The 130,486-nt window shown below is 38.6% G+C and overlaps 10 protein-coding genes, 1 non-coding gene and 1 pseudogene across 14 annotated transcripts; 8 read left to right on the top strand and 4 right to left on the bottom strand.

Moving 5' to 3' along the window:
• The first annotated feature begins 16,268 nt into the window (after positions 1-16,268).
• Positions 16,269-19,864, top strand: LOC126798962 (glycerol kinase). Of its 2 annotated transcripts, none has more exons than XM_050526063.1 (5): positions 16,269-16,421; positions 16,602-16,839; positions 16,933-17,154; positions 17,456-18,422; positions 19,383-19,864. In XM_050526063.1, exons 2-5 carry the CDS (start codon positions 16,700-16,702, stop codon positions 19,626-19,628), a joined length of 1,575 nt encoding a protein of 524 aa, XP_050382020.1. In that variant the 5' UTR covers positions 16,269-16,421; positions 16,602-16,699; the 3' UTR covers positions 19,629-19,864. The 2 variants fall into 2 exon arrangements, with proteins under 2 accessions (XP_050382020.1, XP_050382021.1); XM_050526064.1 differs by having other exon boundaries at positions 16,271-16,421; positions 16,671-16,839.
• Positions 19,865-26,766: 6,902 nt separating this feature from the next.
• Positions 26,767-31,526, top strand: LOC126797579 (pyrophosphate-energized vacuolar membrane proton pump). The gene is made up of 8 exons (XM_050524231.1): positions 26,767-27,127; positions 28,326-28,900; positions 28,988-29,367; positions 29,464-29,550; positions 29,636-29,966; positions 30,427-30,837; positions 30,935-30,994; positions 31,092-31,526. The coding sequence occupies exons 1-8, from the start codon at positions 26,872-26,874 to the stop codon at positions 31,296-31,298; spliced, it is 2,307 nt and encodes a 768-aa protein (XP_050380188.1). The 5' UTR covers positions 26,767-26,871; the 3' UTR covers positions 31,299-31,526.
• A 12,869-nt stretch (positions 31,527-44,395) lies between these two features.
• LOC126798437 (NADH dehydrogenase [ubiquinone] flavoprotein 2, mitochondrial) lies at positions 44,396-48,609 on the top strand. The gene is made up of 10 exons (XM_050525403.1): positions 44,396-44,551; positions 44,643-44,681; positions 44,768-44,833; positions 45,378-45,494; positions 47,018-47,095; positions 47,185-47,290; positions 47,398-47,444; positions 47,861-47,938; positions 48,029-48,094; positions 48,275-48,609. Exons 1-10 carry the CDS (start codon positions 44,495-44,497, stop codon positions 48,380-48,382), a joined length of 762 nt encoding a protein of 253 aa, XP_050381360.1. The 5' UTR covers positions 44,396-44,494; the 3' UTR covers positions 48,383-48,609.
• A 620-nt stretch (positions 48,610-49,229) lies between these two features.
• On the top strand, positions 49,230-52,684 carry LOC126799640 (uncharacterized). 2 transcript variants are annotated; one of them, XM_050526879.1, is made up of 7 exons: positions 49,230-49,364; positions 49,681-49,759; positions 49,875-49,999; positions 50,131-50,227; positions 50,374-50,483; positions 51,295-51,369; positions 52,584-52,684. In XM_050526879.1, exons 2-7 carry the CDS (start codon positions 49,690-49,692, stop codon positions 52,632-52,634), a joined length of 528 nt encoding a protein of 175 aa, XP_050382836.1. In that variant the 5' UTR covers positions 49,230-49,364; positions 49,681-49,689; the 3' UTR covers positions 52,635-52,684. The 2 variants fall into 2 exon arrangements, with proteins under 2 accessions (XP_050382836.1, XP_050382837.1); XM_050526880.1 differs by lacking the exon at positions 49,230-49,364 and adding an exon at positions 49,440-49,477.
• A 2,255-nt stretch (positions 52,685-54,939) lies between these two features.
• LOC126798229 (DEAD-box ATP-dependent RNA helicase 35) lies at positions 54,940-57,564 on the bottom strand. The gene is made up of 3 exons (XM_050525125.1): positions 57,556-57,564; positions 56,376-57,279; positions 54,940-55,950 (listed from the first exon to the last, which is right to left on the bottom strand). The coding sequence occupies exons 2-3, from the start codon at positions 57,266-57,268 to the stop codon at positions 55,086-55,088; spliced, it is 1,758 nt and encodes a 585-aa protein (XP_050381082.1). The 5' UTR covers positions 57,269-57,279; positions 57,556-57,564; the 3' UTR covers positions 54,940-55,085.
• A 5,006-nt stretch (positions 57,565-62,570) lies between these two features.
• LOC126798532 (putative disease resistance protein RGA3) lies at positions 62,571-68,706 on the bottom strand. Its single transcript, XM_050525534.1, is given in 4 exon segments — positions 62,571-63,004; positions 64,630-64,979; positions 65,144-65,279; positions 65,603-68,706. A coding segment is annotated over 1 exon segment (2,940 nt). The 5' UTR covers positions 68,593-68,706; the 3' UTR covers positions 62,571-63,004; positions 64,630-64,979; positions 65,144-65,279; positions 65,603-65,652.
• A 20,149-nt stretch (positions 68,707-88,855) lies between these two features.
• Positions 88,856-89,460, top strand: LOC126800071 (triphosphate tunnel metalloenzyme 3-like; annotated as a pseudogene).
• Positions 89,461-90,061: 601 nt separating this feature from the next.
• Positions 90,062-92,362, bottom strand: LOC126799483 (phosphopantothenoylcysteine decarboxylase subunit VHS3-like). Its single transcript, XM_050526691.1, has 3 exons — positions 92,016-92,362; positions 90,661-90,719; positions 90,062-90,547 (listed from the first exon to the last, which is right to left on the bottom strand). The coding sequence occupies exons 1-3, from the start codon at positions 92,139-92,141 to the stop codon at positions 90,229-90,231; spliced, it is 504 nt and encodes a 167-aa protein (XP_050382648.1). The 5' UTR covers positions 92,142-92,362; the 3' UTR covers positions 90,062-90,228.
• Positions 92,363-93,486: 1,124 nt separating this feature from the next.
• On the top strand, positions 93,487-95,296 carry LOC126800110 (uncharacterized). Its single transcript, XM_050527401.1, has 2 exons — positions 93,487-93,875; positions 94,979-95,296. The coding sequence occupies exons 1-2, from the start codon at positions 93,529-93,531 to the stop codon at positions 95,109-95,111; spliced, it is 480 nt and encodes a 159-aa protein (XP_050383358.1). The 5' UTR covers positions 93,487-93,528; the 3' UTR covers positions 95,112-95,296.
• Positions 95,297-96,584: 1,288 nt separating this feature from the next.
• LOC126798216 (uncharacterized) lies at positions 96,585-100,856 on the bottom strand. Its single transcript, XM_050525107.1, has 10 exons — positions 100,436-100,856; positions 100,282-100,347; positions 100,015-100,195; positions 99,682-99,878; positions 99,223-99,273; positions 99,033-99,124; positions 98,188-98,318; positions 97,306-97,400; positions 96,990-97,094; positions 96,585-96,864 (listed from the first exon to the last, which is right to left on the bottom strand). Exons 1-10 carry the CDS (start codon positions 100,751-100,753, stop codon positions 96,727-96,729), a joined length of 1,374 nt encoding a protein of 457 aa, XP_050381064.1. The 5' UTR covers positions 100,754-100,856; the 3' UTR covers positions 96,585-96,726.
• An 8,435-nt stretch (positions 100,857-109,291) lies between these two features.
• On the top strand, positions 109,292-118,434 carry LOC126800403 (uncharacterized). 2 transcript variants are annotated; one of them, XM_050527772.1, is made up of 16 exons: positions 109,292-109,374; positions 109,631-109,951; positions 110,040-110,168; positions 110,289-110,496; positions 110,965-111,111; positions 111,703-111,777; positions 112,241-112,312; positions 113,879-113,950; positions 114,473-114,544; positions 114,676-114,747; positions 114,984-115,055; positions 116,238-116,309; positions 116,546-116,689; positions 116,777-116,848; positions 117,369-117,515; positions 117,813-118,434. In XM_050527772.1, exons 2-16 carry the CDS (start codon positions 109,754-109,756, stop codon positions 117,995-117,997), a joined length of 1,737 nt encoding a protein of 578 aa, XP_050383729.1. In that variant the 5' UTR covers positions 109,292-109,374; positions 109,631-109,753; the 3' UTR covers positions 117,998-118,434. The 2 variants fall into 2 exon arrangements, with proteins under 2 accessions (XP_050383729.1, XP_050383730.1); XM_050527773.1 differs by having other exon boundaries at positions 109,359-109,374; positions 109,639-109,951.
• A 4,188-nt stretch (positions 118,435-122,622) lies between these two features.
• TRNAG-GCC (transfer RNA glycine (anticodon GCC)) lies at positions 122,623-122,693 on the top strand. The gene has a single exon. It is a non-coding gene; the product is annotated as a tRNA-Gly (tRNA).
• Positions 122,694-130,486: the final 7,793 nt, after the last annotated feature.

Raw genomic sequence — 130,486 nt, 5'->3', positions numbered from 1 at the left:
ATGCCGAAAACGGAGACCGAATAGTCCTCAAGCATTCTGACCTTGAGATTGCAAAATGTAAGCAGAGGATGGGTGTGGAGATCCGGTTCAGATTGAATCTAGTCGTCGGCGCGGAGGAATCGAAGGAGGGTGAAGATTGAGTGATGGAGCTTCCGGCCGGAGAGAGCTACTAGGATTGGACTTGGACTAGGAGGTTGGTGTCACTGTCTCGAGATTAAGGTGATAAACAGAGGAGCTGGGTGCCCAAAGCAATTTTTGGGTGCCCATCAGAATCCAAATTCCAACCTTTCACCACCTTGACATCCATTACCACCACTGCCCCTCGCCTCCGCCGAAGCTTTTCCTCATACCTCTTTGTTGTCAAGAATCACATCACCTGTCACACTACCGGTCACACTACTTGTCATAGAACAATGTTTTTGTGACTAGTGGTGTGACTGGTAGTGTGACAGTGTAACTATCATATTACCCGTCACAACTCAAAGTTAGTGTGACTGGTAGTGTGGCTGGTAGTATGACTATCAGTTTACTTGTCTGTTGGATCATAATTCTCATATATTCTAATGCCCTAAAACATGTAATTTACTTATTCTATGTGATTAATTTAATTTAGACTAATTTATTTCCATGTTTTATAGAATATCTTAACAATAAGAGAAAAACGACAAGTCCCGGCAATATTCCGAGCATCACCACTTTTAGTGGTGCCATGCATTTTCCGGCCTATTTTATGGATGAGCAACACAATGTTCTATCACAACTAGATCTTATCTTTTTAGTTGAGATTTAACTACACCACTTTTCTCTCTTTCTCATAAAAATCATGGCTCCTCATTGTCCAAAAAATCCACACATATATTATATGCAAATAAATCTGATTTAATTTTGAGTATAATCATCACCTCTAGGTCCATCATTACCTAGCCATCCACCCACTTCTTCCATGATCATCAACTTCTTACATGATCAACCACTTCCTTCCATGATCACACACTTCTTCCATGTTCCTTCATTTATCACCCACTTTCTCCATGATCACCCACTTCCTTCCATGATCACCCACTTCTTTATCATCCACTTCCTTCCTTTATCACTCACTTTCTCCATGACCACCCCACTCACTATACCATTATCTCTCACTTTTCTCTACTTTTTCCACCATCATTCTCCTCTATAAAAACCTCCATCATCACCATCTCCAAATACACCATTTCCACCACCAAAACCAAGAGAAAGAGAGGAAGAGAACATTTCCATCTACCCAAATATCAAGTTTTCATCATTTCATCATCCACTATTTTTCATACACCATCATCAAGCAAAGAGGAAGAAAAGGAGTCTAGCATCATTTGAGGATCTCCATCACCACCATGTCAAGATCTCCATGAGTTCATCCACATGTCCTCAACTTGATATTCATTATTCATCTCTCTACTCTCTCTTTACTTTGATTTTCATAAACATGTTGAAGCTTGTGTATTTGGTTATGATTGAGTAGTTAATTTGTTGGGGCTAGGGTGAAAGCCCTAGTCAATCTTGTATGACATTGATATAAATATTTTGTTTGATGCACCTTTTATTAGCACTCTAATATACTAGTTCAAAAGTTGAACATTCATGCTTAAACTTAATCAATTTGTATATGATTATTTGCCATGACATGATGAATGATTAAGGCTTGATTAACCTTAGTTGTTTAAAGCATGATAACATATCATATGTGCCTGTTAGAGTTGTGAACTACAATCACGTAGAGATAAGCATGGTTGGTTTGCATGATTTCTTCATCTCCAAACTTTATGCACTTACGGTAATGTATTTGATAAATAACCGAATTCATATGCATGACATTGAGTAGTTAAGTACTACACCCGAGAGAGGTTGCTTGATACCAACAAAGCAGATTGTTCCTTGTCATACCCGAGAGGGATACAAGGAGAGAAATTGGTTAGCTAGAGTGGCATCCTTCAATTTAGTAGCATCATTGTTCACAAGAGAAGCTAGAAGTGGAAATCTTAAGTCCTAACTTCCATCAATTTCATCACATCTAGTTTAGTATAGCCTAATTTACATTTTAAGTGGTCATTTAGTTTTTAAAAGTAACTCCACATCCGAAACAAATTTAAATCACTACACCATCTTGCATATATCCACCATGAATTTGGGTTCATTTGTGAGCCTTGATTTGTGATTTGTACATTTACATATTATTCTAGCATCCCTTAGGTTTTCCTAGCTAGAGAGGGTTTTTCCAATCCCTTGGGTACGACATCCCTTACTCACAATCCCCTACACTATAACTTAACCCTTATACTTGAGGGTGACCTCTGAGTCAACAAGTTTTTGGCGCCGTTGTCGAAACCTCGGAGTAAAATCCAATTCCTAAATCGGTTTGCCTTTAGGGAAGCTAGAATTTTACTTATGTTTGTAAATTTTTCTATTTTTCAGGTTTTTCCCTAAAACGATCGATCGATCGTTTGCCATGTTTCAGTTTTATTTTCAAATTTTGTGTGTCAACTTGTGTTCTTATCTTTACTTTGAATGGTTATATGTGTTTATGAATCTCATTGGTAAATCAAGTGAAGAACATTTATCTCCTCCAAGCACTCCAAGTGATGCTCAAGATCTTATTGTTTCGGATAGTGAAAAGGAAGAAGCTATTCCCGATAAGACCATCACTCTTATTTATAGAATGAGACCAATGGTTAACGTTCCCTTGGAAAATATGGTTGATGCACCAAGACCATTGAAGGACTATACAGTTCCCACTTTCACAAATCATCCAAGTTTCATTGTCTTAGCAGCATGTGCTCATGCCTTCCATATCATGCCAAACACTTTGCAACTTATACCGGCTTTTAATGGTGGTTTTGCTGGTAATCCATTCAAACACATCAAGCTATTTAATGAAGTTTGCTCGACGGTCCAACTCAACGGTATTGATGAAGACAATCTTAGGCTAAGACTTTTTCCTTTCTCATTGAAGGATAAAGCAAAAGGTTGGTTGTACAAGATTCTGGCGGCAAGTATCACCTCATGAGATGTGATGAATGCCACATTTCTCAAGAAGTACTTTTCACCATCCAAGAGTAATGCATTAAGGAACTCCCTCATGATTTACCAAGAGTTCCCATCGGAATTGTTTCATAAGTCTTGGGAGAGATTCAAGGACATGGAGCAAAATTGTCCTAATCATGGTGTGAAGAAGTGGCTTTTGTTGAGCACCTTCTATAATGGTTCAAGCCAAGAGACTAAAAGAAGAATTGACAATGCTTGTCAAGGGAGCTTTTATCATTGTGAATTCATCAACGTAGACAACTACTATGACAAAAATCATTTCATAGGTTCAATTGCTCTCTTGATGCATAAAAAAATGTGACTTGAATCATAATGACATAAGGCATTTAAACTTGAGAATGTAAACCGCTCATGATTCTATATGATGATCTAGTCATCATAGTCACAAAGGATTAAAAACTAAATCCATACCGCTAAGGGGACGAGACAAGAGATTGACCAATTTTTGATGTCATTAGGGGTAAAACTGGGCGGTGGACGGAACATCTTATCGATACCGCCAAGGCCGTAGCTCTTAAACCTGTTATAGTTTGCCACTCCCCTAATCTTGGACGAGCGTTAGTTCAATTCGAACTTTGTGAAAACATCCATATTTTAGAACGGTATAATATATAGTGCATTACATGACGTGTAACACTACAAATTATCACAAAAAAAGTGAAAATATGTCATAACAAGACATCAATCTTATGCCACAATTAAAACCGTGGACTTATGTAGGTAGTGTCATGTAATATGTAATGCGTTACAGTGCATTAACATATTGCTTTTGGTAATGAAATCATAAATGCATCGAGACATTCTCGTATGTTCGTTTACTTGAACTATATGAGAATTTTATAGCCAACAATTAGATTAAGGTCTTGACTATGAACCAATTTAATAATGCATCGATTAAGTAACATTAGTCACAGTAACTTGGGAATAAACGGATATGTAGTCATTCAGACTATTAACCGAAGTTTTATACTTCATTCTTTTCATTTTATAACCGCAATCTATAATTGCTTATAATCCGTAATAGTGAGAAGATATTCTCATGTTCTTCCATATAATGAGTGTCTTGTTTCAAGAACTTCTCATATCTCGCTCTTGTATATTTTGACCATTATGTTTCTGTCTTTCAATGAAACGATGTTGCACCAAAAGAAATTAATTTGGACTAGGTGCATAAACACATCCAACATGAAAATGTCAAATTTCAGGCGCATGCTGCGGTCAACAAGAGGGAAGATTCATTATGTATCAAAATCTGATACAACTTCCAAGTACTGAATTGGAGGTCAAGTCTCATAGTATGGTAACTCAATTCAATAAATTGTGACAAATTCCGTCATAATGGTATAAGTGACAATTTCAGTCACAAACCGGTGGTATAAACAACAACTTACGTCGCAAACCAATGTTTGTCTTCTTTTTTTTAACTTGTAGCTACACACAATGGCTAAGGATGGTAACATCGGCACTCCTGGCCACTCCGAAAACTCGATACCAGGGAAATCATATCCATGTATACCACTCGAGAAGCGAAAGAATCGGGTTGAAAAAAAAAGAGGTTAAAAATCCCCAATGAAAGACAAAATTCAGAGGAATTGAAATTGTATGAAAGCATCAACGTTAATTAAAACATACTTATTTGTTTCCCAAATAAACAACATATATATTGCTCCTGCTTAATTTCCACGGTCATGCATGAATCCATGTAGTGGAGGAGCCAAAACATTTAGTTTACTGGTGCACAAATTTTTCAACCATATAATAATGAGGATGGTTATGAAAAAACTTGAAGTAATTTCTTTACAAAATGTGTTTTTTTTTTCTGATGAAACAATTTAAAAAAGTTACAAACTTGATTATGTAAGATCTTCAATAAAAAAAAAACTTTGCTGCCATAAGGATTCGAACCAGTGCACCAATAGCCTAGAAGAATAGATAAAAGAACCCAGCCATTACATCAAACCATCATTTATATTGATTGTAGAAGAACTAATTAGATAATCTACTGGTGCACGGGAGGTAGTAAGCTCTAACATGCCTCCGCCTCTGAATCCATGAATATACGTCGCAAAGTGACTCTTGTCATTCGATTTTGTATTGTCATGTGATAAATTTCACCAAAATAAAAACATATGGTTAGTTTAAATTCATCACATAAATAAAAACAGTAAAATTAAAATAAAATTATTGTATATGTGACTATAATTTTTTTTACCTGGGTAAAATTACCATGCCCCCATTATTACCGTTTACCAGAAGTAAGAACCTCTTTTCTGTCGTGGTCGGAGAGACCTAGCAGATTAGCGTCGAGCAAGGCAGGGGGTCGCCGTGCATGCAACGCTGGTCATTTGTCGGAGGTGCTCGGTCTGACGTCTAAGGGTCTGTCGCTTGTCTAGGTACGAAGAAGCTAGCGACAGAGCTCGTTCTTTGCAGATCGGAGAAGTGCGGCGGCAACGTCTAGGTAGTTGTAGAAGCTTCCAACGACTGATGCCGGTCTGGGCACTTGGGTAGCGACACTGTGGACGGCGCTAGATCATCGATCAGCCTACCGCCGATATGGGTTCATGCTAGCCTGCGGCGACGCGTGGGACAACTCTAGGTCACGGCTTTAGGGCGGAGGCTCGACAAGCTACGAGGTCGAGCGCACAGAAGCGGCGATGTCTAGGAGAAGACGGCCCTGCTAACGCCGGAGGAGGAAGCTAGCTCGCCGGCGCGTCGACTGGTCGGAGAAGATGAGGGTGCCCAAAGGGAATTTCTGGGTGCCCGGGGATAAAAACCAAAATTTGTTTTTTTCGTCTTTTTTGCGATTTTTTTTCAGTAGAATAATTTCTTAGAATTTTTCTTGTCTAATCTTCCATGACAGAAATATTTTTTTTCAGAATTTAAGGTTCTAAACCTATGAACTCAGGATTAGAACTACGTACTGATAACGTGTTACAGAAGAATGCAATACAAATCAAATAGGGAGAATCATCATCTTTATTGATTGATAAGAAAGGGCTTTATATAAGTATTACATTGAGTATCTTGTTGATTCAAGAATTATATATCATTCATTTTCTAGACTAATTTATACTAATTATGACAAGATACACTGAAAGATTACGGAGAGTAATTCTCTAACAACAAAAAAGTAACTAATTTCTAATTTTAATCAAAGCTTGTAGACTATTTCCTAATTTCTAATTAATTGAGATGACTTTTCTTATAATTAAGAAATAAGTGGTAACCTTTTTATAATTAATGATGGAAAATTATAGTTTTTTATAATTTGCCAAAAAAAAAAGTCTCAACTTTAACAACTCCTCTATTTTATTATATAAAAGGAAAATGCTTTATATCCCAAAAAGTTATACAAAAAAACTCATCCCAAATGGCATGGTATTGACCACATCAGCCCTAGTTAACCTCCTACAGTTTGAGTTGTCATTTTTATTTAGAGTATGTAATTAATTTATGTTTTATTACTCTCTTATTAGGAGAACAAAAATTATGTGAATTGAACAAAGGGGTCTTCAAGCCTTGAATCTTGATAGAAACCTACAAATCCAGAATTCATCCTCTCTAGCTATATTGCAGGATTCGCAGCCACCTATCCAACCCCAGTAAATTCTTTACTCTATTGTTTAAATGAAAACAAAGAAAACAATTGTACGGGATGACTAAACTCTAATTAGCACTAACGAAAATAAGATTATCACATTGCAGAGATGATCTAAATACTTACAATTTTTCATCAAAATCCCCTTTTTTGTAGATCTACAAATCCAATTTATGTTTTGTGGTTGCTAACTATATCCATAAACCATAATCATATGTATTTCCTAGATGAATATTCTCTTCACTTTTCTTATTTTCGTGCAGCATGGAGAGGAGGAGGATGACTATAGTGGCATATGTGAGTGTTTGAACTTTGAAGATCGATCAATTTGGCATTGAAAGGAAAACAACATTTTGCTTTCTTAAGAAAAAGTAAGATTAATTCATTATAGACATACATAAAATGATAATTTATTGACATAATTACATGTTGGAAATTATGATGGATGAGGTGGCGATGCCACATTATTTGGGATTAAAATTTGGTATAAAATTATGGAGAAATTTTTCAATCTTCGTGAATGGCCATATAGGCAGTGTTGAGTGGTCCTCCAAACCAATTAAAATTCACCATGTGGATTATTATGACGTGTCAAACAAATAAGACTTATGTCGTTAAGTCCCTCTGTTACCCATTAGAAACAAATTTGCTGACCATTCTCTATTTGCCCACCATTTTAAACTCATCTCATGTGTGTAATTGCTCAATTATTATCTGAATATAGTTGAGAAAAGACACATGACATAAGTTTAAAAGAATGAGTACAAAGTGGACAAATAAAGGGTGGTTGACAAATTTAATTTTGTTACCCGTCCATCTATTCATCTGCATTCAACTTCATCCATATGGTTCATCTTCATATTCGACTCGTTTGACCATTCCCGTTGCTGGGACATAAATCGTTGTTCTTAGAAAAATCAAAAACCACCAAAGCATCGACGCACCGTCTTCTTTTCACCGTCTGTCTTCTTTCTAGAAAAACATTGTGCCTCAAACCCAGTTTCTCCGTACCCACTTTCACAAACCAATGTAAAACATCATAAAATTGAATATCGAAATTAAATTTAATCTCAGACTTTGCGGATGTTTAAGGGTTGATGGGTACCCAGTTCTGCATTTCCTTCTTCCTTTATGCTATTCTTTTTCTCATCTTCATGACTTGGTCTTCTGATATTCTTTTTAATCTTTGAAATGAATCGAAGTATGTATATAATTGGTTATCACGAACTGATCGATGTACATGTACCCAGGAGATTGAATAACAACCCTATCAATTGGTGTACATATTTTTATTAAATTGACTAAGAACCTCATCAACTAAGTTGAAGACCATACGGGCATACCCATCTTCATCTCTATAGTCATCAAAATCAAACATTGGGTTCTGAACTGAATACCCAGAAATGATGATGGATTAAAAATGGGATGCTGGTGTATATGAAATCTGGAGTTTCTTCATGCTGTGTTCAAGAAAAAAAAAACTTGTTTTGATTTAACCATGGCAACAAACTCCAACAAACTCGTCCTCCTTGCAACAAACTCATCCTCCGAAAAATATCAACCTGATTGACCAAAAAAAAAATCAACCTGCAGATCTGCAATTTTATGAATTTTTACATTGGTTTTGTGGAAGTGATGCGAAAAAGATCGGTTTGGGGCAACTTGCCTTCTCAAAACAACACGACGAAGGAAAAACTCAAAAAAGACGGGGCTTGGATGGCTGTTATTCTACGTGTCAAATTTTCCACATGACAATTTCCTATTGGAGCGGAGGACCATGTGATTATCGTCCGGGAGAGGATTGAAAAATTTCTCAATATTTTAGTGTCTCTAACAAATGTTATAAAATCTGTATAGATACAAATGTATAATTAAATGAAATTAAATTAAATTTTATAATGCCATAATCTATACTAAAGCCAGATAATTGTTAAAGGAAAAACATTATTTCCTTATTAGTGTGCCTTCGTCAAAGTAACTGACGGAGGCAATTGAGCAATCAGTATTTAATATATAGTTAATTACGGATAAAAATTATGTAACGGACAATTCTTATTCATTGCCATTAAACTGATTGATATCTTTCCATGTAATATTTTCCCTATATAAAGGGGTTCGTAATATGACGAGTAGACCAATTCCATTTTCACTTCTACACGTTATCAGCACGTTAGCTTTCCTCTGAGTATTCTGGCCAAAACACACACAAAAAATTTGAAAACCCTAGTTTTTTTTTCCGTCACCGCTCCCAAGCAGCACATGCGCCTCCGATCGGCGTGACCAACCGCTCGCCTCCGATCGGCGAGACCAGCAGCCCAGATCGGTACTTAATAATTAATAATTAATATATGCATGTTTCATAGGTTCTTAATATCAATATTATTATTTTAGCACGACTTATATATTATTTTCATGATAATGAAAATCATGCGTTTTACAAAGTTTTATAACGTAACTATGTGATAAAGCATTTTCACAAAAAGCATCGAAAGAAAATATGTGACCACCATGAAATTTGGTCTCGAAATCCAAAGTACACTCTTGGAAATTAATAAACATTTACTCTTGTTTTTGTAGATGGCTGACCAAACTCGACCCGAATTAGCCATTTTGGACTCAGAAGGAATTGAGTACCATCGTTGGGTTTCTGATGTTGAAACCACGTTTGTGGGAAATGACTACACAACCACCATTTATCCTCCCACCGACAAAAAAGATGAACCGTCGGCAAAAACCAAAGCCAATGCCCTAATGTTCTTGAGGCGGCATATTGATCAAAGCTTGGTATGGGAGTACCTTCAGTTGAAAACACCCAAAGAACTGTGGGATGCCCTAAAAGGACGTTTTGGGAATATTCATGACACTTTTCTCCCAGAATTAACTGTCCAGTTGAATGAAATCCGCTTACTTGACTACAGAATGGGTTAATGACTTCAACAGTGATATGTTGCGCCTGAAAGCACGTCTCAATTTCTGTGCCAAGGAACTCACAGAAGATGATATGATCCAGAAAACTCTATCCACTTTCCCTACTTCGGCCCTTATACTAGCAAACCAGTATAGGTTGGAGTATGACAACAAAAGAATCATTACCTTCCATAAACTGATCTCTATGTTGCAAGTATCTGAGCGTCATGATCAAGTTCTTTTGAACAATAATGTCAGACCTATTGGGACAAAGAAAATTCCCGAGGCTAACTATGGCAAGGTGAATGATGGAAAGAACCCTAAAGTAAAGGGGATTGGACGTGCTGAGCCTTACACACGTGGGGGCAATACCCCACGTGGAAAAGGATATGGAGGCCGTAGTATGGGCCGTGGAATGGGCCGTGGACGTCCTCCCAATGTATGGCGCAAAGAAGGTGGTGCATGTTCTAGTGGCCATGGTGGCACTCGACCTAGTGGTCACAAAGTGAAAAAGGCACCGAAAAACCCCCAAGCAAAAAGGGAAAGAGTTGGCAATGAACATTGCTATAGGTGTGGAAACACTGCTCATTGGTATAAGAACTGCCAGGCAAGTAACAGAGTCGCAGCCAATTACAAGAGGTATAGAGAGTCTAGAGAACAATAGGCTCACAATATAGAGGAAGAAGGTCCTGAACCTAATGTCAACCTCACAATCTTGGACTTTAATGGCAAGATGGACCATGCCAAGTCAAGCGATACTCCAGATTTTGATTAATTTTTTTTTTCATTTATTTCTAAGTTGAGTGTGAAGGCGTAATGACTTATTTTAATTAGACTATTGGTTTGGTCTTAAAGTTTATTTTTTCAATAATAATTTGTTGAAATTGGATTTCTATGTATGAGACTTATTTTGATTACCGTTGGATTATTAATAAATTTTCAGATTTTATTCTGAAGTATTTGAGGTTGCTCAAGTTTTTAAAATTAGTATACATGGTTCGGAAATAGCACTATTAATGATGTAAAGCAATACATCCATATAAAAAAATTTGGAATGAAAAGTATATCATTCGACCTACAATAGAAGACTCTACTGCATATGAGATATATATTTAATGATCATATCAAAATTTAATTGTAGGAATGAATCGAGGAGAAATAGAATGCTTAGCATATTGTGCGACTACCCACACTATATTAAGGAATCGACAATTATTTGTTGAATTAATTCCTTATAATTCATGTTTGTCTACTATGACTGTATCAGACCAAATAGTAAAAGGGCGAGGAACTGCCCAATTTTTCTTGCCAAATGGCACATTGTTAAAAATCACCAATGCTCTATATGCACCTAGAGCCCCTCGAACCTTGTTAAGCTTCAAAGATATTCGCACCAACGGTTATCATCTGAACACTTATTGTGAAAATGGAAGTGAATATTTGTGTCTTACTTCTCTTGAATGTGGACGGACACGCGTTTTAGAGAAGATGAAGAGTCAAGACAATGGACTATATCTTACTACCATTCGGATTATTGAATCATATGCTGTCACCAATGATGAAATTTAGGACACTAACTTATACAGGCTTTGGCATGACCGATTAGGACATCCTGGTCGGGACATGATGGTCCGTATTTTAAAAAATTCACACGGACATCCTTTCTTTCGAGGGAAAAATAAAAGGGGACAGCAACCAAATACGATGCACAGTGCTCGTTACACTGCTCCAATGCAGTCATTACCTTCTAAAGTAATAGAAGTGTTCCCTCCCTCTGCCTCAATGACTATTTCCAAGGCACATCAGTCATTTTGCAAAGCCTGTTCTTTGGCAAAAAACAGGATCGAGACCTTCCTATGCTAAAGATACTAAACAAAATATTCCATTCTTACAAAGGATACAAGGTGATATTTGTGGACCTATCCATCCAGAATGCGGGTCATTTAAGTATTTTATGGTTCTGGTGGATGCTTCAACTCGCTGGTCACATGTTGCATTATTGTCCACACGAAACGCTGTATTTGCAAAACTTCTAGCACATATTATTCGTTTAAGGGCTCACCACCCTGATCACCCTATTAAGTCTATAAGGCTTGATAACGCTGGACAGTTTACATCAAAAGCATTTGATGATTATTGCATGTCTATTGGGATCGATGTAGAGCATCATGTTCCCCATGTGCATACACAAAATGGTCTCGCTGAAGCCACCATCAAAAGATTACAGATGGTGGCTAGGGCACTTGTTATGCGCACCAATTTACCTATAAGTGCATGGGGTTATGCAATAATGCACGCAACCTTGCTTATTCGTTTCAGACCTACTGCTAGCCAACCATTTTCTGCGTACCAGTTGATTACTGGATATGAGCCTGACATTTCACACTTACGCATATTTGGTTGTGCTGTATATGTGCCTATTGCGCCCCCACAGCGCACAAAAATGGGTCCCCAGAGACGACTAGGTATTTATGTTGGATATGAATCCCCAACAATTATTTGCTATTTGGAACCTTTGACAGGGGATCGTTTTACCGCTAGATTTGCGGATTGTCACTTTGATGAGATAGTCTTCCCGTCATTAGGGGGAGATAAGAAATAGGATTTTCAAAGGGAACGACAAGAATTGTCATGGTTTGTCCCCACTCAATCTCATTTTGATCCCTGCACTCCACAATGTGAAAGTGAAGTGAAAAGAATAATTGATCTTCAGAACGTAGCAGATTCGATGCCTGATGCGTTTTCTGATATCGCTAAAGTGACAAGATCACATATACCAGCTGCAAATGTGCCTGCAAGGTTAGAAGTCCCCAAAAAGGGGCATGGTGCCATAGTAGGAGGCACTGCAACCACACTTAGTGGAGGTGTGGTTGAGGCCGTGGCTCCTCAAAGTAAGAAGGGAAGGCCACTTGGTTCGATTGATACTCGCCCAAGGAAGAAAAGGGCGACTAAGGCACAACCAGATCCATTAATCATCGATGTGGAGAATCCCTCTCATGAGATTATCTCTGATTATAGTTATGTCCATGAATCATTACTGGAGGACGCTCCGATGTTTGGTATGATTCCAGATAACAAAGAAATCTCAATGAATTATGAGAGTGTACATGAGTTGATGGAAAGATCTTCCATACACATTGATGATGCATTTGCATATAACGTTGCTCATGAAATAATATAGCATGATGATATCGAACCACGCTCTGTTGTAGAATGTCAACAAAGAGCAGATTGGCCTAAATGGAAAGACGCAATCCAGGTAGAATTAGATTCACTGGCAAAAAGACAGGTATTTGGTCCGGTAGTGCTAACCCCACCAAGTGTAAAGCATGTAGGACATAAATGGGTTTTTGTCAGAAAACGTAATGAGAAGAACGAAGTCCTAAGGTACAAGGCTCGCCTTGTGGTGCAAGGTTTCTCACAACGCCCTGGAATTGACTACGAGGAAACATACTCTCCCGTAATGGACGTCATAACGTTTCGCTGCCTTGTTAGTTTGGTAGTTTCCGAAGGACTGGACATGTAGCTTATGGATGTGGTTACAACATATCTCTATGGGGATCTAGATTCAGAGATATATATGAAAGTGCCTGATGGCCTTCAATTGCCCAAATCAAGTGACTCTAAACCACGGAGTGCGTTTGCAATCAGGTTGAAACGCTCACTTTACGGACTAAAGCAATCTGGGCGGATGTGGTATACCCGTCTAAGTGACTACTTGATTGGGAAAAGATATAAGAATAATGAATTGTGCCCCTGCGTATTTATAAAGAAAACAAGTTCCGGATTTGCTATTGTAGCTATATAGGTTGATGACATGAACATAATAGGCACTCTTGATGAAATAAGAGAAACCACGAGCTATTTGAAATCTGAATTTGATATGAAAGATCTTAGGAAAACTCGGTTTTGTATAGGCCTTGAACTAGAGCACTGAGCTTGTGGAATTCTAATCCACCAGTCTGAATATGTCCAAAAGATGCTCAGGCGATTTAACATGGACAAAGTGCACCCTGTTAGCACTCCCATGATCGGTCGAAGTTTGGATGTAAAGAAAGATCTATTTCGCCCACTAGAAGAGGACGAAGAGGTATTAGGAGCTGAAACTCTCTACCTAAGTGCAATAGGTGCATTATTGTACTTGGCCCAATGTACTCGACCAGATATTGCATTCTCAGTGAACTTGTTAGCTAGATTTAGCTCAGCGCCTACGCAGCGTCATTGGAGTGGTGTCAAGAACATATTTCGATACCTAAAAGGAACCATTGACTTGGGTTTATTCTTTCCTTATAGTAAGACAGGAGGATCCGCGAATGGAATTGCAGTTCCTAAAGAAAAGGTCGATGACAAAATTACTATCCCCTACTCGGAAACCCCAAATAATGTTTTGGTTGGTTTCGCTGATGCTGGGTATCTTTTTGACCCACATAAAGGCCATTCCCAAACTGGTTATGTATTCACCATTGGAAAAACGACAATATCTTAGAGATCAACCAAGCAAACCCTTGTGGCTACCTCTTCGAACCACTCAGAGATTATTGCTCTACATGAGGCGGTTCGTGAGTGCGTATGGCTAAGGTCCATCATTACTCATATTCGAGGAACTAGTGGTTAAAGTTCTACAACTGAAGAGCCTACGTGCATTTATGAAGATAATGCAGCTTGCATCGAACAGATGAAGCTAGGTTATATCAAGGGTGACAATACGAAACATATATCTCCAAGGTTTTTCTACAATCAGCAACAACAAGCTCTCCTTAAGATTCAAGTAAACAAAGTTAAATGTGAGGAGAATGTGACAGATCTATTCACCAAGTCATTGCTTAAAGTTACGTTTGAGAAACATGTAAAAGATATAGGAATGCGAAAGCTTTCCGAACTCTCTTGATTAAAGTAAGAGTCATAGGGAGGGGTAGACTTTAGGGGGAGTCTAGACCCACACATGTCATTAGTGTGTTGTACTACTTTTTTCTTAGACCAAGATTCATTTTGTCCCATTGGGTTTTTATCATCTGGCAATGTTTTTAATGCGGCAACAGTTCACGCACTACTGTGTATTTGACTTGGCACAAGGGGGAGTGTTAAAGGAAAAACATTATTTCCTTATTAGTGTGCCTTCATTAAAGTAACTGATGGAGGCAATTGAGCAATCAGTATTTAATATATAGTTAATTACGGAGATGAATTATGTAACAGACAATTCTTATTCATTGCCATTAAACTGATTGATATCTTTCTATGTAATATTTCCTCTATATAAAAGGGTTCGTAATAATACGAGTAGACCAATTCCATTTTCACTTTTACAATAATGACATTCATTCCTTTTTTTAGATAGAAAATGAATTTTTTTTGTAAGAAATAAAGTTTAAAAATTATTTTTTAAAAAAATTACAAATTTAAAAAGTTTGTTTATGTCTCCTCACACTTTCTCTAAAGGTGCAGTTAGAGATGCTCTCACGGTCTCACGGTCCTTGTTTTTGTCCCTAGTTGATTGCCTCCAATTCCATTTTACCAACGCAAACAAACATAAACGGATCATTTTCTGGAACAAGATAATTATCAAAATTAGTATCACTAATTGGATTAGGCATAAATGCCGATTTACACCCAAAATTTGGCTGAAATTGTCAATTTGCACCCTGAACTTGTATTTGAGTCAATTTACCTCCTAAACTTGGTAAAAATTGCCAATTTACACCCCGAACTTGTATTTGAGTCAATTTACCTCCTAAACTTGGTAAAAATTACCGATTTGCACCTCATCCGTTAAATTTAACTGTTTCCATCTAATTTTGCGTCACATGTCATGCATTTAAGGGGTAGTATTATCATTATATATTTATATTTTTTCTTAAAAAAAATATTATTTAAAATGAGGATTATTTTGTTAATCAAATTATTTATTTACATCTTTTTTTCTACCTACTTAACCATATTTTGAATTATATATTCAATATACCCACCGATTCAAATATAGTGTGTTGTGTATAAATATATTTTTATATGTACACATTGTTGGAGGATGAACAAAACGAGAATAATAACGACGTAATAGAACAAAACGTAACCGTTTATTGATTGATAATGAGGCCAATATATAGGCATTACATAACCACAATCTCGTAGGATTCGAAGTCCTAATCTATTACAGAGATGCGAATCTATCTCTAACAGGATACCTAATGAGGCTAAGACACACACAATGGTAGAATAGTAATTCTCTCGGAACACACATTTATTTTTAATTTTCAATGTATTTATTTATTTATATTTTTTCTAATATGTTTTAACATACCATATCACATCAAATAATAAATATATAAATCAATAACATGTTTCGAAAAAAGAAACATTGTAGCAAGTGTTCCTCTTAAGTAATTTTATTAATTTATTTCATTATTTAATATGAATAAATATATAATGACAATACTACCCTTTAAATGCATGACATGTGACGTAAAATTGGATAGAAACAATTAAATTTAACGGATGTGGTGCAAATCGGCAACTTTTACCAAGTTTAGGATGTAAATTGACTCAAATACAAGTTCGAGGTGTAAATCGGCAATTTTTACTAAGTTTATGAGGTAAATTGACTCAAATGCAAGTTCGGAGTGCAAATTGACAATTTCAGCCAAATTTAGGGTGCAAATCGGCATTTATGCCAATTGGATTATGACCTTTCTAATGTCATCAGTGTGGATTTTTGGTTGGAGACGCCACATCTCCGGCGTCCGTGAAAGCACGAGGAGGAGCACTAAGTCAACACTGTGAGAGAGATGCCACGTGAAACTACATGGGGGTGTTCAAGGTTGTTCAGCTAACCTCGACTAAGGTGACCCTCATAATAACTCCATTGCCTTGTTGAATCTTCCGCCCATAAAAATAGTTGATTTCTTTTCTTGTCTATCTTTATCCAATCCGATATATCCTTGTAAATAATTTGTGGAAACGAAGTTATTATAGTGTTGTGTCTCTTATCCGATTGATTAGAATTTGCTGAAATTCTGGATAGTGTTACATTCCCAAGAAACTTCATCATAGTCCTGTCACTCTTTTGTGTCTTTCTTCTTTGGAAAACCAGACCAAAGTATTGAGCTTTGATCAGTGAACATGTCCGAGGACAAGCAACCTGTGTATGTTGGGTCTATTGACCAAGGAACTACGAGTACCAGATTCATAATCTATGATCGTCAATCCCGCACAGTTGGGTCTCACCAGGTCGAGTTCAACCAGGTCTACCCAGAAGCAGGGTAAATTACTAATCTTTGTTCCTTATTTTTTGTTGTTGGAAATCTGTTTCATTGTGATTGATGGGTTTGGTTTGGTTTGTAATGATGAGATAGATGGGTGGAGCATGATCCAATGGAGATATTGGAGAGCGTGAGAGTTTGCATGGCGAAGGCTCTGGACAAAGCCACTGCCGATGGCCACAACATTGACAGTGGCTTGAAGGGAATTGGGTTGACCAATCAGAGGGAGACCACTCTCGTTTGGAGCAAATCCACTGGCTCTCCTCTTTACAATGCTATTGTTTGGATGGATGCTCGTACCAGTGGTGTTTGCAGGTAAAGATCTGAACACCATGTATGATATTTTTACTGAATTGAATCATTGATTTCAATGGATAGTGATAGAATTCGATACCATGTTGTTTGTTTGATTAGTTGAAGAATTGAAAGCACCAATGGGTATAATATTGGTTTCAACTTTGATCCATATTTGTTTGTTCATGGGAATTGGATTAGTTTTCTCCTTCTTTTAGTGCACAATACTGAAAATGTTTGGATTGAGTAATTGCAATTTCGTGTTAATATTTTGTGATAATATGGACTTACGATGATAAGTTTGTGGTTGTTTTGCTGCCAGAAAATTGGAGAAAGAGTTATCTGGGGGAAGAACTCATTTTTCAGAGGTATGTGGTTTGCCCATAAGCACTTATTTCAGTGCAACAAAGCTGCTATGGTTGATGGAGAATGTCGCTGCTGTTAAGGAGGCTATTAAATCAGGGGATGCCCTGTTTGGAACTATAGACACTTGGTTAATCTGGAATCTAACCGGCGGTCTCAATGGAGGGGTACATGTCACAGATGTATCCAACGCGTCACGGACTATGCTCATGAATCTTAAGACTCTTGAGTGGGATCAACCCACGTTGGACACCTTGGGAATTTGCCCTAAAATTCTACCCAAAATTGTCAGCAACTCTGAGATCATTGGAAATATTGCTACAGGATGGCCAATTACTGGGATTCCAATTTCCGGATGTTTAGGGGATCAACATGCGGCAATGTTAGGTCAGGCTTGCCGGAAAGGTGAGGCCAAAAGCACTTATGGAACTGGTGCTTTTATTCTTCTCAACACTGGTGAAGAGATTACTATGTCGACACATGGGCTTCTAAGCACTTTGGCATTCAAACTTGGACCTAAAGCTCCGACAAATTATGCTCTTGAAGGATCCATTGCTATTGCTGGAGCCGCTGTTCAATGGCTTAGAGATGGTCTTGGGATTATTAAGAGTGCAAGTGAAATTGAGTCATTGGCATCAGAGGTCGAATCTACTGGTGGGATTTATTTTGTGCCTGCCTTTAATGGATTATTTGCTCCCTGGTGGCGTGATGATGCTCGTGGAGTTTGTATTGGTATGACAAGGTTTACAAATAAGGCTCACATTGCTCGAGCAGTGCTTGAGAGTATGTGTTTCCAGGTGAAAGATGTGCTAGATTCAATGCACAAAGATGCTGGAGAGAAGGGAGAGGTTAAGAATGAGAAAGGAGAGTTCTTGCTCAGAGTGGATGGTGGTGCTACTGTTAATAACCTCCTCATGCAGATCCAGGTTGGACTTTGTTCGTGTTATCGAAATTTTCAATCTGACGTTGCATTTATTTATGTTTGTCTTGTCTCTGTTCTTACTATGTGCCTTAATGAAGTTCTTTGTAGCTATTGGCTCAATCTCTATATCTTGATAGTATTACATGATTTTAGCTATTTGTACTTGTCTTTGAGTTTTGCACTTGTGTAATTATAATGTGTTAAAACTTAAAACGGGTAAAGTATCTAACAGATGACCATGAAACTATTGTATATCTGACGTTCTATCTGTATGTGAGGTCTCAGCTAATGTATTTTTTTGCTTTGATGGTGCAGCACAACTAAAACTATAGAATGGAATATTTTGATCACATAAAGTGTCTGTCATGTCCTTATTTTATAATAGTTTATACCAGGTGCAGAATCAATTCTTTGAGAATGCTTCCTCTCTCTCTCTCTCTCTTAATGTATTATCTTTTGAACTCTTTGTTTAGCAACAAGCCAACCTGTTTTTCGTCATACATTTTAGAACTGATTACTACGTTTTGTGCTGCAACAAGCTATTTGAGCAGGTTTTGGAGAGAACAATTCACTTTCTTCCTGTTAGAAATAGTATGAGAAATCAGTCACCTGCTGTTTCTTATACTTTGTGCAAGTCCCTTATATAGAAATTCTGTTAGTTCTTAGCGCAAATCAAATTCAATTATCACCTAACCATAAGGATCTGAACAGAAGCTCGGTAGACTTTATATTTTATAAAGTAAATCATGTTTAATATATTGTTTGGGTTTCTGTATACCTATTCCATTATCAAGAGTTCTGGAAAAAGGTATTAAATTTATCTGACTCATGCAATAAGATGTCCTGTGTGGTAAAACCCTCTTTCCATAATCTATTAGTCTGTCATGCTTATACTAAAGTTCCTCTGCATAATAATAATATTTTGATCTTATTCTTCATATTGTTGTTGATATTTACTATTTAGGCGGACGTGATGGGCAGCCCAGTTGTAAGGCCAGCTGATACCGAGACAACAGCTCTTGGAGCAGCCTATGCTGCTGGATTAGCTGTTGGTGTTTGGACTGAAGAAGAAATCTTTGCTTCTGAAGAGAAAACAAAGACTGCCACCACTTTCCATCCAAAGATAGGCGACGAGTTGAGAAAGAAGAAGTTGGAATCATGGTGCAAAGCTGTTTCAAGAACTTTTGATCTGGCCGATCTTTCGCTTTGATATAGTTTTCTCCTCGGCTCCACAGTTATCCTAAATTTTATAGCTTATTCAATAAAATGTTTTGTGAATAACAACAATATACTTGCTACTGTTGAACTATTGATAGCATGATTCCAACTCTTTCCGTGTATTTTGGGCAGTATAGATTGAACTGATCATCTTTGTACATGTCACAAGCAGTTAATTTATTTTCTCTGGCGTATTTAGTAATTTAGCCTCTGATGCTTTATACTATCTGGTGGTGACCGGTGATTAACTGCTATCTGAGTACGTATGTAGAACTACTTTTTTTTTATCAGCATTCCTAACCTTATTTGTACCAAAAACATATCACATATACCTTTCCTTTGCTGACATCTATTCTTTTGCAATGGTACCACCAGGTTTGTGTAAGATACAAAAGGGTTTACAAAAGCAAAATAGGTTTTGAGCATACTTGAGAGCTTATTGTCACGGATCTAGTCATTCGGCCGCCACATTTGGTCCATGCGGCGTTCCATCTCCATGGAGCCAGCCTTATTCAACGGGGCAATGCATTGGTTTCGCCCTGCCTGGGGCTCATTAGGGGATCGGCTCCAGACCCCGACCAGTGTGTAGGGTTGCTTACTCCTTTTTTCAACGTTAAGTCCCCGACTAGCGACAAACTCCCTAAACTTAACCGGATCGGTCTGTCTGAACCCCGAGGAAGGGGGCAGCCATATATCTCTCATACTTCTGATCATAGAGCAATCCCACATATGCATGAGCGACGTCCACGATAGACACTCCTAAAAACGGGACGTGACATCCTCCCCCACCAAACAAAGTGTACGTCCTCGTACACGGCATACCCACTGTTGCACGCGTAACCCTTGTACGCCCACGATGCCTGAGAGACGAAAGGAGTTCCCAAAGATCGCCCAACAAAACTTCGCGCCGGATCTCTCATCCTGGACTTTGTCATGGACCCTCGTCCGGTTATCCCCCTGGATGCACCCTGCCTACTCGACTCCCCCACGGAGCCCCCTGTATCTTGGGGACACGGCGACACAACGACAGTGATGCCGGGACAGCTCTAATACCACTTGTCACGGACCTAGCCATTCGGCTGCCACACTTAGTCCATGTGGCGCTCCATCCCCATGGAGCTAGTCTTATCCAACGAGGTAATGCACTGGTTTCCCCTTGTCTTGGGCTCATCAGGGGATCGGCTCTATACCCCGACCAGTGTGTAGGGCGGCCTACTCCCTTCTTCAACGTTAAATCCCCGACTAGCGACAAGCTCCCCAAACTTAACCGGGTCGGCCTACTTGAATCCCAAGAAAAGGGGCAGCCATATATATCCCACACTTCTGATCATGGAGCAATCCCACATATGCATGAAGCTCATATAACCAGTGACGCTCATGATAGACACTCCCGAAAACAGGACGTGACATTATGCATGGAAGACGTTCAAGGCATTCAGACCTTCTTTGTATTGATAACAAACCTTAGCGCATTGTTGAAATAACCATAGTGAGCGCATTGTCAAAATAACTACTTGTAGCGATCCCAACTTTCATGAAATAGCTGGCCTTCAGTGAGCAGCAGAGCAGGCACTTATCTTTCTAGCACTGAAGAATTTTGCTATGAATTTTGATGAAAGATTTTCCCATGAGTCGATGAATGCTTTAGGAAGAGAATCAAACCATTCTTGTGCATCATCCTTCAAAGAGAACGGAAACATTGGTCTTGAAAACTCGAGCTCATGAACAGGGTTGGACTTTAGATTTCAAGATCTGAGGCAAGATCGTAAAATGGTGTTCTCTCTTATTATAGTAAAAACCAATAAATAATCTAGTTCTAAATTACACATTCATTCATCTAAATTTAAAAGCCTTAATAATTGTTTTCATGTATCAATCTTCTTGAAATTATGAGCGATTTAGTGTGGAAATAGAGCGAGTGAGAGAGTTATAAGGGCACATTTGTTACATGGGATTATGCTACTCCACCTTATTTCCTTCTTCTATCCTTCATTCCTCAAGCCTACCTTATCCTTACGGAATGCTTAACCCATGTTTGGAGCCAACACTGATAACATACTATCTTCCCTTAGTCATGAGACTAAGTTTTCTTCTTTGATTCCATCACTATCACTAACCTGCATAACTAGTAGTATAATGACTATGATTCACTAAGTTTTGCATGCACCAATTCTTAAACTAATCAACACATGAAACATAAACACAATCTAAATCAAAGTCATCAAACCCAGAAAAGCAAAGGTATTTTGAATTGAGGAAATCAAAACCCTTTAAAGTAAAAACATAATCAAGCATCAATTTTTTGAATTGAGGAGATAAAACCCATAAAAGCATAAGCATAATCAAGCATCGATTGTTGAATTGAAAAGATGAAAACCTAAAAAAGCAAAAACATTTTAAGAGAAAAACCCAAAAAACCTAACCATTGACTCCTCCCACTCTAATTCCATTCCGACACCGCCGCTCCAGCCAGAGTTATGTACCCTTGCGGCCTTGCCTTCCCCACTAACGACGCCAAGAAGACAAGGAAAAATTGAGGGAGAGAGAGAAAGAGAGAGGTTTGGCATTTGGGTCTTTCCCAAAATTGAGAGAAATTGAACTAAGATAACATATTGAACAAGAATTGTAACAAATGATGGAAGGAGATACTCAGAATTGGGAAGAAGAGAACACGGAGGTGAAAAAAAAAAGGAATGAAATATTGTCTTAGATAGTCTGATGGTTTTTGGTGTCATTATCTAAGAAGAGTTTTTTGGGTTTTTGCGACTCCTCAAGCCAACTTAACAGAGCCCCATGTGGCACCAAACATGGGTTTATTTTCTTTGGATTGACCAAGGTTGTCTTATGAAGCACAATCTCATGTAACAAACAACCCCTCATAGAATTAGCCATAGAAGATAAAGTTTTGATCGAGTAACCAAACCATTCAGAAAGTATTGAAGAATTCTCTCTCTATATATCAGTATATAAGGGCAAGAAAATGGTGCCTAAGGCGGTCGCAGCTGCGGCCTCACCTCAAATCCGAGCATGCTCATGAAACATATAGCAGATTCGCGTGTAAACTGAACAATCTATACTCAAACCACCATATATCTATCTAGGAAAATTTGAATCATAAATCATAAAATTCTCCATAAAGTTGATATTTAGAGCTTTTTTTTAATCTAGAAGGCACATTCTCTAATTTTTTTAAAAAATTTTGTGGATTGTATTCTAGAGGCGATAACGCCATACGACCAACTTATGCTAGGTCAAGCATAAGCCAAAACTTCACTACAAAAAACTAGAAAGTTCAAAATCAAATAATACAATGAAAAAAGTATCAAAGCTATACTAAAAAATCTTTAAAAATCTCCACCTATATGACGATAGACCAAAACATTTGTCCTGTCGAATTTGACTCCTAAAGACCACGTACGTTTCCATGTAACAAGACAATGGATAACTTCAACCACGCACCAAAATTGGTTAGAGATGCTACGCCTCTAGAAAAGTCGAAACATGTCGATCCAAAAGACAAGAAGAATGGAGAAAAGGAGAGCCCAAAAGCCCAGTTTTATTGCAGCCTAATGAAGCCTAAGGCCCAGAGGCCCATTCCTCTCCCCCCCACCCCTTCGGCAGTGCCTGGTAGAGACGATCCTAGATGACCCCGATGGCTGCTATACTAGTCAGGCAGCCTTCCAGAATCAAGACCCATGAGGCCTTACATTGCGACCCTCAAACCCTCATCTCCAATCGAATGTAGGATAACTCCCCACGAGGCAACCCAACACCACCGCTGCTATGAGACCTGATCTGCCGTGCCGTTGCAACTAAAGGCCGACTCCTGTTGAAAATTTCCGAACTACCACAAAATCTCTACATAAAAGCTCCAATCCCCCCCCCCCTTCTCAGCTGTGTGGCAAGAAGAGACGCTTTCTAAAGGACCATGCATTCAACGGCCACAACTGCCCTCTTCGCATCTCTAGTATTGACGAAGCGACTAGTCTTATGGTTAAGGCACGTTCTCTGGTTCTTTTTGGATCAGTACAATTTATTCTTTAAAGCACGTTGGTAGTTATGCATATTATTAATTTTTTCTCGATGCATTTCATATCGTTTTGCTTCTTTTTCTCATATTTGCTATGACCTCACACCTATTAGACATCAATTAAACTAAGTAAATGAACCAAAAAAAAAAAGAGAACTAGATATGGATATCACGATTAAGAAGCATAAAAGTATAGCACATTATAAACACATCAGATGTTCAGAATATAAGATCGACTACAATAATCGCCCAAAGTAAAACACTAAATAGTGAGGTCGCTTTCCGCATGGAATCAGATTTGCTCCAAACGTTTGGTCCCCAAAAACCCCAGGAGGATGGAAGCAACGAGTAACGTGTATGGTGGCACACCACAGTTAACTTATTAGCTGGGTTTCCTTCCCGTTACAGCTAGCCAACCGGAAACTCATTATATACAAAAACTCTGCAAGTGTGGGATTTGGACGGATGTTAATCAAGCGGGTGGAACCGATGGGATTTTGATGCAGAAACAACCTTGTCCTTGAATAATGAATACTCACACTGGACGGGCCACACTCTCTTAATGATGAGGAGGCAAAACAATTTCTCACCCCCACTGTTTGTTTGTCCGTTTATGAACATGCTCACAAAACAGTCACCTGCCTTGCCATACCTTTCGTGCCCCCAACAACTTTTTTTGCTCATTGCACTCTCTGCTTTGGCCTCCAATTATTATGCTTCTCATTAGGATTTTACTTGTTTTTGGACTGAGTACAACTATATTCACCCCACATTATGATCATCATGTATATAGTCACATATAATTTTTTATTATAAAATCTCCCCAGTTAGTGATCATTTGGTCTAACAAGTTTTTGCTCTAGTACCGACATTATATGTGTGTCGATATGGCAGATTCACGATTCCACATTATTTGATTAAGCTTTTAGATAGAGTGGTATAAATATCACACCGATAAGTAAAATAAGCTCTAAAAAAGAAAAGTAATTCACTCATAACAATTATTTAATTAATAACTACAACAATTGAGGACAAAAATAAAAAGATATGGCAGATCCACGATTCCACATTATTTGATTAAGCGTTTAGATAGAGTGGTATATATATCACACTGATAAGTAAAATAAGCTCTAAAAAAGAAAAGTGATTCACTCATAACAATTATTTAATTAATAACTGCAACAATTGAGGACAAAAATAAAAACAGTGATTTTTAAACCATTGTCATAAACAAATGTATTTCTTTGTATCCTTCAAAGAAAATGTATGTTTTTGTACCACACAATATAACAAAGATGACCGCAATAAAACCAAACAAAACTTGAAAATGATTGGAGCGATTCGACTAATGATAGGACCCAAAACTTAGTATGTGGTTTCCTTTGCATAATTATGTTAGTGTCATTTTCTGATATCAAAATAGGGATTTGGGAGTGTAATGAGATATTTGGGTCGGGTGGATATATAGAGAAGGGCAAAGAAATGTGGGAGAGGAAATTAGAAAAACTGAAAAAGATAATTAAGTAGAATTATCAGAAGGGATGCTCCGCACGCCATTCAACACACAAGCGGGGACGTCAGGAGTCTCTGCAACCGCTAGAAAAACAACTCCAACAATATCTGATTATCTTCAACTTGGAAATATGAAACTGGGAAAATGATCCGCTGCTTCGACCCACAATATTACTCAAGAGTCCCAATCATATCAATTCACATGCACATCACGTAATTTTGCTTCCTAATACAGTAACGTACCCAATTTCGACCCAAAATGCATATCGGATTTTAGAGAAATGGTTGTAATCAAATTATACCTAACCATTAGAAGTGATCATTCCACAAGAATTAACTGTGTTTTTGTGAGTTGTGATGATCATAGGTAAAGAAATCCGAAAAACAAAAAGGAACATATATCGGATGAATTTTCGAGAGAAAATAAAAGATTACATATTAACTGAAATTAATCATTAACAAAGAGGAACCTGTTTAGCAACATCATCAACTAATAAAAGTATATTCCATGTAAATATATGTTGTTAATAGCTTATATTTCCGACCAATTATTTTTTTTGTAATTTTTTTTCTCTGTTCTTTGTTGAGAATGAGTGTTACTGTTGAGTCACTTGAGTGGAACTAAATTGGTCATCATCCAATACTCCGTCACCGTCTGCGAACAATTGCATATGATTAGATGAACATTCAACCTTTAGTTGTACCCGAGATGATTAAGATTTCCCAAAATGCTTCAAGATAAATTCTTTGTATGCCTCTCTTAAGCCAAGATTGATGATCCATTGAGTTGCATTGGTACCACAATTGCCACATGTTCGTCACGTCACTAAAGGAGTAAACCGGTCTGTTGACACTCTCACTCAAACCTTGAGGAACGACCATGGTCTTGCCAAAGTCTTCTCACTCTCAATGGTTTGGTCTTTTAGTTATCTTCAACTCATATTCCTAAAGCTAAAAAAACTACCTAAACCTCTTCCAATCTTAGGATTGGTTACTCGATCTTATTTTATTTTGTTATGAGGTTCATAACAATTAGCTCTCATTATATCATATTTGTCTATGTCAACTCCGTTGTTAATGAGATTTGAACATGTTATTTTTATAGCATTTGTTTTTGTAGATAATAAAGTCACATCTAGGTAAATCTGCAGTACACACGTCACACTGTAGCATATAGGAGCATAAATCTGAATAAGATGAGACATCATAAGGTTAGTAGCATGTTATGCAGCTAAATTAGATGTGATATCACGACTCCATTAATAATTAGTTGCACTTTGGTACAACACGAGTTTGGTGTCGCGAAGCACCCAATCATTACTCAAAGACGCGAAAACAACAGCTCAACACCGATCAGAATTTCAGAGTTGAAAGGCGATTCCGATTTCCGACATCTATGCGTCGAAAATATGCGCCAAAGCTTTATTTTTAAAGCACTCTCCCCCAACTTTGTTATCCACCCACGTCACCTCCTTCCAATCCCCACCAACCACACCATACACCCGCACCGCAGACGATCCCGACCTAATATCCTCCTCGAATATGTGATTCGTTTTCAGAATATAAACCCAACCAGCGAGGTTCTCTCATCTTATCTCTCTTTTTCTCTCACTAGTTCACTCTCTTCTTCTTCTTCGAGTTTTCATTTCTTTTGAATTCTCCGGCGTACGGACAGCTTAGGGTTCCGGTAAGGATGGCGGTGCTGCTCTCGTACCTTGCCACGGAGATTGTGGTCCCCGTGTGCGCCGTCATCGGGATCTTGTTCTCGCTCGTGCAGTGGTACTTGGTGTCGCGCGTGAGAGTCACGCCCGACCGCAACGCGGCCCCCGGGGGAACCAACAACGCCAAGAAGAACGGCTTCAATGACTACCTCATTGAGGAGGAGGAAGGCCTCTCCGACCAGAACGTCGTCGCTAAGTGCGCCGAGATTCAGAATGCTATCTCCGAAGGTACTGTTCACTTCTTATATCCTGTTCTCGTTTTCTTAGATCTGGTGTTTGTTTTTGAGTTATGATGATTTTTTTTTGAGGTTGAAACTGTTCGAGAGTTTGAGTTTGGAGTTTAACTGTGGTTGTTCGCTTAGAAATGCTCGAGTTTGTTACCTTTGAAAAAGGAGAAAATCTAGAAAGGTGACGCTGGTTCAGTTAGATTCAGTTCATGTGTTATGCCAAAACGGTGTCGTTTGTCGGCGAATGACTTTACTATTAAAAATATGATGGACTTTTTCATTAATCTCTATGGTCCCTAATTATTGTGGCTCATGAACTAGGTCTTGTTCGAGATCTGGTTTTGGTGTTAGAGTTTGGTGTTGGATTCAATTTGTTGCATTATTCAGATCTAAATCTTGAGAAGATAGATCTGTGGTCGTTTGTTGTGATTGTGATAATTCCATATTAATCATTTTTGTCGTGTGTAAATTAGAGTGATTTGGCTGTGTGGGTATTATTGTGTATTATAATTAACTAATGTGCACGCACGTGTCACGTGATATTCGTGTGGCATCTGGTGGAGCATCTTTGAGTATAACCTAAGGTTATGTTGATATTTTTATTTTGTGGGCATAGTTTTCTGTCTGATTTGTCTGTATCTAAATCAAAGGTTTCTTTGTTTTTTATTTTTTATTTTTTAAAAGGGAGTATCTTTTATAAGGTTTTGGAATGATTCTGTTTGTTTCCTTAAAAAGAAGAGACATGAAATGTGAGCCTTTGAGCATAGGTTTATATTTGCTATTAACAGAGGTAGTCAAAGATTCACAGTACTGCTGGCAGTTATTACCAGCTGCTGGTATTACTTTGACAGCAGTCACAGTCAGTAATGACATATATATATATATATATATATATATATATATATATATATATATATATATACACACACACACACACACAGAGATATGATGTTGCCTTTAGCTGTTGAAGGATTTATAAGAGTTGCTGCTAAGCTTTGTTCAATTAATGAGATAGACATGAATCATTTAAATTTGTTCCCTGTCTTTGTTATCCTTAGCCGTTACACTTTATTCTATGCCACTTTGAAATCTGCTTTCATCATGGTGCCCTCAACTGTGAGGAGTTTAGCCTCCTTTAGTTAATTTTGTCCTTCACCACCTTTTTTTTTTCAATTTAAAATGTATTTATTGTTGTACAGGTGCAACGTCCTTCCTTTTCACCGAATACCAGTATGTTGGTGTCTTCATGGTTGTTTTTGCCGTCTTGATCTTTCTCTTCCTCGGGTCTGTGAAGAGCTTCAGCACAGAGAGTCAGCCGTGCACTTATGATGTGACAACCACCTGCAAGCCAGCACTTGCTACTGCACTCTTTAGCACTGTTGCATTCTTGCTTGGTGGCATCACCTCACTGCTGTCTGGTTTTCTTGGGATGAAAATTGCCACTTATGCCAATGCCAGGACGACATTGGAAGCAAGAAAAGGTGTGGGGAAGGCCTTTATTGTGGCCTTCAGGTCTGGCGCAGTCATGGGTTTTCTCCTTGCAGCCAATGGTCTTTTGGTACTTTACATTACCATCAATCTCTTTCAGCTGTACTATGGTGATGACTGGGAAGGTCTTTTTGAGGCAATTACTGGATATGGTCTTGGTGGATCAGCAATGGCTCTATTTGGGAGAGTAGGTGGCGGTATCTATACCAAGGCTGCTGATGTGGGTGCTGACCTTGTTGGAAAAATTGAAAGAAACATTCCTGAAGATGACCCAAGAAACCCAGCTGTAAGTGTTGTTAACTTGTCTTGAAACTGCCTTGAGACCAAATTATGGGGCTACGGTGATAATTTTTTTGTTTGGTTTAACCTTCAGGTGATTGCTGACAATGTTGGTGATAATGTTGGGGATATTGCTGGTATGGGATCTGATCTATTTGGCTCATATGCTGAATCATCTTGTGCTGCCCTAGTTGTTGCTTCCATTTCCTCATTTGGAATCAACCATGAGTTCACCGCTATGCTGTATCCCCTTCTCATCAGTTCTATGGGAATTCTTGTTTGTTTGATCACAACCTTGTTTGCCACTGATTTCTTTGAGATCAAGGCTGTTAAGGACATTGAACCAGCTTTGAAAAAGCAGCTTATCATCTCCACTGTTTTGATGACTATTGGAATTGCAATTGTTAGCTGGGTTGCTCTTCCAACTTCCTTCACAATTTACAATTTTGGGGTTCAAAAAGTTGTAAAGAACTGGTAAGATCTCTATAAGTTTTGTTATCAAATAAGAACCTGACTTGAGAATCAACCCATTGGTTCTGGCCGCAATTAACTAGATGTACTGTTTTGTAGGCAATTGTTCTTGTGTGTATCTGTTGGTCTTTGGGCTGGACTTATCATTGGGTTCGTCACTGAGTATTATACTAGCAATGCATACAGGTACTACAATATACTTGATGATACCTCTCTTCTTTTATTACTCCAAGTCCTCTATCCACTTAACAATTTCCTCTTTTGTTTACAGCCCTGTGCAAGATGTTGCTGATTCCTGTAGGACTGGTGCTGCCACCAATGTTATCTTTGGGCTTGCTTTGGGTTACAAATCAGTCATCATTCCAATTTTCGCCATCGCAGTCAGCATTTTTGTTAGTTTTAGCTTCGCTGCTATGTATGGCATTGCAGTGGCTGCTCTTGGTATGCTGAGCACCATCGCTACAGGGTTGGCAATTGATGCCTACGGGCCCATCAGTGACAATGCTGGAGGCATTGCTGAAATGGCTGGCATGAGCCATCGAATCCGTGAGAGAACTGATGCTCTTGATGCTGCTGGGAATACCACTGCTGCAATTGGAAAGGTAATTATTCTTTTGTATTGTCTCTATACTTGGGTTTGGAAGTAGCATTATGTCTCTTAGGGTTGTGCAAGCAGTGCTTCAGCAAAGAATATCCACTTTACTTGCCGTGTTCTGTTTGATCTCTCTTTAAATTTCAGAATAAGATAATAACTATTTGATTATATAAGTACACTTGTGTGGTTCCTAAAGTGGTTGCAAAGCTGTACACCCCTATTTTGCCGCTATTATCAGTGGCTGTAGAGAGTTGGAAGGGAAGTTAATGTATTTGTGTTTCTATTAAACGGTCTATTGTCTATTTTCCTCTAAAAGGGCAATCCTCAACTGCTTTTTGTCACAGCATTATAGCAACAGTGCCCCATGATAAAAATTTGTTCTTTTAGCTGCCTGTTATGTTTTATCTTCATCTCATGTGTAAGGTATTTTCAGCTTACCAATGAATTATTTGCTTTTCTGATTTCAGGGATTTGCTATTGGATCTGCTGCTCTAGTGTCTTTGGCCCTATTTGGTGCCTTTGTCAGTCGGGCTGCAATTTCGACAGTCGATGTCCTAACCCCAAAGGTCTTTATCGGATTGATTGTGGGTGCCATGCTTCCTTACTGGTTCTCTGCCATGACCATGAAGAGTGTGGGAAGTGCAGCTCTGAAAATGGTTGAGGAAGTTCGCAGGCAGTTCAATACCATTCCAGGACTCATGGAGGGTCTTGCCAAGCCGGACTATGCTACCTGTGTTAAGATCTCCACTGATGCATCCATCAAGGAGATGATTCCACCTGGTGCCCTTGTCATCCTTACACCCCTCATTGTTGGAACATTGTTTGGTGTGGAGACCCTCTCTGGTGTCCTTGCTGGTTCCCTTGTTTCTGGTGTCCAGGTAATTTTGAACATGCATATTCCAGGTTTCGTTTGATTGTATGATAATTTTTATTTGCCAACGAGATGTTAATCTGCAATTTATCCACACTTATCAGGTAGCAATATCTGCCTCTAACACTGGTGGTGCATGGGATAATGCCAAGAAGTACATTGAGGTAATCATTTTGTCTTTTAGGTTCTCTGGTTATTATCCCTTCAAAATTCAAACGTCATGCATCACTTGCTAATGGTTTTGTTTTGGGGTGATTTTAGGCTGGTGCTTCAGAGCATGCAAGGACTCTTGGCCCAAAGGGGTCCGACCCACACAAGGCTGCAGTGATTGGTGACACCATTGGAGACCCACTGAAGGACACTTCAGGACCATCACTCAACATCCTCATTAAGCTCATGGCTGTCGAGTCCCTTGTGTTTGCTCCCTTCTTTGCCACTCATGGCGGCCTGCTCTTCAAGCTCTTCTAAAGGAAAGGAGGCTAATGGGGACTTTCACGACTATTGGGCGAAGTGCTCTATATTTTGTTCTATTTTTGTTCTGCAAGGCAGAGTTATCATCAACATTTCCTTGTTGTACTAGTATCTCTATTCTCCCCCTCGTAGTTAGAATTTCAATTTGATATGAACTTTGAGAATTTAATGACGAAAATTAGCTTTCTCAAAATGAAATATCTGCATATGAAATGTTTTGGTTAAGCGAAATCAGATCTTTTGTGTCCTGCTTGTTTCCATAACACGGGCACGCTACATGCTCGGCTGATTTGCATCAAGAAAAGGTGCAAAGTAAGGGTAAATTACAGCTATCTGATTGCTTCAATGAGTGCGTTGTTGATCTGTTCGCTTAAGCTTGACAGGGCATGGTGAACCGTCACTGCCTGGCTTTGTGAAGTTTAAGGTTGGTTATGTTCTAAAGTCTAAAGTATGTGCTGGTATGCGAGGATCACAGAGTGGCCGTTTAAGACTTTGAGGATCACATATTTTACACAACTCTGTACATATTTTGTGAGCTTAATAGGTTTAAAACTTTTAAGGGTTCAAAACGATATGTTATTTGAATGTATCAACACAACATCCAATAATGTGGAAAAGAGAATGATACGGCATCACATATTTACAGTACAAGATTCTTAGTAATTAAGCATAAGGAAAGGACGATAAGAACAAATGCAGAGCAAACAGAGAAAAAGAGAGCAGAAACTAGGGGTGCTGATGGATTAATTATGGAATAAGGTTCGTAGCACTATCATCACAAAACATGATTCATTATGCAATTAAATCATGCGGTTTTTAGAAAATTTAAGAATCAAGTGACATCTGAACTACACAATGTGTGACGGAAGTTGGAGGGACACAGCAACCAATATATCAACTTCATGGCTATTCAAACACTGCTCCGACTACTCCAAATTAACTGGCCCAAAACGTTAACGTTTCTTCACGAACCCCCATGATCTCCGCGAGCAACACTCTGAAGTGGTTTTCTTATGCACTTTTATTACGTCCACCGATGAGGTAATCAAAACGTTCCCATTCCAGAGACTTCGTCGAAATACTATATTTGTTCATGTTCTTGCAGTCAAGAAATTGCAAGAGACCTGTTCCTGAATCACTTGCTTGATGAGTTTGACATCATCTGCACCCACCCAATATTCCAATGTTCGGTCCACAGTGTAAAAGACTCGTGGATTGGTCTTTCGTTTGTTTATGATAAAGTTAGAGTTGGTGATTCTCAGTTTAGGCCAATAGATGTGAGATGTTTTTAGAGATTTTCACAATGGAAGGGTGTCGGATGGTGGAAATGTCCTGCGAAGAGCACGATAAATACCTGAAAGGTTCACAATCTGTAGTTCAAAAAAGTCTCGTACCCATTTATATCAACAGGAGAAGACTCCAACGTAAACTGTGAAGAAGTTCATCCCGGAGTCTACGCCGGATTGATACTAAAGGATTTGAGACTTTGGTCAACTACATATTTGAAGGTACACATATTGGCCTCCAAAAGGTGATGAAGATAGGAAAGGTATGAAGAACAAACAAAGGGGGAGCATTGGAGACGTTTCCTAGTTGGACTAGGAAATAAGCACGACAATGCTCATTAAGGTTTGTCTTTGCCGATCTGATTATAGTGGGAGGTTAGTATATATTTGGGAATATGTTCTCAAATATATTTAGTGATTAAAAATTGTTATAGAAAAGTGATTTATAATAAAAGGTGTATTCCATATTCATATGGATTTTTTCCTTTTCTATATAAAGTTGTATTAGGAAGGGATTTGGGTTGATTGCCTAGTGGTTCTAGGGTTAAGAGGTGGGTTGCCTTATGGGATATAGGGTATATATAGGCAGTAGGTTTTTCTGTAGAAGATACACGTGGACATAAAAAAAGTGAAAACAAAATAGAAGAAATTCACATCAAAGAAAAGTTTTATGCTAGGAGATCTTAGTGACTTCATTTAAGACCTTAGTGACATCATCGACAAGCTTAGTGAAGTCGAAGTACGCATGATTATAACGATCATAGTGAGGTTGTATCGACAATTGAAATTAGGGGTGGGCATAAAAAACGGAAATCCTGATCCCATCCGAAGTATTTTACTTTTGAGAATAATATTATTATTGATTAAGGTGTAATAATTGTAATATCATTTATTCAATAAAAAAGTAAAATTCTTCTACATATTTCGCTGCTATTAATCGTTGTTGTTCTCAGCCGCGAATCTAGTGCATGGTTGAGGGGGGCTCAAGCCCACCCAAGAATTTCAAGAAATATTGCTAAGGATGGATGATATCACCACATATTGTAGTCTTGTAGCTTTGGTTTGTTGTTTTATTGAGCACCAAGCTCACCCAAATTTAATTCTCCCTCAAATGTAAATCTATGATCTAGTTTCTATTTACTTCATATCTATCTCTATTACATGTAGATGTTTTTATTTTACTCCATTGGTGTTTTTAGTCCTTACAAGAATAAATTTCTTATTTTGGTGTTCATTTTGATTAAGTTCTATGCTCAATTGAAAAAAAATTATGTTCATAATCGATGATTGAATATACATGTTAGATGTATTTTTATTTTCAAACCGATAAAGTATATATTTAGTATACTATAGTTAAATTTTTAACAAGCACTACATTTTTTGTATCACTATCAGTCATGAAAAAAATTCAAGTCCCCCCAGAGTATGATTTCTCGATCCACCACTGGTTGTTCTATCTTTTATTTTCAAAATTGTGACCCTGCCAGATGCCTATCATGCTCATCACACGACAATTCCACCATCTGACGCCCTTACCTTGCGAAGATGTCTATAAACTTCTCAGATCTATTGAACACAAAGCCACAATCACCAGTTCTAACGTTGTCATACACAAAAGGAAGACCAACGCACGAGTACTTCACCTATTTTTGGACATAATGGAACTGCATAACAGAAGCACTTCACGGTGTTGCTCACAGTCATTAGGGTCAGTGTAGAAGGAAATGCCGACGGTTTGGGCGAGTTTGGAGTAGTCGTACATGACAACCATGGCGGAAGTTTTGGCTCCTTGATGTTGACGATCCAGCATGCAATGTGGGGGACACAAGATAAACTGATGATGAGAGTCCTTTTGGATTGTGAAGATTTAAATTTTTTAAGGGTTACAGGTTCTGGAAGGGGTTCAGGTTTTCGAAATGTACGTAGTGGTGGGACGTACTGGTTGAGAGTTCAAGAGTGTGGCCGAGATGGAGTAGTTTGCGACATCTAGGTAGCCAAAGGTAGCTAGGTAATGTGCAAAGAAGAGATATTGGTTTCGAGTTGCCGGACATTTTGCAGCTCGAATGTTAAGGTGTTGGAGTTTAGGCAAAACCAGAAGGGATAGCAGTAATAGCACCCAAGTTTTGTGGGAAAGGTCGAGGATTTGTGGTGCAGAAAACCAGAAAGCAGAACAGAGTTGGTGACCCTGTTGCCGGAGAGTTCCAGAAAACTATGCCACTTTCTGGAATGGAGCTTGATTTCTGTGGTGGGTTTGGGACTTTGAGCAGTTAGGGATCGACTTGTTGCCTGTCTGACTTGTACAATCAGGATCAGAAGAAGCAAAGAAACTTAAAGAAGAAGAACGTGAATCTCATATTCTGTGAAATTAACTGGGTTTTCAAGCTTGGTTGTACAAGTCAGAAGAAGCAAAGAAACCTAAAGAACAAGAACGTGATATCTCTATTGTTGACCTATAGAGTGAAAAGGCTAGGGAGTTCCACTACCATATCAATGCAAGATGACCTTAAACAACTAAAACAAGCCTTCCTTTTTATTTCAACTTCTGTCATGGGGCATGTATTAATCGGAGAAATAATCGGTCGGGAATATAAAGCGTAAGACATTAATAAGTCATAATTACAGCGCCAAAAGAGATAATGGAAAACAAGAGATAGAACATATATATATATATATATATATATATATATATAATTTCTCAGCTGCGGACGTCTACACTGTCCATACGGTGCGGATTCGGCGATTTTGCCCACCGGCGACGCGCAATGACGGCACCGACCAACACAACTGCACTCCTCTTCTCCCAGCGCTCATGTCTGTGTCGGCCGAAGTTGCAACACCGGCCAGAATCTTGAAATCTTCGCATGGTGCCCAAAATTTTGAAATCGACATTCCGGCCGGTCCACGCCAAGGCTGCAGCTCCAGCCGATACAGACATGAGCGCTGGGAGGAGGGAAATGCGACTGTACTAGTTGACGCCGTCGTTGCGCGTCGTCGGTAGCCGAAATCGTCGAATCTGCACCGTGCGGACGGTGCAGACGTCCGCAGCCGAGAAGCTCTCTATATTATATATATATATATATATGGCCCTTCCACTAAGGGGTCTTTTTTTGGTATTTTAAAGAGATAGCTCACTTAACCAACTTCTTGATTACATTTCAACATCTCTACCGTTCAACATTTAGATTCTAATGTGTAGATCATCTATGTAAAATTTCAGCCAAATTGGAGGTGTTTAAGACATTCAAAATTGTGATTTAAACTTATAAACATGAACGGTTCAAGTTTAACAGATTTGGTACATCCATTGCTTTCACCAAGTTTGATACCTTAATGATCACCATTTTGGCTGAAATTTTATAGAGGTGATCTACATATTAGACCCTAAAAGTTGAACTGTGGAGATGTAAAAATGTAATCAAAAAGTTGATGAATGAGTTATCCCTTTTAAAGACAAAAAAAATAAAAAATCCATTAGTGGAATGACTCGATATATATAAAATGTAAATTTTCAGCCAAAATAGTGATCGTTAAGGTATCAAACTTGGTGAAAGCAATGGACGCACCAAATCTGTCAAACTTGAACCGTTCATACTTATAAGTTTAAATCTCAATTTTGAATGCCTTAAACACCTCCATTTTGGCTGGAATTTTACAGAGGTGATCTACACATTAGAATCTAAATGTTGAACGGTAGAGATGTGAAAATGTGATCAAGAAGTTGGCCAAATGAGCTATCTCTTTAAAATACCCAAAAAAGATCCATTAGTTGAAGGCTTTGATATATATATATATATACACACACATTACCAGTTTCTATCCAGAGTGGAGTTTCACTATGAAATTACAGAGTGAAGTTCTAATTTTGGCACACTTTTTCGGTCAAATTTTTTCGCCATAAGCGATTCAATATTTAGGTATGCTATTAAAGATCATCTCTACAAAATTTCATCGAATTCGGATATCGTTAAGGTATTAAAATTAGATTAAATCAATGAATTAATTAAAACTATTCAACGTGAACCGTTCGTGTAAATCTCAATTTTGAAATCTCAAACCATTGTCAAATTGGATGAAACTTTGTAGAGATGATCTTGAATAGCATACCTAAATATTGAATCACTTATGGTGAAAAAAATTGACCGAAAAGTGTGCCAAAATTGGAACTTCACTCTGTAATTTCAGAGTGAAGTTTCACTTTGGATAGAGACTATATATATATATATATATGTTTATGATGAGTAGCTTTTTCTTGCTACACGTCATACAACTAATGAATTTGATCATGTATCATTGGTATCAATATAACGTTTTACTCCTCTTATAAAAGAGGTCAATGATTGTTATTAATCAAGTGATTTTTACTATTTAACAATAACTAAAATTACATAGATTAGTAGTAACGATTGCGAGAGTGATGACATAAATGTAGAAGGTGCTCTAATGGAAAGAGCTAGCTTATCTTAGAACCCATTAACGTACGTGACAACGTACAATGCTTAAGTGTCACTCAGTGACTCACCTAAGACTCTTTGCATGTGTCGTGTTGTTAACACCTCCCCTTGAACGGGGGAATTGGCTAAATCTCCTCTGATTCCGGTCGCCGAACCAGTGATCGGTAATCTGGTAACGTCGGGAGTCATAACAGCTAGCAAGGTAGCAACACCATTGATGACGCCCAAGGTGGCATGCCTGAACAATAGATGTCTCTTATGTTGGTTCACATTCCTACACTGAAGGAAGAACCCATCACTTCTCCCAATGCGTCTATAAAATGTCCATGTATACCACCATAAAAATATAACGTATTCCTAAATTCTTAACTCTCGAACTTAAATTCCATTACAGATTCTAACTTAAAGTTTTAGATGGTCAAAGGTCGGCGCACCGTTGGTCCTTTAACTTTGACACGTGTTGTGTGCAGGTCTCACTGAGCTGACACACACTGAATAAAATGCTACGAGAAGATAGGTCTCCCAAATGTAGCACTCGTAACACGTGTATGTCACTTACCTAACTGTGTTAAATCTTAAAATCTCATCCTTGAGAACTAAAATCCAATTTGGCCCCTAGATTTTCATAGATTATGAGTTTAAATTATGAAATAAGATGATTTGGGTGTTTGGTGAAAAGAAAATTGTAAGTGATTATAAGTGAATCTCACACACCCCAATACAAATTCTAAAAGCTAGGTTTTGGTGTTTCTGATTATAGAAGTAAAGATTATTCTTACCTTATTACCCTCATCTTATTTCCCTTAAATCACACATGCACGAGTGCACGACCTCGACTCACACTGAAAAGCGATCACGTTAAAGCTCTAGACCTTTGGATCTCTAAGGTCTCAATCCATCACATGCTTTTTTGGTAAGGCTATATTGTTATTTGTGTCATAGTGTTGTTCAAATGAATTATGTTTGTTCATTATCTATTTGCAATGTTTAAGTAAGATGTACAAGTTCGTATTAGCTATCTTCTTTTTAATTAACGTAAAAGCCTTTCACATCTCAAAGATACTAATAGATGTATATATGTAGAACACATGCACATACTTGTAAGATATATGAAGAGTAAACTTCTAAGGTAATCAATGTTATTGTTTCAAATATATATACACAAGTAATACTATTTAATTTTATGTCACTTTTAGTCTTTATCTAAAATTACCACACTTCTATACTAATATTCACTAAACACTTCAATTGATTATTTTCTCAACACAGCTGCAATTGATTATTTTACAACTCACCTGAAGCTGATTGTGAAAAACTTACATCGATAAACTCGCCCATAAGCAGTTAATTAAGTGTTGCATGAAAGAAAATGAATGCTTTGAGTCCCACATGATAAGGTACCCAAAACATTTTCAACCCAGGTTCACTTTCTAATTGTGATTGATCCACGTAATCATAGGATAAGGTGAGGATACAAAACACGGCTGATATATAAGAACTCAATTGAAAGATTCCCAAGTAATATGATTTAGTTTACAGTCTTCAAAACTGATGTAATAAATTTTTGGATGTTTCAGAATGAAATAATTGTGTATTATTGAATGATATGGAGGCCTATATATAGGCATTACAAAACTACAATCTTGTAGGATTCAGAGTCATAATCTATTACAGAGATGCTAATATATCTCCTAACAGGAATCCTATTAGGCTAAGACACACATAAATGTATAAAAGTAATTTTCCCGGAACACTCTCCCTTGTGTCTCATGCCTAGGTTACATAGTGCACACATCATTGCCTCGGTAAAAACCTTGTCAAGCAAAATAAAAAACCTCTTGGGTAAAAACAAAAGCTTGATCGAAGGGAAAAAGAGCACAACGCACCGTCTACATTTGATAGCATCATGTGAGGTAGACTCCCCCTGAATTCTACGAAACATCTCCTCTTGATAGTGTCATAATCATGAAGTACAAAGAACAACGTATACAACGTTCATTACATGCTTCTCAAACGTAGTCTTGGGCTAATGATTAATCATTAGTCTAGCTACACATCCTTAGATCATTCATGCTATACTTAGCCAAACTTAGATCTTAGGAAACAAGATTGCATAACAACTCAAAACAAGAGTTTGCAATGAAAATCAGATTCTCGGGTAAAATGACTTTCACTCACTTAAATGGCCATAACTTCTTCGTCAAAATAGGTATTAGCGAACCGTAAAATTTTCTGGAAAGTAGACACCCGTGGCTTTCCAATGACATAAAGTTCACAACCTAATACGATCGGAGTGGTTCACAGTGCTCTGTCGAAGTTGACTGACTTGCAAATTTCCGGATAGGACTGTCATATTTTCCTAAAACGGCCATAACTCACCCAATATGATAGCTATGAATAAATGGTTGGTGTCCCTGGAAAGTAGATACATGGACCTTTATAACGGTACCAATTTCACCATATTTCATCGATCGAGCTGTCTTGTAGGTCTCGTTGAAGTTGACCTACGAAACTGGACAAATTCTGATTTGTCACATTCAATGTGTCTTTCGCTAAAAGAATGGGGGAATTGACCAATGAAGGACTGATTTTGGTCCGAAGCAGAACCATACGCATCATTTATGCTACAAGTGTCGACTGCTACACCAAGGCATATGTTGATGTTGCTGGAGCTGCTGGCGGCGTTGGTGTAGATAGGATTTGTGTTGGTTCACTAAGTGTAGAACTAAACCCATATCAAGGGAGCAATGCAAGTCCAATGACAATGCATAGGCGCCGAGTTAATCACGTCATAATGAAAACAATAGTGTCCCAACAATACTTACATATATGAATCTATAGCTCATTGAATCTCTTCATCATCTATACTTAGACGGAATATATAATCAAGAATTAGCTTTCATATAAACACATATGGGTATGAGTTCTTGCAACCGATTGTACTACGTTCTCTCGAACGTCGAAATCTAATTTACATAAGCTCTCTGTGGTCTGGAGGCATTTAAAGTCCCTCGGACACTCTCATATATGCGTCAAGATCCTTTTACAGATATTCTATGACCACTATCATATGCTGCAAATCAATTTTCATGGACACTACTACTGATCAAGTAGCGGAAATCAATTATGTCCATAACGAGAGAATATAACTCACCGTAGTCAATACTAGGATAATAAGACAATATTTGCGCCATAAGTCCTGGATATATCGCATGACTTCATCTTTCTCATTACACTTACGAAACGACCAACATAACAAGTCTAGTTCAGCCTGTATTGATTCTTTCCACTTCGGTCAAGTTGCTCATCGTTGATACTTTACTACAGAATAAGAGCATAAGCGAATACATCATCAATCATGGGAGATCAATCCATTAAACACACGCGGGTGCTGTATACGATCAATTTGTGAGAATTTTTTTCTTCTCTAACATCAACAAAAGGAGTCTGTAGCGTCCCACAGAAACTTAGTTGATACACATGTTTAGAGAATATCTCTTGATGATGGACGAAATACTTGTGCCTACGCACTTCGCTTTTTTCTGGTTTTGATTCCAGAGAATAATGGTCTCCCCCTCATCTAAGTAGGAGCCAAGACCGAAGCTATGACCCTTACTAGTCCATCTTTGCGTTTGTCGCCCTTGTTTTGTGGTGCAATACCACGGACGCCGATAACACCACAGCGTACGATGGTGCCATCGCCGACTTCCTTCCCAATGTTAGGGATGGTGCCAACGGTGCTAAGACCATGTCATATGAAATTATTTCATATTCTGAGAGTTAAAACCTTACCGGCACATCACAACATTTATGTGCGATCTCGTCACTTTCGCAATATCGGTAAAGTCATTGAGCATCGAATCTTTGACTTTCTGGAGGTAGATAATGCGTTGTAAATTTGCTTATTTTGAGTAGTGCGGGATCTTAATGAGACATAGTGCCACACCACGTCAATTCCTGGCGTTAAAACCGGAATGAGAGGATTCCATATCTCCCCCTAACGACGGGAAGTATTGTCTCATCAAAGTGACCGTCTGCTAATATCGTAGAATAGAGATCAACGGTTGTAGATTGGAAATAGCGGACAAGTGTTGGTGATTCAGAAATCATAACCAACCAGAATACTTAACCATTTCAAGTAGGCCCATTGAGATAACTACAATAGAGGCACATAAACAACTTTAACCAAATAGGCGTTTAATGAAAAGAATGTTGGGATCGTATCCAGTAACCATCTGGTATGCACTAAACGCTTGACAAGTTGTGGGTGTAAAACGAATAAGTGTCGCTGCATGCAACATCATTACATATCTCCATGGAGTGAATGAACATGAGGAATAATATGTTCAACGACGATCCCAGTAGATATGCAAAACGAAATCATCAAAAAACCGTGGAGGTGAACTCTCCAACGGTATCCAATCAAATAGATTTGAGAGGAGAGGAAGAGTGGTGAGCCATTAGTATGATGATCATAGCTAAAAACTTAGCAAATGCAGCGTTCCTTGTGGAAAGCAAAGCGACGTGTGACCAACGCGTCGATGCTCTTAACCTATACCATAAAAATACCGGAAAATGTCCGCATTCGGTTGGATAGGGTCCACTAATGTCACCTTAAATACTTCATAAGAATGAAATGTTTTCGGTTGGAGCCTTAGCAAATAAGGACTTCCTTGAAATATAGCAAAAGAACAAGCTTTGCAAAATGAGCGATGGGCATCAAAGATTCTTATGGAGGCAATAGAAAACACGGGAGGCATCACAAGCTCCTGTCAAAACCGAGGAGACAGCAAAACCAAACCCATGATTCAAAGAATCTTGAGTTACATAAAGCTATTGCTGCAGGCAAGCAAAGCTATGTCTGCAGGCTATTAAAGCTATTGTTAATGAAATCTGACAGATTTATTCCTCTCCATTCTTAACACAAATATCAAGATGAAAATCCATCATTGGCATGTATGGCCTTTAAAACTTAGCAAGGCACGAAGATATAGAACACAATCTCCGCACGAGATCCGTAAAACAACTACTTGCGCCGTAGGACAGTGTGGGTGGTTACGCAATTAGCAAGACACTCGATTTCACGGCGGGACATGCTCAAAATAAAATTAAGAGAGTCAAAAACACGGTGAACTTCTTTAGACAATACGTAATAGGATATTGTAAGAGGGGGGATTGAAACAAATGTGCAATCTCATCGAGTGTATCACATGGTAATAGAACTACATTCTTCAATTTAAAAGTTGGAAAAACATGGTATTGGGGTATTGGAGCAGTTGAATACCAAACAATTAGGGTGGAAAACCCTCTATTTGGTGCGGGTGGTCACCAATAATAATAAAACCGTTTGAGTTATGAAACGACTTGGAGAAAACCGGAAAATTAACCGGAAAAACCATGTCAAAAGAACTCAAAACCGGGTGAAATTTGGACTGGAAAATGTGGCAGTAAAAACTGCGGGAAATATGACGACAAACGACGAAAAAATCGTCAGAAAAACTCGCCGGAAACCACCGGCGGCGGCCAGAACTTTAGGTCTGACAGGGGACGCCGGTAGGAACCAGATGGCGGTGTCGGAAACACCGAAAAATGGCCGTAAGGCAGTGAATACGCCGACAAAATGCCAGAAAATGTTCCGGAACGCCGGAACAGTAACTGGGGAAAACGATGTCAATTTTGACGTTTTGAGGTCCGTTTTCCAGATTTTAATGTCCAAATTCAAAATGTAGTACTATTGGAGTCCCATGTAACCCAAAAACGGCCAATTTAAAAACCACGTGAGTTGCAAACGTTAACCATTCATGCTAAGTCAAGGCAAATAAAATTATCACGAGATCATCTTGTATATATATGTTCAAAAGCAGCAACTTTAAGAAAAACATACTTGTTGGTCTGCCAAATAGACCGCATATAATTAAATTGCTCTGCAAATTGATCGTCATGCATGAAGTTGCTTGATGAATTCCTTTTCGATCTTCGTCCAATGACATAAAAATCTTGGGAGGATACGATCGAAATTGTATGTAGATGACAAAAGTATCGTCCATCTCATCATGAATGTCATCACCATAGTACGATGAGCAATGATTTTACCTATACGAGCACGTGAAATATCGTTAGAAATAAAAACGTGCCAATGAACATTTAAATAATAAAATAGGAAAAAAGAAAAGAAAATATAGTATGAAGCCCAAAGGGCTATTGTGCTCGGCATGCCATAGGCCCAAAATGGTAGAGAAAACGGGAGTAGCTTCTCTTGAGCGAAGAGTTTGCTTGTGAAGTTCGCGTTTCTTGCGTAGATATGCAGGAGGAGTAATTTTGAATGCTTTTATGCGGGGACTTGCGAGGCAAAAAGATGTTTTTGCGGAGCGAATGCGGAGGAGACCCTGCGGGGCTGGGTGCAGGGGCTGCGTGCGGGCGTGCAGGGGCTGCGATGCGGCGGCGAGCATGAGGTGCGCCGGAGAGGAGATGCCGGAGGCCGGAATCGACGGTGGCTGGTGGAGGAGAAGAGAGAGAAAAAATTTCTAAGGCTCTAAAAGTTTAGGGTTTTAGGGCAAAGTGCATGATAACGTGTTTCAGGATGAAATAATTGTGTATTATTGAATGATATGGGAGCCTATATATAGGCATTACAAAACCACAATCATGTAGGATTTATAGTCCTAATCTATTACAGAGATACTAATCTATCTCCTAACAGGAAACCTATTAGGCTAAGACACACATAAATGTATAATAGTAATTCTCCCGGAACATTGGAGACTTAATTAAGGACCTAAAAAGACTGGAAAATTGAAACCGTTGCTTTTTTTTTAATACCACATTTGACTATTACAGAAAACAACCTTATGAGCTAAAATCTCACAAACATTCACGAATCACGATACATGAGTCCATGAAACCCAAGCAGATGACTAAGAACAAAAAGTAATTAAATAGGTCGAGCAAACCTTGATAGCTATCAAGACTGGCATTCCAGCATATTACCACAGAAAATCTCAATGCCGTCATTGGAAACAATTTAGAGCAATTATGGTTGAACCATGCACCCACTTCTGATTTAAAATCTTAACATCAGATTAAAATAACTATGGTCTTTTGTCGATTCCACTACAATTTTCAGCATATAGTTTCCTATGGCTAAAACTAGATTCATTTGAAATGGGTAGTCGAGTGAAACACATTGTACAAAACTATGCTACTACCAATGATGAGATTAGTCCGTTTTCTGTTGTCCTTCCTTTTGTCTCTCCCTCCGGCCCAACCCAAATTCCCAAAACCATCATCACTCAAAGCTACAACCGCGACGCACCGAATCACAACCCACAACAAACACCATCCGACGGTCCCTGGCCTTCTTCCACATCCCCTTCATCACCCTCAGCTTTCATTTTGGGCCTTCTCTTCTCTCTCCTCTTTGCTCGCTCACAGTGTGAATTGGGAGCTGAAACCTAAAATGCTGGGCCGACTCGCCGCCACTCGGCTCCAAGAGATCCGCCGAGTCTTCACTCAGGTATAACTCGTCCTCCTTTTCTTCTTCTTCTTTCCCCCGAATCAAATCACATTCGCAATCTCGCAGATTTCTGATTCGAATTTCTCCGCAGCCGTCGTCTGTTCGATCCTTGTCCACTGCGCTCAACTACGTGAGTTCCAATCATTTCTGGCTCTCTGTTTGATTTAATTGAACGGATTGGATTGATTGAATGAGGTTTTGAAACGTTTTGGGCAGCATATTAACTCGCCGGACAACAATCCAGAGCAACCATGGGAGTTCAGCGAGTCTAACCAAGCTAAGGTAATCGCTTTTTCACTCGTTTGTTTCTGTTGAATTGGAATGTTTTCTTAGTAAATGTGGTAAATGCTTGATGAATTGGTTAAGAAAGATGTTACGAAAAGATAGTTGGATTGTCGTTGCGTTTATAATAGTATTCAGTTTAATGTTGATAGATAGATAATGCGCTGTGGTTGTGTTCATAGAATTTTGCACTTTAGATGCATTATACTGCATTTGCAACAGTCTTTGTAGTTATTTTTCGGGGTTGCAAGTTTGAATCTTTGCTCGTAGGGTATGCGAAACTAATGTCATTCATAGGTTGACTAGGAATTTATATTAGGAATAATGATGCTCGTTTTAGTGGACATTTATGGCCTTGCATCTAAATTAGGTTGATTCAATTGTATTATTTTTTACAGGGGTTATATCGACCAATTTTATCGTTTCTTCTATTGATCGATGATTTTCATGATATTTTCTGTATGCATCTCTGACCTACATGATCTCATGCAGCACTTGGCATATGTAAAATGTTCTTTTTGTTTTGTTTTGTATCCATGTGTAGGTGAAAGAGATACTTTCTCATTATCCGTCCAACTACAAGCAATCTGCAGTGATTCCACTGCTGGATCTTGCCCAACAGCAACATGGAGGATGGCTCCCTGTTTCAGCAATGAATGCAGTATGTTTCCATGAATGCTTAATTTAGTGAATGTTAGCTTATATTTATATTTTGTACATGTCAGCCAAACATCTAGGCAAGTCTCTGCATCTCCCTGGTGAATGTAGATGCATAAAAATAGTTATCTTTGTTTAACACTTAAACTGTTGTATCACCCCTCAACTTACTTTTAATTTCCTTGTCCATTAAATGAAGTTTTAAAAGTTAAAACCTTTTATGCTGCGCAATTGATTATGGTTTACTTCCAGAATACAGAAAAAAGTTATGTTAAGAAATACGAGCATAGTAGTGCAATCAGTACTGAAGAAGTCAATGAGCAAAAAATTATGGGAAGGCTCGGCCAAATAGGAATTTTACGTTTTTTTCTTTGTTATTGATGCTTTGGATGTAAAAATGATTGAAGACTTTGTTATTGCAGCAGTACATGTTACACATAGTTCCCAAACTAAAGTTGTCTTTATTACTTTGTTTTGATCACATAAGCTTGCGTCATGAGCTAGTGGTGTGTTCACTAGCTCTTCTGTTGTGTAGATTCGTTGATAGATTTTTATCGATCTTTTTTGTGAAAATGTGTAAAATGGCAATATAAGGATGGCCATGAGCGGATTTCAAATGTTACTGTATCTAGACTTGGCTAGGTTACACATCAAATGTGTTAAAGGGATCCATGAAAAATGAAAGAAAAAAACCTCAAAGGAGTTTCTCATGTTTGACCATGTTAGTTCCCAAACAAGCTGATAATGTTCAAATCCTTATCTCAAGTGATTAAATAGGCGGGCTGGTTTGAAAATTGTATTTCTCAGTAACTGATTGTACAAATCTGAATTATTTGTAATTAAGTACTAAATCTAAATATGAAACGTTTTGGTACAGTGGATTGTTTATTGAGTTCTAATCGTCATACCAACATAAATTACAAAATATTTACTATTCAAATATATATATAAAATTGAAACAAAGCCTATATATGCTGAGAAGCATTAAAAAATTATGTTTACTTTTTAACATATATTCAGTTTTCCACCCATTGGTTCAGGTTGGTTGCTGGTCCAACCATAGTTTTGCACTTACTTCATTTCCAAATTCAAAAAAAAAAAAAAAAAACTTTCCTGACAGCATAAACCATGAAAGGTTCACTATCCAAAATGTACACAGCTATGCGATTTAGTTAAGGATATAACTACGTGATGAGGCTGAGAGATTTTATCCCTTGAAATGTTTTATTGTGTAATATACCAACTTTTCTGTATAGAAATGTTCAAAAACTCAGATTGTTTGGATTGGTCTAACTCGAAATTCTCTTTCTTCTTTTGCATTACATAGATGTGATACTGACTTTTACTCAAAATGGAATTGTCATTATTCTGTAAAATGTTTTACCCCAGCTCAATGCAATTAAAGCTCCTTGTTGTGCTGATTAAAGTTCTACTTAAGTTCATGCTGCTGGATGAAATGGTATAATGCTTGGGAATGCAGTAGTCTATATGAATATTGTTTTGATAATTTTCTTATGGATCATATAGGTAGCGAAGGTTATAGAAGTTGCTCCTATACGTGTATATGAAGTTGCAACATTTTATTCAATGTTCAACCGGGCAAAGGTAGGAGCAAGTGTAAATTTAGTTCATATTTCATTTTGTTTCAATTCGTAAATTTTAGTACCCATACATTTTGTTTTTATTGGTTTTAGGTTGGCCAATATCATCTGTTGGTATGTGGGACAACACCCTGTATGATTCGTGGCTCACGAGATATTGAATCTGCTCTACTGAAACACCTAGGAGTTAAACGCAATGGTGAGTCTTACATGATATATTTGAATCTTCTTTTCCTTGTATAGCTCTATGAATTTGGAAGAACAATAGTATATGTAAAGTTACTTTGTTTATTTGCCAATGTACAGAAGTAACCAAGGATGGATTATTCTCTGTTGGGGAAATGGAATGCATGGTGAGCTGTTTCCTTCGACTATTGAGTGACCTGAACATTCAACTTGTAGCTATTCAGTAATATTGGTTTTGGTTGGTTCATGCTGGAATGGAATGCTGCTGAAAATTAAAGATTAAATAAAAAAAATGGAGGAGGCTGGTGGTCCCATGATAGTTATACTTAACATGTGGTGATAAAGTTTGTAAACAGAGTGGTAGAAAAATTAAATTTCAGTGTCTGATGGATATAAAACTTCATAGCAAGATGGTAGTCACCATTCTGCTATTTTATCTATTCATTCGTTCACCACTTGCTGTATGTGATCTTTGATCCTATCCTTTGACCATTTTTTCTTGTGCATCTGTTTGTGAAAATGTGTTGCATTCCATTTTGCATAATTTAGACATGACGTGACTCAAGTTGTTGGTTGTCTGCAGGGTTGCTGTGTGAATGCTCCTATGATTACAGTGGCAGATTACTCAAATGGATCGGAGGGATATACTTATAATTATTATGTGGGTCTTGATTTCTCCATTATTTCTCTGTATCATTGTGCATAGACACATTGAATTGAATTTATATAATATCTACTATGCCAATTTCAGGAAGATGTTACTCCAGAAAAAGTTGTGGAAATAGTTGAAAAGTTACGAAAGGGTGAAAAGCCTCCGGTAAGGAAACTGCCCAATAATTCTTGGGATTTATCCCTTTTTTCTTGTATGTGCAATATTTAAAACTGTATAACTGTAGGGAAGATACACGAATACATCTCAAACCTCTCATTCAAGGTATCTTCATAGATTGCTCACCTTGCTGCTACTTGGTATAATTTTTTTTTTGGACATTTTCAGGCCGGCACTCAAAATCCTAAGCGCATGAAGTGTGGACCAGAAGGTGGAAATACTACGTTGCTCGGTGAGCCAAAACCTCCTCCATGCCGGGATCTTGATGCATGCTAAGACTATGATTTATGTTTATAATAATGCAAATCTTGGAGCTTTCAGGCTTCCATTTGCTCTGGGCACTTGTTGCATTGTACGCATATACTTGAACTGTTCTGTGTATTCGAGTGGCAGTATAACTTCTGCCAGTGATGTATTTTTGTATGCATCCATCTTTCATTATGTTGTCGGTTAAGCTATACAGTTCTACAAATGGTTCATGGGCTTGCCACATTTTTTCTTCACGTCTGAAAGCTTCCCTTTGTATTGTTAACGTCAAGAGACCTGTTACAAGCCGATTTCCAATGTTGAGAAAGGTTTCTAGGCCCAAACCACAACAAGTATTGTTGTACAGTTGCAAAATTGCAATGAGTAATATTAAAAGATCTGATCATTGTAGCATGGAAAATAAAATTCTGGGCATGCATTCTTACATTACATGAAGACTGTTATTTAAGTCTGGAAAGGACAGTGCTTCTAAGCACTTACAAGTACTGTTTCCCATCTTGGTTTAATTCAATGTGATGATCCTTGTGCTTGTATAATGGCACTGAATTGGTGCACTGGCAACTGGAGTCAGTCATGGAGCAAAAGCACTGGATGCGATGTTCCTTGTTACTGAAGCAATCAGATATAACGAATGTCGGGATATTGCCTCTGGTTTTCGTTTGTTCTAAACCAACCCTAGTATGATAGCGCCGAATTAAGTGGTGCTCTGCTCATAGCCCCTGTGCATAACATTGGTTTTGATATTTCCTCTAGGTATTACACACTGACTATTGACAGAAATTGAAGCCACATGTTCTTTCAGCAAATCACATTAAAAGTTTTGATAAAATTATCAACTGAACAAGATGAACGTGATCATCATCAACGGCAGATAAACACCAAAGAGGGAGATGAGGAAATGATTTGAGAATCAACCAAAACAACAAGATCCTCATCGTCACTTCCCAAGACCAAACAATGTCAGTTTATCCAGTCCATCGATATTGACAAGGTAAGGCCCTTCTCTTTATATTTTCCCAAAGGCCAAAAAAATTCGTATCTGAGCCTCTAACCAGTTACTTTTTCTCGGCTCAGCTGTGTAGAAGAAGAAGAAGAAGAATTCTGGTTACCCTTTTTTATCTTCATGCATTTAATGCTGTTTGCTTCTCGAGATTTAGTTTGTTGGCTTCTGTCATATGAGAACTGTGGATTCTATGTTTAGTCTTCTCTTTTTCTCCTTGTGTAGTGAGTTAAGAAGTGTTGATTTACGTATTGGTTTCTGGCTTATATGCGTACATCTTGATGGGTTCTTATTGGTTTGTTTGTAGTGACAAGCAATGGGGAGTACCTCGTCGATGCTAACTCAGTATGACATTGAAGAAGTACAGGAACACTGCCACAATCTATGTGGGTTTATCTTCTTTTTTGGCTTGTTTAACGTTTTTTTTTCCAGTTATTTTGTTTTAAAGTTGTTAGTTAGTAATGCAATTTGAAATTGATCTGATTTTGCTTTCGAAATCAGTTTCCCAGCAAGAAATTGTATCCTTGTATAAAAGATTTTGTCAGCTTGATCGGAATGCTAAGGGTTTCATCTCAGCTGACGAATTCTTATCGGTACCTGAGTTAGCTACGAATCCAATCTCTCAGGTAGTCCACTATGTCAAGTTGTTTGAACCAGAATTGACTATGAGTATACTTTTACTTTATCTCTGATTGGTAATGCAATTTTGTTTTGAGTAACTTATGCTGTGTAATCTGTGTTATGTTCTATTCTTTAGAGGCTTCTTAAGATGGTGGAAGGTTTGAACTTTAAGGACTTTGTGGCTTTCTTGTCAGTGTTTAGTGCTAGAGCTACGATGCAGCAGAAAATTGAATGTACATCTTTTGATCATGTCAAGTTTATGTTTAATACTATACTGCTTCTTGTGAAATCTATTCGATCTAATTTAGATCTATAAGTTTGGTAGCATGCTCTAGCAAGCAATTATATACCGACCGAAGAACATTGTTTTGTTTTTCAGGTATTTTCAAGGTGTATGATTCAGACCGCAATGGAAAGGTGTCTTTCAATGATATATTAGAAGTACTCCGGGATTTGTCTGGTTCATTTATGTCTGACGAGCAAAGAGAGGTAAAACCCAATCAAAACTCTCTCTCTCTCTCTCTCTCTCTCTCTCTCTCTATATATATATATATATATATATATATATATATATATATATATATATATCAAAAATTAAGGGTTTTAATTGAAACATGACTAACTGGAGTCTAGTACTTCAAGCTATATAAAGTTCTGCTGAAGTTCATCTTCTCAGTTTTGTTCAAGATACCAGCTGGTGAATTAGAATTTTGCAGTGTTACGATCTAGTTTTTCAATGAGATGAAATTGAGCATTGTTTGTGTAGGAATATCGTAAAGAGGTTGGGAACATGCTCAATTGATATATTTTTCTATGTTTAATTTCAACAATATTGCTTGACATGCTTATCACACTCCTCTGATAGTCTTGGTGCTTCTCTACAAGTCAATGAAAATATATCTAATAAGGAGCTTGTGGATACTGAAGTATTTGACAAACATAATATAATATCAGTCAGAAATTCTATTACAAAGGATTTATAGGAGGTATGAAATATCAAGTGGATAATATATGATGGATATCTTCACATTTTAGTACCATTTTTCACACTGGGAAAGTATATATAATTTTTCTCATTACGTATATTCCTCCATAAAATGGACCCATGCATCATATATGCTATAGCCCTATTCTTGAAAGATGATTATCTCCCATGCTTTGTTGTGTTTAGATCACTTTGCAGCAGTGCATGATGTGTCTTGTGTGCACCTGTTAACCTATTCTGTTTGCCTTGGATTTCGCAGCAATTCTTAACTATATTGCATTCTGCCCTTTGTTCTCTTTGGTCTTTCATATGCAGAAAGTATTGATCCAAGTCTTACAAGAATCAGGATATTCAAGGGGATATTCTTTGACATTAGATGACTTCAGCAAGGTATCTTACACTGTTCTACCATGTAGTTCACGTCACCTGTATTTGGCTTGTAGAGTTTAGATATCTTACAAGAACTTACATTAAACAACAAGAAATGCTCTAAATTGATAACCATTGTGTCTATCATCTTTCTTATTTCTATTCCGTTTTTAAACACCAAGCAAAATAAACATAATTCAACTCTGGAGACTTCTCCACCCATTCTTGCTGTGTTAGCATTGGTTGTTTTATGCAGAATAATGTGATAATTGATGGCTTATGTAAACTTAGTTATTTCTGAGATTTAGTAATATTATACTAGTATGAGGAGTCATTCTCAAAAAAAAAAAAAAAGACTAGTATGAAGAGCCTAGTTGGAAGCCGTGCGAGATGTTTCAACATCATCTAGTTGCATTAGCAGTTAACAGTACACTGTTCAGCAGGCCAAAAATAGAAAGAAAGAAAGAGAAGAGTTTAGTTCACATCATTGCCTTATCTAAACAAGTTATCTTCTCAGCCATTATTCTGTAGTCTGTACCCTAAACTATCCATTAAGGCAGTTTTGAAATTATCCATTGCACTTGCAGTAGCTGATGAAGCAGCATAATACAGAAGCATATGTTACTATGAGAAATATTTCCAGTCATCACCTTGCTATTTGAGGCTAAGTACTTGCTGTAATGCATACACATTCATATCGATCAGAAGAATGACATATATGACATATATGATGCATGATAAACCCTTCTTTTTTCTTTTTGATGAATTCGGAGGTTTGGTAAAGATTACCTTATTAAAGTGATTTGTGTTTTCATTTGATTTTTGTTCTCCTACTCAAATCTTTAGGTTTATTCAAAATCCTGTGTAAATATTATTGTTTCCACCAGATATATTAGATAGAGAAAAGGAGTTCCAAATAAGGCATCAAAATTGAGTGATCGAGGCTCCGTAGTGTGAATTTCTCTAGAATGTATAGGAGGTCAATTGAACAGAACTTAGGAGATTGTAGGTCATCCAATTTTACATGTATACAACCACATATACCAATGAAACCTCCCTTCTAGACATGACACTTCTACTTGCACGTCCATTATAGTCTGCAGTTCTTTATGCTTTTCATGATCCTGAGGGATTCAAGGTCAATAATAACTATCAATGGTCTTTTTTATGACTTTTTTTTGCATTAATTCAAAATAGGCATCTGAAAAGTTTCATACGGCTCTGTATCTACGCAGGTTCTTGGCGGTCATGGCCTTAAAATGGAGGTCGAGGTGCCAATCGATTAAGTTCAGCTGGTCTTTTCTTAGGTAATTTAGCTTGGTTTCACCCCCCCCCCCGGCGGGCATCTGGTGAAGACGAAACTCGGAAGTGGAGGAACATCCATGTGTAGAACCAATTAGATGAGATACTTTCTCCATGTGTATCTATGCTTCTCTGTGCTCTTGTTATTTCCCAATATAAAAATATATATATATAACGAGCAAGCAGCGTACACGAGTATACACTTACTGTATATACTGTATATTAACTAACTTTTATCTTAGATATCGAAAAAATCTATCTTTTATCTTTCACAGTTTTTTCTCTTAAATGTTCTTTTATCCAAGGAGAATCAGTTATAGATTTTCTAGTCGCCTTTATTGATCCACTAGTAGCAGATATAGCTCCACATCCAGCTAGCCCATGGCAAAGGCAGTTAAGACGGGGTGGTTCTAGTAGTTCTTATTTCTATTGTAGGAACACATTGACTAGGAACGGGGAGCTAAGACGGAATATGAACTAAGAAGTAATTTATGCTTGTTAAAAACGGCAAAATCAATTAAATTAAAGTTATGTAATAGAGAAATGTGATAAATATCATAAACAACATATTTGCCAACTCTGGTTCCCCTTGCCTAATGACAGTGGATGACATGAAAGAAATGGACTAGAAGAACGGGTTAGTTCATCTTAGAGAATGAATCAATCACTTTATCATAAAGTGATAAAACTGTAAAGAAATAAAGAGTACAGAATAAATTATCAGGCTCTTTAGATGACTGGTTCTATTGGTCATTAGAAATTTAGAATGTCAGTACAACACCAGAAGCCTCTTACTGTATGGAGCCAAAGTCGCCTACCATACATTTAACAGTGTGCCATATTCAAGGTCAAGTCCTTATCAGATTCTTAAACATTTTTGGAATTGATCCAAATATTTGCCTACTAATTCCCAGAATGATTACTTCATGACCAGAAGCTTGATAGATTTGCTGTCAGTAGAAGCCAAAATGAGTGCAGACATATTTAGAGAGAAGACAATCTCTCTGCATGTGCATACCAGTTTCCTCTTCCACATTATAAGAGATAATGTTGTCCTTAATTTCACATACTGCACTTCATTCAACTCTACAACTCTACGGCATAACACTCCGAACACCCCCTGATCTCTTACAAGTGAAGCATAGTAGTATTTAAGCAACCATCATTTGTTACCAATGACGTTTTTTTACTCAAACAATGATGGGATCATCAAGAAGTTTTCACCCAACTTGTTCACCATGGCATTCGCACATAATGTGTCAGTAGTCAGTAGTCAGTACAAAGCTCCTAAACGAATTCTCGGTATGCGTATACATATGTAAAGGTCAGACTTGGTATCAGCAGGGAGCATACACATTTAAGGTTGTAGCCGAATTGCCAAGTTTGATGACAACATTTCGGTATTCGAAATTGCAAACCTCTGATTTGTAGTACTTGGTATTCTGTGTTCGTGTCTCTATGTATAACTGTCAAAAGGTATGTTCATTCATTCACATCTTCTGTGAACAGAGAGGAAAGTTTGCATTGGTTGCAGGATTCTAATAGTTGGAACATGGAAGCTTTCAAGCCTGGGTTGAAACAATGTTCGTTAACTGAGGAGCTCTTGAGATGTGATAGTGCAAGCACTAGTGAGCAAACAAAGAACAAGAGTAGCATCAAAATGGAAAGAGCATCGTACCACAACTTAAACACTGAGCCAAGGAACAAGGGTGCTGAAATGGCTCGAAAAAGTCACTGGTACTAGGTTGTTCAAGCAGTAAGGCGAACCATTGTTGCAAGGGTAAAGCTGTATTGTGCTCTAGTGAAATTGAAGAACTAAATGAGAGAATGAGGATTCTCGAAGAAGAAAATGAAAGTACGAAGCAAGAAATATATGAGGGTGCAGAAGAAAGAAGGAAGCTGATAGATGAGATATATCAGCAGTTTCAGATATTAGCAAGAGAGTGCAAGCTTAATGATGGATGTACGAGTGAGACCCCTTCACAGGTAAATTCTGTGGTGATCCCATATATTGTGTTCTGTGATTCCTGGGAGTTTGTTGCTGCAACTTGAATTCTTTATTTCTCAGCGGACACTGCGTGCTAATTAAGTTGTATATTATCTGTGGATGAACAGGATGAAAGAATTGGAGCTGTTTTATCGGAGGATATGCAACAAGATTTAGTTCGCACTCTGTCTCTGCTGCTGTGAACAGAGATGAATATCTGTCTCTGGATATGTAATCGTACTTGTAGCTAGATAATCATATAGTATGTCTTGCATATTTCAGACCCGGAAAGAGAAAAAGGATTTGCTCAACAAGATAAATTTGAAATTACTCCCTCCCATCAATATGTACAAAACAAAACTGCAGAATACCTCAAGTATGAAATTCATATGTTGAACAAAACAGTACAAGTCCGTTTTTTATTTTCCAGTACAGTTGTCCTAAGACATCACATTTCGCCTCTGTAACCACCAGAACCATAATAATCTCTTTTAACATTAGAGATTGTGACGCTTTTCTGCTGCTCCAGTTTTGGACAATCTTTGATACGATGACCAAGCCCACCACAATAAGCACAACCTTTAACCCCACTTGCATCAGTAATATCTTCATTGTCTTCCATTGGATCATTAAGCTCAGCCAAAACAGGTGGAATCCTCTGTTTTGCCTCTTGCAAAAGGTGCTTCAAATCTAGTAATGTAGTCTCACTCTGGTTCTTGTTGATAAATGTCGTTGCAATTCCAGTCTTGCCACATCTTCCTGTTCGTCCAATCCTGTGAACGTAGTTTTCAATTTCTGCTGGCATGTCATAATTAATGACATGTTGAATATCAGGAAAATCCAAACCTTTCGAAGCAACATCAGTTGCCACTAAGACATCTTTCTTCCCTGCCTTGAAGGAAGAAATAGCATACTCTCTCTCTTCCTGATCCTTCCCTCCATGAATAGCCACTGCTTCCACTCCTTTTAACAGAAGATATTCATGAATATCATCGACGTCAGCTTTGTTTTCACAAAATATTAGAACTGGAGGTGGAGTCTTTTGCAGACATTCAAGAAGGTATACAATCTTGGCTTCTTGCTTCACATACTCAACCTCCTGAATCACATCAAGATTTGCTGCTCCAGCTCGTCCAACGTTAACAGTGACAGGCTTGACCAAAGCACTTCTAGCAAAGTTCTGAATTTTTGCGGGCATGGTGGCTGAAAATAACAGAGTCTGTCGTTGAGCTTTGAAATGGTCAAAAACTTCTCTTATGTCATCTTCGAATCCCAAATCTACCAATCTATCAGCCTCATCTAAAGTTAGATATCTGCAGGGAAAAACAGTAGAGCTCAGTATTCTCGTCATAAAGATGCAATGCAAAACATATTCAAGAGAGGGAGAGGACACATCCCACGAAAACGAACACAAGATACAATCTCAACTATGGTGTATGATTGTATATCTGAGGACAAGCACAATTATATCCAGTTTGTAAAGGATACTACACTGATTTCTGAGAGCTCCTAAAGCAAATCGTAAAGTGTACATAGCCACTACCTTAGAGAGGAATGAATAGATTAAACTGAGAGCTCCTAAAGCTAGTCGTAAAGTGTAGATATCCACTACCTTAAAGAGGAATGAACAGATTAAAGAGATTTTCCATGTCGATACCAAAAAGGGGCAATGAAAATCTAGCTCAATACAAGCAAAGAAATAAAATGATGTTGAATGTATGAAAACAAAGAACCTTACCTGCAATTATCAAGGTTCATTTTTTTCTTTGCCAGCAAATCCTTCAACCTCCCAGGAGTAGCAACAACTATATGAACACCCTTGCGCACAATATCCAATTGTGACTTCATTTCCACTCCACCAATACATAGCAGCGGCCTTATCTCAGGATACCCAGCCTCTCTCATAGGAGTCAAAAATTGTTCCACTACTTCATAAGTCTGCCTCGCAAGCTCCCTGGATGGACAAATAATCAATCCGAAAGGCCCTTCTCCAGGAACAATCGGCATCATCATCTCCTCCTGCATTGCTATCATAATCAACGGCAACACAAAAACCAACGTCTTCCCTGAACCGGTAAATGCAATACCAATCATATCCCTCCCTGACAAAATCACCGGAAGACCCTGCACCTGAATAGGCGTTGGCTGAACAATCCCCTTGGTTTTCAACATCTTCAAAATCGGTTCAGGAAACCTCATATCCTTGAAATTCTTAATAGGCGGTGGAATATCATCCCCATTGACAATGATATGCCACTGCTTCCGAATCAAATCACACTGCTTTTTCGGCATCCTCCTAATCTGCAAGGGGGGCTTCCAACCTGTCGGTACAGGATCCGTATAAGTAATCCCCTTAGCCAACTCTCGAACCGACATCAGCGTCTTACGATCAGACAAATGCTCAATCATCTCCTTCTCCTGCTGCACCAGCTGCTCGGTTTCAGTGATCTCCGGAGCGTCGCGTTTCAGCTGGGAAGCTTTCACCAGAAGGCTAGGCTTCACTTCTTTGGGCGGCGATTTCTCCGAGTCATCCACAAGCCCAGAGGCATTCCCCTTCCGCTGGAGAATCCTCTGCGCCGCCATTGCTCTTCGCTTCGCCACAGGTACGTACAAATCATCGTCTTCTTCCATGGCTCTAGTTTCTGCAATACAAACACATAATTGTAAGGAATTATTGAAAATCCAAAGCTGCTGTATACAAAACCCTAAAACTGAATAAAACCCAATTTACAGATATCCGATTCTGATTAATTTTGTAGATTACAAACCAATAATAGATTTTGAACTAAGTTTAGGGCACAAATCTCCAGTTAACACAGCCCCAAATCCCAAGTATGGAAAATTCCAAATATAGGTATAATCAAATCCCATGATCGAAATTAAGTACAAAGATAAATTTGAAGAGAGAGATTAAATACCTTGTAGTGGTGGAGGGTAAAATTGACATTTAAGTATATATATTCATAACAACCTACTCATAATAACTTCAGTTTCATCTTCCCTACCAAATGTCTTGGAGAGATCTTCTAAAGTTTCAAAACCTCTAGAGTTCCTCAAAGACTCTCTCAGTGCTTTGGCAATGGGGAATCCAACAACAAGGAGGAAACTACTCTGGAATACTCTCGAGGATGTTCAGTGGAAGCAATAGTGAGAGAGGCAGGAACAGAAACTTCAGTAGCGGTTGTAGTTATAGTTTTGCCTTTTTCTAGCAATCTCATTCATTCTATCACTTCAAATCTTGTATTCTAATAGCAATGTCATGGCAATGAATCACTCTATTGACTCGGCCAAAACACAAGCAGTTGGAGGGTATGAAGAAACATACCTTCTTTTTGGTAACGGCACTTGAAGCAGTATTATTACTTTCACCTTCATGTCGGTCATGATCAGTTTGATGAATGAGAATCTCAGTAGACCAGCATCAAGCACATCGTCCATCTTGTATGACACATCTTTCAACCTCTCCAACCAATGTCTTAACAATGGCTTCCTTGACTTTCCTCTTATCAACATCCTCGAGCACGGCTTGAATGGATTTTAAATTACTAGTGATCTTGGTAACTTCGTTCTTGACCCCCATAACCAACCTCACCCCTTTCTTTATTTGTTGATAACTTATTGAAGCCAATTTGTCTAGTAGCATGGAAACGAAAGCTTTAGCCATTGTTGAATGGTGTTGCAATTAATTGATATGATCAATGGAGAGATTGATGGAAGTATCTAGTTATAATCGAGAAAAAATTGCGTCTATACTTATATGATGTACATAACCATTGTTTGGTGATTACTGATTAGGCCGACTAATACCTAAGGATGGCATTTATGCCTTTTGGGTAAAACCCACGGGTAATTATCCACCCAAAATTAATCTCGGGTAATATCTATTGGGTAATACCCACATGATAATTTGATGGATATGGGTAAATACCCACCCATTCCTAAATGGATAATTATACTACTCACCCATTTACCCATTTTCTATGTGGGTACTTTATTATTATTATTTTCAATTTTAATTGGTAGCTTATATTTTTTTCATTTATAAATGGGAACTTTTTTTTTACCCACATGATAATTTAATAGGTATGGATAAATACCCACTAATTTCTAAATAGGTCATTATACTATAACTCATTTACCCAATTTCTATTGGGTACCTTATTATTATTATTATTTTCAATTTCAATGGGTAGCTTATATTTTTTTCATTTAACTGCTACCTTTTTAAAAAAAAAATCCCACATGATTATTTAATAGGTATGGATAAATACCCACTAATTTCTAAATAGGTAATTATACTACTCATTCATTTACCCTTTTTTTATATGGGTACCTTATTATTATTATTATTATTATGACTACATACTCGAACAAATTACTAAGACAATATTCAGCAAAATTGAAATTACTCTTAATAAATGACTTTTTAATATAACATCAAATGAGATTACAATTCAAGAGTTAAATTGACTACGTACTACTAAAATAGAGGGGAAAAGTGTGCTCTACTGATATCATCCGGTTGCCTCTGAAGTGGGGTAGAATCAGTATCACTACCAAGGCTAGATTCTTCATCAACATCAATATCGTCATCTAATGTACCAGAAACAAAGTTGAAGATCTGCCCACACCAGGGCACCAAAATCCTAGGACATTGACCACACAAATAACCACTAGTTGTTAATTTTACTTTTATTTTTCTGACTGATAAGAACAAACAACCTCTAGTTGATTGATGCGAGGAGTCAGAGGACCAATCTAATCATTACCCAACTAAAGCTACACTCATTCAGAGATGCCTCATATTCAATTACTTCAAAGCCTTAAGCCACTAACCGTAACACTGATAAATCTCCACGCATTATAATCACAAACTAGTAAACCAATTAACTAAAAGCTTGATTTGGACCGAAAGAAACTCAATCAACCCACATAATCAAAAACAAAAAAACAAAGCTTCCTATCTTAATCCAACAACTTGTTTACGAGAAACCAAAAAACTGAGCCAAATTTCATGAACTATATCCCCTACCGAGAAGTCCAAAACCCTTTACATGTTGGTTTTAAAATTTTTAATATTTAGTTCGCAAAATCAAATTGAATATGAAGAAGTACTTATCGAGGAAGACTTTACCTATTTGAGGCGTCGGAGAATCGAAGATGAATTTGGGTGCAGTAGAAGATGGGAGCTAAGTCGGGAGCCACAATCACATCCAAAAAGAAAAAAACCACAAAACAGAGCATGCAACAAGAAATTATGCAAATCAAACACCAAACCAACCTTCAAACTCCTCCATCAGTACGATTAAACCAAAAGAACAAATCTTTACAAACCCAATTCACAGCTAAAACATTCAAAACCGCCCTAAATTCATAAACCCAACACAATCCAGATCTCAAAAGTTGAATAAAGAGAGAGTATCATACTGTCAAGATAGCTCACAAGAGAAGTAGTGAGGAGAGAGTCTTCTGGGCTTACCCACGACATCAAGTAGTAAACTGATTTTGGTTTCTACTGCAAATTGGGTACTTGAAAAACCAACCAAACTGTTTAATTGTACTCAATCAATTGCATTTTTGGGTAATATGGGTGAGATTTTTTACCCGTGGGTATAACCCATACCCATCATTTTCACCCGTGGGTATTTTAAAAATACCCACTACCCACCCATGGGTATTTTCAAATTACCCATTACCCAAAAATAATACCCTAATACATATTTTACCCATGGATACCCATACCCATGGGTATAGATGCCAACTTGACTAATACCTGCATGGTGATAATTTGCCGCTCCGGCGAGTCTGCAAATTTCCATTGAGATTGGCTCAAGTGGGAGACCTTCATGAAATATTATATTGATCTCCAACCTTAAAGACAACCTTCTGTCTCAGATAATTCTAATGTATTTGAGGACTAAATGAAGTTTAGACGTGTTTTGTGATTCTTACATTTGGTGACCGTTACTATATATAACCACTTGCAACGGAGAAGGTGGATCATTAAACCAAAAGTGTGGTTTAAAATTTACATTTCGATACTAGCTGTCCTAAATAATAAATAGGTAGAGTTAACTTTGGGTACGTTGTGTATCTCACCGTAGGTCCTAGAATGTCTAGAATGTAGGAATAGAGGAAATCTTGAATTGTGATGGTGAAATTGAAAACCAGTGTTGCCCTCGTTATAATGGAAAGGGCACCTAATAAGAATATAAAGGAAAACCCATGTCCCCATGCCCAAAAAATTGATGTTGAAACCAAAGCTTCTAGCTAGTCTTGGTTTATAATAATTATAATTAAAATTATCTAGTAGTATATTATAACAATTAAAAATGACATTAACTAGGAGGCTATATCTATCTAGAGATTGTACTAGTTATGTTTTACCAATTTGCAGGCTCTGTTGAATCTCTTGTTGGATTTAAAACACCGTCGAATTATCAGTCACCAAGAGAAAGCAATAATTCCCTCTCGCAACATTTTGACGTGATGCATTGGTTTATTTCGTCATTCCCATAGCCATCGCCCCTTAGAAAATGCTTGGTGGAAATAATTCCCAAGCACCATGGCCATAAGGATCAAAAGAGAGAGGTAATCCCGCGGGAAAGATATTTCTCCATGAATTCATTGCGTACTAACTACTAAGCTTTAATTGTACTAATGATGTAGATTTTTTTAATGGACTAATGATGTAGAATTACAAAGACCATGTTGCATTGCAAACTACAATCGGCTATTTTACTAAAATTAAATGCAATAAACCCCGATAAACAATTAGAATAAGTAATTATTTCATGTCTAAAATGATTATTCTATATCTACAACTATAAAGCGGGCACAAAACAAAACTTCATCAAATTATAAATCTCCGAATATGCCAATTTATTATTTCTACTGATAAACAGATTACTCCTCATACTATTAGGAGTGTTATGGGTTTATGGTCAAAACTTAAATAAATTAATTGAAAACTATTATTTATTCTCAGATCTTAACTTTCCATTACCGATAATTACTCATTTTTTCACACCTATAGGGTATGAGCAATTTCTAGTAAACATAAAGCACAAGCTCGTTTCATTACTAAACATTTTGCCACAAAATAAATGCAATAAGCCCCAATAATAATCTTGTTCATGTTCAAAATGATCATTCTATAAACATAAAGCACAAGCTCGTTTTTGATTTATGAACATTTTGCCACTAAAAGCACTTATAAGAAATCAGATTAGCAAACACTCGGATTATATGCTTTTGAAAGTCATAGATAAGGGGTTTTGCTACTGGGACCTTCATAATTACTCATTAGACCTCTACTATTTATTAATTATTAGATTACATATATAACCTCTTGTAAAAAGAAAATTGTAGCCATTATTTGACACAACTAAAAACATTTAATTATTATCTTTCCGTAATAATCATTTAATAATACCAATCACACTTGAGGATGATTAAAATATATATCTCATGACGTTGTGAATGATTTTTCATTATTAGACTCTTATAATAATAATTAACTAGATTTGATGTATTTTATTAATTACAATTGGTTGTTTAATCGAATGATTACTTATTCGAATAAATTAGTCTAAAACAAATATTTTATAAATTTTGTTTATAGTTGAACAAATAATATAAGTTTAACAATATTATATGTAGAAAAAACAATAATAATGTCATTAAAAAAAATAAGGAAGAGATTTTTATAAAAGAACATCCGCAGATCTAAACTACAGAAATGAAGAGGAAATACAAGTAGCAGTACAAACAAAATAGAAATGACAGTAATATTCTTTATCAATATGTTGAAAAAATCAAGGTATCTTGGAGCTGGAAATTATCAAACATAAATGAATCAAGTGCTTTGACTATTGCAAACAACTCAAACCCCGCCTAAGCAATCCAAGATAAAGAACCTTCAACATATCTAAATTAAAGTAAAATTTTCTGGCTAAAAAATCACTTTTAAACTGCTTGGTATTACACCGCATGTTTTCCCGAAGAACAAACAACTAAAGAGATATCCACAGAGCCTGGCCAATTAGACTTACTTTCAACATGGGATTTGACATTTAAGAAAAATGAAAGAAAAAGTATCAAATAGAAGCAATTGTAAGAATTGCTATCATGAAAAAGAAAGGCCACCTAAATTCAAAATATACAATTTCTCTATCAATCCTGGTTGCCTTTGGCAGAAAGTGATCTTATTCAAGAACTCATGGGTGTTGTATGCAACAATATGACTGACCGTATAACTTCACTCTTTGTAACAGTACTACGACGACGTGTTCCATAGCCAGTATCCATATCTGGGAAAGGATTGCTTGACCCGAAAAATGTCTCAAATAAATCGAAAGGATTAGTCTGCACAAAAATAAAACAAAAATTGGTAAGTTTTAAACATATAGATGCATCATCAAGCAACTAGTTATGGAATCTTTCACAACTTTAGTTGCTAATATAGGTCTTTTCAAGAAGCACATAGGGATACCGTTACCCTGACATAAATAAGAACAACATTGCATTTAACTAAATTACATTATTTAACTTTATTAACAAACGGAAAAACAAGTAGACATAGTTTTTTGAGATTTCAATACTCCAAAGAATGGATATATTGTAAAAAACTAAGAAATCAGTAAAGAAACCAGTAGTACCAAGAAAAATAACCAAGAAACCATCCCAATCATAAAAATTGCGCACACTCAAGAAACAGAGCAATAGTACAAAGTTAGCATACATACTCTAATCAATTTTTTTTTATAGAGAATGTTTACTTTTCCAAATATTTGTGCTTACAGAGAAAGATACAAAAACACTGGCATGTAGTCTATAGTTTTTTAAAATTATACTCCTAAAGTTATCTTTACTATAATAAAGCGGGCACCCTTCAAAAATCACCAAATTATATTTTGCCCAAAATACCATTTTTATTAAACACAATTACAGTGTTAACAAAATCAAAATGGATAAGCCTTTAAAAAACAAAAATAGAACATGTAATGAAAAATAAAGTCTGATTTTGTCATCGTTACACAATAACATGTGCGATCAACTAACACGTGCATCGCACGGGTACGAGTCTTGTATATAATTATGTTGTTCATGAAGTAGCATATACTGAAATATAATCTATGATGCACGAATACGTCAAGAAAAGTGAATGCCCGTATCATATCCGTATCGGATACGGTACGGGCCGTATACAATGCATATACGTGTATAAAGCTAAAAATACGCACCCAAACTATGTAGTATATGTCAACTCTGTGGATACGGTCAGAGTACGTTTTGGGGTTATAATTGTTATTGTCACGTAAATAAAACTTAAATCTAATACCCTCCCCCTCAGCCGTATTGTTTTGTATTGCTTGAACTTATTAAGTATTTAATTCATGAACTTATGTTTATTGTAAAATTGATGAGATTTAGGTGTTCTAATTGTTTGTTTGATCGAATTTTAGAATTATATATATATATATAATATTATTTTACAAAACGTATCAAAAACACTACATTTTAGAAAATAACATATCCCGTGTCATGCCGTATCCGTATCCGTGTCCCGTACCCGTACTCGTGCATCATAGAATATAATAGATCAGTCTAATTATGAAAAAAAGAAATGTGAATCAGTAATCATGAGAGAACTTGGAGCAGAGTAGGCTATTATGTGCAAAGACTAAAAGGTATATATATGTGTTGTGCGAGTCTAAGTATTTACTGTACTGGCTTAAGTCATGAGATAAAAGACAGAATGACCAAACTGAGGCCAGATTGTCCTATATCCAACAGATAAATAAAGCACAGCAATATCATTGACGTACAAGTCAGATTGTCCTATATCCAACAGATAAATAAAGCACAGCAATATCATTGACATACAAGTTTGCACATGCATCAAGAAACTGCCACCCTTTCAAAGCTATGATGTACAAGATGAATTAAAACTAAATGAATTTAAAAAAAATCTGAACCAAGTGCGCTACCGTATAGGTTGAAGATCCACCACTCATGGTGCTCTTAACTCCAGCTTCACCATATTGATCATATAAAGCACGCTTCTTATCATCTGATAACACCTTTTGAGGCGCTGGCTGGAGCTTTAGCAGTAATAAACGGATAAGAACCTCAACACCATGAAGGCATGAACGAATATGATGACATCCTTGACTGTCGAAATATACCTCAACGCCATGAACACTTGAACAGAGTTGCAAACGTCCTTTGTCAAATGCATGATTGAACATGAACCAAAATCTCTAGAAATAAGACTCTGGGGTCACTTCCACAATTCCAGTTAACTCCCTCTGTTATGAGATTGATCATTAATCTTCAGCTGTTGACAGAATAGCAAGCAAGGGTTGTGTTAGTGATGTATAATAATATACATACAAACTAATGATCTGAAAAATCATCCAATCAAAAATTAATTCAGTTCCTGAAACCAATTTTCATTTGATATCTTGATTCTTGAGAAATACTAAAGTTTCACCAAGTTACCTCTTCAAGTTTAGTGTTGATATTCATACTCCAGTAATCACGTACTTCTGGCACCCCTTAGCATGCTTCAATGCATAGCAGCGTATTTGGGCCCATCTGTTCGAATCCATTTTTCTTATAGGGAGTAGGCATCAATCTGACAATGCAAGCCTTAATGACTGATTAGTGATTAGGCAACAATACTAATCTAGCTGATTAAGAAGTAATATCATCAAATTTGAGTATCAGGAATTCAAGATACATATGTAGTTACAATCAACCATCCCATGCATGTTATTATTATGACACAGACCGACAAAAAGACTTGATCAAATTGCAGATGACATCACTTGAGAGTTGAGACTAGAAATTTGTTTGTGGTTCATCATTAAGATGACTTTACATTTTTGATCTGAAGTAAGATAAGAAGATTACCAATTTCATATTGACAGAAAGAATGAAGCTCAATAGATTGATTACCAGAGAGAATGAAGCGGCAAACGAGTTGGGTGATGATACGATGGATGAACTCAATCTTCTTCCTCCTCTTCTTGTTGGATCCGGACTCCGTCTTTTTGTACAAACTTCCGATCAATTTGGACAATTTGGATGTTTGGGATGTGAGAGATGTTGGCCCACTCCGTGCCTCCTCTGTTTTCGAGACTCCGCGAGAGACACCAGCTGTCAGAGATGCTCAAATTCTGGAGCGGCGTCCTCCGAAGGAAGTCTGGCAGTGTCGTCAGCTCGGAACAGCCTTCAATTGTTAAAGAAGAAAGGCATGGCATAACCTTGATACGTGCTGCAAGTGAATCTTCACTCAACCCAGCTGGCATTTCTTCCCACTCCTCCCACTGCAGCAGGACATGGAACAGCAGGTGCTTGAGATTTGGGAATAAAGTGACTTGTTCCCGTGAATACTCAAATCCCACCTTTTTCACTTTATACATAAGTTGAAATCGCAGTATTTCAAGGGACGCCAATTTCCCCAAAACCACAAGAGGAACATATTCACACCCAACGCAATTCAGGAAGGAAAGGCATCTCAAATTATTTAATGACGACGACGTGTTCATCCAGTTGGGGCACAATGAGGCGCCACCGTAGTTCTGGATCTTCAAAGATTCCAGATCTGGATTTGGCTGCAAGGCATTCACTGTTTCTTCCTGCTTGAGACTGTCACCCTTCGGATCCCAAAACCACAGTTTTAAAGAAACAAGGTGTTTCTTGTTCACCAATTTTGCTTGCTCCGCATCACTCTTGATAGCGTCGCCATCATCTGCTTCTGCTTCTGCTTCGTCCGGCCTCCACCATCTAATGAAAAGCTTGCCATGAACCTGGTCCATGTTCCTCAAATCACTAACCTTGATGAAGCCATCGGTGGAGTCAATATTAACTTGATCCAGAGTCTGTAGACTCGTCAGCTTCGCAATTGATTTTGGCAACTTCAGATAATCACTATCCTTAACATGGAGGTGCCGCAAGTTGGTCAGCTTTCCCATTGCCTCGGGCAACTCTTCAAGCTCTTCACAATCTTCAAGTCTCAAGGTCTCCAAATTGATCAGATTACACAGACTGTCTGGTAATTTCTCCCATTTGTTGTAGGACAAATCCAAATACCTCAAGCGCACCAACCCGCCAACCTCGCTTGGAAGTTGTTTCATATCATTATTACTCAAATTTAAGGTCCTCAAGCATTTTAATTGTAAAACAAACTCTGAGTTGAGACTCTCAAATTTACAATTAAAAGTTGCGAAGGTTCTTGAAGTTTTGCAAGTACCAAAGGAAACTGAAAGTTGACCATCAGGGGCACCGGTGATGGTCAAATGGCGAAACTTATTGCCTATGGGCAACTCTATTCTACTTTCACGTTGCGCGTCCAAAATATAACACTCTTTGGTGGTCAAAAACCGTAGAAAGTCGTGCACAATGTCGTGCATTTTACACTTTTTAATATTTCTAAGTCCATCTTTCCCAAAATCAAAAAAAGACCGCATTACTAAAGTATTAAAATACATTTGACCGATCTCTAATGGTTTTTCCTTGCTTATGTTGGAACTAAGATAACCCTGTGACATCCACAATTCGATCAAATTATTTTTATCAATGTCATGATCTTTTGGAAAAACAACACAATACAAAAGACAAAGCTTGATTTTTGGAGCCAAATCATAATAATTTAATAATAACGGTTGAAAAACTTGATTCTCAACTATCTCCAACTCTCATATCTTACTCTCCAAAACAGCCAACCATTCTTTCTTGGTTTCTTTAGAGCGCATTAAACTACCCAAAGCCTTTGCAACAAGAGGCAAACCTTGACACCTTTTAACAATATCTTTACCCAAGGATTCTAACATTTTTGACTCATGATTTTCCCTCTCACCCAAAGCAATGTGATAGAATATCGACCAACAACAGTCTTCACTTAACTTCCCCAAGTGTATCATATTAGAAATTGTTGCTCTCATTGCCATGGCAACTTCTTCTTTTCTTGTGGTTACCAATATTCTACTACCTACATGACCACTTTGTAGAGACGGCCACAATTGTTCCCACTTCCTATAGTCTTCATTCCACACATCATCTAGCACAAGGAGAAATTTTTCGTCTTCTAAATTTCTATGTATACAATTCAATAAAGGTTCCAAATCATTTGAACTTGGACCAGCAACATTCAGGCCCTCAATAATTGCCTTGGCAATCTTGATCTCATTAAACGGCTGTGACACACAAACCCAAATTCTTTTTGTGAAATTTAATTTCACGTTTTCATCATTATAAACTATCTGGGCGAGAGTTGTCTTCCCCATACCCCCCATCCCTACAATAGGGATAACTAGGAGGTTCCTCTCTTCTTGACTACTCTCCCCGAACAACTTGCCCATAACTACTTTAGTTTCGTCTTCCCTTCCAAATGTCTTGGAGAGGTCGACAAACGATGAAGTTTCAAACCTCTCAAGTTGTTCAAAGACTCTTTCAGTGTTTTGAAAGTTATAGCTTTGTCTTTCCCTAGCAATCTCATTCAATCTATTACTCAAATCTTGAATCCTAATAGCAATGTCACGGCGGTAGATCACTCGATTGACTTGGCCAAAGCAAAAACATTGTGAGGGTACGTTGAAACATACCTTCTTCTTGGAAACAGCAGCAGCAGTAGTACTCGTACTACTTTCACCTTCTTGTTGGTAATGATTAACTTGCTGTATGAGAATCTCAGTTGTCCACTCATCAAGCACGTCGTCCATCTCGTACGACACCTCTTTTAGCTTCTCCAGCCAGTCTCTGACGATGGCTTCCTTGATCTGCCTCTTCTCTGCATCCTCGAGCACGGCTTGAATAGATTTCAGATTGCTGGTGATCTTGGCAACTTCTTTCTTGACCCCCACAACCAGTCTCACCTCTTTCTCTATTTGGTGATAGGCTATTGACGCCAGTTGTTCCAGTAGCACGGAAACGAAAGCTTCAGCCATTGTTGAAGGGCGTTGAACTTAATTGATGGGAAGGCTCAGAAAGAAAAGAGAGATGGGATGGATAGATCAAGGTAGCTAAGAGCAGGAACTCTCCGTCTATACATATATGACATACATAATCTTTGTTTATTGATTACTGTTACGAACCTTCTGACCTATTATTATTTTGAGTTATCTATATTATGGACTATTTACTTATGGCTGAGTTTTACTATTCAGATACGGGTTGCTCTAATATTGGATTTTATAAATCAACAACTATTTAAGACAGGTTCATCTATAATCTATAAATCGACCGACAGTGAGGATTAGGCTGAGCGACAAGTCCACAACCACTTGAAATATTAGAATAGTCAAAATTGAGGACTATTATGGAGCTTGAACGTGCTTTAGATGCTTAGGTCTGGTGACAGCTAGTATTTATATCAACCACTTGGTGCGCAGTTGGTGGATCATTGCATTTGTATATGCAATTGTGAAGAATCTCTGAGCCTTCAATTTTAATATTTGCAAATTGCAATGATCATGGCATGATATGTTTTGAATAGACATGTAAACTTGAATAACCCGCGGTGGCGTGGAGGTAGCACCAGTTGAGTTTTGGCCGTAAAGCTCTAGAATGTATAAATGGAGGAAACCTCATATTGAGATATAGTGAGATTGAATGTCGGTGCCCTAGATATAGTTTCAGGAATGGCGCAATATCAATATCAAGGAAACCTCATGTTCCCCTTGATCTCTCAGCGGTGAACCTCTACATCGATCTTGTATTGGTATACAAGACATGAATGATACTAATGAGTATTTGGCTAGATTTAAGAGTGTATAAGCAAATGGAATTCTCTTTACCAATGTTTGTAAATGTGATTTGGGACCAAGTATGTGCCAAATCATCATTTTGTCTTCTACAAGCAAGTTTACTGATATCTTGAGCATTCCGATATGCTGTTCAAGCTACATGTACATGATGTCATCCATTTGGATGAATACTGAAAATAAAAGACAAAATTCAACATAGCATATATCGTGGGATCATTAGTTGCCACTTGCCAATGAGTTGCGCAACCTTAACAATCAGCCAAACACCCCCTGTGCGCTTTAACATGAATGTGCTCTTCATCGTTAAAAGATGACTATAAAACTTGAGGCGAAAATTAGATGACTAATAAAAGACGGAGAGGCTGGTTACTAAAATAGCAATCAATAACATGTTTGGTGACAAAATCAGTAAACAATAAGACATTTGAAAATTGAAAGATTGAATACCAGAAAGAAACAAGAGCTGGTAGACAATTGGGAATCACATGATGAACTCGATCTAGCTATTCTTCTTTTCTTCTCTTTGTACAAACTCATGAATCATTATCAATTCTGGTGTGGGAGATAATAACGTGGTCCACTACCTGAGGATCCCTTTTTTTCTGCAGCATTGCGAGATAACCTCATCACTTCCATATGATGAAATTCTAGCTCACATTGAAATTCTAAAAGACATTTCAATGCATATTGTCAAAATCTATTCAACCGCAGTTTCGTACTTCGTTTATATTTACCAAGGGACTTGAAAATCTCTCAGCATAGTGCAGATATATATATATATATATATATATATATATATATAGGCCGCTTCAGGTGCGGACGTCCGCACGGTGCGGATTCACTGATTCCGGCGACGGCAGGCCGCAACGACGCAGTGAACCAGCACAGCCGCACTACCCACTTCCCGACGATCCCGTCTGTGCCGGCCGGAGCTCCATCGGTGGCCCACGGCGGCCGGAATCTGCAAAAATCAAGTTTCCGGGCAGATTCCGGCGATTTCGCGATTTCAGCCGCCGTGGGTCGCCGATGGAGCTCCGACTGGCACATACGAGACCGCCGAGAGGTGGGGAGTGCGGCTGTCGTGGTTCGCCCCGCCGTTGCACCTGACTTCGCCGGAATCGGCGAATCTGTACCTTATGTAAGGTACGGACGTCCGCACCTGAAAAAAAAAAATATATATATATATAGTCCATATCCAGTGGAATTTCATAGTGAAGTTCCAATTTTGACACACTTTTCGATCAAATATTTTCACCATAAGCGATTCAATATTTAGGTATGCTATTCGAGATCATCTCTACAAAGTTTCATCCAATATTTAGGTATGCGATTCACCATACACAATGGATTCTATATAAAGTCTTTTCAACACTTCTCTTTTCCAATGTGGGACAAATACCTTTCTCTCATTCTAAGTAGCCATCTTTGAGTGACAATTTCTTATTCACCCACAAACCAAATTACACAAACAAACATATGATCTTGTAGCCCTCATTATGGAGAACTCAAATCTATGTTCATCTTTAATTAATCAATTAAAATTTGGTTTTAAATGGTTTATAAACCAGTTATCCAACAATTCCCCACATGAATGAAATTGACCACCAAAGACTCGATAGAATTTGGTGATAGATTTCTACGGTTGAAACATGCATATGATAGGTAGGTTCGACCATTTGAACCTTCCTTTATGAAAGTATGCTTACTTTACTAACTAAATAGTAGACGCGATGTCTTTGAACTATTCGGCATTTGTGTAAATGATGACTGTAATAACCCGATTTTTCGGAACGATGTTTGGATTGTTTAATTTTCTATTAAGTTGTGAAATTCATTAAAATGAAATGTGGATTGCTTGCAAAAATTACAAAACTCGAACGGAAACGTTTATTTAGAAAAATGTTACGTTTCCGCAACGTATATATATATTGATTTTTACTCCGTCGATTGTTTGTGAAAACTTTCTTCACGAAAGTCGTAGAGCTCGTCGATACGAGTGCGTGGACATGTGACACGTTCGAATCGGACGTCGGAGGTGAAAGTTATTAACTTCGGAAGTTAGTTTCCGATTTTGAAAACGAGTATAAAAATGGCATTTTTGTGATTAGGGTTTCCATTTCAGGAAACCCCTTCTCTCTCCTCTTTCCGCCTCCCTCCCCCTTCTCTCTCCCCGATTCGCTCTCTCCCTCCCTCAAAAATCCATCTCCGGCGATCTCCCTCACCGCTCGTCCGTGTCGCACACTGCCGGCCTAGGAAGCTTCGCGCGACCCTCCGCAACCGACCCCGAGCTTGACACGCAGTGCCAGAGCTCCACCAGCTACCCTAAGATTTGGCAGAAACCGTCTCCTTCCTAGGCGCATCTCCGGCGACTCACCGGTGGTTCTAGAGCTTCGTCGAGGTAAGGGTTTTACTTGATTGATGGATTGGTGTGGTTGTTTGTCATTTTGGTGAGGTTTTGATGGTGGATTGGAAGAGGAGAAGCGGAGGAGGAGGGGGGAGAGATACCGTCGCCTTAGGCGGCGCGTGAAGGGCAGTGGAGTGGTCTAGGGGCGGCGTGAAGCCGTGGAGGAGAAGAGGGAGGAGAAAGGAAGAGAAATAGGGCGGCGGTGGCGTGATACGGCGCGTGGGCCCCACGCGCGGCCTACCGGAGGTGGCACGTGAACAGTGTTTCCGAAGGATAATTTTGTAATTTATTTTTACATACGGTAAATGTAAATTTTATTTACGTACGGTAAATGTAAATGTAAATTACTTTTAGTAAATGTAAAAAGTAATTTTGGAAGGGTAATTCAGTAATTATTATTTACTGAGACAGTACGTACATTTGAATAGTATTTATACGTACAGAAATACGTAAACAGTATGTACTCATACAAAAATACGTATTGGATTTGTATTTGTACAGTAATATATGAATAGTAAATACGTGAATAGTACACAGTGAATAGTACTCAATGAACAGTAAATTCGTAAAACCGAAAATTTCTGAACAGTAACCGATTATTATTGTTTCGGCATATAAAGGTTTACGAAACATTTCTAAATTCTTTTCTTATCTTTTCAAGGTGATCGATAAATCAAGGAAATGAATTATCTTAAAAAATTGTGGAATTACGCTCGAGTTGATAAGGTGAGTAAAATCTCACATAATTACGAATCTACCCTTGCGGTGATTTCAAGATTTTTGCAAGAGTTTTAAATATTGAAATACGACATGTATATGATATAGTGGAATATATATATATATATTTGTATAAATGGTAAATAAGTACATATATATATAGTTTGCTATATTATATACTGTTATGAATTCATTATGAACATGTCATGTCGATGACGAGAATTATGTATTGAGAATGTGATTTAATTTGTACAATATGAGGAGAGATTATTGTACGTGGTTTATTCATGGTGTTTGTTAAACGTTTTGTCTTCGGACATGTTTATGAAATATGACATGTATATGATATAGCAGATTAGATATATATTGTATAAATGGTAAATATGTACATATATATATAGTTTACTATATGATATACTGTTAAGATTTTATCGTGACGATGTCATTTTGATGACGAAATTTATATATCGAACATGTGATTTTGATTGTACAATATGAGGTGTGATTATTGTACGTGATTTTAACATGGAGACTGTTAAAATGTTGATTGTCTTCGGACTTGATTTTTGGTACAATATGATGTGAGATTATTGTACGTGTTTGGCAAGTCGGAACCTAGCCTTTGGCCGGGCGAAAGTTACGATACAGTTAGAGTTTTAGTCTGTCTGCCGGAGTACTGCATGTGAGGTAACAGGTGGTTATCGGCTCATGAGTACTCATATTGTTTGATGTTGGGTAGCAGGTGGTTATCGGCTCATGAGTACTCATATTGTTTGATGTTGGGTAGCAGGTGGCTACCCAATATCGGCGGTGTACTACGTGAGGGGTAACAGATGTGTACCAGTGTTCATTAGTACCCGTATTATAAATGTATTTGGGTAACCAAAAGGGTTGCCCGATTTCTCATGAGCACTTTCATTTCATATATTTTTGGGACAACCAGATGGGCCGTTCATTGACTCATGAGTACATTTATATTTGTTGATTTGTGGATTTTCGTATATATTGATATGCGAGTTATATTTTCATTTTACTCATACGAGCTATAAGCTTACCGGGTTTGTGTTTACAATCCCGGTGCACCAATTCGATGGTGTAGGGGATACTACTGCAGGTGTCGATTAGTGGGAATCGAAGGACGACTCCGGAGACTCGAAGTTGTTCATTATCTCGAGTGTGGTGAGGTTTCTAAAACATTTCCATTTTATGAATGTTGATTTACAATTTGGTTTGTAATAATTGGTTGTCTGAGTTGTATTGTGAATTCAGTAATGATCCGTTGTGCATTTAAAATGATTTCGATTCGTTGAGATTATTTTGGTGTTGTATGACTTTAATATTTTGAGTTTTTATGCTCGAAATTTTAGGGTCGTTACAATGACATACTTCACACAGGAGTCTCCCTGGTACACTTTGGTTCTCATTTTTGTGCCCATTTTGGCCATGGAACACACGTCTGGTTCTGCAAGTAGTTTGATAAGAGTTATGCCCTCATTAACTCCCCTAAAAGTGGCCCCACTTCTCTCTTGCATAGGTGATTTGTTAATTAAGAGTAACCCGCATTACTCTGCTAGATTTCTCGACGCATAAGAATCATTAAAAGTTTTAGCTTAACCTCATCCTTACGGGTACCACTGTTTTTCATCATAGGAATGGACTTGGGGAACTCCCCACAGTGATCCGAACTAATCTCCACAATTTGGTTTTCCCTTTTGAACCTAGATCTTGGGATCTCCAGTCAGCTAGGTTGGGTATCCACTGCAATGATTTTTAATTTCCAATGGGCTTTAGTCTCATTCCCTTCGATGATTTTTCAACTAACTCTCTGTTTAACCATTTGGTTAAAGGATCAACAATATTATCCTTAGACTTTACATAGTCTATAGAGATAACTCCAGTTGAGAGTAGTTGTCTAATGGTATTATGTCTTCGACGAATGTGTCTAGACTTACCATTATATATCTTGCTTTGTGCCCTGCTAATTGTAGATTGACTATCACAATGTATACCAATCGCAGGCACAGGTTTTGTCCATATAGGAATGTCCTCTATGAATTGGCGTAACCATTCTGTTTCCTCCCCACATTTGTCTAGTGCTAAAAACTCAGACTCCATTGTGGATGTAGTTATAACTGTTTGTTTTGAGGACTTTCAGGACACGGCTGCACCCCCTAGTGTAAATACATATCCGCTAGTAGACTTTGAGTCTTTCATTTCAGATATCCAGTTCGCATCAGTGAACCCTTCTATAACAGCTGATGTGTAGTGCAACCCATAGGTACGAGTATACCTTAGGTATTTGAGTACTCTTCCAATCGCTTGCCAATGCATAGCTCCAGGATTACTCGTGTACCTACTTAGCTTATGAACCACATAAGCTAGATCTGGTCTTGTACAACTTGTTAAGTACATTAGACTCCAAATTATTCTTGAATACTCTAATTGAGAAACACTTTCACCTTTATTCTTGGACAAATGTAGATTCAAATCTACAGGAGTTCTGACAATTCTAGAACCTTCCTTGTCAAATTTCCCAAAAATATTGTCCACATAGTGTGTTTGATTCAACACAAGCCCTTCTGATGTTCTCGTAATTTTACTTCCTAAAATGACATCAGCAAGTCCCAAGTCTTTCATGTCAAACTTAGAATTCAACATGTCTTTAGTGGACTTGATCATCTTATTGTTGCTCTTTACGATAAGCATATCATCCACATACAGACATAATATGATATATCCATTTTCAGTGTCTTTGACATATACACACTTATCACCTTCATTTATTCTAAATTCACTGGTGATCATGGCATTATCAAATTTCTCATGCCATTGTTTTGGTGCTTGTTTTAAGCCATATAATGTCTTAACCAGTCTGCACACCTTCTTACTCTGAGAAGGAGCAAAAAAACCTTATGGATGTTCCATGTAGATTTCTTCTTCTACATCTCCATTTAGGAAAGCCGTCTTTACATCCATTTGGTGTACTTCAAGTTTGTACAACGCTGCAAATTGTAAGTACCATCCGTATGGAGGTTATTCTCGTCACAGGAGAATAAGTGTCAAAATAATCCAAACCCTCGTTTTGCCTATAGCCTTTAATAACAGGTCTAGCCTTGTATTTGTCTATTGACCCATCAACTTTTAATTTGTTTTTGAAAATCCACTTGGAAGTCAAAGGCTTACACCCAGGTGGCAAATCCAGTAATTCCCAAGTGTGATTTTGCATGATAGAGTCAACCTCACTTTTGATTGGTTTTTTCCACAGAGGACCATCAGTAGAGCTTACTGCCTCTTTGAAGGTACGGGGATCACCTTCAACCATATATGACAGGAAGTCAGGTCAATAGGATTTTGCGGTCCTTGCCCTTTTACTTCGTCTCGGTTCAACCTCAGCCTCAGACTCAGATTCGGACTCCGACTCAGATTCTTGATCATGAGCATCATCAGTTTCGGCTCGGTTGTCTTCACGTGCCCGTTTAGAAGAATTAAATTCCTCTCTAGACTTCCGTGGAAATACATTTTCAAAAAAAAGATGTATTTCTCGATTCCATTATCGTATCCTTATGGATTTCAGGAATATTCAAATCGTGGACTAGAAATCGATAAGCCGAACTGTTATGTGCATATCCAATAAAGATGCAATCAACCGTTTTAGGCCCATTCTTCACCTTTTTAGGTTTAGAAATTTTCACTTTTGCCAAACATCCCCATACTTTTAAGTATTTGTAGGATGGTTTTCTCTCGTTCCATAACTCATATGGAGTTTTCTCTTCTTTCTTTTTGGGCACCTTATTTAAAAAGGTAATTTGCCGTGAGAATCGCGTCTCCCCACATGGTGGGTGGCGTCCCAGAACTGAGTAGCATAGCATTCATCATATCCTTTAGAGTGCGATTTTTGCGTTCTGCTACACCATTGGATTGTGGTGAGTATGAAGCAGTCCTTTGATGTATAATCTCATTCTAAGCACAAATCTCAGCAAATGGCGATTCATACTCACCTCCTCGGTCACTTCTTAGTGCCTTAATTTTCTTGTTGATTTGGTTCTCAACCTTATTTTTATAGAGAATGAACTTCTCTATGGCCTCACTTTTGCATTTTAGCAAATACACATAGCAATATTTCGTACTATCATCTATGAAGGTGATAAAGTATTTATTATTCCCTCTAGATAACGTTGATTTTAAATCACACACATCTATATGAATCAAATCAAGGGGTTCATTGTTTCTTTCAACACTTTGGAAAGATGATCTAGTCAGTTTAGCCTCTACACAAGTTTCACACTTATGTTTTGAATCAATTTGGAATTTTAGTAAGTGTTCCATGTTAATTAACTTTCGCAAAGTATCATAATTAACAAGTCCAAGTCTACCATGCCATAAATTGGAAGACTCAATCATGTAGATGGAAGTAGAAGCTTAATTCATTTTCTTGATCAAAGTCATTACATTCATTTTGATCATCCCACCCGATACATAGCTCTTACCCACAAACATTCCATTCTTGGATAAAACAAGCTTATCAGACTCTATCACTATGCGGAACCCATTAGAGTTCAACATTGCACCAGAACTCAGGTTCTTGCGGATCTCCGGAACATACAAGACATTGTTCAGAGTCAACTCCTTTCCAGAGGTCATCTTCAGAATCACCTTTCCTTTCCCCTTGATGGCGGAGGTTGGAGAGTTCCCCATGTACAGAATCTCCCCTTCCTCAGATGGTTCGAAGGTGGAGAACATCTTCTTGTCAGCACAGACATACTTGGTGGCTCCAGTGTCCATCCACCACTCCTTGGGGTTTGAATCCACCATGTTCATCTCAGATATCATGCAACACAGGTTCATGTCTGCAACATTATGAGTGACAGCTTCAATCAGGTTTGCCTCCTTCTTTTTGTTCCTCATCGGTTTGTTGCAGTCGAGAGACTTGTGACCAGCCTTGTAACAGTTGTAGCACTTACCTTCAAACCTTGGTTTCTTGGAGATGCCTCCTTTCGGCCCCAGCTTAGACCCTTGATACTTACCTTTCTTGTTTTTGGAACCTTGACCATGTTCCATTATGTTTGTCTTGGCAGAGACGCCATTGATCCATGCTTTCTTCTCGAATCCTTGGTTGTCTTCCTCAATGCGAAGCCTAACCTCTAGATCCTCCATGGTCATTTCCTTTCATTTGTGCTTCAAATAATTCTTGAAGTCCTTCCAAGCAGGTGGTAACTTTTCAATAGCACATGTCACTTGAAAACTTTCACCTAGTTGCATTTCTTCAGCGTGAATCTCATGCAGGATTAGCTGAATCTCCGAGAATTGACTCATCACGGTCTTTGAATCCACCATTTTATAATCAAGGAAGTGGCCCACAATAAATTTCTTGGCGCCGGCATCCTCGGTCTTATATTTTTTCTCCAAGGATTCCCATAGCTCATTTGTCGTTTCCATGCTAATGTACACATTGTACAATGAGTCGGCTAGACCATTCATGATATAATTCCTACATAAGTAGTCAGAATTATTCCATGCATTCACAGCAGCAATCTTTGCTTGATCTCCATGGTCATATTCCTTGAACTCAGGAACATTCTCCGTCAAAAATCTTGCCAAATTCCGAGTGGTCAGATAAAACATCATCTTTTGTTGGCACCTCTTAAAATGCAAACCATTGAACTTCTCAGGTTTTTCCCCATGGGATACTGAGACAGGTACAACGGGAGCAGTCGGCACAGTTAGCACCAAAGGTCCCTTGTCATTTCCAGAATTTTCTCCGCTAGTCATTTTTGGAAACTAGAACACACACACAATGTGTAAGTTTACTTGAAAAAATGTAGATAAATATCGAAAACAAATTATATAAGCAATATCAAATATAAACGTCTTAAGATTGTTAGAAAAACAGTGATATATTGCGTATATAATTTAATAACCTGAATTATAAATAATTATAAATCATGCAACTCTAAAAGGAAGAACACGACAAGAAATTCAACCAAAATACCGAACAATTGGTGATGGAAGAACTAGTCGAGACGTGTGTGATACCACACTGTCCTTAAGACGTTTACGCCTCCTCTACCGGTGCAAGGATGTTCGGCGCTTGTCTCCCAGGATATAACGACTAAACAATTCTAGGAAGTTGAACTACTAACTAGAACCTTCAACGAACTCGAAAGGTACCTCTTTCTATCACCAGAGAAAAGCTAAGAACTTTGAGAGTGGGAGAGGATTGTGTTTCGAATAGATGATTTACAATGAAAGGATGGTAGCTATTTATACAGTGAAGATTTGCAATCAGCAATGAATAGGATGGCTGTTATAGAAATCAAAAGATCATAACATATATGAGTTACATATGTTACAAGCACTGATTTCAATTATGTTATAATTCTCCATAACACATAGTTGTTACAAAAGAAGAATTTGAACAGTCAAGAGAATTTGAAATGTCAAAACCGAATTTTCAAAAATGCAAAAAGAATCTGCATTCAAACCCTCAATTCGGTGTTGCATTCGTGTCCGCAGGTCGCACGGGCATACACGAGTTTCCCTTGTGACCTGTGATTTGCACCCCCCTACGCATGCGCGAGAGGGTATAAGGGGGCTTACACACTTTACAATCCATACACAATGGATTCTATATAAAGTCTTTTCAACACTTCTCGTTTCCAATGTGGGACAAATACATTTCCCTCATTCTAAGTAGCCATCTTTGAGTGACAATTTCTTATTCACCCACAAACCAAATTACACAAACAAACATATGATCTTGTAGCCCTCATTATGGAGAACTCAAATCTATGTTCATCTTTGATTAATTATAAATTTAACTTAATTTAATTAATCAATTAAAATTTGGTTTTAAATGGTTTATAAACCATTTTTCCAACAACAAGTTTATCCCTGAACGCTGAATGCATGTATGATTGTTGATCATTGATTTGGTAAAATGTTAAGATACAAATTCAACAAATAACGTAATACCTTACGACATGCTGTCCCATTGGTTAAGACATCAGAAAAATGACTGCAAGGCTCGTTCAAGATCATTTCGGAAAGGATGCTGGGAAAAAGAAAAATATATAGTGCCGTTGTTTTTTTAACTGATACCGGTCTAAGATAACCTTGTGACATCCACATCACAATCAAATTGTCTTTGTTAATGACATGATCTTTTGGAAACACAATACAATACAAATGAGAACGTTTGATATTTGGAGCTAAATCATAATAACTTAGTAGCAATGGTTGAAAAATTTGATTCTCGACTACCTCCAACTCCCATATCTTACTCTAAAACAGCCAACCACTCTTTCTTGATTTTCTTAGAGCGCATTAGAGCACCTAAAACCTTTGCAAGAAGAGGCAAACCTTTACATCTTTTTACAATCTGTTTACCCAAAAATTCTAACACTTTTGACTCGTTTATTTCCCTCTTAGCTAATGATTGTGATAGAATATTGACCAACAACATTGTTGACTCAACTTCTCCAATTGTCTCATATTACTAGTTGTTGCTCCCATGATATAAACCAAAACGCACAAGGCGGTGACTTCATTTAAAAAAAGATGTCATACTAACATACTTCACAATTTACATGATCACTTGTTAATGAAGTATCCAGCTGTATCGGTTGTTTTATATATTGAATTGGTAATGTATTCTTAGGGTTTGATTCAAAGAATCAATGATTTACCAAGTCATAGTATTATTCCTGAAAATATGTTGTTTAATGAGTGATCAAGCTAGGTATCCTTTCTTTATAACTCTGGTACAGACAAGATGGATTGAGCAAATTCACTTAGTTCTTTCTACAACTTTGTTAGATCTTGAGAGGCGAAGTGCGTACTAATCAAAAGGTATCCACAACCATATTTCTTTGACATCCCGACCTAAAAATATGAAATTGTTCCAGGAGAATTACTATTCTACCCTTGTTTGTGTCTTAGCCTAATAGGTTTCATGTTAGGAGATAGGTTAGCATCTCCGTAATAGATTAGGACTCTGAATCCTACATGATTGTGGTTTTGTAATGCCTATATATAGGCCCCCATATCATTCAATAATACACAATTATTCATCCTGAAACACGTTATCAACACGTTGCCCTAAAACCCTGAACCTTTAGAACCCTAGATTTTTTTTTCTCTTCCTCCGCCGGCAGCCGTCGATTCCGGCCTCCGGCATCTGCTCCCTGCACGCATGCAGCCCTGCACGCGGCCCAACCCCGCAGCCTTGCACGCGATGCAGCCCCACAACCCCTGCACGCAGCCCCGCATGATCTCCTCCGCATTCGCTCCGCAAAAAAAAAAAACATCTTTTTGCCCCGCAAGTCCCCGCATCAAAACATTCAAAATTGCTCCTCCCGCATATTCACGCAAGAAACGCGAAATTCACAAGTAATGACTTCACTCAAGAGAAGCTACTCCTGTATATTACAAACCTTCAAAGGTAAATTTTTTATAAACGTTCCCGCTTTTGAAGGTATAGATATATTATATCGTGCGCTATTAGCCTTCTTCTTGTCTTAATTCCGGCCTTTCTTATAACGCCGATGAGACTATCAAGGGATGGTTTTCCCCTCTTGGTCGATGTTTTCTGTGTGACGGTCCAGGGGGAGTCACGATTGTTTTAAAAAGGAAGTTAATCGATTTTCGTGTGGTCACCTGAGTGCACCGCTGTTTTGGGTGCGATCATGAGTATCACCGTTTGCATCGATTTTTCTTGTGACCATATACGTCACCCCTTCTAATTCCTATTATACTTGAATCTAATCGATTCCGTATTCGTTTTGTAGATGTCATCGCCATCTCGACCAGAATTTAGCCTTCTTGACCTAGAAGGAAAGGAATACCACCGTTGGGTTTCCGACATGGAGCTCGTTTTTGAGAGCCGAGGGATCGAAGACATGTTTGCCGACCCTCCTGCTGATTTCCCACCCATGGCTAAGACTCAGACTCTCATCTTCATGAGACGTCACATCCATGCAACTCTCAAGAGGCAATACTTGAACGTAAAATATCCTAAAGAATTATGGGACAAACTACGCTTGCGGTACAACAACGTTCATGATAAGCTTCTTCCTGAATTGACGTTAGATGGGATAACATCCGTCTATTGGACTATAAGAGAGTGGATGATTTCAATCAAGATATGCTATGCTTGCAATCCGATCTTGGCACCGTTGGTGTCATCAAGAACGACCTAGATCTTCTCAATAAGACATTTGACACATTTCCAATCAACTATGAGGTTCAAGCTCATATGTACCGCACTCATGTAGAGGAAGGGAAGATTCGGTCTTTCGCCGACTTAATGGCGCTCTTGGCTAAGAAGGAGAGACATTCTGAGATCCTCCTCAACAACAACAATAGACATGTTGGCACTAAAAGAATTTCTACGCCACAGTCTAACTATGGGAAAGCTCATAAGCAAAAGAATCAATCAAGGAACGCTCCATACCAGCACCAAAACAACAACTCTCATGGTGGGAGGCAACAAGGCCGGTCTCGGCCTCGGTCCAATACTTGGACAGTGATGGTGGCGGCGCCGCACCCTCCGGGGGAGGCCGTCCCCGTCCCAAAATTCAAGGAGGCCGTGTGCCTCCTCATGCCTCCACTTCCGGTAATGGCAAGTCTCCATGCTTCAAATGTGGCTCCTTTAAGCACTTTAATCGCGATTGTCGCGCTAGCAAAGAGATGATCAAGGCTTACTCCGCCTATAAGAAGTTTCTACAACCCGAATCGAATCATGTGGATGAGGACCATGAGATCGAGACTCACCATATCTCCATGAAGTCCGAGCCCCTTGCCTCTAAGGCTAGACCTTCGGCCGCTACCATGGACACTCCCGACTTTGACTAGTCGTTTTAGCTTCTTTAGCTTTATGATTCAAGTATTATTATGGCCGACCGCCATTGTTATTTTCATTGACTTTGTACTAGTCTTTTGATTTTGGAATTAGAAGTTCATGCGTGATGTATTAAAAATTGGCATTCAATAAAATTTCTCATTCTCTTTCTTACAAAACGATCTCTTTGAGAATTTTATTTACCCTATACTTAGCATGATGATCAACGTGTGCAACTCACGTAGTTTTTAAATTGAACGCTTTTGGGTTACATGGAACCCCAATAGCACTACATTGTGAATTTGGAACTTAAAATTTGGAAAACGAATCTCAGAACGTCAAAAACGATGTCGTTTTGCCCTTGGCCGGACCCGGTTACTGTTCAGCGTTTCCGGCACATTTTGCCGGCGTATTCGCCGTTTTTCGGCCAAATCCCGGCGTTTCCGGCACCGCCACCAGGTTCCTGCCGGCGTCCCCTGTCAGACCTGAAGTTCCGGCCTCCATACCAGCCAGTTCCGGCAGCCGCTGGCCGGTTTTCCGGCGAGTTTTCCGACGATTTTTTCGTCGTTTCTCGTCATTTTCTGGCATATTTCAGCAATCCCTACTGCCATGTTTTCCTCGTCCAAAATTTACCCAGTTTTGAGTCCTCATGACATGGTTTTCCGGTTCGTTTTTCCGGTTTTCTCCAAGTCTGTTATATGCACTCACCGGCACTCTTTGTGTGTGTTTTCACACCATTTTTGGATGGTTTCTACCACCCTAGTTTACTGTTTGGTATTTCACTGCTTCAATACCATGCTTTCCAACTCTTTACGTTGAAGAATGTAGTACTGTTGCCATGTGATACATTCGATGGGATCGCGCTTTGTTCTGATTCCCTTTCTTACAATATCCTACGGCGTATTGTATAGAATTGTTCCCGTGTCGCTGACTCTCTTAATTGTCATTTTGTAAATGTCCCGTGGCGAAATCGAATGTCTAGCTGATTGCGGAACCACCCACACTGTCCTACGGCACATGCAGTTGTTCACGGATCTAGTGTTTTCGACTTCTTCGATGACTACAATGATTGGCTCGAAATCCATCATTCAAGGAAGAGGCACTACTTCTTTCATGTTGCCTAATGGTACGACTCTCAATGTCGTAGACGCTCTTTATGCGCCGAAGTCTCCCCGCACCTTGCTAAGTTTTAAGGACATATGTGCCAATGGTTTTCACCTCGATACTTATGTTGAGAATGGAGAAGAATATCTTTGTGTTACCTCTGAGAAAGCAAGCCAGCGCCGCATCTTAGAGAAGATGAAGAGTCTTGGGAATGGTTTGTATCTTACATCCATTCGAATCTTTGAATCATATGCGGTTGAACGCAACTTTTGTGATTCAGACTCTTATATGCTTTGGCATGCCCGTCTCGGGCACCCTGGACGTGATATGATGATTATAATTCTTAAGAATTCACATGGTCATCCATTTTTCAAGTCCCGGAAGCGATTGGAGGATCATCTCACCCGTGCTCCACACGGTGAGGCCGTGCCTACCCATGCACCGCACGGTGTGGCCGCGCATGCCTCACTCGGCAGCTCCACTGTGTTCATGCCGTCGGTGGCGGCATCCCCTCCTTCACAGGAGCTTGTGATGCCTCCCATGCTTTCTCATGCCTCCATGGCAATTTCTGATGCCTATCGCTCGTTTTGCAAAGCTTGTTCTCATGCTAAATTTCAAGGAAGTCCTTCTTTTGCTAAGGCTTCAACCGAGAACTTTCCATTCTTACAACGTATCCAATGTGACATTTGTGGACCTATTCAACCAGAATGCGGACCTTTTTGATATTTTTATGGTATTGGTTGATGCTTCGACCCGTTGGTCACACGTCGCTTTGCTATCCACAATAAATGCTGCATTTGCTAAGTTATTAGCTGAGATCATCAAACTTCGGGCTCACCACCCCGACTATTCTATCAAATCCATTCGTTTGGATAATGCTGGAGAATTCACCTCCAAAACTTTTGATGATTACTGTATGTCTATTGGGATCGAAGTTGAACATCCCGTTCCTCATGTTCATTCACAGAACGGTCTAGCAGAGGCTACTATCAAGCGTATTCAGCTTGTTGCTCGGGCAATGGTTATGTGTACTAACATGCCGGTCTCTGCGTGGGGATATGCAGTGTTGCATGCAGCGACACTTATTCGTTTCCGACCCGCGGCTAACCAAGCGTTTAGTGCGTACCAGATGATAACTGGTTACAAACCCAATATTTCACACTTACGCATCTTTGGTTGTGTCGTCTATGTGCCTATTACGCCTCCGCTGCATACTAAGATGGCTCCTCAGAGACGATTAGGTATCTATATTGGCTATAATTCCCCAACGATTTTCCGCTACTTAGAACCAACCACCGGAGATCTCTTTACTGCAAGATTTGCAGATTGTCACTTTGATGAGACATGCTTCCCATCGTTAGGGGGAGATGAGAATGTAATCATTCCAAATGAACGTCAGGAATTAACGTGGTGTGTCCCCACTATGTCTCATTATGATCCCCGCACTGCTCAAAGTGAGTTAGAAGTGCAACACATTATCGACCTCCAGAAAGTCGCGAATTCGATGCCCGACGGCTTTGTAGATATTGCTAAAGTGACGAGATCGAACATACCCGCTGCAAATATACTGGCACGGTTGGATGTCCCAAAATACAGGCGTGGAAAACAAGCTCCTGGACCTAGCAACGTTGGCACCGCCCCTGACAGTGGGACGGAGGCCGGTGGCGGCACCACCGTACGCCGTGGTGTTGCCGGCGCCCCTTGTGGCGATGATGCTGAGATGGCCCAGCATGGAGCAACTTTGGCCTCGGCTCCTTAAAGGAAAAGGGGGAGACTGATAAACTCTAGGGATTCAAAACCTAGAAAGAAGCAAACATCTAAGGTACAACGCGTCATCAACGATGAATCACCATCGTATGAAATTGTCTCTGATTACAGCTATGTCCATGAATCAAATCAAGTGTTACCGTGGGACGCTATGGAACCTTGTTTGATGCCAGAGAACAACGAAATCACAGTGAACTACACAAGTGAGCAGTCGGTCCGAGACCGAGCCACTACATACATTGATGACGTTTTCGCTTATTCCATCGCATATGAGATCATATCTGAAGACGATGTTGAACCTCGCTCTGTAGCTGAATGCGAACGCATAGCAGATTGGCCGAAGTAGAAGGAAGCAATCTAGGCAGAACTTGACTCATTAGCGAAGAGAGAAGTCTTCGAAAAGGTTGAATTGACTCCAAGAGATGTCAAACCAGTTGGACATAAATGGGTCTTCGTTTGTAAGCGTAATGAGATGAACGAGATCGTGCGTTATAAGGCAAGACTCGTGGCGCAAGGATTCTCACAACGACTTGACATTGACTATGAAGAGACTTATTCTTCTGTTATGGACATCATTACCTTCCGCTACCTTATTAGTCTGGTAGTGTCCGAAAGACTAAACATGCAGCTTATGGATGTGGTCACAGCTTATCTCTATGGGGATCTTGACACAGAGATGTACATGAAAGCTCCAGAGGGACTACCTTTACCTCCATCAAGTGCCTCCAGACCACGGAGTGCTCATGTAGTCAGATTACGTTGTTCATTGTACGGGTTAAAGCAATCCGGAAGAATGTGGTACAATCGGTTGCATCAATACTTGGTGAGAAGGGGATATAAGAATGATGAACTATGCCCATGCGTGTTCATACGAAAGACAAATTCCGGATTCGTCATCGTTGCGGTCTACGTTGATGACATGAACATAATCGATACTCTTGATGAGATTGAAGATACCGTATCTTATTTGAAGTCGTAATTTGAGATGAAAGACCTAGGGAGGACGAAATTCTGTCTCGGCCTTGAACTTGTGCATAGGGCCGACGACATCTTAGTGCATCAGTCAAATTACACATAGAAGATGCTTCGACGTTTCAATATGAATTTATGCAGTCCATTGTCTACTCCCATGGTCATCTGAAGTCTAGATATCAAGAAGGATCACTTCCGTCCTAAAGAGGATGATGAAGAAGTTCTTGGTCCTGAAGACCCATACCTTAGTGCAATTGGGGCACTATTGTATCTTGCACAATGCACTAGACCGGACATATCTTTCGCTGTGAACTTATTAGCTAGATTTAGCTCCGCGCCTACGCTACGTCATTGGAATGGAATCAAGCATTTGTTTCGGTACTTGAAAGGTTCCCTTGACATGGGATTGTTCTACCCCTATTGCAGAGAGAACACCACCACGGTATCTCCCCACACCACCGCCGTCGCCGACCCCGGCCTTGCCGCCGTACGCCGCAGCAACGCCGCCGGCCGCCATGGCGTGGAGACCGTGCACAGTGCCGAGAGCAGCAACCGGTCCCGTGCAGCTCCTTCCCCCGATGCAAAGACTCCAAACAACTTTTTAGTTGGTTATGCCGACGCAGGGTACCTCTCTGACCCTCAGAAGGCTCGTTCTCAAACCGGTTATGTGTTTACCATTGGGAATATGGCGATATCTTGGAGATCCACGAAGCAAACTCTTGTTGCTACTTCTTCGAATCACGCGGAGATCATCGCTCTCCATGAAGCAGTTAAAGAATGTGTTTGGCTACGATCACTCATTCGCCATATCCGTGATTCTTGTGGATTAGTCTCTATAACTGATCAACCTACGTGTATTTATGAAGATAATGTTGCTTGCATAGAGCAGACAAAGTTAGGTTTCATCAAGGGAGACAACACCAAGTATATTTCGCCCAAGTTCTTCTACAACGTTCAACAACAGAAGTTCTTGAATGTTCAGATCAATCAAGTGAGTTCAGAATCCAATGTTGCGGATTTGTTCACCAAGTCTTTGCCTAAATATACTTTTGTGAAACATGTGAAGAGCATTGGCATGCGTCGTTTATCGGAACTCTAGACTTTGGTAGACTTCAGGGGGAGTCTACATCACATGTTAAGATCCTTAAGTAGTTGGTGCGTTGTGCTCTTTTTCCCTTCGATCAAGCTTTTGTTTTACCCAGGAGGTTTTTGTTTTGCTTGACAAGGTTTTTACCGAGGCAACGTTGTGCGCCATGCAACCTAGGCATGCGACACAATGGGGAGTGTTCCGGGAGAATTACTATTCTACCCTTGTATGTGTCTTAGCCTAATAGGTTTCCTGTTAGGAGATAGATTAGCATCTCCGTAATAGATTAGGACTCTGAATCCTACGGGATTGTGATTTTGTAATGCCTATATATAGGCCCTCATATCATTCAATAATACACAATTATTCATCCTGAAACAGAAATGAAGATATAGTTGCTTAATAAGTTATCTAAGCCAAACATGGAAAATGTATGAGACTGAATGTTATTTTCTCTTCCTCCATAAAGGGTACTGATCGAAATGGTTGTTTGGGGCCTAGACCTCATATGGATCCTCATACAGGCCTTTGGAAGGCTATATGGAATGCCAAGGTCCCTAGGAAAGTGACCTTGCATGCTTGGAGAACTTGTACCGGCCGGTATTTCACCTACAAGAGATGCTTTGAGCAGAAACGATTAGTTGGGGGACATGCATGAGCTGCTTGTTATGCAACCATGATTAATTATAAAGATGAGTTCAATTTATTTATGGAGTGTCCCTATGCTCAGGAGACTTCGTTAGCAGCATCTTTATATCAGCTACTGGAGCTACAAGTATACATCATCATTTGCTTATTGCGTATCATAGTATGCCAAAAGAAAAGTTTGCTCAAGTGCTTATGATTTTATAGTCCATTTGGACGAACATGAACTCTAAAATATGGGAGAACAAAAGCAAAAGACCAATGGAGGCAGATTTGTTAAGTTTGGGTTGGTACAATGACTTCAAGAAGGCTAATGTTAATGAGGCTGCTCAGCTCCGTGAGTTCACGCATCGGGCTAAACCTGAACAAGATTGGATCGAATGTAACAGAAATGGTGGGTACCTTGCAAACTCACGTAAAGGAGGTTGTGGTATGGTTATAAGAAATATGAGGAAGGTGCTTTTGTTGCAGACTTGCAGGTGCGCTGTTAAACCTTGTGTCCAATTGACTTCACCTTAATTTCCATTCAGAATTGTTGGCACTCCACGAAGGTATGACATTGGTTGAGACTTTGAACTATCCCAAAGTTATCTTGGACAGATTGTTCGTTACTAGTGCATGCAATCAAGATACAGCTGACATATAAACCCTGGGTCTTATTGTTAATAAAGTCATGAAGGGTTTAGAGGGATGAAACCCTGGGTCTTATATAGTAAAAAAACCCTGGCCTCTTGTACGTACTTTGATATATCATTTGTCTCTCTGGAGTCTGGACCAAGATGACGAAACATAATGAGCATTAATTTGTGGTATAAACAGAACAAAATTTGTTCTCTTCTTATCATATCATTCTATCAGCCAAGTATAGAACATCAGCTTCACTCGTTTATTTCGTGGCAACAAATCAACAATGGAAGTAGAAGTGAAGCTCCGCCTCCCAGACGCCTCCACACACCAAAAGCTCTCCGACCTCCTCTCACCCTTCCACCTCCCTAATCCAAGAGAACATCTTCTTCGACGGCTCCAACTCCGAGCTCTCTTCCAACCGCGCCATCCTCCACCTACGCTTCTACAACGTCGTTTCTCGCTGCGTCCTCTCCCTCAAGGCCAAGCCCGTCATCTCCGACGGTGTCAGCCGCGTCTTGGAACTCGAAGAGCCATTCGACCCGGTCCTCAGACGCGCGTGCGTGGCTGAGCCGTGGCGCCTCCTGGCCGTCAGTTCCTCCACTCTCCTGAAGCGCGTGAGGGAGGAGTTTGGGGTGGGGGAGCAAGGGTTTGTGTGCTTGGGCGGGTTTAGAAAATGTGAGGGGTGTGTATGAGTGGAAGGGTTTGAAGCTGGAGTTGGACGAGAGCAACTTCGATTTTGGGACGTGTTATGAATTGGAGCGTGAGAGCTTGAACCCTGAGAAAGATAAGGAGGCTCTAGAGAGGTTCTTGTAGGAGAATGGGATGAAGTACAAGTACTCGGATGTTTCCAAGTTTGGGGTGTTCAAGTCCGGCAAGTTGCCGGATTGAGTGTTTTGTAATTTTGATGATACTTGGTGTATGAAATATTGAAATGTATGAGTTGATCTGCATTGCGTTGATACAATGGAAATGGATGTTGCATTCTGAGCATGAAAATTGGATACGAGGTTGTAGAGTTGGCTGAAGTAGATTTTGTCTCTGATGGATGAACAGAAAGAACACAATTGATGTGTTGATTTTGTAATTGAGACTAATGTAAGTTTCATGCTTCTTCATCATGGTGAAAATAACAAGTAGATGTTGTTTATGATGAACAGAAAGAACACAATGTGCTGGCTTACGTCTTAGTTTCCTCATGATTCTGATATATCGTGAGGGCAATGCCAAGCTCAATTAGATCCCGTCCGCCAAGGTTCAGTTTCCTGGCTAGTTTGCTAGCTTGCAGGTTCAAAATCCAACACCCATCTATAGCGTTCCCATTGCCAATGCAGAAGATAATGAAATGAGATGAGAAGCACTCACAGATATGATATGAGCTACTGGGCCACTGTAGTTACAAGAGATTATACTTGCCATAAGAGATCATATCATCCATTAAGCACTCACTGATATGATACGAGCTACTAAGCCACTGTAGTTAAAAGAGATTATATTTGCCATACGAGATCTATCATCCATTAACAAAAGGAAAAGAATTTCTTCTTTGTCTTTCAAATTGAAGACTGATCCCAACAAAATTTGACATAATAAGAACAAGTATGCAGCCTACCCCAGCTCCCAAGGATATAGCCAAAGAATACAGGGAAATGAATTGATTCACTTCTTTCTTTGTGAAGGCAACTTGTATTGCTCTTCGTCATCCTCATCTTCACTGTCATCATCATCCCCGTCCTCATCACTGTTATCATCCTCGTCCTCATCACTGTCCTCATCCTCGTCATCACTTTCTCCATAACCAGTAGCCACAAGCTCATCATCAGAATCCTCTTCATCATCATCACTATCTTCTTCTGAGTCATTACCATCATCTTCGTCCTCATCGCCATTGTCACTGTCATTGTCACCCTCTGCTTCACCTGCATCGCTGTTTTCAGCATCAGGCTCTTTCACTTTATTAAGGTCAGAAGTTAGAAACCTGCAATGCAGTCTCACATGCACTGGCAATTACTTTCCATCCCTCACACTATTAGCAGTTAACATATATTACAAAAAAATAACCAATTCTGATAGCTAAAATGTGTATCCTACCTCTGATCTGTTGTCACTGAATCCAGCAGTACATTCTTTTTGTTAACTGAAGACAAAACCTGTTGAACAACAAAGATAAAGGAAGGATGAGACATGTAAAACAAAAAACTCATATACAAACAGTAGCAATCAAGCAAGCGGAGACGCCAGCAATATTGCAGAAGCGAAAACAGAATTCTACAGTAAAGTTTCTGGAGAAAAAGAAAAAGACAATATAACAAGACAATACACGATTAAGAAAAGTTTCTGATCACATGGTTGAGAAAAAGAACTGTTTCTGTGTAATTATACCAAATAACAAGACAATACAAGATTGCAAGTTACATGATCCCGAGATAAGATGCTGATACTTGGCAGTATGAGCATCATTATATCCTACAAGACTATAATATGAGCCACAACCAGAGAAGTTTATCATCATTTTCTGGCTAGTAACATCAGAGATTCTGAAAGAGTACAAGATAACTATACAGACCAGATAAAGCCAACACAATTACCACTAGCAGATAACTTCTACCAATGTATCCATATAATTTAAATTGTTTCTACAAACCAAAGATTGGATCTCATTTTCCAAAGAGTCTTGATGCCTCAGTTATGGAATATCAATTTGAAAAGCTTTAGTAGTCTCATCCTCTTGGTTGTTGAGGAAAATAAGAAACAAATCCAAAATAAAATTTTGAGATAATATTAACTTTAAATAGATCATTTTCTTCTGAAGATGGACTACATTTGTTACCCAGCCAAGGAACCCACTTAACTTCAAGACAGATATTTGATAGACTAACTAACCGTTTCCATTTTTCTATAGACATCAAACGGTTATTGTATTTGGTGACTGAATATTGAAATGGTAACTACCTAAAATCATCACAGCTTCAATGCTTGATTAGGCAGGGATTTAGCTTTAGGTCACCCTAAAAGTCTAAAATGCAAAGCCTATCTCATTAACAGAATCCTGATCCTACAATGGTCTCATCAACAAACTGTTAATGCAGGTATACCCCAATTAAGTAAAGTTTGAATTAATCTAAAGTAGTAGCGTTTGGATAGCAGAAACCCCCAAACTAACCTTAATCTCACCCACGTATGGCTTCAATCACAAGATCTCATATAACCTAAACTCTTCAGCTCCTTCTAAATTATCAAAACCAATAAGCAAATGACATCCCATGAAATTATAACAGATCTTACAAATTAAGGTACTTCATACTTCTATGCACAGAATCAAGCTACCTCAAGACACATAGGAAAAAAAAATCTATGATTCAATTGCACTAGTGTACGAGCTACAAGGTACAAAGATCCGCAGAGTCAAAAGTAGTGAAAAATAATTGGATTCAGAAACGTTGTACCAGCAGAAATAGTAAAAGAAGAGACTTGTCAGCAAGAATAGCAGTCTCCGCCACCAAAGATTCCAGCAGAGAGTAATCGAAGCTGTCGAAATCAGCAGCACAATTGGACTTACTGAGCATCTCCATTCGAACACAGCAGACTGAACAGAGAGAGAGAGAGAGAGAACAGAGAAGGTTGGAGGTTCTGAGCTTTGTGCAATCTGAGGGTTATGTTTGGCAAACAAAGATCAGGATTTTGATTTTATTTTGACTTGGAGACCATATCTCTTTTGGGATAATTTGACTTGGAGAGGGCGGCGTATATCATCGCCCGCTGTTTCTGTTTCGTTCTTCTTTCTCGTTTGTTTCCAAAAAATTATTTTCTGTTTTGATGGTTGATCACACTCGACTAGATTTTATTTGTATCGAACAAAGAACTCAAATATTGTAATAAGTATGTAGGGAATCCAGAAATTACGACTTCCTACTTATTAAGGATTTAAAGGAGACTGGTGTCACTAAATCAAATGGTATTATATTGACTATTTAGTCACTCAACATTTATAGATATTATATATTGGTGGATTTAATTATGTATTCAATCATCCATTACATATAAGAATAGTAACAAGAAGAATAATTACTAAATTCGCTACATAATATTAGTGTGATCAAATGTCCCCAGTGGTATTTTCTAATAAAGTGTAACTCGATTTCTTAATCTATGAGAAATTGGAAAGTCCACCATACATTAAGAGAAATAGTGTGACCAAGCTGATAGACGATGTTCAATAAGACCTCCATGAATCCATCGTTTTACCACGATGGTGCCAGTGCACGGTGCAACTTAATTGATCCTTAGGTGGTGTCAACCATGCATCTAAATAATGTTAGCTGATCTTTAACCATTTACATGATATATATATATGTGCAAATACACAGCCATGTAGTAAAGTCCTTCCACCTAAACAAACCAAACCTCAACCAAAACGATTTCATCCACCGCTGCCAAGCCCCCACACACATCCAGCAAATTGTTCTTTTGATCAAAGTGGTATTACATGCACAACTAATAAAAAAAGAAATTGCAGACTTCGACCTCGTCGTGCTGGTGGAATGAACACATATATTTATCATGCTAGTTAGGTCACGCAAGTGTGGGAATGAACACATATATTTACTTTCCTTATATGTATAGGTTACATATTACGTAGGATATATTTTCCTAGGGTGCCAGTTGTATCTCTATTTAAACCTCATGTATTAATATACAATACTTCACATTCTTACTTTCTACTGGACCGCCGAAATGGGGTTAATTTAGTATACATCAATGCATGCTATACATCCCACATCTAACGGTTGACAATAAATATTATTTTTTTGACCCCACTCATAAAACAATATCGATCGTCGGATGTAGAATGTAGAATGTATAACATACATTGATCTATACTCGAATTTTCCGCCGAAAGATACCTATTCAGCAATTTACGCTAATCCCAAATCCGCAATCTCGTGGAACTAGAAAGTCATGCCCCTATCTCCTGTCAAGGATGACCCTCATGTCCAGGGCGACAAATGCCCGATCGACACCCTGAATTCTGAAAACCCTGATTCCCCTGTCGAGGTTGGCCTGAAGCGCCCCCGTTCGTCTCGACATGATGTCTCTGTCATGGCTGGCCTGAAGGAGCTCCAATTGTCTTCTTGCGACCAGAACGTGGAACTAAACCTTTTCACGGGAGAACCTGATGTCCCCGCGATGTCTTCTATGGGCCCTGATCTCGCAGCCGGCCCGGAGCCGGAGCCCTCTGAAGACCCTGATGGCGGGGGCGGCCCCACGCTGAAGGAGCTCCTCGCAAGGCGCCGCAAGAAGACCCCAAGGCCGGCCTTGAGCCCAAGCCATTAAAGCAATAGCTTTGGGCCCCCAATTTTAAGGGCCCCTTAATTGTACAAAAAAAAAACTGGGTCAGAAAAAAAAACGGTGACAATGTTTTTTACGGTAAACGCTATGAAAAAAAAAGAAGGGTCAGACTTTAAAATACCAAAATAAAGAACGAGATTCTAAAATATATATGTATCCGAAGAAAATGGTGATTCTGTTTCAGTTATTGGAGTTTTGAAGCAACTACAAGAGGACCATTGGTTTGGGTGAAGATCAGACTGTGTCTTGGGTAATGTAATGTGTGTCGTAACTGTCATTTCTATCTTTCTTGTATGTATCTAGTGTTGATTTTCTTTAGCACCAGTAGGAAAATTTAACAATCTTCTATGTGTGAGACCCCTCTAAGAATATATTGATCTTTCAAGGATATCACTAAGTTAATATCTTTTGACTTTGTGGACAAAAGATATTGACAATGTAACTTAAATACAAAACCTTGTTGGTTGAGACAATGTATTACCTGAGCAATTTTGTAATATAATACAACAATTACTTGTATTTATATTTGTTGTTATATTACTTTTACTAACAGTTATGATGAAACTACATCTTACATTATGTAGAATAACAATTTGTAAGCACTTTGAAATGAGTAAAGATAGCAGTTATTACATGCTTAGATTGCTTACAAACTTTTATTAGCCATACTTGTTACTGTTGCATGTGCTAAGAGAAACTTTTCGAAGTTAAAGTTGATCAAATCTTATCTTCGATCAACTATGTCTCAAGAAAGACTGAATTATTTGGCTATGTTATCGATTGAAAAAGAGTTGGCGGAAAAGCTTGAGTGTTCGTGCTTAATTGATACTTTTGCTTCTAAAAATGCAAGAATGGCAATTTTTGAGTAAGAAGATACTGATATTTGTAACTTTTATATTTTTGTTTCAAACATTATAGCATTTTATTATTATTGAAAGTTTTATTGCTATGTTTTGTTATTTCAAAAAATTTATTGTTTCAATTTTTTTTTGACAAGAGGCCCCAATTTTTCTCGTCGCTTCGAGCCCCGGAAATCTCAGGGCCGGCCCTGGAAGACCCCTCAGGAGAAAGAGGCAAAGCGCGAGTACCTTGCGCTTCTTGCTAAGTGGAAGGGTACGTGTTTTAGCCTTGGTCAGGTCTCTAGTTTTTCCGTAGTTTGTCTTCAACTTGTGTTCATTTTATTTTGTGCATGACTTTGAGTTTTCTACTTGTTGCGGTTCTGTGGGTGAGGTTTGATCGAGGACATATTCTGTTTGCAGTGTTTGAATGGAGAATTAAAGTAATCTGTGATTGGAAATTTGGAAATTTAGCTGTCAATATTTGGTCTAATCGGCTTAGAGTTTTCACCAGTCAGTTACAGTTGTTTTTTTTGTTTACAGATTTAGTGTTCTTATCTTCTGTAACAGAGAATTTTAAGAGGAGCTGTTGGAGATGCTCTCTGACTTGGAATTCATTATGACAATATTTCTTTTTGTATTTCAGAAGCGCATAATGGCTGCCATCCAGAAGAACTGTAGAGCCATTCATGTATTGCCAGTATACGGTCCTGAGATAACACCTGAGGCTGAAGCTGCTGCTGAGAGGAGACGCATGGATACACCTTTTTGGAAAACTGTTGCTGCTATGAGACGTAAAAGGGACGAAAACCCTAGGTATATTGGAAAGGAAGCATGGAACAATTTCATCGCAGATCAAAAGAGTAAATGGCACTGTGTTGTTTGTTTGAAGAGAGGAGACCATATTAGTTTGGACTGCCCATATCTCAAGTATCTTCCGGAAGGCGCATCTGTTGGTCCCGCTGCTGAAATAGTTTGTGCTGGTTGTGCATTTAGGAACGAGCACGATATTACGAATTGTATTAAACGTGCAATTATCACTCCAAAGCCGTGATTCATTTGCGCAATCAGGTCACTGGAGTACCGATTGCCCGTGTGCTATGGATTTGGTTATGTAAGTTTGGTGCCTGTCTCTATTACAAATTATTTCCTCCATTCCATAATCTTACGTTTTGTTCTGGGTATCTTTGATTCGTGTACTGTACAAGTAACTAGTCTCTACTTGTGCCAAACAGCATAAAATGATCCAGTATAATCCAATTTTCTCAATGACTACTGAGACTGGTGCTACTATAGGATTTAGTTATGTTAATGATGCAGTCAAGAGTTGATGGTGGGTGCTTTTTCCTCCATTTAACAAGGCCCCACGTAATTTTCTGGGTTTCTTTGCTTCCTGTGTAAACTAATGCATTCCATTCATCAGCTGATCTGCGCGTCTTGAATACAACTGAAGGATGAAGCAATGTTGAAAGATTCAGTAGAGGGTTGAGGGTTCAATATAAAATTTGGAGATCCAAATCTTTATATTATTTTCTTATTTTATCAATAGAATTTCGAGTAAGGGCATAGAGTTATTCCTTATCTCGCTTCCATGAACAAAACATAAGGATAAAAATTCAAAAGCTCCATTGCTTTCAAGCGGTAAATCCCCTGCTATGATGAGGCTTCTCTCAGCTAAATAATGTAATTTTTTTTGGAAAAAAAAAAGCTAAATAATGTAAATGGACAAAGATAATTCCAGCTCATTCTTCAGACCTCATGATTATATGGTATATCGACAATTTTTCTTGTGAATGTCTTCATTTTGAGGTTTTAACGTTTCTAAAGAAGTAAAGATATATATTTTCAATTAATCAAATTAATTCTCATTCACTTTTACCGCAGACATCACATGTACAGTAATAATGTTCAGCTATCACTTATTCAGTATTCAATAAACAAAAAAGACACAACTAGGAGCATTTGTTGGCACTCACAGTAAACAACCTTTAAAACCCTTTTCCAACTCTTGTGCATCTAAGTTTTTCCCTATGAAAACAATCTTATTTGTCCTTGGCTCATCAGGGCCCCACAACCGATCTGGCGAACCTTGGAATATATCATGAACTCCCTGTTTGAAAACCAAATAAGATTACATAAGTTAACTTATAAATTTTATCTGCTCCATTTAGCAGCATCACTTACTCAGAAAAATGAGTAAGCATTTGTCGAACTTGACATGCAAGAATATCTCACCTGGAAGACAAATCTCTCATCCATACCCTGAACAGATAGAAGACCTTTCATCCGGTATATGTCCTCACTCCGGTCCAGCAACAGTGTGCCCAGCCACATGTTAGCCTACAAATATCAAGGTCCATCAGTACAATCTTTCCAGAAAACAAAAATAATCAATAAATAAATAATATACATAACCACTGGAACTACCAATAGAATGTAAATTTGTTCAATATCAGAGAGTTCAGAACAAAACTAGACATGTTTTACGAAAATCATAAAGGCAGATGTCATATATGACGCACGATAAGCTAAAATTATAAAAAGAAGAGACCTTCTCAAGATCCAAGTTCCCTTCACAAACAATACTGACAGAAGACACACCAGGATCATGAACATGATCATGGGAGTGGTGGCCATCATGATGTTCTGCATATGAGTTCCAAGCGCATGAATATCAGTAAATAACTATGTGTAATGCATTATCATAACTCATAAAGCAATCAAGTAAGTATGTAATAACTAATACGTAATGTACATGTATAAAAATGAAGCTGCATGAGTAAACCACATGATCGATTCAGTCTTGATATTTTCCGACTAAAGATACTGACTCAATGATTTCCAAGAATAATTAGACTCGTCTTAATGTCTCTTTGTGTATGAGCCTGTAGATAAAGATTATAATTTTTACATCCAGCTGGTTCCTATTTTTACCAAAGGGATCCTCTGTTTAAATATTTGAGCCAACCTGAGAGGCTGACATCCCATCTAAGGTGAAAAAATTCATACCAGGCTGGTAACTCGTGAGGGGTTGAATACCAGTCAAATGCCCCGTGCTTAGTAATCTCTTTGCTAGTGTGTGTTTTGTAAGCAAGAAGGATTAATTATACATCACTAGTTCTTTTTGGCATTGCAGGTATCCAATGAGATGTGGGTTCTGGTTATGTCTGCCTTGGTGTGGGTTCTGGTAGCATGTCTAGTGCTCAGAAAGATTTCTGTCAGACAGTTGAAATATGCTATTGCTCTCTTATGGTGTATGTAGGAGTAAAAAAAGAGAGAATTCTCGTAGATAAGGTAGATGTGTGGAAGTGTTATAGGGTAAGATTGGATAGTTTGCTTCACTGCGATTGATTAACATTGTCATAGTAATATAAAGAAATTAAACAAAGTGCAGTCAAAACGAGCATCTGCTTCAATGATAAGATAGATATACCGTGTTTGTGATCATGTTCATCATGATGGTGATGATGATCCTGGTGATGGTGGTCATGATCATGGTGATCGTGATCGTGATCATGATCATGATCTTGCTTCTCACCTTCAGCATCAATAGCACTCTCTATCCTGGCAAGATTAGAGCAAAGATTAGCATGTTGAAATTCCAACACACCCCTCTGGTGTGATAATGAAGTGGCAACCTGTTTGAGTGTTACATATCATATTGACGTAATTTAAAAAAAAATGACAGGGAGAGTATATGCCCCCAGAATCATCACCTCTTTTATATGAATGACTGTAATTCACATTTAACATTTTTAAACAGAACTACAGAAATACAATTCAAATGAGAAAAACAATTATTCCAATATCAAATTGAGAGTGACAATACCAACAGAATATTAGTAATCTGATTTGGATGTTGTTCTTAACACTCCAAAAAGTTTATCTACTATCCAAACGTCCGGAGTCAATTCTTCTATCATTTTCACTGACAAAAGAGTGCTGAAAATTTCATTATATTACATTACTTTGTGATCCTAAAGAATCCTGTATCCTGTATCCTGTTAACCATGTAACTTTGAAGGCGCATACTAGATTTAAGGAAAGATTCAACTATAACTCTCCACAAACTTCCGTTATATAAATAAACTGTCAACATTTCCAGAAAATGCAAACTTGTTTAAAAGAGTTATATAACCAGTATTTATCATTGGTGAGAACCTAATATGAAGAAAGTAGGTAATGACGTAATGTAACCAGCAATAGGAAGTCAGGCAACACCCTAAAAGAACAGAACTCTCTAGACCCAACACCAAAGAAATGGGTAAGAAAGATAACCTCTCCAAATCAAATCCTCCAATGCCAAGTACATAATCCAGGTTAACTTTTCCAAACTCTGTACGCTTCAGTTGAGCCATGCCATTAATGTTCTGTTTCCAGCATACATTTGTTCAATATAATAATCATAAACGGCCATGCTAAAAAAGATAAAAGAATAATTAAACACAAGCAGAGTCAGAATACACACCCTTATTCGCTGCACCAAAGAAGCAATATCTGGCTCACCAACAAGATCAGTCTATGTCATAAATGAACAAGGGGTTCAGTCAAGCATCAGAACAACAACAAAATTCTATCTAAATGAATTAATTTCCCTAATCCTATAATATTTTTCTAGTGAACAAAGTTCATGTTTAATTAAATGAGGCCCAAGAGAAAATGAAACAGCAAGCATAACATCAGAAATGTAGTTTCAAGCATTATGTTGTGACTTGTGAGACAAGCAAGCAATACTGTCTCTTTAAGGCAACATAACCAAGGAACCTGAAAGAGTTGAGTCTGTGTTTCATATGGAGCAGCACCGAGTAGCCTACAAGGCACTCAGGCTGTTATCCAAACAGAAAGTGGTGGAAGAAGTTTACGACAAAATTTGAGTGGGAGCAAGGTCCAATCATATGCAAACAGACAGCATGGTAATTATTCCTACCTTGTTCACAATGATACGGTCGGCATATGCAATCTGCTCTACTGCCTCATTAACAACTCCTTCCGGCTTGACTTCATCCAGATGAAGTCGAGCATGTTTAGCATCAACTAACGTGACAACCCCGTCCAACTTAACATCGTTAAAAACCTGATCTTCAGCATAAAATGTCTGTATTATCGGTGCTGGATTTGCCAATCCTGAAGATAAAAATAACACATGAAGTTCAATCGTCACTGGCAAATCAAATTCAGTTTACAAAGGATGTCGTATGCCCCCACATCTCTACAAACTTATCAAAATTGAGAACACTAACGTCAAATACACACTTCATACCAGTAGTCTCTATCACAATATGATCGAACCTCCCTTTCTTCTTATTAACCAAGTCTGAAATCATCCTCACAAGATCACCCCTCACAGTGCAGCACAGGCACCCATTATTCAACATAACAATATCTTCGGCCCCTGCCGATTTCGCAGCCACCAAAGAACCATCAATATCTACTTCACCATACTGCAAACACAACAAAACCTCAATACACAACACTAAAATCAGCATGATAATAATAATTTAAAATGACAGTAAAACCAGCCTCATACCTCATTTTCAATCACAGCAATTCGCTTCCCGTGGTCCGCAGTTAATATATGGTTAAGCAACGTAGTCTGCAATTTCCAAATTTTAACATAATTCAATTAAGTATTCAATGCTCTCAGACATACTGAAATCACAACCGGAAATGGAAGACCTAACCTTGCCGGAGCCCAAGAATCCGGTGATTATCGTCGCTGGGATGCGATTATCCGGAGGAATCTGAGTCAAGACGTCGGAGGAGTCGCTCTGCGGCGGCGTGGCAGTGGTGGCGGCGACATTGAACCTTCGTGAGGCTCGCTTAGGGTTGGAGACCAGTCTCTGGCGGAAAGAGGAGGTTAGAGATGAAGATGAGTAGCGAAGTGGGGAAGGCCCGGGTCTCCATGAAAGAGGGAACAGGGCCGGGGCTCCGACCCGGGCGGAGTGGCGGGAAGTTAGCCCGAGAAGGGTGGCGGCTAGGTCGGCCGATATTGAAGCCATTGGAGAGGTCACAACGGCGGAGGTTTGGGGTTTAGAGAGAGAAGAGGAGAGGATTTATCATTTGGGGTGAGAAGAGTGAGAGAGACTGATACGGCGGCAAATAGTAACTCTGGACTGTTCTGCTCACACGTATCTCCCAATCAGCACCACATGCGCTTCATTTTGTTTTCTTTTTTCTCTTTTCTTTTCTGTTGTAAGTTGTAAACCTCGATTAATTTTGAAAATGGAAATTTGCAATACCATCGGATATAAGTGGGACTGTGGGAGGGACATAACTAGAAGCCTAGAACAAAGATTATAATAAATCTAACAGACACCACTTAGCAAATAGTGTTTTATTCATTTATTGGCTAAGAGATACAACGGAAAGATAAGTGTACCAATGGTATTAAAATATTAATTGGAGAGAGCTTCTAATGAGAACCTTTAAATGGACCGTTATGAACGTGCAAATTTGAACTTAAAAAATATTATTTGAACTCTAAACCATTGACCAAAAAATGAACTCTAAACCATAATTGTAAATGACGCAATTACAATTTCTGGAATATACTCGTTGTGTCATGTGCCTATTATGCATGTTGTACAAAATGTTGCATCGGTAAAATTTTGTCAAGCAAAATATACTTCTATTGGTTGAAAAACAAAACTTGAATAAAGGAGAATACAAACTCAACGCAACATCGACATTTGATATCGAAATGTGATGTAGACCTCTCCTGATGTCTAAGAGCATGTCAAGGTTTTTCATAAATGTATGTTTTCTCAAAAACTTAGTGAACAAATTTGCAACATTTGCTTATATAAACACTTGATTAATTTGGATGTTCAAGAACATATGTTGTTGCACATTGCTTGTCAAAGAAATTAGGTGATATAAGCTTAGAGTTCCACCATTGATAAATCATGTTTTTGTCTACACAATGCATGGAGCATCAGATCTAGACACTAATCTACATGAATTACGATAATACAACACTTTTAGGTAAGGGCTAGTGCGACTGCTCTCAAACTATCATTAAAAAACGACTTAATACAACGTGCGCGCATGTGAGGGGGGGACGTAAAGCCTAAATCCCGAACAATTAGTAATGAGAGAATGACATGGACATTAACAAGTTTCTCCCCTAATGCTACGTATTCAAACATGCACCAACTAGCAAGGGTTGACATACCAAATATCTGGGCAACTCCATTTGTTTCACAATTAGTGACATATAGGAAAGCTAAATCTCACAGAGAGCAATATAACAAGTAAGACCATTTTCTCAATATTTTGTTGACAAGACCACCATCTATTGACAATGCATTTCATCTTGCCACTAGGAAGCTGTGACTATTTGACAATGTCAGGAACTCGCTGCCGTCCTAGGCCAGACCCAACACACAAGATGTACAAACCAAACCAAATCTCACCTCGGTCTACTAACTTAGAGTAGACTATTATTGAAAACTGGAAGCAAAATAAAGCTAACACACAAAACATGAACAATAAATAACAAAGTACATAAAATTGGCCCAAAGAGAGTGAATTCGTCTATCATGCAGCTCTGCATATGATGCAGATCAAATCATCATCATTCAATTTTCATTAAGTTGGATCTTGTGGTATTCATTACACATTTTTCTCCATTTTTTTGAGTACATAAAATTGGCCCAAAGAGAGTGAATTCGTCTATCATGCAGCTCTGCATATGATGCAGATCAAATCATCATCATTCAATTTTCATAAAGTTGGATCTTGTGGTATTCATTACACATTTTTCTCCATTTTTTTGGTATGTTTTTTTTTCTGCACGCACATAAAAATTGATCTGCATAGTGTGAAGATCTGCATGTTAGAATTTTCCCAAGGAGAGTGCCCCAAGAACCATGAGGCAATGATTGAAGTGATGTCGTCAACCGCTACTAGCCGCAAACCCGTTGTCAGATCTCGACCACACCCATCTCCGTTCCACCATTCCATGTCCTCATCACGGATCCCACCAATCTTATTTTGAATAATTACAAAGTTGGGATCAGAACCAAACAACACAACAAACCAGAACATAAAATACACTCTTTTATTACTTAATCGAATGCAATGATCGATCTCCGCGTGATTCGAAAATGTGGCAATGGTGAGTTTGGTTGGTTATCATCAGAGAGCTACCTAGTTTCAGCAAACCGAAATAACACATTTGTAGCACATTATTTGAAGTCTAGAGGGGGCTCTTTGGATTTGGTCCGTATATGATTATTGCATTTACCAAGCCGAACTATTAATTTTATATTTCATATAATAACTAGAAGGGGGTGATTTGATCATTCAATTGAGTAAGGAAAAAATTTGTGTACAAACTAATATGTACGTGTGTATCTGAACTATCTTTTATTTATCTACTTTCGCAGTGTAAATAAAAATATTTAACCGTTCAAAGGTAAATTAAATTAATAGAGATCATGTTTGCAAAAAATTAATGTAAACAAAAATTGTCTTCATAGTCAATTGCGTCAAACAAATTGACGATTGATCATGAGACTACTAACTTTCAACATAACTGTTCATTTGTTTGATGCAATCGACAAAGCAAACGATTTTTGTTTATGTTGATTTTTTACAGAAATGATCTTTAGTAATAAACTAAACTTTTGAACGGTTAAAATCATGTATTTATATTCTCAAAGTGTGCAAATAAATAAGAGTTTGTACGCACACATACATAATAATTTGTACGTGTTTCAGAATGAAATAATTGTGTATTATTAAATGATATGGGGGCCTATATATAGGCATTACAAAACCACAATCCCGTAGGATTCGGAGTCCTAATCTATTACGGAGATGCTAATCTATCTCCTAACATGAAACCTATGTCAAAGTGTAGAACTAAACCCATGTCAAAGAAGCAATGCAAGTCCAATGACAATGCATAGGCGCATATTTAATCACGTCATAATGAAAGCAATAGTGTCCCAACAACACTAACATGTATGAATGTATAGCTCATTGAATCTTTTCATCATCTATACTTAGACGAAATAGAGAATCAAGAATTAGCTTCATATGAACACATATGGGTATGAGTTCTTGCAACCGATTGTACTACGTTCTTCCGAACGTCGCAATCTGATTACATAATCTCTCTGTGGTCTAGAGGCATTTAAAGTCCCTCGGGCACTCTCATATCTACGTCAAGATCCCTTTACAGATATTCTATGACCACTATCATATGCTGCAAATCAGTTTTCATGGACACTACTACTGATCAAGTAGCGGAAAACAATTATGTCCATAACGAGAGAATATAACTCATCGTAGTCAATACTAGGATAATGAGACAATCTTTGCGCCATAAGTTCAGCAAATATTGCATGACTTCATCTTTCTCATTACACTTACGAACAACGACCAACATAACAAGTCTAGTTCAGCCTGTATTGATTCTTTCCACTTCGGTCAAGTTGCTCATCGTTGATACTTTACAACGGAATAAGAGCATAAGCGAATACATCATCAATCATGGTTGATCAATCCATTAAACACGCGCGCGCGCTGTATACGATCAATTTGTGGGATTTCTATTCTTCTCTAACATCAACAAAAGGAGTCTGTAGCGTCCCACAAAAACTTGGTTGATACACATGTTTAGATAATATCTCTTGATGATGGGCAAAATACTTGTGCCTACGCATCTCGCTTCTTTCTGGTTTTGATTCCAGAGAATAATGGTCTCCCCCTCATCTAGGCAGGAGCCAAGACCGAAGCTATGACCCTTACTAGTCCATCTTTGCGTTTGCCGCCCTTGTTTTGTGGTACAATACCACGGGCGCCGACAACACCACAGCGTACGATTGTGTCATCGCCGGTTTCCTTCCCACTGTCAGAGATGGTGCCAACAGTGCTAGGACCAGGTCATATGAAATTCTCCCATATTCTGAGAGTCCCAACCTTACCGGCACATCACAACATTTATGTGCGATCTCGTCACTTTCGCAATATCGGTAAAGTCATTGAGCATCGAATTTTTGACTTTCTGGAGGTCGATAATGCGTTGCACATTTACTCACTTTGAGTAGTGCGGGATCTTAATGAGACATAGTGCCCACCACGTCAATTCCTGGCGTTAAAAACTAGAATGGGAGCATTCCATATCTCCCCCTAACGATGGGAAGTATGTCTCATCAAAGTGACCGTCTGCTAATATCGCAGGATAGAGATCAACGGTTGTAGATTGGAAATAGCGGACAAGTGTTGGTGATTCATAAATCATAACCAACCAGAATACTTAATCATTTCAAGTAGACCTATTGAGATAACTACAATAGAGGCACATAAATAACTTTAACCAAATAGGCGTTAGTGAAAAGAACGTTGGGACCGTATCCATGCAAAAATCGGCAGGTTAGTACCCATAACCAAGTCCAAGCTCTGCTAGATCGTACAGTGAATGAACATGAGGAATAATATGTTCAACGACGATCCCAGTAGATATGCAAAACGAAATCATCAAAGTCGTGGGGGTGAACTCTCCAATGGTATCCATTCAAATAGACTTGAGAGGATAGGAAAGGTGGTGAGCCCTTAGGATGATGATCATAGCTAAAAACTTTAGCGAATGCAGTGTTTCTTGTGGAAAGCAAAGCGACGTGTGACCAACGCGTCGATGCTCTTAACCTATACCATAAAAATACCGAAAAATGTCCGCATTCGGTTGGATAAGGTCCACTAATGTCACCTTAAATACTTCATAAGAATTGAATGTTCTCGGTTGGTGCATTAGCAAATAAGGACTTCCTTGAAATCTAGCAAAATAACAAGCTCTGCAAAATGAGCGATGAGCATCAGAGATTACCATGGAGGCATTAGAAAACACGGGAGGCATCACAAGCTCTTGTGAAGGAGGGGATGCCGCCACCGACGGCCTTAATGCCATGGAGCCGCCGAAATAGGCAGGCTCGGCCTCACTGTGTAGAGCATGGGTGAGGTGGTCCTCCAATCGCTCCGTGAACATGAAAAATAGATGATAATGTGAATTTCAAAGAACTCGAATCATCATATCTTGTTCAAAATGACCAAAAAATGATCATGTCAAAACCGAGAAGACAGTAAAACCGAACCCATGATTCAAAGAATCTTAAGTTACATAAAGCAACTGCTGCAGGCAAGCAAAACGATGTCTGCAGGCTAACAAAGCTACTGTCGAAGCTTGAAAAAGATACTGTCAATGAAATCTGACAGATTTATTCCTCTCCATTCTTAACACAAATATCAAGATGAAAATCCATCATTGGCATGTATGGCCTTTAAAACATAGCAAGGCACGAAGATATAGAACATAATCTCTGCACGAGATCCGTAAAACAACTACTTGCGCCGTAGGACAGTGTGGGTGGTTACACAATTAGCAAGACACTCGATTTCACGGCGGGACATTCTCAAAATGAAGATTAAGAGAGTCAACGACGCGGTGAACTTCTCTACACAATACGCCGTAGGATATTGTAAGAGAGGGGATTGAAACAAATGGCAATCCCATCGAATGTATCACATGGCAATAGAACTACATTCTTCAACTCAAGAGTTGGAAAAACATGGTATTGGAGCAGTTGAATACCAAACAATTTGGGTGGTAAAAAACCATCCAATTGGTGCGGGTAGTCACCAATAATAATAAAATCATTTGAGCTATGAAACGACTTGGAGAAAACCGGAAAATTAACCGGAAAACCATGTCAAATTAACTCAAAACCGGGTGAATTTTGGACTAGGAAAACATGGCAGTAAGAACTGCTGAGATATGTCGGAAAAATGACGAGAAACGAAAAACGTCGGAAAAACTCGTCGGAAGCCGGCGGCACCGATTGCCGGAAATTTGGCCGGCGGTGGCCGGACCTGGCCGGTATGGAGGCCGTAACTTCAGGTCCGACAGGGAACGCCGTCCGGAACCGGATAGCGGTGCCGGAAACGCCGGAAAATGGCCGGAAGGCGGCGAATATGCCGGTAAAATGCCAAAAAACGTTCCGGAAACGCCGGAACAGTAACCGGGAAAAAACGACATCAATTTTGATGTTCCGAGGTCCGTTTTCCAAATTTTAATGTCCAAATTCACAATGTAGTACTATTGGGGTCCCATGTAACCCAAAAGCGGCCAATTTAAAAACCACGTGAGTTGCAAACGTTGACCATGTATGCTAAGCCAAGGCAAATAAAATTCTTACGAGTCAATCTTGTAAACAAGAAATACGAGAAATTTTATAGAATATGCCAATATTTAATACAACACAACCAACCTTCCAATTCCAATAGACGACTTAAGGTAAAGTCGAACAAGAAACAAGGCAATGTCAACATCATACTTGAAAAATAGTAAGCAGAAAACATAGTCAAAATAGATTGACTAATCAAAAGTCCGTAGCAACAAAATCTTGCATATCGGATCGGGCGGAGCCTTAGCCTGAGGCTAAAAAAATGTTTGCTTACTTGAGAATGGAAGAATGTTACTTTTCCATCTCCAAAATTCCCTCAAGAAATAGATACAGGTGCCAAAAATGGCATGCGTTTCTTGGATGTGGAGTATGCATCAAGGTCAACTCTGATAATACAACGTCATACGTTCATTAAATCACTTGAAGTGTGTCCCATAGAATTCGTTATTTTTGGGATCTTTTGTCAGCAAATAGTGCTGCTTCAGAGTTATGAATTTCAACTCAAATAAATGAGTACGTAGACCTTGGGATTATCGTTTATAGACATGAGTTTAAGAAAACTCAAACATTCAAACAACAGTCGCGATGACGACACATCCATGAGAAACGAGGGTTGTATTGGTTTCGAATAATCGAAACTATTCAAGTATGAAACCAGAATTAGAAGGGTTGTGATGTATATGGTCACAAAAATAATCGATGCATATCGGCGATTCTCATGATCGCACCCAAAACAGCGGTGCACTCAGGCGACCACACGAAATCGATATCTTCCTTTTTAAATAATAACGTGACTCCCCCAGGATCGTCACACGAAAAACATCGACCAAGAGGGGAATCATATCCCTCTTTGGTCTCATCGGCGTTATAAGAAAGGCCAGAAAAGAAGACATGAAAAAGGCTAATAGCGCCCGATAATTTATATATATATCTTCAAAAGCAGCAACTTTAAGAAAAACATACTTGTTGGTCTGCCAAATAGACCGCATATAATTAAATTGCACTGCAAATCGATCGTCATGCATGAAGTTGCTTGATGAATTCATTTTCGATCTTCGTCCTATGACATAAAATCTTGGGAGGATACGATCAAAATCGTATGTAGATGACAAAAGTATCATCCATCTCGGCATGAATGTCATCACCATAGTACGCCGAGCAATGATTTTACCTATATGAGCACGTGAAATATCGTTAGAAATAAAACCGTGCCAATGAACATTCAAATAATGAAATAGGAAAAAGGAAAAGGAAAAGAAAAAGAAAATATAGTATGAAGTCCAAAGAGTTATTGTGCTCGGCAGGCCATAGGCCCAAAAGGGTAGAAAAGACGGGAGTAGCTTCTCTTGAGTGAAGAGTTTGCTTGTGCAGTACGCGTTTCTTGCGTAGATATGCGGGAGGAGCAATTTTGAATCCTCTGATGCGGGGTCTTGCGGGCAAAAAGATATTTTTGCGGAGCGAATGCGGAAGAGACCCTGCGTGCAGGGGCAGCATGGCAGGATGCAGGGGCTGCAGGGGTCGCAAGCGGGGCTGCAGGTGTCGCAAGCGTGCGTGCAAGGGCTGCGTGCGGGGCTGCATGCGGCTGCGATGCGGGGGCTGCAGGGGTGATGCATGGGCAGCGTGCAGGGCTGCGTGCGCGCGTGCAGGGGCAGCGAGCAGGGCCTGCAGGGGCTACGATGCGGGGGCTGCGGGGGGGGGGGGGGGGGCTGCAACAATGGCGAGCAAGGGCTGCGCCGACGAGGAGCGCCGACGAGGAGATGCCGGAGGCCGGAGACGACGGCGGCCGGCGGTGGAGAAGAGAAAAAATTTCTAGGGCTCTAAAAGTTCAGGGTTTTAGAGCAATGTGCTGATGACGTGTTTCATGATGAAATAATTGTGTATTATTGAATGATATGGGGGCCTATATATAGGCATTATAAAACCACAATCCCGTAAGATTCGGAGTTCTAATCTATTATGGAGATGCTAATCTATCTCCTAATAGGAAACCTATTAGGCTAAAACACACACAAAGATATAATAATAATTATCCCGGAAGTAGGCATGTTTTTCCATTAAATAAAGCGTGGCATCAATTTAACACTCCCTATTCGTGTGTGCGTAAAGCTTGAACACAGTGGCGTGCACGAATCATCCAAAGGCAACAGTGGGCCGCCTCTATATCAAACCGGATAACGCCGGAGCCTTTGAAAAGGTTATCGTGGACCCCCACTCCCCACCGACCCACGTCCAAGCTGACTAAACCGCCACACGTGTCAATGATCCCTTGCTTCGGAGCTCGGTTCCCCCTCACTCCACCCCTCCTTCCACAAGTTACTTCCAGTCTCCGTCACTCCCTCATCAGCGACTTTTTGATCCTTCTCTCTCTCTCTCTCTCTCTCTCTCTCTCTATCCATCTCCGCCGAAACAAGGATGCTTTGATCAACCCAAAGGTATAATCTAATCATCCCCACACTTTTTCTCCTCTGTTTTCACCTCTCGTTTCTTTTCGGAAAGAAAGATCAAAATTCAGGCCTCAAGAAATCATGTATTCCTTCTTCTTTTCATTAGTTTCAAATTTTCAGTTTTCCATGAGCATTCGAAAAATATGCGATCCAAAAAAAACAAAAGTATGCGGTAGGTGAGTCACTATTCTACTCTACTGTACACATAGAAGAGCTGATGTAGAGTGTTTCGTGTACTCTCTAGTTCTACAGGATGAAGGATGGTGCGTGGTTTCAAGTTTGGTGATTGGATGGGTGGAGTAATCTTCTGCTGCAGTTTCTTCTAAGTACATCGCGGGTCGTTGTTTTACTGAATACAATTTGCTCCATGGGGGGAGCTTGTTCCAGGAAGAGAAATAATCGAGACGATGAAGATCGTTTTCCTAGAGGGATTTCCACCAGATATTCCAAGAGTGGGAGTTCAAAGTGGTTGGCAACCGCATTCTCCCGACCTGGTGGAGATACCCAACATGACAAAGGGCAGTGCCCTTCCCTCATGGACTTGTGCGCGTGGAAAATATGCCAGGTGATTGTTTCTGAATGTTTTGTTGTGATAGACACTGGGATTGATTGGTGCATCTTTTGCTTATGCCCACTGATTCTTTGGTTGACAGGACATTGATAAATATAGCACATTCTCTATGCTCCCGAGAGATATCAGTCAGCAGATCATTAATGAGTTGGTCTCCTCTGGATGCCTAACTGATGTTTCGTTTCAAGGTTTCCGGGATTGTGCTTTACAGGTACCTCATGGTGTTAGTTTGGGAATTACATTTTTTAGTTTATACAGTGTCATTTGTCCTGTCACTCTTGATTGCCAGTCATCTATGTGGCCCTTGAAGTTTCTTTTCTTTGTTTGGCAGGATCTTTACTTAGGGGGATACCCTAATGTGAATGATACTTGGATGGATGTCGTATCCTCACAAGGGTCATCTTTACTCTCTCTAGATCTCTCGGGTTCTGATGTTACCGACAGTGGGTTAATTTATCTCAAAGATTGCAGAAATCTCCAAGCCTTAAATCTTAATGATTGTGATGAGATATCAGATCATGGGCTGGAACATATAAGTGGTATGTATCTTCCTTCTAAGCTATTGGTGCTACTGTTTGATGATATAATCTATTAGTGAGGAACTGAGGATGTGTAAATCACCCTAAATTTTGGCTAGTCACTTGTAGTCAGCCAAAATAGCTGTTGGAATCAGACATCTTGTACATATAAGTAAAACTATTTAAGCAGCTCTATAACATGATACAGAAAGGATTAGGAAAAGAGGAATGGAGTCATAGTTGGGGAGGAATGATTGATTTATTGCAGTCTTATATTCTATTTAGCATGCTACAATTCAAATTAGGGTGTTTACAACTCAACACGGTTATCACTCAAACGGTTTAACCGTTTTCTTTAACTCTTGTTGCCCTCTTTGTGATCGACCTTGTTGTAAAAAAAATTATGCCTGAATTCGGAAGAACATTCATGTGATTGACCACGTCCATCATTTTGATTCAGCATATAACACTTGTGTTAACTCCCTGCAGGTCTATCAAACTTGACAGACTTGAGTTTTAGAAGAAACTGTGGAATTACTTCTCATGGAATGAGTGCTTTTGTTAGATTATTTGGTTTGATCAAGTTGGACTTGGAGAAATGCCCAGGGATCCAAGGCGGACTTGTTCATCTTCAAGGTGTATCTGCTGCTATGCACTCACCTGAAAAACTGAACTATGTTCTTCCCTCTTAACATTGATTTTGGGTTGGGAGAAGTAATTTATCATAATGAACATGAGGAGAAACCAATAACAGAGAAATCTATATTACAATGCATTTTTTTTTCTGTTCCTGCAGCACAGTTAGACTTTTTCCAATTGTCTATACAAGTTAAGATCCATGTATCTGTTGAATGTTTTTGATCAAATAAATGGTTATTATATGAGTTCAGTATTCAGTTTAAATTATGATCATTGATCAAGACTTATTTAGTACTGGTAAGGAATTCACTTGTGACCCAATAAGGAAATACTTGGGATTGTAACGGCAAGATAATCAAGTTGGTGGAAAAAAGTAGACTGTAGGTCCATTTGAACATATGTTTAGAGTGTCTGGGTGTTCACTATCAGTTGATTAAATCATATATCTCATATCATACACGTCAGGATGGTGTATTGAACCCTGCATAACAGTTTCCTGGTTTCGGCTTAGCATGGCACTGTTCTCCCTACTGACGATTTGGCGGTAATATCAAGCATGTCTCATATTTTATTCAAATCTTGTAACAGGGTTAACAAAATTGGAGTCTCTCAATATCAAATGGTGCAACTCCATAACAGATGCTGACATGGAGCCACTCTCAGGTACTTTACAAATTGGCTTTTTCTCTGGTGTTTAAAACTTTTCTACATAGCTGTACAGTTCCGGTGTCTGGCTTTTATTAGAAGCTTCCGACGACACAGATTCTATTGAGACTTGAGACTCATTCTGCAATGTTAGATTGTCTTGTACATGCATATTATACTAGAATTACAATTCTGGTGTCTGGCTTTGATTAGAAGCTTCCAACAACAGAGTTTATTGAGACTTGAGACTCAGATTCTGCAATGTTAGATTGTCTTCTACATGCATATTGTACTAGAATTGCAGCACTGCTATTCACTTTCCTCTATCTTTAGTGATGCAGTATGCTTCTCCATGCAACATATTAGTTGCAGAGATCTCTCTTGCTATTATGTATATGTAATATATTCACAGTGCTTTCGTGTTCAACTTGAATTACACAGTTGTTTTTCTCATAGTGGAATTCCTACTTTTATGTATCAGGGCTTACAAATTTGAAATGCGTACAAATTTCCTGCAGTAAGGTTACTGATTCTGGCATTACTTATTTGAAAGGTATTTGCTGTTTTAAATTAAAAAAATGCATCTCTATATGTAAAATGATAAAATCATTTTCGTTATTGATTAATCTTCTGGAGTCTGGTACTATGTGATTGTATAGCATACTCCCAAATTATATGAAGGAATAGATATACTCTTAAAGACTGGGAGGCTGTGAGGATATTTACAATTTTTTTCCATATATTTAATAAGAAGAAGCATGTATAAATTTAATAATGAGACAACAGATGTGGTCAGGATGTCCCCAACAGAAAAGGTATCAGGAGATACAGATAATAAGGAAGGCTATATTTGAAAACCACCAGAACAGATGCCCAAAGAGCTCATTGAATTCCTTCCAACCCCGAAAATCCTCTAGCCTCCAACCTATGTGGTTGTAGAAAAGTCATCTACATCTCTCCTTCTATAGAAATGAAATGATTTTAGCATACTACAATCAGCCTCTTTTCCTTGCTAAAAGCAAATTGCTTTTCACAAAGTGAGCATGACATGGATTTCTGTAACTTTGATAGACCATTGATCTATACCTAATGTATAAAGGTAGGAGCAGTTCGTTTGAAGATTTTGATTTACCATAAACCAGTTATTGGTGTAATAATGAATAAGAAATTGAAGATTTCAGCTGTCCCTGAAAGAGGAGTTGACCATTTTCTTTCCTTTCGGTGCGATTGGTATTGAACATTCGCATTTTAATTGCATATCAATGTCATCAGCCTTAGATAATGTTAAGTAGAAATAACTGGCATAATCAAACAGTTAAATTCAGTTGTTTTTGAAAAGAAACATAAAGCAGTAAAAAGGGCTTACTGGGATGGACCTCTTCAAACCCATAAGTTAGAAAATAGAACCAGCAAGTGTTTTCATGTTCTTTTATGTTCTTCTTGTATTCGGTTGCTGGAAAGAAAGAAAAAAACCCCATGAAAAAGGGTTTAAAAAAAGAACACTTCCCTAGTCTTTTACCTTGTCTGAGGGCACTGACGGACGTAGAGAAGTAGAGCGAAAAGTGGGGGCTCCCGCACCCAGAGGTTTTGTGTATAGTAGAATTGATTAGTGACAATATTAGCCGAGATATCTCCCACGTCAGTTTAAAATACATGTAATATATGACAATGTGCCTCGATATGGATAAAATCCTGGGTCAGCCACTATCTGAAGGCAAATTTTACCACAGGTACAGCATTATAGTTCAGAAGGTGCAAGATAGATCATCATCTTTTACAAAGAAGATATTTTTAGTGTGCTGCAATGCATGCTTATTTGTGAATGAGAGCATGGGTCTGAATGCATGGATCAGAAAGCTTTTTAATCTAAGACACTAAATGAGGTAGTTCTGGGGTGTAATACAGATGAATCCTAATAATTTTTGTTGATAAGGAACAGCAGCATTAAATTGTTATCTTTTTAATTGGTATATGATTGGTGCAGAAGATAGAAGGTTCCTATTATTTAGAAGAGTTATCTCTGTGAATAAAAAACATAACTATCGGGATATGATGTATATGGCTTTTCCTTTGTGATTGTTCCTTTATTGTAATTATTTATATCATCTCTGTTTTGCAGGTCTTCACAATCTTTCTCTTCTGAACTTGGAGGGATGCCCGGTAACTGCTGCGTGTTTGGACTCTCTTTCAGGTTTACATACCAGAGTTGTGATATATGTTTTATCTTTATCTTCCATCTAACCCCAAAGTCATTCATGAGATGGACAACTTACTGAATTTATTTGGGCTATGCATATAAAATACGTGGGTATCTAGTCTGTGTATGTGATTTGAAATTTATGATTCAGTTTATCATGCTGGTAGGCTTACTTGCTAGAAATTTGTGTGGTTAGATTTGGAATTTAAGTTTTATTAATTCTTTGAAAATGTTTTTCCTGCGGTTGCTAGAGGGTTCCTTAATCTGAAAAGGTTGTTCTTTAAATCATCCATGAAAGGCTATAAAATGTTAGGATTTCTTTGTGTTTTGAATGATCTATTATTCTGTGTTTCTATTGATCTATTATATATAAGAAGTGATGTATGAATTCATATCTTCATCTTATAGGAATAAAAACTTGGTGACATTTGACTTTTTTGCCCTACCTATTAACGTCCTTAAACCCTTTCTTCTAGCTTTGATTGGGCCTGATATCTCACTTGGCTCATGTTTCAGCGCTTGATTGCCTGCTATTTCTGAATCTGAGCCGATGTCATCTAACTGATGAAGGATGTGACAAGTTTTGTCGTAAGTATATTTCAAATGATATGATGGAAACATTCTATGCTGTTACGGGGATTATAGTTCGTCCCAGATGATTGCTGGGAGTCTTGTTAGTCGTGGCTGTTTAATCGTCTAGCAACCCTTGTGCCATGCAGGATTTGAAAACTTAAAAGTACTAAACTTGGGGTTCAATGACATCACAGACGCCTGTCTAGTGCACTTAAAAGGTGGTATTTGTTGGTTAAGCTCCTGTGTTTTTAAGTTATAAATGATGGTTTTGGAATTTGCATCTGCATTGACTTTAAATTGGTAGAAATAAATGGTTTAGTAATTAAGATATAAGACGCAGGTTATTTACAATTTCATAATAAATCCATGGAACTAGAATGTACCTTTCTTCTTCTGTAATATATATGTGTGCATGTATTATATAGTATTGAAATTTTTGTTGTCCTTCAAATAGGCTTGACAAATTTGGAGAGTTTGAATCTGGATTCCTGTAGAATTGGTGATGAAGGGCTGGCTAACTTGACAGGTCAGTGTTTACATATGCATGTAGGTCGGGACTTGGGGCGCACTTTCTGCTTTATCTTCATAAGAATCATGTAACTTAAGCTGCTTTTGTTTACATTTCAAAAGCTGAAGTTTCGATGCTGAGTTGTGTAGTTAACTTTTCCCTCTGTTTTTGAACTTCCATATCTCTTTATTATAAATCCCGATGTTGTATAAAAAATTAATTAGAGTTCAAGCTAACAATTTCTTAGTGACGTCCTTGTGTGAAAAACTGCCTGATTAGAAATGTTCAGAAAATTTCTTGTAAGAAAAAAAAGTTAACAGAAGAAAATTGTTACACTTTAGAAATGCTTATTTATGTCTCATGTGGTTTGCCATGATAAAATTTAACTTATAGGATTTATGTTATTCAGTGTTTGATTTTTTACTTTTTATTTTTTAAAAATCAAAACTGGGGTGTTAGCCCTCAAAAGATGGAAGGGAGGCAGACATTACACAATGACCTACCTTATGAGTTATGAAGGCCACGACTGTTAAGAGCTATGGTTAAGAGCTATAACTAGAACCCTATGTAAAGCTGCCTTTGATAGCAACCAAGACAAAAGAAACCAAGACAATGGCACTTTCAGGATTGGCACCGACAAGGCCAAGCTCCCCTCACAGATTATTTGTAACGTTTCTGGGACCTTCCTACGTAGAGGGGGCTTCCCCATAAGCACCGATTATCTGAACCAAAGGCTTAACAGCCCAAAACTCATTACCAAAGCCCTGATCTGAAACTATGAACGTGTGCTATCAATACAAAAAATAGAGTCAGTTATTGTAGAAACTCAAAAGCAATCCTATTGTGTCCGAATTAAGACCATCTTGGTGAATGTGCAGTGGAGCCAAATTGTAAGCTTATTTTTACAACAAAAAGCAGATGAGTTTAATGTGTGAGTTTGCTTGCTGGTCTTTGTTTATTTGCATATATTAGATTTAACGTGCTAATTCTTCATTGATGGAAAAAAAATTCAAGATGCAAGATACAAAAACGTTGACAAGTAGTTCGAGTATAATTTATTCATGGTATTTCGGTTTTCAAATAGCTTTTCATACGCTGTATGTGGTTACAAAGTACAAAGTAATTCAAAAGGTGCCTATTCTCCTCTATCTCTAGACACTTGATTTTTGATGAAGGTGGTATTTGTGCATATTCTTTTAGGCCTTAAGCATCTGAAATGCCTGGAACTGTCAGATACTGAAGTCGGAAGCATTGGACTCCGCCATCTGTCAGGTTATATGCATAATGTCTTCCCATGGTTCAGTCATACATATTTGATTTCAGCGCATGTCTCCATAATCAACTGATCCGAATGTTAGGAAAATTATGCTTTATACACTTCACAAAAAGATATCCAAGAGATGCAAATATGGAAAATTTACCTCTGTTGTCATTGTTTTAAATTTAATTTGCTATCACTTGTGTGTCTTGATTTGTGAGCCTAATTTTTCTCTGCTTGCTTCTTGTAGGGCTGGTTAAACTAGAAAGTATAAATCTGTCTTTCACTGTGGTCACTGACAGTGGGTTAAGAAAGCTGTCTAGGCTCTCATCTCTTAAATCCCTCAATTTGGATTCCCGGCAGATAACAGATACTGGACTTGAAGCTCTTACAAGTAAGTAGGCTAACGTGAAAACAGATGTACAGGGTGTTTACTTGTTGCCTGTATATCAGCAATTGTCACACGTCGTTGTTATTGCAGGTTTAACTGGATTGATGCACCTGGATCTGTTTGGAGCTAAAATTACAGATTCTGGAACAAAGTATCTCCGAAGTATGTTATGCAAACTTTGTCAAGTACTTACATTTAGTCCTAGGAGAGACTTGACTGATATAAAGCAGCCTATTGATAGGAAATCCAGTTTCTTTTTTTTTTGTTTCCTTTGTTTTTTAAAAACGAAAACCCAGATTAAGTTTGAACAGTTAAAACTTTTACCTGTGCGTATTATTATTATTATTATTTTTTTTTTCTGTTTTAAATACTGCGATGTCAAAACAGTGTCCTCTTTGTGGACAGTCTGAAGACCATCAGGCTGATGAGTCATTTTGGTTTGATCACCTTATATTATAAGATGGACTGCATAATTGTTTTTGCTGAACAGCAGGCTTACCGTTTGTCACTAGAGTTGTATTTATAAGACTTCTATGGATTTGAACATTTGATATAATGGCTTTGCAAACCCAGTGAATTTGATTGTGCAACGCTACTCAGGATTGTAACAGAAATGTTGTAGTTTGGATTTACCAAGATATCACTATTTAAAATTTCACCTATGTATTTGTCTATGGTTCAGGCTTTAAAAACCTGAGGTCCCTAGAAATATGTGGTGGAGGATTGACAGATGCTGGAGTAAAGGATATCAAAGATCTTTCATCCTTGACCCTATTGAATCTATCACAAAACTGCAACCTAACAGATAAAAGCTTGGAGTTGATTTCAGGTAATCCCTTTTAACTCTGGCTTATAAACATGATATGTATCAGTTCCTTTATCTGCTATGCTGCTGGATGGAGTTTGATATAATCTCCTGAGGACAACGAGGGCCAAACATGTGTATTGCAAGGGAAGAGCACATGGAATAAAGGGATGGGGGTTGCCTTTTGTAATGTTGCGAGGAAGGCCAATGCTTTCATCAGCAATAATTCGTCTGAAAGCTGGTTGGAATTGGTGGTGTATAACCATATTGGATACTGTTATTAATGTCTACTAATTGTCACACCCTTTTATATGAATGCAGGGCTCACAGGATTGGTCTCTTTAAATGTTTCAAATTCTCGCATCACCAGCTCAGGACTTCGTCACTTGAAGCTGCTTAAGAATTTGAAGTCTTTGACTTTGGAGGGTTGCAAGGTTACTGGTAATGACATTAGGAAGCTCCAATTGACTCAGCTCCCAAATCTGGTTAGCTTCCGTCCTGAATAGTTGTGGAGGTAATTGAACTAAGGTTCTGGCAACTTGAACAGCCAGAAGAAGGGAGAGTTTCAGCAAGGTTGTAAATATGGTTGGATGTGGATGTGAATGTGGGTGTGGATTTCTTGAATGAAAGAATGGGTGAAGATCTCTATATGCTTCAAGTGAAGCTTTCTTCTATGGTGAAGTTCTCTATGATTTTTGGCATGGGAGAACATGTGAATAAGCTTCCTAGGCATGAGTCTTCCATATTATTTTAAGAGGTTTAGAGTTCTATTAAATAACTGTTGTATATACCTTGCTGGAAGTTAATAGTGCTTCCCATTGTCCTTTTTGTACAGCATGTAGAAGCATTGATACTTTGATCTAAATGTTAATAGTGCTCTCATTTTTCTTTTTGTACAGAATGTAAAAACATTGATACTTTGATCTTAATGGATGTTCAGTGATCTGGGGGGTGTTTGAGAGACCATAGTGGTGTACTTTGGAGTGTGGTATACTGAAGTAGTTATTTCTGTTTCTCTCTTCTTTGGAAAGAAGTGAAATGGTAATTAGTTTGTAAAGATTCCATCATTTCTTGATGAGTTGATATCTTTGGTCATGCATAGTGAGAAAAATCAGAGGTGGCATGTTCATTTCTGCCAGATGTTCAAAACTAAATTTGAAGAGCAGTACTGGTAAGATGTGTAAAATTGGTCTCCATGGCAGAAATCAGTCTCTTAGTAGAAGGGCTTGATGCATCTTCCAACTCGGTTGGAATGAATTTCAACCTTGTGTGAATTGTGTCTATATTTTGGAAATTCAACTTGTTAATAAAGGAGCTGTTAGCTGATATCGGGTAGTGAAAAGATATGTTGAGCGAGCAGCCAAGTTATGCGAATTTCAGTTTAGTTTCGTGTCAAATATGGCAGCCTCCCCACTTGAATCAGCTAGGTGAACTTAAAATTTTCATGATTCATTTAGAAACTGATTGTGTTTTGATGGAAATTTGCCGCTGTTAAAATTAAGTGCATACTAGTTGTCAAAAAGAAAATTAAGTTGATACTAATGTTCTTGTGGCAGAAGTAGCTGCTCCAAGGGATAGCCTCCACCCTGCATTTCTCCATCAACATCCATACATTTGTGCGATGGATTGTATTCATGGGATATCTGCTGATAACTTACCTGTTATTCAAGGGATTTCCTCCCTCAGAAACTGTTGGACCTGCAAGGGGTATTGGTGTAGGTTGAAAGGGCTGAAAATACAAGGCTAGGCACATCATAAGAGCCCGCTCTTTCAGAACATACCCTTTATTAAACTAGCAGTAAGTGTCATGTGCACCTAGAGGAGGAAATCCTCCAGCAATAGATTATTTGAATTTTTGAGGAGGTTTGGGAATTGCTGCAACTTATCACGGAATAAGGGATTAGCCTCCATCCATTTCAACAAGCATAATTGCCCTGGCAGACTCCTCCATATTTGGATAACTGTTCATTCTCCCAAGTCCCTCTACTAACAAGGCTGGAATCATTTTCACAATCCCTATTATACTGTTCAGAGATGTTGATTCCGAGTCACACTGTGTAGCAAACTTCAACTGAGGCGAGTTGATTACCCTATTGTACTGGTACAATATAAACTTTAATGACCAAATCGACAATCTAAATAGCTTAGTTTGGACGCACTGATGCTTCAGGTCCCTCATATCCAACATCCTAAGTTATACTCTAGGGATATGGGTGGCAGGATTTACCAGTGATATGCTATTCTTCTCCACCTAGCAGAAACAGAAAATAATATGTCAAATGTCATACATTTTAGATTATAATGGAGGAGGAAAGAAGTTCATAGTATCCCAAAAGGTCCGAAATGACTTTGATCATGAATTTCATACATAAAGTCTTTTTCCTTGATTATAGCCAGATGTTTGATGTAAATGATTATGGTTACATTTTTCTACTACTCACATGAAAGCATTATTTTCATTGAAGAGTCATCCAGACGCTGTTATCTGCTTCTTCCCTTATTTGTATATTCATTTGCTTTTATGTTGTACTCAATTCTGATAAGCTTGATTGGGCAATAGAGAATTGAATTCAGTGATAGATAAAACTTGTGCATTTCTATATGATGCCAATGACATTTTTGGATATATCTGTCGGGCATACAGGGAGTTTGCGGGTGTGACAGATTTAAAAGTGGTTCAATTGGAGATGTGGTTCGAAAAATACCGAGAAAGGATGGATACAGAGGGCTTGTGAGAGGATGGGCTCCGAGAATGCTATTCCATGCCCCTGCTGTTGCTATCTGCTGGTCAACGTAAGAAGCGTCAAAGACCAAGAACTCAACAGTAGTGGTAGTAACAGTGGCACTGTAACCTGAATAACCTTTCAAGACAAAGGAGATTTTGCCGTTGCATTAGGGATAGATTTGTAAGAGTTGGCATCACACGATGGTTGAGTAAGCAAGTCCATTGGAAATTTTTCAGGCTTCACTGGCATTCGATTTGATACACAGATTCAATACACAGGATTAGTCAGCAAGTCAAATTCATTGGTGCAGGTTGAGTTGTTTGTATTGTAGCCATTTCTAGTCTGTTTTTGTAGTATTTTTTTTCACCTGCCCAGTGTTTGTCCCAATAATTTAAGATAAATCTTTCTATTTTATGCCAAAGAGAGAATAATAAGTGTTTTATTGTTAGATGTGGCTTGTTGTTGATTCTTAAGGTCTTAGAGTGATTTAGCTCTCACAAATACCTATTCACAGATACACATTGCTCGATGATTTTGATCTTACTATTCCTCCAGTTCAGGAATTTTTCTGAGATATCCTTGGTAGCCTAATAGGTGGATGCTTTTGGTTTTGTTACAGCACTGTCAGATACTCTATCCTCCTGTTAGATCAGGTTGTGTGATGTGCAAATTTGCTAATATTAAAATTTCAGTTGAATTTCGTCTTCAAAAAGAAATTCAATCGAATTTGTAACTCCAAATGGTGTATATTTTACACTGGTGAACTATGGTTCGTACAAAAAGAAAACTAATAGCTTTCTTTTTGTAACAAAAAGGCTGTTTAGATGATAATTAAGGCAATGAAACTTCATGAACAAATCACATTTTGTATCAAGAATGGACTCTTTAGCAAAGCTTTTGAGCATGAATGTACATCTAACTATTTTGAATTCCAACTGCCTTGCTTTATGCATAAATGTAATCCACCATTTTTTCGAGGTACTGCTAAAATCTGGTAGCTGCAATATTTATCAAATTGCATGAATGCTAAAAACAGCTGTGGTAAGACTCTATACAACAGCTACCCTAAGTTTGAATCTGAAGATCAAAATGCTTCAAGGCTTGTAACCTGACCAACCACCACAGTGATATCATCTGGTTTTCCACCTGCATAAATTGAGGTCAGTAGTTAAATCAACAGAGGCCTAAGTACACTATGCACTCTCCGTAGTAAAAAGTTGAGGCATTGGCAATGACAATGTGGTCTTCAAGAAAAATTAATCTCGCTAAAACACTGGAGCAGTTCTCATTTCACTTTGTTTGGGAATATAACTTCTCTAGATGAAACTTGAAGTTTTAGAACAATGGCTGCAGGGGCCTTGTGACATTAAACTAGGTATAATACCTGTAAGCTTCATTCAATCATTTTGTTCCAAAAAGGGGCTGGAAAAACCTGAAAGACGAGAGAGAAAAGTCATGTGCTCAAGTTTTTATTTTTTAACCGCTCATTAGTTATGACTTACAAGTTAGTAAAGTCAGATAAGTCAAAATGTTATATTACCCTGGCTCTGGCCTCAATGATGTAAGGGGGACTCGAATTTTGAATCCAGAGAATGGTTGCTTGCCAAATTAGCTAATGCCTTTGCTAGCATTAAAATCAATTTTCGGTTAGTAGAGCATAACACACAATAGTTTCTTATCTGCATAGCAGTTGTTAATTTTAGAAACATCTACCAGCCTCTGCAACATCTCTGTTTTCTGTCAATGTCGAAACAATTTCATGGTCGAAGACATTATCAAAGTCCATCGGAACCCATTACTATCGTGTCTCCCTCGATCAACTCAACACTGCTAAGCTGCAATTGGAAATGACTATCCAGAATTATATTACCAGACTTTTTAAATTCGATTTATAATAGGATAGTAAGAAAAATTCACAGTGATTAAGATGTAGATGGCAGTCATATAGTGTTGGATAAAAGATAGTACCATCGCATCACGGTAAATCTAAGAATCTAAAGAAAAACAAATAGATAAAAAAGTACACAAGCAACAGCTCCCAACGTTGCACAAATCGTAACCATTCTATTATTATATTGGGGAAGCTTATTGGCAAGAGAGATGAACCTTACAAGATTTTGATAACGATGGAGAACATATTGAGAACCAACTTTAACCTTTGGTTAGACCACTATATATTCTTGTGTATGTAATCACCTTATAGTGTCTCCTGTTATTTACGACGTCGTTTATTGTAATTTTAACATGTCCCCTCTATACGTTTCAACAGTAAAGTTCTGAGGTAAGTGTGAATGTGTGTACCTCATACCAAATCCCTCCAATTTCATTCGTGTTCGTACTGTGGTTCGTTGAATTTGACTAGTCAGTAACGTCTAATTAGGTTAAAGTCTAGCTCAGAGCAAGAAGCACCAGTGGTCTAGTGGTAGAATAGTACCCTGCCACGATACAGACCCGGGTTCGATTCCCGGCTGGTGCATCTTTCTTCAAGAGACTGCAGAACCATCAAACGTTAGAGATTACTGGTATTCTAGGAGTTCTAATCTGTACGTGTTGCTGCCAGTTTTGCTTCCAATCTTCATACAGCAGAGTAGAGGCGCGCACCTGAGGGTAGGCAGCTGGGAGCTTCATCATTTCTAATAATGTAGCTAGGTGCAGAATTGCATTGAAACTCTATTTGGATGATAGATGAAGAATAATACCGTCATTCATTCGGGCCTTGAATGACTTTGCCTTGGCCTCTAGTGCTTCCACTCCTTTCACACCTCCGGAAACAGCATAGTTTCCCTACCACGTACAGTATACTCATGGCCAAGTCTTCGATCAATACAGTTCCAATTTCCAGCAAATGCCAGAGCAGTGTACTCTCCCAAACTTAAGCCACATCTAACATCAACGGAATCAATAATCTCTTGACCTCCAATCTTCCATCACGTGCACGAAGCGACTCAACAGCAGGCAGCTAGACTTGTAACGTAAAGAAAGTAGCAGCAGATACTAATCCATCCATATCACTACAAAATCTCATCTCCCCTAATCCCTATCCTGAAAAGCTCCTGTCACGCAGCACTCCCTATAAAACAGACAATAGAATTTAGTGCGTACGTACCTGGCTTATAACAGTAGAATCTAGCTTCTCCTTCGGTCCATCAACACAAACATCTAAAAGATCAAACCTGCAATCATTCAAAGCTGGCTTTCATGAGTTCATCTCCTTTACGGGTGAAAGTTCAATCAATCAACAAAAGCAGTTACTGCTTGTTCTCTTCAGAACTAAACGTTGATTTTAGGCCCGGCCGTGTCAGGCATAAACCGCACTTCGATCGTTTAAGTCAAAAGGTAAGTGTTCTTATTTGATTGATTGCCTATTACATACATTTGATGATCTATATATAAGCTAATTACAAGTGGAGTTAATCATGCTAAAGTGAATTGCACTAACTAGCACTAACACACACTAACTAGCACTACGAAGCACTAACAAGCACTAACACTCCCCCTCAAGTTGGCGCATATACATCAACCATGCCTAACTTGCTAAGTGCGTCATAAAAAGCCTTTTTAGACACTCCTTTTGTGAGCATATCGGCAAGTTGTTCTTCTGTAGGAACAAAAGGAAAATTAATGATCTTTGTGTCTAGCTTCTCCTTTATAAAGTGACGATCAACTTCCACATGTTTTGTACGATCATGTTGCACAGGGTTATGTGAAATATCAATAGCCGCTTTGTTGTCACAGTACAGCTGCATAGCACCCTTAGGCTCAATGCCCAAATCTTGTAGCAAATTTCTCAGCCATAACAATTCGCACACTCCCTGAGCCATACCTCTGTATTCTGCCTCAGCACTAGATCGGACTGCCACTTTTTGTTTCTTACTCTTCCATGTAACAAGATTACTCCCAACAAAGGTAAATTACCCTGATGTGGATCTCCGATCTGTAATATTTTTAGCCCAGTCTGCATCTGTAAAACGACAAATTTCAAGGATTTTATTGTGACTAGAGAACATTACTCCTCTCCCCGGAGCTGACTTCAAGTACCTCAAGATCCTTACAACAGCATCCATGTGATCCTCGCTGGGATTATGCATGAACTGACTTACTACACTTACTGCATATGCAACATCTAGTCTGGTATGTGATAGATAAATCAGACGTCCAACTAGCCTATGATAACGAGGTTTGTCAGTAGGGACTTGATCTGGATACTCTACTAACCGATGGTTCTACTCAATAGGAGTATCAATGGGAGTGCAGTCCAACATACATGTCTCTGTTAGTAGATCAAGAATGTACTTCCTCTGACATAGATAGATACCATCACTTCCCCGGGCTACTTCAATGCCTAAGAAGTACTTGAGTGTACCTAGGTCCTTCATCTCAAACTTTGTGGCAAGCAGTTTCTGTAATTTATCCACCTCAACAGAATCATTCACAGTAACCACCATATCATCAACATATATAATTAGGGCTGTTACCTTCCTTTGTTGATGTTTGAGAAATAACGTGTGGTCTGAATTACTCTGTTTGTAGCCAATCTTCCTCATGAATTGTGAGAATCTTCCAAACCAAGCACGAGGTGACTGTTTAAGACCATACAAAGACTTTATCAATCTGCATACGGAGTTACTTGGAGAAGCGGCCATATATCCAGGCGGAAGATCCATGTATACTTCCTCCGTTAGTTCTCCATGAAGGAATGCATTCTTAACATCAAACTGCCTAAGTGGCCAGTTCAAGTTAGCAGCGACAGAAAGCAATAACCGGATAGTGTTTATCTTTGCAACAGGTGCAAATGTCTCATTATAGTCTATGCCATATGTTTGGGTGAACCCCTTCGCTACTAAGCGTGCTTTATACCGGCTTACTAACCCATCTGGATTATGCTTCACTGTAAACACCCAACGACATCCTACTGTCTTATTGCCATATGGTGGAGGTACAAGCTCCCAAGTATTGTTCTTTTGTAATGCTTCCATCTCTTCCTCCATTGCTTTCCTCCATTTTGGATCTCGCAATGCATCCTGCACTTTGTTAGGTACTGATACAGTAGATATTTGATTCACAAATGACTCATATGACTTAGATAATCTTTTGGTAGATATAAAATTCGCTACCGGATACTTGGCTGTAGTCTGAAGGGTAGGTTCATATCTTTTTGTTGGTTGACCCCTAGTAGACCTATTTGGCAAAACATATTGTCTACTAGTAGCTCTAATAGAATGACTAACCTCAGGTGAGTGATCTTCTGTACCAGGAGAGCTTTGGTCAGGTGTAGAAACAGTAGTATGTGAGATATGAGGGGCAGTTGTGTTTTCATCTGCTGGTTCCTGAATCTCTGGAGTGACTACACCGTCGGAACCATCCGGTGGCGCCTGTGGAGCTGCTACATTGGTAATCTCAACTGAACCTGTCACCATATCTACTGGCTTACTTGTCTCCCCCTCTCCATGATACAGCTCTTCAAAATAGGTATTCTCCCCCTGAAGAGCAGTATCAGAAGGAGCAAAATAACTCATGTCTTCAAAGAAAGTAACATCTATAGTGACATAGTACTGCTTGGTAGGTGGATGATAGCACCGGTACCCTTTTTGATGGCCTCCATACCCAACAAACACACATTTAACCGCCCGGGCATCCAATTTAGACCGCTGATGTTTTGGAAGATGGACAAAAGCAACACAACCGAAAACACGGGCAGGAAGATTATGAAAAGAGGGTAAGGAGACATGGGATGCAAGTACCTCATATGGAACTTTACCCTGAAGGACACGAGAAGGAAGACGATTAATGAGGTGGGTGAAAGTGATGACAGCATCACCCCAAAGATACTTAGGCATATGGGCACTAAAAAGAATACACCGAGCCATTTCAAGTAAATGACGATTTTTCCTTTCAGAAACGCCATTCTGCTCGGGTGTGTAAGAACACGTTGTTTGATGAACAATTCCGTGTGAGTTAAAGAACTCCTGAAAGACATGATTCACATATCCCCCCCCCCATTATCAGAACGAAGAACTCTAATTGTGACATTAAATTATGTTTGCACAGTGGTATAGAAGGCTTGAAAAGCCGGGAAAACCTCATTTTTAGTTTTAAGAAGAACAATCCACGAAAGACATGTGCAATCATCAATAAATGACACATAGTACCGCATTCCTGACACAGTAGACTCTTTGGAAGGTCCCCAAACATCAGAATGAATTAATTCAAAATGAAGAGTACTTTTATTAGATTTACTAGGGGAATAGGTAGATCGATGACTCTTGCCCAAAACACATGTTTCACAATATAAAGAAGACTCATCCACATTGAAAAACAAAGTAGGCATAGATTTTTTCATAACACTAAAAGATGGATGCCCTAAGCGACGGTGCCATAACCAAATTTCACTTAACTTATCAGAAGTGGAGATTAAAGCGGTCCGAGATTGTGGCCCTGGTTTCTCCCCCGCATATGTCTGATCTAGATGAAACAACCGGCCCCTCAGATACCCCTGACCAATTAACTCTCCGGTGAGAAGATCCTGAAATATCACATACATAGGAAAAAATGTCACATAACACTTAGCATCAGTGTTTAATTGGTGAACAGATATCAAATGATGAGATAAAGCAGGGACATAGAGCACATTGTGAAGCTCTATAGTGGGAGTAATGCGAACAGACCCTTTTCCTAAGACGGGAAATGCCTCACCATTAGCATTAGTAACATAGGGTACAGGTGAAGGAGACAATATGGTAAAATAAGATTTGTCATAAGTCATATGATCAGACGCACCAGAATCAATAATCCATGTATCAAAACCAACAAAGTGAGAAATATTTAGAATTATACCAATTTTACCATGACCAACGATGGATGCGGTAGGGATGAACATTATTTGACAAATCAGAGGTTATACAGCGGAAGTACCAAAAAATGGATATAAACCTGCCTTGGGTGTACGTGCACTGTTAGTGAACCTGCACTGACAAACCAGACAACCAAATCTGGACCGGGTCGGGCAAAAGAAAGGACCGGGTCGGGCAGAAGAAAGGACCGGGTCGGGCAGAAGGTGGACCGAGTCGGGTCGAGGATGGACCGGGTTGGGTCGAGGATGGACCACAAATAAAATTAGACAGCAAAGAACCACAAAACAATGGACAAGAATCTGTTGCCGGTGCACTTGCACTGACGGTGCGTGTGTACTGACAGTAAGAAAAGGCTACTGATTATTGCTGGGCCGGGTCGGATCAAGCGGGCCGGGTCGGGCCGGGCTGTTTCTGGATGGGCCGGGTCGTGTTTGGGCCGGGCCGGGTGAAGGAGACCGGGTCGGATCCAAGGGCTAAATTAGGGCTGATTTGTGCGATTTGAGCGGATTATGAGGGATTTGAGGAGGAGAGAGAGCTTGCGACGCGATAACGGGAGAGAGCGAGAGAGAGGCGATTTGAGGAGCGGAGAGGGGCGATTTGGGGCGGGGAGACAGCAGCCGCAGCAGCAATGGCAGATAGAGCAGCAGCGGCGAGGGCGACGTCGGGTCGAGCCGCGTCGGGGCGGGGAGAGACAGCAGCAGCGGCGGCGGCGGAGAGAGCAGCAGCGGCGAGGACGACGTCGGGTCGAGTCGGGTCGAGCTGCGTCGGAGAGCAGCAGAGGAGTTCGGCGATGTCGGGCGTCGAGGAGAGCTGGAAGGCAGCGGTGAGGGAGCGCCGGAGGGAAAGAGGCAGCAGTGTAACCGGCTGGAAAAAAGACGGGACAAATACCCAGAAAAAGAAGAGCACGAAGGCTCTGATACCAAGTCAAAAGGTAAGTGTTCTTACTTGATTGATTGCCTATTACATACATTTGATGATCTATATATAAGCTAATTACAAGTGGAGTTAATCATGCTATAGTGAATTGCACTAACTAACACTAACACACACTAACTAGCACTAAGTAGCACTAACAATCACTAACAGTTTATGACTGCACGGTCAGAATGTTGACGCGCACCAACGATTACCGCAGACAAAAACTTACATTCACAAATTATTCACTATCAGAATCCAGAAGCTTATGATGAGAAAAACCATCTGACATCTATTGCAAGACTGACAGCTCTGCGATTACCAATTTACCATGCGGTAACACGCGCCTAATAATGTTCTTGATTTTGCATCCCACGTACGTCAAAATAACCGCGCCCTAATGGTCTAATTAATATCGTTTGAGGATCGATCATCTGGTTCCTCCGAGGCAATTTCGTCACGAAGATATACATATATATATATATATATGTATATGTATATATATATATATATGCATGTAAGGCGGCAAATAATCTTCTGTCCCCGATTCTCTATCTCTCTCCATGTCTCCCGTTTAATTTTCGACATTTGTCCTTCCACATCAACAGACTTAACAAATACTTAACGAAGTTAAAAAACTATAATATATTCTGATAATTTCTTGTTAAAAGATATTTACACCTCTCGCACACAATATCAGATTATCAGGAACTCATATGGGGTAATCCAGCTTTCAATCCTCTTCTTGCAATATTTGCAACACAACAAGCTTTTGACATCCACGAAAGCTAGTTAAACTTCTTTTTAAATCGTAAACTGGAATCACACTATTTCTTTACAAGGAAAGCTCCTCAGCCACACCCAGATCTCTCTAGAAGTCCCCATAACCCAAAGCCATTGGCTGTGTTTGGTAAAGCTTATCACCTCCAGTGATTATAAGCTAAGCCACTAATTATGTTTGGTAAGTTGGCTTTTCTCTCTAGCTTCCAAAAGCCCTGGCTTTTTCTCAATAAAAGCCAAAGCTCCTCCTTACCTCCTTTTAGAAGCAGAAGCCAGCGTTGCACTGTAGCGCTAAATAATGTAGCTAAATGAATCTTTCATAATACCGGTTCCTACCCTCAGATCGCAAGAGAGAGCAACCAACTACTCTCCTCAATTCTCAGATCTCTTTCTTCTTCTACTCGGAACCTCTCGAGCTTTAGCCATGGACAAGTCCACCACTCTCGATTACATCAACCATATATTTCCCACAGGTTCTTCATCTCTCTCACTCTCTCTCAATCTCTCTGTATATCTATTTCTTTCTACGAATTAGTAGCCTAGTGTTTACACAATACAATGTAGAAGAAGGATGTGTAGGTTGAATTTTGTGTGTGTGAACAGAGAATCGCTCGCCGACGTCGAGCCGCTAATGCAGAAGATTCACAGTGAGACTCCGCGTCGATGCAGGAATTCTAGCCGCCGTTTGTCAACAGGTGATCTTCATCTCAATCTTGTTCAACTCAGCTACTGCGAATTTTCGCCGAAATAGCTTCGTTCTTTGCATTTTTGTAGTCTTTGATTGATTGTGTGGTTTGTGTTGTTTCAGAGAAATTCAGGGACCAAGGCCAAGGAGGATCTTGCTGCCACAAGGCAAGCTGTGGAGGTGTGTTGATTGAGACTTTGTGCATTAGCATTCATGTTTTGTTAAATTAGGCTGATTTGTTTTGGTTTATGTGGTTTATGTTACTTATTTATTTGTTTTGTGATCCTCTAAGGCAGGAACTCATGTATAAGATCAGAGAGATCAAAACAAAAGCTTAGCATAGTGAGACTATGGTTCAGGAGATATGTCCTGACATTAAGAAGTTAGATTTTGCAAAGAAGCATATAACCATGACGATTACTGCTCTTCATGGTTGGCCATACTAGGTTAGCTTATGTATTCAGTCTTTTGTGATTTGAGTGAGTCTTTTCAGTACAATGGCTTAGTCATGCAACGGTTTGGAGTGTATTGACATTACTTTTTCGTATCTAGTTAGATTAGAAGAGATTTTATATTATTCTGAGGAAGTCATGTAAAGTTGAACTCATTCTCATCACAATACTTTAGCAGTCTCTGTTGTTGAACAGCTTCAATTGATGGCTTCCAAACGACAATATAAAGGGTTAGCTGCACATTTGGAGGTAATCTATATGATTCTTATGATGTAATTGTATTGTGGTCATGAGGGGTACTTATTAGTTATTACATCCCCTATTTCAGCGAGAAATCTGTTTACTACTCATGAATCTTTTGCATTATATATACATGTTATTCGAAAATCCGTTTACTTATTACTATTAGTTATATATTGATGAACATCTTCTCCACTCTATATTAAAGTTTTCTGTTAATATACCATGATTTCTACCAAAAAAAAACCATTGTTTATATATTTAGAACTAGCCAAGTTGGATAAGACCAAACGAAGATATGCAGGGATTAAACGCCGCATGTGAACAGATGAAGAAATCTGGAAAA

Source organism: Argentina anserina, chromosome 6 (assembly GCF_933775445.1).
Source record: "Argentina anserina chromosome 6, drPotAnse1.1, whole genome shotgun sequence".
NCBI classification, from domain to species: domain Eukaryota; kingdom Viridiplantae; phylum Streptophyta; class Magnoliopsida; order Rosales; family Rosaceae; genus Argentina; species Argentina anserina.
The sequence above is the reverse complement of the archived record's forward strand: the minus strand, read 5'-3'. Positions and strand labels throughout refer to the sequence as shown.

What these genes read in the sequence shown, in the direction of transcription:
- LOC126799640 (XM_050526879.1), top strand. Translation starts at nt 49,690, where the DNA reads ATGGGGAGTACCTCGTCGATGCTAACTCAGTATGACATTGAAGAAGTA. An exon ending in GATGCAGCAGAAAATTGAAT is followed by an intron (nt 50,228 to 50,373) that starts GTACATCTTTTG and finishes TTTGTTTTTCAG; the next exon opens with GTATTTTCAAGGTGTATGAT. An exon ending in CATTAGATGACTTCAGCAAG is followed by an intron (nt 51,370 to 52,583) that starts GTATCTTACACT and finishes GTATCTACGCAG; the next exon opens with GTTCTTGGCGGTCATGGCCT.
- LOC126800110 (XM_050527401.1), top strand. Translation starts at nt 93,529, where the DNA reads ATGCCCCTATCTCCTGTCAAGGATGACCCTCATGTCCAGGGCGACAAA. An exon ending in AGGCGCCGCAAGAAGACCCC is followed by an intron (nt 93,876 to 94,978) that starts AAGGCCGGCCTT and finishes CTGGAAGACCCC; the next exon opens with TCAGGAGAAAGAGGCAAAGC.
- LOC126797579 (XM_050524231.1), top strand. Translation starts at nt 26,872, where the DNA reads ATGGCGGTGCTGCTCTCGTACCTTGCCACGGAGATTGTGGTCCCCGTG. An exon ending in TCAGAATGCTATCTCCGAAG is followed by an intron (nt 27,128 to 28,325) that starts GTACTGTTCACT and finishes ATTGTTGTACAG; the next exon opens with GTGCAACGTCCTTCCTTTTC. An exon ending in ATGCCAAGAAGTACATTGAG is followed by an intron (nt 30,995 to 31,091) that starts GTAATCATTTTG and finishes GGGTGATTTTAG; the next exon opens with GCTGGTGCTTCAGAGCATGC.
- LOC126798962 (XM_050526063.1), top strand. Translation starts at nt 16,700, where the DNA reads ATGTCCGAGGACAAGCAACCTGTGTATGTTGGGTCTATTGACCAAGGA. An exon ending in CGTACCAGTGGTGTTTGCAG is followed by an intron (nt 17,155 to 17,455) that starts GTAAAGATCTGA and finishes TTTTGCTGCCAG; the next exon opens with AAAATTGGAGAAAGAGTTAT. An exon ending in ACCTCCTCATGCAGATCCAG is followed by an intron (nt 18,423 to 19,382) that starts GTTGGACTTTGT and finishes TTTACTATTTAG; the next exon opens with GCGGACGTGATGGGCAGCCC.
- LOC126799483 (XM_050526691.1), bottom strand. Translation starts at nt 92,141, where the DNA reads ATGGAGATGCTCAGTAAGTCCAATTGTGCTGCTGATTTCGACAGCTTC. An exon ending in TTCTTTTACTATTTCTGCTG is followed by an intron (nt 90,720 to 92,015) that starts GTACAACGTTTC and finishes GTTGTTCAACAG; the next exon opens with GTTTTGTCTTCAGTTAACAA. An exon ending in TCAGTGACAACAGATCAGAG is followed by an intron (nt 90,548 to 90,660) that starts GTAGGATACACA and finishes ACTGCATTGCAG; the next exon opens with GTTTCTAACTTCTGACCTTA.
- LOC126798216 (XM_050525107.1), bottom strand. Translation starts at nt 100,753, where the DNA reads ATGGCTTCAATATCGGCCGACCTAGCCGCCACCCTTCTCGGGCTAACT. An exon ending in TTGCTGTGATTGAAAATGAG is followed by an intron (nt 100,196 to 100,281) that starts GTATGAGGCTGG and finishes TTGTGTTTGCAG; the next exon opens with TATGGTGAAGTAGATATTGA. An exon ending in GGAGGATTTGATTTGGAGAG is followed by an intron (nt 98,319 to 99,032) that starts GTTATCTTTCTT and finishes TAATCTTGCCAG; the next exon opens with GATAGAGAGTGCTATTGATG.
- LOC126800403 (XM_050527772.1), top strand. Translation starts at nt 109,754, where the DNA reads ATGGGGGGAGCTTGTTCCAGGAAGAGAAATAATCGAGACGATGAAGAT. An exon ending in TGACATGGAGCCACTCTCAG is followed by an intron (nt 111,778 to 112,240) that starts GTACTTTACAAA and finishes TTTATGTATCAG; the next exon opens with GGCTTACAAATTTGAAATGC. An exon ending in AGGATGTGACAAGTTTTGTC is followed by an intron (nt 114,545 to 114,675) that starts GTAAGTATATTT and finishes TGTGCCATGCAG; the next exon opens with GATTTGAAAACTTAAAAGTA.
- LOC126798229 (XM_050525125.1), bottom strand. Translation starts at nt 57,268, where the DNA reads ATGGAAGAAGACGATGATTTGTACGTACCTGTGGCGAAGCGAAGAGCA. An exon ending in ATGAACCTTGATAATTGCAG is followed by an intron (nt 55,951 to 56,375) that starts GTAAGGTTCTTT and finishes TTTTCCCTGCAG; the next exon opens with ATATCTAACTTTAGATGAGG.
- LOC126798437 (XM_050525403.1), top strand. Translation starts at nt 44,495, where the DNA reads ATGCTGGGCCGACTCGCCGCCACTCGGCTCCAAGAGATCCGCCGAGTC. An exon ending in CAATGTTCAACCGGGCAAAG is followed by an intron (nt 47,096 to 47,184) that starts GTAGGAGCAAGT and finishes TATTGGTTTTAG; the next exon opens with GTTGGCCAATATCATCTGTT. An exon ending in CCTAGGAGTTAAACGCAATG is followed by an intron (nt 47,291 to 47,397) that starts GTGAGTCTTACA and finishes GCCAATGTACAG; the next exon opens with AAGTAACCAAGGATGGATTA.